This window comes from Oryctolagus cuniculus, chromosome Y, assembly GCF_051225735.1.
Source record: "Oryctolagus cuniculus isolate XC-2025 breed Fujian yellow rabbit chromosome Y, ASM5122573v1, whole genome shotgun sequence".
Lineage (NCBI taxonomy): Eukaryota > Metazoa > Chordata > Mammalia > Lagomorpha > Leporidae > Oryctolagus > Oryctolagus cuniculus.
This window is the reverse complement of record NC_142889.1, coordinates 4,458,089-4,600,612: the sequence shown is the minus strand read 5'-3', so window position 1 is coordinate 4,600,612 and position 142,524 is coordinate 4,458,089. Positions and strand designations below refer to the sequence as shown.

General features: G+C 55.6%; 1 pseudogene; it reads right to left on the bottom strand.

Annotated features, from left to right (window-relative positions):
- Positions 1-57,509: 57,509 nt before the first annotated feature.
- Positions 57,510-138,488, bottom strand: LOC149119135 (heat shock transcription factor, Y-linked-like; annotated as a pseudogene).
- Between the last annotated feature and the right edge of the window lie 4,036 nt (positions 138,489-142,524).

The window sequence follows — 142,524 nt, the reverse complement described above, 5'->3', positions numbered from 1 at the left end:
AAAGAAATTAACTGTTAATACTTTCTACCCTTGGGAATCCATCGTATCTAGGATCTGCAAAGGAAGTTCTGTATGTTTTAAGATAGATTAAGATATATAGTATAAACTATATATTAAACTTATATAAAACCAGCAGATTACTTTGTGTTTAAAATTTTTTAATGCACATACACAAAGATACTAGCCTTCATAATTTTTGGAAACTCTGGTTATTATATTGCATGAACTTGGTCAAAAACAACTGCAAAAAATCATTTTGTGTTTTTCTATGTGTGCATTGTTTGTGTGTGCAACTATGCAGATTTTTTTTCTGAACTATTTTTGTTGCACTGTGGTAAGAAAAAATCTAGATTGAAATGTAAGCTATATAGTTATTTTAATAGATAAACAGAAAATCAGGATGTTTCATTTAAATTGAGTTAACAACAGAACAGTAGCAAGGCATTCAGTTCTGTGTCCTCATCACTTTTTTAAGTTTGCACAAAATAAACATGCAACAAGACCAAACCAAGGATCTGGGCAATAACAATGCCTCACAAAGAAATTAGTATTTTCCTATTACATGCTCCATAATATCTGTCTCCACAATCAGGCTTTAAGAGTTTGCAGTAGGGCCAGCACACTGTGGAATAGTGGGCTAAGCTTCTGCCTTGAAGAGCAGTATCCATGCTGCTCCGTATCTGATCCAGCTACCTGCTAATGGCCTGTGAAATCCAGCTAAAGATGGCCCAAGCAGAAGGCCCTGCCACCCATATGGGAGATCCAAATGAAGCTACCTAGACCAGCACTGGCTGCTGCAGCTATCTGCAAATGGAAGATCCTGTCTCTCTCTGTCTCTCTTCACATCTCTTTCAAAATAAGTAAATTAGCCCCTGCACCACATGGAAAAAGCTCCTGGCTCCTGGCTTCAGCTCAGCACAGATGCAGCCATTGCAGACATTTGGGGAGTGAACCAGAAGATGGAAGACCTCTGTCTCTCTCTCTCATACCTCTCTGTAACTCTGCATCTCAAATAAACCTTTAAAAAAAGCAGCAATTTCAGTATATCACTAAGTTAGTTCAAACAAAAATCTTCTACTATTTTATTTAACAGAAATATCTATCTAGATACTCTGCTTATACAAACTGTAACCATGCAATATCCACTGGGAAAGTTAATAATTACTTTTCAGAAAGTGCTTGTCCAAGTATAAACACCTAGATTGGCTAGATTGTTTCTAATAATATATTCAAATTCACAGCATTTCCATTATGCATTAAGCACTAAACATTATTAGCAAACACACCCCCTCAACTTTTAGGGTCATGTACTTACATCATCAATGTCTTCATCATCATCTCCAATATCATCAAACTGGATTTCATCATCATCTCCAGGACCAAATGTATCGGTTTCATTGATTTTAGCTAAATAAATAATAAATGCATAAAAAACATTCATTACACAATTAAAATGTTATTAAAATGAGTAACCGCAAGAGTCTTATTATAGGCCAACCTTCCATTCAACCAAAGTTCTGCTATTAGGAGCAAAATATATTGCTTTAGAGCCGGCGCCGTGGCTCAATAGGCTAATCCTCCACCTTGCGGCGCCGGCACACCGGGTTCTAGTCCCGGTCGGGGCGCCGGATTCTGTCCTGGTTGCCCCTCTTCCAGGCCAGCTCTCTGCTATGGCCAGGGAGTGCAGTGGAGGATGGCCCAGGTGCTTGGGCCCTGCACCCCATGGGAGACCAGGAAAAGCACCTGGCTCCTGGCTCCTGCCAGGATCAGCGCGGTGCGCCGGCTGCAGCGGCGGCCATTGGAGGGTGAACCAGTGGCAAAGGAAGACCTTTCTCTCTCTGTCTCTCTCTCTCACTGTCCACTCTGCCTGTCAAAAAAAAAAATATATATTGCTTTATGAAGCTATATAAAGCAATCTAACAACAAAATCCCCCAGAAATTCATCTATTCCTAAGTCATTACAACAGAGAATATATGTGCTGCACTTTTGTTCAGTGCAACATAATTTTAATAACATTTTAAAAATTTAACAATTTTAAAAACATCAAATGAGTATGACTAAACAACATGTAGTCACATGAAGTATAAAACATCATGAGATTAAAACAACTAGTTCTACAACTACTGGAGAAACTTAGCAAACCAGAGCAAGATTTAGTCAAATCATGTTTATCATTTAAGAAATAACAGTGACGCATAGCTGGTGCTGTGGCATACTGGGCTAAGCATCTGCCTGCAGCGACACCATCCCATATGGGCACCAGTTCGAGTCCTGGCTACTCCATTTCTGATCTAGCTCTCTGCTCTGGCCTGGGAAAGCAGTTGGAGATGGCTCAAGTCCTTGGGCCCCTGCACCCACATGGGAGACCCAGAGGAAGCTCCTGGCTCCTGGCTTCAGATCAGAACAGCTCTGGCCATTGCGGCCAATTGGAGAGTGAATCAGTGGGTGGAGGACCTCTCTCTCTCTGTCTCATCTCTATGTCTCTCTGTAATTTTGTCTTTCAAATAAATAAATAAATCTTTTTAAAATAAATACATAATAAAAGAGAAAAGGAGGTGCTAGACTAATTCACAGACATCGGCACTTCCTCAAATGCAAAGAATTTCAATTGATTTTCAGATCTTTCTCTGTGTCTCTCCCTCTCACTGTCTGCAACTCTACCTCTCAGATAAATAAATAAAATCTTTTTAAGAAAATGAAAACTATGAGTCGGCTGAGAAATGTTAAATGGAAAAATGCTAATAATGTGTTACTTTGACAGACGTTTATACAAATCCAGGTTTCAAAGTTTTGCAAACTTACAAACTCACCAGAAAGTGTATATATTTAATGTCACAGACAACTCCATGAAAATTCCTTCAACTAAACACAAAGAATGAAAATATCTATGACATAGCCGGCACCGCGGCTCAGTAGACTAATCCTCCGCCTTGCGGCGCCGGCACACCGGGTTCTAGTCCCGGTCGGGGCGCTGGATTCTGTCCCGGTTGCCCCTCTTCCAGGCCAGCCCTCTGCTGTGGCCCGGGAGTGCAGTGGAGGATGGCCCAAGTGCTTGGGCCCTGCACCCCATGGGAGACCAGGAGAAGCACCTGGATCCTGGCTCCTGCCATCGGATCAGCGCGGTGCGCCGGCCGCAGCAGCCATTGGAGGGTGAACCAACGGCAAAGGAAGACCTTTCTCTCTGTCTCTCTCTCACTGTCCACTCTGCCTGCCAAAATAAATAAATAAATAAATAAATAAATAAATAAATAAATAAATAAAAGAAAAATAAAAAAAGAAAAAAAAGAAAATATCTATGACAGAGTAGATTAATAATAATAGACATTACCATGTTCAGGAAGCTCGCCATATGCCTTCAGACTTCTAGCTTCATCTGCGTTGTATTTTAAAATTACGTCTGCTTTGTTATCCTTAGAAATAAACAAACTTGTAAAACTCATAACACTGCACTGCTTTTCTTCCTTTACCCACCCGTACTCTAGTAAAAAATTCTAAAACAAATAGAAAAAAATATATAATTTTAAATAATTAAAAATATAGGACATCTGAGCCGGCGCCGTGGCTCAATAGGCTAATCCTCCGCCTTGCGGCGCCGGCACACCGGGTTCTAGTCCCGGTCGGGGCGCCGGATTCTGTCCCGGTTGCCCCTCTTCCAGGCCAGCTCTCTGCTATGGCCAGGGAGTGCAGTGGAGGATGGCCCAGGTGCTTGGGCCCTGCACCCCATGGGAGACCAGGAAAAGCACCTGGATCCTGGCTCCTGCCATCGGATCAGCACGGTGCGCCGGCTGCAGCGGCGGCCATTGGAGGGTGAACCAACGGCAAAGGAAGACCTTTCTCGCTGTCTCTCTCTCTCACTGTCCACTCTGCCTGTCAAAAAAAAAAAAGAAATATATAGGACATCTGTAATTTCATCTGAATAAAGTAGGACAGGGAAACAATCTTCTATTTTTCATAAATCACTAAAAACAAGCAGTAGTAACAAAACATCATAATGACATACAAAATATTCAGTTTCAAAAAACAACAAATTATGACTTAAGAACAGGTTTTTGGAAAACTAAAGAGGCTGGGACAACCCTCAAATCCTATAGGAAAACTAGATTGAGTTTCAGGTTCCTGGCTTTGGCTTATTCCAGCTTTGACTGCTCTGTGCATTCTGCGAAGTTTTTTTCTTTTTTTTAAAGATTTATTTTATTTATTTGAAAGACAGATATACAGAGAAAGAGGAGGAGACAGAGACGTCTTCCAACGTTGGTTCACTGTCCAGTTGGCTGCAACAGCCAGAGCTGCACCTGGCTCCTGGATCGTGGAGCTCTGGCTGTTGCAGCCAACTGGACAGTGAACCAACGGATGGAAGATGTCTCTTTCTCTGCTTCTCTCTGTAAATCTTTCAAATAAAGGCCTTTCTTTCTCACTCACTGCTTCTGTCTCAGGCTCTCTGTAACTCTGCCTTTCAAATAAATAAATAAATATTTAAAATAAATACATATATAAATAGAAACTGTATTGACCAAGTCTTCTTACAAAAAATAAAAACAAATACACGATTAATAAATTGTAGTAAAAACACTATAGTGTTAAACAAAATGCAAACAGCAGAATGGTTAAAAACACACTGGCCTAGAATTGCCCAACAATGTTAATTCTGTGTTTCCTAACAATTAATGACTTGCTATGGAGGCTGCAACATAAATTTAAACTTAGTTTTTACCTGATACTCTCGGAGACCAATCAAAATAATGTCTGAGGTATTTATCCAAACCTATGAAACAGATTTTACAGCATATTATTTTCATTTGAAGATGATTTTAATGTTAAATGAATCTTTCCACAAAACACATACTACAAAGGGTTTTCCAACAGTTCAGAAAGAAATTAAAAAAGAAAGCCGGCGCCGTGGCTCAATAGGCTAATCCTCCACCTTGCGGCGCCGGCACACCGGGTTCTAGTCCCGGTTGGGGCGCCGGATTCTGTCCCGGTTGCCCCTCTTCCAGGCCAGCTCTCTGCTATGGCCAGGGAGTGCAGTGGAGGATGGCCCAGGTGCTTGGGCCCTGCACCCCATGGGAGACCAGGAAAAGCACCTGGCTCCTGGCTCCTGCCAGGATCAGCGCGGTGCGCCGGCTGCAGCGGCGGCCATTGGAGGGTGAACCAACGGCAAAGGAAGACCTTTCTCTCTCTGTCTCTCTCTCTCACTGTCCACTCTGCCTGTCAAAAAAAAAAAAAAAAAAAAAAAAAAAAAAAAAAAAAGAAATTAAAAAAGAAATTCTGGTACCCAAAATATGAAATCCACACATAGGAAGTCTCTTCAAAAGTGTTCAAGTGAAATGGATACTATCATTAAACAATGTATACATTTCAAAAGGAATCTATAGGACTTCACATTCAAATTTCTCATACCATTTGCAGTTCTATTTAACTAAAATGTAACACATATACTGAATGAATTACCCATCTCTTTTGTCACTTTTAAAACTAAAAAATTGTTTTTTTCACATTAACATTTAGTTGAATGTAGTACTGTAGAAATCATTTATCATTTCTATATTAACTATCCAGTAAACATTTACAGCTACAATATATAATTCTTTATACAAATAGAATCTTTTGAGAAGTTTAATTTGTGTTCTCAAATAAATAACTGTTTCATTTTAAGTCTTTGGCAATTTACAAAATTGAACTGCTTGGCAAACAGTTGTATACCTGAAGTAAAGTAATTCTTTGCAGCAAATTTTATAATAAAAGAAATCTATACACCTACCTTCTTTCTCAATTTTCCTCTAATATGGCATAATCGCTTTACACCATCAAAGCACATTGCTTCTAATCGTCCATTTCCCAGCATTTTGATTACTTGTGCATACTCTGAGGAGAATAAAAGAGTTGCAAAAAATGTTCTTTGTTCTCATAAAAATCTCAGTGATTTTTTTCAAGATTTATTTATTGAAAAGTCAGACTTACAGAGACAGAGAGAAACAGAGCCAGACAGAAATACAGAGAGATTGCCCTTTTGTTGCTTTATTTCCCCAAGGGCCACAAAAAACTCTAGGCTGAGTCATTTTCTACTGCTTCTCTCAACCAACAACATCGGGCCCAATTTCAGTAGAAACAAGCCTAGGAATAAGCAATCTGATACAGTGGGCTGGGTTGCCTATATCACATGCCAAAGTCATCACCGCTCCAGTTCTGATGCAGCTTCCTGTTAATGTACCTGATGACCACACAGGAGAGCTAAATGGTGTTCTTGGCTGCAGGCTTCCACCTACCCAAGCCCTGGCTGTTATAACCACTTGTTGAAAGAAGTGGTGGTGGAAGATGTCCTTCTCCATGTCACCCTCTCTCTTTCTCTCTGTGTTTCAAAGAAATCTTTAAGAACATGAGTGCAACAACAAATGGTAGCTCTTTCTCTTTTTCTCAAAAAAAAGCCATTCTTTAAAAAAATCTGAGCCTGATTTAATTATTGCACATTTGTATATATGAATCTATTACCATACTATACCACAAAAATATGGGCAATTAAAACAATAATTTTAAAATAAAGAAAAAATAAAAATATGAATGATAGCACACAGCAATCTTCTAGAAATAATCAATAAACAAATAGAAGGGAAACAGATTACAAAATCCTCACAAGAGTAAAATTTCAGAACTCTATGACACAATATTGATGAATTTATAATTATATTTTCATTAATTTGAAAACCTAAATTGTGAAGTTTTCACATGTTAGCTGGTCACTTTTCCTGATTTCTGAGTTAACTGTCCAATGTGCATTTTTTTAAAGATTTTATTTATGGGGCCAGTGCTGTGGTGCAGTGGTTTAACACCCTGGCCTACAATACTAACATCCCATTTGAGCACCGGATTCTGTCCCGGTTGCCCCTCTTCCAGGCCAGCTCTCTGCTGTGGCCCGGGAGTGCAGTGGAGGATGGCCCAGGTCCTTGGGCCCTGCACCCCATGGGAGACCAGGAGAAGCACCTGGCTCCTGTCATCAGATCAACGCGGTGCGCTGGCCGCAGCAGCCATTGGAGGGTGAACCAATGGCAAAGGAGGACCTTTCTCTCTGTCTCTCTCTCTCACTGTCCACTCTGCCTGTCAAAAAATAAAATAAAAAAATAAATAAAATGAAGTAAAAGTAAGAAAAGAGAGAAGTGAGCTGGCTTCAAGACCATGTCCGCCCGGAGTCGCAGAAACAGGACGCACACACAAACCCGGCCTGTGATTGGCCCCCGGGTCTGAGACAGGGGGAAGCCATTGGCTGCCCGACGTGTCACCCAGGCGAGTCCAGCCCAGACGGAGGGCGAGGTCGGCGGCGAGGCTTCCGGGAGTTGTAGTCTCCCCGCTCCGCCCTGTCCAAGCCTACTGTGGCTGGACGGTGTGAAACCAGGACATTTGGCCCACAGATGATAAAAGCAAAATGATAATTTAGGTCAGGAAAATTAGATCAAGGAGCTTTATTTAAAAGAAAAGAGAGAAGAGAGCTGTGTGGAATCGCGGTTCAGCACCACTTCCGCCCCGAGCCGCTGAAACAGGAAGCACACGCCTGCCCAGCGTCTGATTGGTCCCCGCGTCTGAGACGGGGGGAGCCATTGGCTGTGAACTCGTCATTCTGCGCCCAGAACCCCACCCCCTGAGGCTCCACTGCCTGCTCTCGACTGGACGGGGAACCTGTTCTGAGAGGAGGAGCGTGGTGGGGGCAAGAGGTGCGGAGTCACCCCACGGACTCCGGGAGGCGGGTGAGAGCAGTCCTGAGGCGGGCAGCCAGCAGACTCGTTTATTTCAGTTGCTACAGCTGCTTCTATGGCCAAGACAGCCCATCCAGTCAAGGGGCGGTCTAGGCCCTGACCAATCACAGCCTGTGGCCAGGCGGTTTCCAAAGCCATCCAATCACAGCCTGTGGCCAGGCAGGCTCTTGGTGCCAGGCAGGTTCTGAAACCATCCAGTCACGGCCTGCCATCACTCAGGCTCTGTTGTCATGTGGTTTCCTCTGTTGTCATGTGGTTTCAGAAGCCATCCAATCACGGCCTGGTGCCAGGCAATTTCTGTGGTCAGCGGCCATCTTGGCATGACCTTTTCTCCTCGGCGGCCATCTTGGCATGACCTTTTTCCCTCAGTGGCTATCTTGACAGGACCTCTTCACCTTAACGACCTTTTCACCTTACCCCTTGCCATAGTGCACAGGGAACCTGTCAGCCTGCGACCAGACACTCCCCCTTAGCTCTCATGCCTGGACATTGTGGTCCAGGATCCTTTCCGTCTGTGGCCAAACCTGGGAACCTTTCCATCTGCGGCAGGAATCTCACGTCCTTGGCTCACCTGCCTGCCCCTGAGGGGACCAGGAACCTGTCGGTCAGCAGCCAGAGCCCACCCCCTTAGTCTCCACTGAGTGGCCCTGACGGGACCGGGAACCTGTCGGCCTGCTGACAGAACCCCACGTCATTGGCTCCGCTGACTGCCCCTGACAGCATGGGAACCTGTCAGTGTGTGACCGGAAACCAACCGCCTTAGCTCCTCTGCCTGCCCCTGATGGAGGTGGAATCCGTCACTCTGCGGCCAGAACCCCACATGCTTGGTTCCACTGACTTCCCCCTAATGGACCCAGAACCTCTCAGCCTCTGGCCAGACCCCACCTCCTTGGCTCCCCTTCCTGCCCCTGATGGGACCGGGAATCTGTCAGTCTGCCGCCAAAACCCCACCCCTTAGCTCCCCTGCCTGGCCGTTCTGGACCGGGAACCTGTCAGTCTGCCACCAGAACCCCACCTCCATGGCTTCCCTGACTGCCACTGACAGAACTGAAACCCTGTCAGCCTGCGTCCAGAACCCCGCCTCCTTAGCTCCCCTGCCTTTCCCTGATGGGACCAGGAACCTCTCAGTCTCTGAGCAGAACCCCACTCCATCTGCTCCCCTTCCTGGACATCCTGCACCGGGACCTGTCAGTCTGACTCCAGAACCCAAACTCCTTAGGCTCCCCTGCCTGCCCCTAACAGCACCGGGTCATGTCAGTCTGCGACCAGAGGCTCACCTGTCTGCCCCTGACTCGACCTGGAACCTGTCAGTCTGCGGCAGGAATCCCATGTCCTTAGCTCCCCTGCCTGCCCCTGACTGGACCAGGAACCTGTCAGTCTGCAGCCAAAGCCCCACCCAGCTTGGCTCCACTGAGTGCTCTTGACAGGACCGGGAACGTGTCAGTCTGTGGCCAGAACCCCACGTCCATAGCAGACCGCCTGCCTTTGATAGACCTGGAACCTGCAGTCTGCAGAAAGAACCCCACCACCCTGCCTCCCTGTCCTACTCCACACGGACATGGAACCTGAAAGTCTGCCGTCAGAACCCCACATCCTTAGCTCCTTTGGCTGCCCCTGATGGGACCAGGAGCCTGTCAGTCTGCATGCAGACTTCATGTCCTTAGCTCCCCTTATTGCCCCTGACTGGACCAGGAACCTGTCAGTGTGCAGCCAAACCCCACATCCTTAGCTCCACTGCCTACCCCTGTTGGAAATGGAACCCATGAGTCTGTGGCCAGAACCCCACCCACTTTGGCTCCCCTGCCTGCCCTTGACGGACTGGGAACCTGTCAGTTGCGGCCAGAACCCCATGTCCTTAGCTGCCCTTACTGCCCCTGACTGGACCGGGAACCTGTCAGTGTGCAGCCAGAACCCCACATCCTTAGCTCCACTGCCTGCCTCTGTTGGACCCAGTACCTGTAAGTCTGCGGCTAGAACCCCAGCTCCTGGGCTCATTTCCCGCCCCAGATGGACCCGGAATGTGTCAGTCTGCCACTAGAACCCTAACTTCTTTGCTCCCCTGACTTGCCCCTAACTGGAGCAGGAACCTGTCAGTCTGCAGCCAGAACCCCACCCTCTAGTCTCTGCTGAGTGCCCCTGACAGGACCGGGCACCAGTCAGTCTGCGGCCAAAACTCCACCCCCTTAGCTCCCTTGCCTGACCATACCGGACCAGGAATCTGTCAGTCTGTGGCCAGAACCACACGTAGCTAACTCCCCTTCCTGGCATCACTGGACCGAAACGTGTCACTCTGAGGCCAGAACCACCCTCCTTGGCTCCCCTGACTGCCACTGATGGGACCGGGAACCCGTCAGTCTGCAGCCAGAACCCCAACCCTTGAGGCTCCAGTGAGTCCCCCTGATGGGACTGGGATCCTTTCAGTCTGCGGACAGAACTCCACCCCTTAGCTCCCAGGCCTGCCCCTGACTAGACCAGGAACCTGTCAGTCTGTGGCCAGAACCCCACCTCCTTGGCTCCCCTGACTGTCCCTGACTGGACCGGGAACCTGTCAATCTGTGGCCAGAACCCCACCTCCTTGGCTCCTCTGACTGTCCCTGACTGGACCAGGAACCTGTCAGTCTGTGGCCAGAACTCCACCCCTTAGCTCCCAGGCCTGCCCCTGACTGGACCTGGAATCTGTCAGTCAGTCTGCGGAAGGAACCCCACCCATGTCCTTAGCTCCCTGCCTACTCCTGATGGGACCAGAGACCTGTCGTCATTCTGTGGCCAGAACCCCACCTCCGTAGGCTACGCTGCCCGCCCCTGACTGGACCAGGAACTTGTGAGTCTGCAGCCAGAACCCCACCCCATCAGCACCCCTACCTACCCTTGATGGACCCGCAACTGTCACCTGTGGCCAGAACCCCGCCTCCTTAGGCTCCCCTGCCTACCTGTGACGGGACTCGGAACCTGTCAGTCTCGACCAGAGCCTAACCTGCGTGGCTCCCCTGACTTTCCCTGAGGGGGCCAGGAACCTGTCACTCTGTAGCCAGAACCCCACCTCATTGGGCTCCCCTGACAGCAACGGGAACCTGTCAGCCTGTGGCCAGATCCCCATGTCCTCAGCTCCCCTGCCTGCCCCTGATAGACCTGAACCTGTCAGTCTGTGGCCAGAACCAACCTCCTTGGCTCCCCTGACTGCCCGCGATGGGACCAGGAACCTGTCATGCTGCTGCCAGAACCTTAGCCAGAACGCCTTAGCTTCCCTGCCTGGCCATATGGACCGGGAACCTGTCCATGTGCGGCCAGAACCCCACATGCTTAGCTCCCCGGCTTGTCCCTGACTAGACAGGGAACTTGTATGTCTGTGGCAGGAACACCATCCTCTTACACCACCCTGCCTGCCCCTGACTGGAACCAGAGCCTGTCATTCTGCGGCCAGAACCCCACCTCCTTGGCTCCCCTGACTGCCTCTTTCTGGCCTGAGAACCGGACAGTCTAGGACTACAACCCCACCTCTTGGATCCCCTGCCGGCCCTTGATGGAACTGGGAACCTGTCAGCCTGGGGCCAGAACCCCACCTCCTTGTCTCCCCTGCCTGCCGCTGATGGGACTGGTAGCTTGCCAGTCTAGGGCCAGAAACGCCGTCTTTGGCTCCCCTGCCTGCCCCTGACAGGACCGGGAACCTGTCAGTCTGCGGCAGGAACCCCAAGTCCTTAGCTCTCCTGCCTGCCCCTGACTGACCCAGAACCTGTCACTCTGCGACAGTTCCTGATCCAGTCAGGGGCACTCAGTGGATCCTAAGGGAGTGGTTTCTGGCTGCTGCAGACTGAGAGGTTCCCCGTCCCATCAGGGACAGGCAGGGGTCTAAGGAGGTGTGGTTCTGGTCACAGTCTGACAGGTTCCTGGTCCTGTCATGGGCAGGCGAGGGAGCTCACGGTGTGGGGTTTGGGCCGCAGACCGACAGTTTCCCTGTCCAGTCAGGGGCAGGCAGGGAACCAAGACGTGGGTTTCTGGCCGCAGACCAACAGGTTCCCATTGTCATCGGGGGCAGGCAGGGGAGCTAAGCAGGTGCAGTTCTGGCGGCAGACTGACAGGTTCCTGTGCCCGTCAGGGGCGGGCAGGGGAGCCCAGGAGGTGGGGTTCTGGCGGGAGACTGGCAGGTTCCGGGTGCCGTTAGGGGCGTCAGGAGAGCTAAGGGGCTGGGTTTTGATAGCAAACTGACAGATTCCTGGTTCAGTCAGTGGACCCGCGAGGGAGCGAAGGGTGTGGGGTTCTGGCTGCAGACTGACAGGTTCCCTGTCCAGTCAGGGGTACTCAGTGGAGCTTAAGGGGGTGGGGTTATGGTGGCAGACTGACAGGTTCCTGGTCGTGAATGGATAGGCAGGGGAGTTAAGGCGGTGGAGTTCTGAACAGACTGAGGTTTCCTGGTCCCATCAGGGGCAGGCAGGGGAGCTGAGGATGTGGGGTTCTGGCCACAGACTGACGAGTTCACAGTCCTCTCAGGGGCATGCTGGGGAACTAACAAGGTGGGGTTCTATGTGCTGACTGACAGGTGTCCGGTCCTGTCAGGGGCACTCAGTGGAGCCTAAGAGGGTGGGGGTTCTGGCTGCAGCCTGACAGTATGGACGGCCCAGTATGGACAGGCAGGGGAACTAAGGACCCTGGTTTCCTGCCGCAGCCTGACAGTTCCAAGTACCGTCAGGGGCATGTGGGGAGCTGGCGAGTGGGGGTTCTAGATGCTAGCTAACAGGTTCCTCATCCAGTCAGGGGCATGCAGTGGATCCTAAGGGAGTGGGTTTCTGGCTGCAGACCGAGAGGTTCCCCGTCCCATCAGGGGCAGGCAGGGGAGCTAAGGGGGTGGGGTCCTGGCGGCAGACTGACAGGTTCCCCGTCCAGTCAGGGGCAGAAATAGCGCCAAGAGGGTGGGGTTTATGCGGGAGACTGACAGGTTCCCGGTCCAGGCAGGGGCAGGCAGGGGAGCTAAGGGGGTGGGATTCTGGCGGAAGACTTACAGGTTCCCCGTCGAGTCAGGGGCAGAAATAGCGCCAAGAGGGTGGGGTGCTGGCGGGAGACTGACAGGTTCCCCGTCCGGTCAGGGGCAGAAGGACCGCTGAGGCGCTGGGGTTTAGGCGGGAGACTGACAGGATGCCGGTCCAATCAGGGGCAGGCAGGGGAGCTAAGGGGGTGGTTTTCTGGCGGGAGACTGACAGGTTCCCCGTCCAGTCAGGGGCAGAAATAGCGCCAAGAGGGTGGGGTTTAGGCCGGAGACTGACAGGTTCCCCGTCCAGTCAGGGGCAGGCAGGGGAACGCTAAAGGGGTGGGGTGCTGGCGGGAGACTGACAGGTTCCCCGTCCAGTCAGGGGCCGAAGCAGCGCCGAGGGGCTGGGGTTTAGGCGGGAGACTGACAGGATCACGGTCCAATCAGGGGCAGGCAGTGGAGCCTAAAGGGGTGGGTTTCTGGCGGGAGACTGACAGGTTCCCGATCCAGGCAGGGGCAGGCAGGGGAGCTAAGGGGGTGGGTTTCTGGCGGGAGACTGACAGGTTCCCGGTCCAGGCAGGGGCAGGCAGGGGAGCTAGGGATGCGGGGTTCTGGTTGACGACGGGCAGCTTTTGCTCCGAGTCAGGAGCTGGCAGGGGAGCCAAGGAGGTGGGGTTCTGGCGGGAGACTGACAGGGTCCCGTCCAGTCTGGGGCAGGCAGGACCGCCAAGGGGGTGGGGTTCTGGTGGCAGAGTGACAGTTTCCCGGTCCAGTTGTGGGCCGGCAGGGGAGCTAAGGCCTTGGGGTTTGGGCGCAGACTGACAGGTTCCTGGTCCAGTCAGGGTCAGGAAGGGGAACCAAGGAGGTGGGGTTCTGGCGGGAGACTGACAGGTTGCGGGTCCATCAGGGGCAGGCAGAGGAGCTGAGGTGGTGGGTTTCTGGTCGTACACTGAGAGCTTCCCGGTCCCGTCAGTGGCAGTCAGGGGCGCCAGTGAGCTGTGGTTTGAGCGGCAGACTGACAGGTTCCAGGTCCACTGGGGTAGGGAGGGGAGCTGAGGAGGTGGGGTTCTGGCTGCAGACTTGGAGGTTCCGGGTCCCATCGGGGCAGGCAGAGGAGACGAGGTGGGGTCCAGGCTGCAGAAAGAGAGATTCCTCGTCCAGCAGGGGCAGGCAGAGCAGATAAGGAGGTGGGGTTCTGGCCACAGACTGACAGGTTCCCGTTCGGCGAGTCAGGGGCACTCGGGTGAGCCAAGAAACTGTGGACGTGTATTTCTTCCTGAGAGGATGCGTTCTGAGAGGAGGAGCGTGGTGGGGGCAAGAGGTGCGGAGTCACCGCACGGACGCCGGGAGGCGGGTGAGAGCAGTCCTGAGGCGGGCAGCCAGCAGACTGACTCGTTTATTTCAGTTGCTACAGCTGCTTCTATGGCCAAGACAGCCCATCCAGTCAAGGGGCGGTCTAGGCCCTGACCAATCACAGCCTGTGGCCAGGCGGTTTCCAAAGCCATCCAATCACAGCCTGTGGCCAGGCAGGCTCTTGGTGCCAGGCAGGTTCTGAAACCATCCAGTCACGGCCCGCCATCAGTCAGGCTCTGTTGTCATGTGGTTTCTGAAAGCATCCAATCACGGCCGGCTGGCTGTCAGTCAGGCTCTGTTGTCATGTGGTTTCCTCTGTTGCCATGTGGTTTCAGAAGCCATCCAATCACGGCCTGGTGCCAGGCAATTTCTGTGGTCAGCGGCCATCTTGGCATGACCTTTTCTCCTCGGCGGCCATCTTGGCATGACCTTTTTCCCTCAGTGGCTATCTTGAAAGGACCTCTTCACCTTAACGACCTTTTCACCTTACCCCTTGCCATAGTGCACAGGGAACCTGTCAGCCTGCGACCAGACACTCCCCCTTAGCTCTCATGCCTGGACATTTTGGTCCAGGATCCTTTCCGTCTGTGGCCAAACCTGGGAACCTTTCCATCTGCGGCAGGAATCTCACGTCCTTGGCTCACCTGCCTGCCCCTGAGGGGACCAGGAACCTGTCGGTCAGCAGCCAGAGCCCACCCCCTTAGTCTCCACTGAGTGGCCCTGACGGGACCGGGAACCTGTCGGCCTGCTGACAGAACCCCACGTCATTGGCTCCGCTGACTGCCCCTGACAGCATGGGAACCTGTCAGTGTGTGACCGGAAACCAACCGCTTTAGCTCCTCTGCCTGCCCCTGATGGAGGTGGAATCCGTCACTCTGCGGCCAGAACCCCACATCCTTGGTTCCACTGACTTCCCCCTAATGGACCCAGAACCTCTCAGCCTCTGGCCAGACCCCACCTCCTTGGGCTCCCCTTCCTGCCCCTGATGGGACCAGGAATCTGTCAGTCTGCCGCCAAAACCCCACCCCTTACCTCCCCTGCCTGGCCGTTCTGGACTGGGAACCTGTCAGTCTGCGACCAGAACCCCACCTCCATGGCTTCCCTGACTGCCACTGACAGAACTGAAACCCTGTCAGTCTGCGTCCAGAACCCCGCCTCCTTAGCTCCCCTGCCTTTCCCTGATGGGACCAGGAACCTCTCAGTCTCTGAGCAGAACCCCACTCCATCTGCTCCCCTTCCTGGACATCCTGCACCGGGACCTGTCAGTCTGACTCCAGAACCCAAACTCCTTAGGCTCCCCTGCCTGCCCCTAACAGCACCGGGTCATGTCAGTCTGCGACCAGAGGCTCACCTGTCTGCCCCTGACTCGACCTGGAACCTGTCAGTCTGCGGCAGGAATCCCACGTCCTTAGCTCCCCTGCCTGCCCCGAACAGAACTGGGAACCTGTCAGTCTGTGGCCCGGTCCCCCCACCTCCTTAGGCTCCCCTGCCTGCCCCTGACTGGACCAGGAACCTGTCAGTCTGCAGCCAAAGCCCCACCCAGCTTGGCTCCACTGAGTGCTCTTGACAGGACCGGGAACCTGTCAGTCTGTGGCCAGAACCCCACGTCCTTAGCTGCCCGCCCGCCTTTGATAGACCTGGAACCTGTAGTCTGCAGAAAGAACCCCACCACCCTGCCTCCCTGTCCTACTCCACACGCACATGGAACCTGAAAGTCTGCCGCCAGAACCCCACATCCTTAGCTCCTTTGGCTGCCCCTGATGGGACCAGGAGCCTGTCAGTCTGCATGCAGACTTCATGTCCTTAGCTCCCCTTATTGCCCCTGACTGGACCAGGAACCTGTCAGTGTGCAGCCAAACCCCACATCCTTAGCTCCACTGCCTACCCCTGTTGGAAATGGAACCCGTGAGTCTGTGGCCAGAACCCCACCCACTTTGGCCCCCCTGCCTGCCCTTGACGGGACTGGGAACCTGTCAGTTGCGGCCAGAACCCCATGTCCCTAGCTGGCCTTACTGCCCCTGACTGGACCGGGAACCTGTCAGTGTGCAGCCAGAACCCCACATCCTTAGCTCCACTGCCTGCCTCTGTTGGACCCAGTACCTGTAAGTCTGCGGCTAGAACCCCAGCTCCTGGGGTCATTTCCCGCCCCAGATGGACCCGGAATGTGTCAGTCTGCCACTAGAACCCTAACTTCTTTGCTCCCCTGACTTGCCCCTAACTGGAGCAGGAACCTGTCAGTCTGCAGCCAGAACCCCACCCTCTAGTCTCTGCTGAGTGGTCCTGACAGGACCGGGCACCAGTCAGTCTGCGGCCAAAACTCCACCCCCTTAGCTCCCTTGCCTGACCATACCGGACCAGGAATCTGTCAGTCTGTGGCCAGAACCACACGTAGCTAACTCCCCTTCCTGGCGTCACTGGACCGAAACGTGTCACTCTGAGGCCAGAACCACCCTCCTTGGCTCCCCTGACTGCCACTGATGGGACCGGGAACCCGTCAGTCTGCAGCCAGAACCCCAACCTTGAGGCTCCAGTGAGTCCCCCTGATGGGACTGGGATCCTTTCAGTCTGCGGACAGAACTCCACCCCTTGGCTCCCAGGCCTGCCCCTGACTAGACCAGGAACCTGTCAGTCTGTGGCCAGAACCCCACCTCCTTGGCTCCCCTGACTGCCTCTTTCTGGCCTGAGAACCTGACAGTCGAGGACTACAACCCCACCTCTTGGATCCCCTGCCGGCCCTTGATGGAACTGGGAACCTGTCAGTCTGGGGCCAGAACCCCACCTCCTTGTCTCCCCTGCCTGCTGCTGATGGGACTGGTAGCTTGCCAGTCTAGGGCCAGAAACGCCGTCTTTGGCTCCCCTGCCTGCCCCTGACAGGACCGGGAACCTGTCAGTCTGCGGCAGGAACCCCAAGTCCTTAGCTCTCCTGCCTGCCCCTGACTGACCCAGAACCTGTCACTCTGCGACAGTTCCTGATCCAGTCAGGGGCACTCAGTGGATCCTAAGGGAGTGGTTTCTGGCTGCTGCAGACTGAGAGGTTCCCTTCCCATCAGGGACAGGCAGGGGTCTAAGGAGGTGTGGTTCTGGTCACAGTCTGACAGGTTCCTGGTCCTGTCATGGGCAGGCGAGGGAGCTCATGGTGTGGGGTTTGGGCCGCAGACCGACAGTTTCCCTGTCCAGTCAGGGGCAGGCAGGGAACCAAGACGTGGGTTTCTGGCCGCAGACCAACAGGTTCCCATTCTCCTCGGGGGCAGGCAGGGGAGCTAAGCAGGTGCAGTTCTGGCGGCAGACTGACAGGTTCCTGTGCCCGTCAGGGGCGGGCAGGGGAGCCCAGGAGGTGGGGTTCTGGCGGGAGACTGGCAGGTTCCGGGTGCCGTTAGGGGCGTCAGGAGAGCTAAGGGGCTGGGTTTTGATAGCAAACTGACAGATTCCTGGTTCAGTCAGTGGACCCGCGAGGGAGCGAAGGGTGTGGGGTTCTGGCTGCAGACTGACAGGTTCCCTGTCCAGTCAGGGGTACTCAGTGGAGCTTAAGGGGGTGGGGTTATGGTGGCAGACTGACCGGTTCCTGGTCGTGATTGGATAGGCAGGGGAGCTAAGGGGGTGGAGTTCTGAACAGACTGAGGTTTCCTGGTCCCATCAGGGGCAGGCAGGGGAGCTGAGGATGTGGGGTTCTGGCCACAGACTGACGAGTTCACAGTCCTCTCAGGGGCATGCTGGGGAACTAACAAGGTGGGGTTCTATGTGCTGACTGACAGGTGTCCGGTCCTGTCAGGGGCACTCAGTGGAGCCTAAGAGGGTGGGGGTTCTGGCTGCAGCCTGACAGTATGGACGGCCCAGTATGGACAGGCAGGGGAACTAAGGACCCTGGTTTCCTGCCGCAGCCTGACAGTTCCAAGTACCGTCAGGGGCATGTGGGGAGCTGGCGAGTGGGGGTTCTAGATGCCAGCTAACAGGTTCCTCATCCAGTCAGGGGCATTCAGTGGATCCTAAGGGAGTGGGTTTCTGGCTGCAGACTGAGAGGTTCCCCGTCCCATCAGGGGCAGGCAGGGGAGCTAAGGGGGTGGGGCCCTGGCGGCAGACTGACAGGTTCCCCGTCCAGTCGAGAGCAGGCAGTGGAGCAACAGGGGGTGGGGTTCTGGGCGCAGAATGACGAGTTCACAGCCAATGGCTCCCCCCGTCTCAGACGCGGGGACCAATCAGACGCTGGGCGGGAGTATGCTTCCTGTTTCAGCGGCTCGGGGCGGAAGTGGTGTTGAACCGCGATTCATTCCACACAGCTCTCTTCTCTCTTTTCTTTTTAAAAAAAAAAGCTCCTTGATCTAATTTTCCTGACCGAAATTATCATTTTGCTTCTATCATCTGTGGGCCATATGTCCTGGTTTCACACCGTCCAGCCACAGTAGGCTTGGACAGGGAGGAGCGGGAAGACTACAACTCCCAAACGGCTCAGCGAGAGCGTCGCTTTGCGTCTGGGCTGGACTCACCTGGGTGACACGTCGGGCAGCCAATGGCTTCCCCCTGTCTCAGACCCGGGGGCCAATCACAGGCCGGGTTGGTGTGTGCGTCCTGTTTCTGCGACTCGGGGCAGACATGGTCTTGAAAGGAACCCCGTTTCAACACAGAACTCTCCCTTTCTTGGAAAAAAAAAAAGGCTCTATGATCTAATTTTCCTGACCTAAGTTATCATTTTTCTTTTATCATCTGTGGGCCATATTCCCTGGTTTCACATTGTCCAGCCACGCTCGGCTTGCACAGAGCGGGGCGGGGAGACTTCCACCTCCCCGAAGCCTCAGCGGCGGCGGCGACGCTCTACGTGTGGGCTGTACTGGCCTGAGTGACAGGTAGCCGACCCAATGGCTTCCCCGGTCTCAGACTCCGGACCGCTCAGACGTGGGGTGTGTGTGTGCTTCCTGTTTCGGAGGCGTCTGCTCGGGGCGGAAATGGTGTGGAAAGGAACCGTGTTTCAACCCAGCTGTCTTCTTTCTCTTCTTTGAAAAAAAGCTCTGAGGCCTAATTTTCCTGACCTAAATGATCATTTTTCGTCTGTCACCTGTGGGCCATATTTCCTGATTTCACATTGTCCAGCCGCCCTATGCTTGAACAGGGTGGACCGGGGAGACTACAACTCCCCAAAGCCTCAGCGGCAGGGCGCTCTGCGGCTGGGCTCGTCTGAGTGACAGGTCGGGCAGCCATTGGCTTCACGCGGTCTCAGACTCCGTTGCCAATCAGATGCTGAGTGGTTGTGTCGCCCTGTTTCTGCGGCTCGGGATGGAAATGGTGTGGAAAGGAACCGCCTCGAGCCACGCCCCTCGCGGCTCCTGACTGGACGCGGGAAGTGACGTCTGCGCGCACCACGCGGCAGTCGTCCCGCCCATGTCCAGCTCGGACCGGACGGGGCAGCTTCGGGTCTGGGTCCCGCACGTCCCTGGCAGCCCCTGAGCGGGCGCGTACCCGCCTGTCCGTCCGCCAGAACCTCGCCCTGTAGCTTGGCCCTGCCTGCCCTTGTCTGGGAGGAGGAACGCGCAGGAGGAGCCCAGAACCTGTCTTCTGCCACGCTGCCTGCCCGCGCCCAGCACGGGCGGGACAGGCCGCACTGTTCCTCCTCATCCATCAGAGCCAGTCAGGGCCGGGCAGAGGGCGAGGTTCTGAACCTAGACCTGCGCCTCACTCGTCCAGGGAGGCCAGGCAGCCACCGGCGAGGAAGGAGGTGGCGTTCTGAGCGCGCACTGGAAAAAGTCATTAGCGGCAGTGCAGAGGGCGGGAGGAGGCGCTCTCCGGCAGCTTCCGGGTCGCCTTAGGGGCAGCAGGAGCGCTAAGGGGATGGGGTGCTGGCGGGAGACTGACAGATTCCCGGTCCAGTCAGGGGCAGAAGGAGCGCCGAGGGGGTGGGGTTTAGGCGGGAGACTACAGGATCCCGGTCCAGTCAGGGGAAGGCAGCAGCGCCAAGGGGGTGGGGTTTAGGCGGGAGACTGACAGGTTCCCCGTCCAGTCAGGGGCAGGCAGGGGAACGCTAAAGGGGTGGGGTGCTGGCGGGAGACTGACAGGTTCCCCGTCCAGTCAGGGGCAGAAGGAGCGCCGAGGGGGTGGGGTTTAGGCGGGAGACTGACAGGATCGCGGTCCAATCAGGGGCAGGCAGTGGAGCCTAAAGGGGTGGGTTTCTGTCGGGAGACTGACAGGTTCCCGGTCCAGGCAGGGGCAGGCAGGGGAGCTAAGGGGGTGGGTTTCTGGCGGGAGACTGACAGGTTCCCGGTCCAGTCAGGGGCAGGCAGGGGAGCTAAGGGGGTGGGCTTCTGACGGGAGACTGACAGGTTCCCCGTCCAATCAGGGCAGAAGGAGCGCCGAGGGGCTCTGGTTTAGGCGGGAGACTGACAGGATCCCGGTCCAATCAGGGGCAGGCAGGGGAGCTAAGGGGGTGGGGTTCTGGCGGGAGACTGACAGGTTCCCGGTCCAGGCAGGGGCAGGCAGGGGAGCTAGGGATGCGGGGTTCTGGTTGACGACGGGCAGTTTTTGGTCCGAGTCAGGAGCTGGCAGGGGAGCCAAGGAGGTGGGGTTCTGGCGGGAGACTGACAGGGTCCCGTCCAGTTGGGGCAGGCAGGACCGCCAAGGGGGTGGGGTTCTGGCGGGAGACTGACAGGTTGCGGGTGCATCAGGGGCAGGCAGAGGAGCTGAGGTGGTGGGTTTCTGGTCGTCCACTGAGAGCTTCCCGGTCCCGTCAGTGGCAGTCAGGGGCGCCAGTGAGCTGTGGTTTGAGCGGCAGACTGACAGGTTCCAGGTCCACTGGGGTAGGGAGGGGAGCTGAGGAGGTGGGGTTCTGGCTGCAGACTTGGAGGTTCCGGGTCCCATCGGGGCAGGCAGAGGAGACGAGGTGGGGTCCAGGCTGCAGAAAGAAAGATTCCTCGTCCAGCAGGGGCAGGCAGAGCAGATAAGGAGGTGGGGTTCTGGCCACAGACTGACAGGGTCCCGTTCGTCGAGTCAGGGGCACTCGGGTGAGACAAGAAAGTGTGGACGTTTACTTCTTCCTGAGAGGATGCGTTCTGAGAGGAGGAGCGTGGTGGGGGCAAGAGGTGCGGAGTCACCGCACGGACGCCGGGAGGCGGGTGAGAGCAGTCCTGAGGCGGGCAGCCAGCAGACTGACTCGTTTATTTCAGTTGCTACAGCTGCTTCTATGGCCAAGACAGCCCATCCAGTCAAGGGGCGGTCTAGGCCCTGACCAATCACAGCCTGTGGCCAGGCGGTTTCCAAAGCCATCCAATCACAGCCTGTGGCCAGGCAGGCTCTTGGTGCCAGGCAGGTTCTGAAACCATCCAGTCACGGCCCGCCATCAGTCAGGCTCTGTTGTCATGTGGTTTCTGAAAGCATCCAATCACGGCCGGCTGGCTGTCAGTCAGGCTCTGTTGTCATGTGGTTTCCTCTGTTGCCATGTGGTTTCAGAAGCCATCCAATCACGGCCTGGTGCCAGGCAATTTCTGTGGTCAGCGGCCATCTTGGCATGACCTTTTCTCCTCGGCGGCCATCTTGGCATGACCTTTTTCCCTCAGTGGCTATCTTGAAAGGACCTCTTCACCTTAACGACCTTTTCACCTTACCCCTTGCCATAGTGCACAGGGAACCTGTCAGCCTGCGACCAGACACTCCCCCTTAGCTCTCATGCCTGGACATTTTGGTCCAGGATCCTTTCCGTCTGTGGCCAAACCTGGGAACCTTTCCATCTGTGGCAGGAATCTCACGTCCTTGGCTCACCTGCCTGCCCCTGAGGGGACCAGGAACCTGTCGGTCAGCAGCCAGAGCCCACCCCCTTAGTCTCCACTGAGTGGCCCTGACGGGACCGGGAACCTGTCGGCCTGCTGACAGAACCCCACGTCATTGGCTCCGCTGACTGCCCCTGACAGCATGGGAACCTGTCAGTGTGTGACCGGAAACCAACCGCTTTAGCTCCTCTGCCTGCCCCTGATGGAGGTGGAATCCGTCACTCTGCGGCCAGAACCCCACATCCTTGGTTCCACTGACTTCCCCCTAATGGACCCAGAACCTCTCAGCCTCTGGCCAGACCCCACCTCCTTGGGCTCCCCTTCCTGCCCCTGATGGGACCAGGAATCTGTCAGTCTGCCGCCAAAACCCCACCCCTTACCTCCCCTGCCTGGCCGTTCTGGACTGGGAACCTGTCAGTCTGCGACCAGAACCCCACCTCCATGGCTTCCCTGACTGCCACTGACAGAACTGAAACCCTGTCAGTCTGCGTCCAGAACCCCGCCTCCTTAGCTCCCCTGCCTTTCCCTGATGGGACCAGGAACCTCTCAGTCTCTGAGCAGAACCCCACTCCATCTGCTCCCCTTCCTGGACATCCTGCACCGGGACCTGTCAGTCTGACTCCAGAACCCAAACTCCTTAGGCTCCCCTGCCTGCCCCTAACAGCACCGGGTCATGTCAGTCTGCGACCAGAGGCTCACCTGTCTGCCCCTGACTCGACCTGGAACCTGTCAGTCTGCGGCAGGAATCCCATGTCCTTAGCTCCCCTGCCTGCCCCGAACAGAACTGGGAACCTGTCAGTCTGTGGCCCGGTCCCCCCACCTCCTTAGGCTCCCCTGCCTGCCCCTGACTGGACCAGGAACCTGTCAGTCTGTAGCCAAAGCCCCACCCAGCTTGGCTCCACTGAGTGCTCTTGACAGGACCGGGAACCTGTCAGTCTGTGGCCAGAACCCCACGTCCTTAGCTGCCCGCCTGCCTTTGATAGATCTGGAACCTGTAGTCTGCAGAAAGAACCCCACCACCCTGCCTCCCTGTCCTACTCCACACGCACATGGAACCTGAAAGTCTGCCGCCAGAACCCCACATCCTTAGCTCCTTTGGCTGCCCCTGAGGGGACCAGGAGCCTGTCAGTCTGCATGCAGACTTCATGTCCTTAGCTCCCCTTATTGCCCCTGACTGGACCAGGAACCTGTCAGTGTGCAGCCAAACCCCACATCCTTAGCTCCACTGCCTACCCCTGTTGGAAATGGAACCCGTGAGTCTGTGGCCAGAACCCCACCCACTTTGGCCCCCCTGCCTGCCCTTGACGGGACTGGGAACCTGTCAGTTGCGGCCAGAACCCCATGTCCCTAGCTGGCCTTACTGCCCCTGACTGGACCGGGAACCTGTCAGTGTGCAGCCAGAACCCCACATCCTTAGCTCCACTGCCTGCCTCTGTTGGACCCAGTACCTGTAAGTCTGCGGCTAGAACCCCAGCTCCTGGGGTCATTTCCCGCCCCAGATGGACCCGGAATGTGTCAGTCTGCCACTAGAACCCTAACTTCTTTGCTCCCCTGACTTGCCCCTAACTGGAGCAGGAACCTGTCAGTCTGCAGCCAGAACCCCACCTCTAGTCTCTGCTGAGTGCTCCTGACAGGACCGGGCACCAGTCAGTCTGCGGCCAAAACTCCACCCCCTTAGCTCCCTTGCCTGACCATACCGGACCAGGAATCTGTCAGTCTGTGGCCAGAACCACACGTAGCTAACTCCCCTTCCTGGCGTCACTGGACCGAAACGTGTCACTCTGAGGCCAGAACCACCCTCCTTGGCTCCCCTGACTGCCACTGATGGGACCGGGAACCCGTCAGTCTGCAGCCAGAACCCCAACCTTGAGGCTCCAGTGAGTCCCCCTGATGGGACTGGGATCTTTTCAGTCTGCGGACAGAACTCCACCCCTTGGCTCCCAGGCCTGCCCCTGACTAGACCAGGAACCTGTCAGTCTGTGGCCAGAACCCCACCTCCTTGGCTCCTCTGACTGTCCCTGACTGGACTGGGAACCTGTCAGTCTGTGGCCAGAACCCCACCTCCTTGGCTCCTCTGACTGTCCCTGACTGGACCAGGAACCTGGCAGTCTGTGGCCAGAACTCCACCCCTTAGCTCCCCTGCCTGCCCCTGACTGGACCTGGAATCTGTCAGTCAGTCTGCGGAAGGAACCCCATGTCCTTAGCTCCCTGCCTACTCCTGATGGGACCAGAGACCTGTTGTCATTCTGTGGCCAGAACCCCACCTCCGTAGGCTACGCTGCCCGCCCCTGACTGGACCAGGAACTTGTGAGTCTGCAGCCAGAACCCCACCCCATCAGCACCCCTCCCTACCCTTGATGGACCTGCAACTGTCACCAGTTGCCAGAACCCCGCTTCCTTAGGCTCCCCTGCCTACCTGTGATGGGACTCGGAACCTGTCAGTCTCGACCAGAGCCTAACCTGCGTGGCTCCCCTGACTTTCCCTGAGGGGGCCAGGAACCTGTCACTCTGTAGCCAGAACCCCACCTCATTGGGCTCCCCTGACAGCAACGGGAACCTGTCAGCCTGTGGCCAGATCCCCATGTCCTCAGCTCCCCTGCCTGCCCCTGATAGACCTGAACCTGTCAGTCTGTGGCCAGAACCAACCTCCTTGGCTCCCCTGACTGCCCGCGATGGGACCAGGAACCTGTCATGCTGCTGCCAGAACCTTAGCCAGAATGCCTTAACTTCCCTGCCTGGCCATATGGACCGGGAACCTGTCCATGTGCGGCCAGAACCCCACATGCTTAGCTCCCCGGCTTGTCCCTGACTAGACAGGGAACTGGTATGTCTGTGGCAGGAACACCATCCTCTTACACTACCCTGCCTGCCCCTGACTGGAACCAGAGCCTGTCATTCTGCGGCCAGAACCCCACCTCCTTGGCTCCCCTGACTGCCTCTTTCTGGCCTGAGAACCTGACAGTCGAGGACTACAACCCCACCTCTTGGATCCCCTGCCGGCCCTTGATGGAACTGGGAACCTGTCAGTCTGGGGCCAGAACCCCACCTCCTTGTCTCCCCTGCCTGCCGCTGATGGGACTGGTAGCTTGCCAGTCTAGGGCCAGAAACGCTGTCTTTGGCTCCCCTGCCTGCCCCTGACAGGACCGGGAACCTGTCAGTCTGCGGCAGGAACCCCAAGTCCTTAGCTCTCCTGCCTGCCCCTGACTGACCCAGAACCTGTCACTCTGCGACAGTTCCTGATCCAGTCAGGGGCACTCAGTGGATCCTAAGGGAGTGGTTTCTCCGCCATATCTGAATGTGAAAGTCCAGCTGGGTGCAGAAACTAGGGAAGAACAGACAGTGCACACATCTGGTCAGATGGCAAGTGTGTGACATTCAAGATGGTTTACAAAGTGGCCCACAACAGGTGATCTCTCCCTACCTCTTCATGTAGCGTGCCTTCAGACACTAACCCCTGGCTCACAACTTGAAGTCTATAAAGGACGGAGACCCTCAGCTATCACTGAGTGGCTCAGAGGACACTGCATGGCTTGTGCTCAATCACTTGTGTCCCTGTTCAAAGCACAGTTTATGAAAATAATCATACAAGCCGGCGCCGCGGCTCACCAGGCTAATCCTCCACCTGCGACGCCAGCACACCGGGTTTTAGTCCCGGTCAGGGCACCGGATTCTGTCCCGGTTGCCCCTCTTCCAGGCCAGCTCTCTGCTGTGGCCCGGGAGTGCAGTGGAGGATGGCCCAAGTGCCTGGGCCCTGCACCACATGGGAGACCAGGAGAAGTACCTGGCCCCTGCCATTGCATCAGCGCGGTGCGCCGGCCGCGGCGGCCATTGGAGGGTGAACCAACGACAAAGGAAGACCTTTCTCTCTGTCTCTCTCTCACTGTCCAGTCCTGCCGTTCAAAAAAAAAAAGAGCCTATCAGCAAAAACCAAGACTCGTTCAAGGTGGTGAAGACCGCGCGTACGTTTCGGGAGTCTTATTTCAAGTTTTAATTCTTCTGCCAACACACTCATGGTAATCCCAGGCTAGTTGCTCTCGTTTCTGAATCGACGTGTCACCCACTGCGCCTCCCTCGTCTGGGCACTTCATCACTCACTCACTGAAGTTGCTGTTCAGAGTGTCCGCTTGTCCTGTTCTCTCCTGCTCTAAAGTCACTGAGGAGACAGTACTGACGACGAAGCTGCAAACCCTTTCAAGAAGTCGTGTCTATACACGACCATGTTTTCAAGGCATTTCCGATGGATCTGACTGCCTGTCAAAAAAAAAATTAAAAAAAAAAAAACTGAGATATTGCGGGTCTTGGTATTAGAAGATGAGCAAACTTTGTAGTTATGAATCTGCCTTGTCCAGCGTGCTCTACACGCCATGTTGATGACCCTCCTCTCCCTGAGAGAAGAGCCAGCCTGAGCCGTGGAGTGAGTGGAGCAGAAAACCAGATTAAAGGATTACAGAACGCAGAACGGGTCAAGTCGGTTTTTCCTATCGAGAGACAGAAACTAGAGTGACCTCCCTGGAGCTCTCAAGGTCACATCTGGGTGCCTGGGCACGAAAAAAGCTAAAAAAAATACATATATATATATATCTCCAGGTTCTGGAACATTCTAGGACGTTCTAGAATGTTCCGGGATCCCTAGAATTTTTCCGAGGTGTTCTAGAATGTACCAGAACATCACCAAGTGAGTCTGGGGGGATTCTGGGATACGGGTCTGAGTAGAAGTTTCCCGGCTGGGTGTGACGGGTGTCCTGGTGCTGGCCTGGCCCTGCGGACATTGACGTGACATCCGGCGCCCACCGGGGCTGCGGAAACTTCCAGCACGTCGGCAGAGGGTCTCAGACCCCCCAGGACGCTCGCTGGGTTCTCTGGAACATACTGGAACATTCTACAACATTCCAAGACCCCAAAGACACTCACCAAGCGGTCCAGGGCATCCTACGAACATTCTAGAAAATTCTACGTCATCCACCAGTATTCCGGAACACTCCAAGACCAGGCGCTCTAGAATATTCTAAGGCCCCGAGGACGTGCGCCGGGCTCTCTAGAACATTCTGGAACATTCCACAGAATTCCTCGCGATTCCAAGGACATTCCCTGGGCATTCTAGAACATTCTGGAATCCTGGAAACACCCACCAGGGGTTCTGGAAAATTCCAAGGCCCAAGAACGCACGACAGACTCTCCCAGAATTCCCTGGGAGCACTGACCGTTCCGGAACGTCCCTGGTGTCCACCAGGATGTTTGCACAACCTTCGGCCCGCCAACTCCTCCCCCAGCCCTGGCAATAAATAGACGCCGGGTCCCCGCCGGCTCAGACGACGACGAAGACGATGGTGATGAAGATGACGGTGACGAAGGCTCTCCTCCTCGCCCTCACGGTGGGCGTGGCCTGTGCGGACATCGACCCCGCCCAGGTATCATTAATTTGCATCATTAGTTCCCAGTATTAATTCTCGTCATGAATTCATATCATTTCTTCACATCATTACTTCGCATCACTAATTCGCATCACTACTTTGCATTGTTTCTTCAGCCGTATCATTAATGCGCGTCATTTCTTCACCTCCCCAGCTCTCCGGGCCCTGGCGCACCTCCGCCATGGCCTCCGACATCCTGGAAATGATCCTGGAGGATGGGCCACTCCGGATGCTGTTCCGCGAGATGGAGTGCAACGAGGACTGCAACGCCCTGAACGTCTCTTCTATGTCAAGTGAGGGGCGGGGCCAGGGGAGACAAGCCGAGGCCACAGACAGAGAGCCAGGGGGGAGCAATCGAGCCCAGAGAGCGGGGAAGACAGGCGCCGCCAAGCCCAAGCGATCCCAGAGAGAGAGACAGAGCAGGCCAGGGCGACCAGCCGAGCCCAGAGAGAGAGATAGCAGACAGGAGTAGTTGAGCCCAGAGTCAGAGAGCATGTGGGCTAGAGGGGAGTAATGGAGCTGAGAGTGAGCAGACAGGAGTAGTTGAGCCCAGAGACAAAGAGCAAGCTAGGGGGGACCAGCCGAGCCCAGGGAGAGTGAGCAGACAGGAGTAGTTGAGCCCAGAGTCAGAGAGCATGTGGGCTAGAGGGGAGTAATGGAGCTGAGAGTGAGCAGACAGGACCAGCCGATCCCAGAGTCAAAGAGCAGGCCATGGTGGACCAGCCGAGCCCAGAGAAAGAGTAGACAGGAGCAGTTGAGCCCAGAGTCAGAGAACAGGTGGGCTAGAGGGGAGTAATGGAGCTGAGAGAGAGCAGACAGGACCAGCCGATCCCAGAGTCAAAGAGCAGGCCATGGTGGACCAGGCAAGCCCAGAGGGAGAGCAGACAGGAGCAGTTGAGCCCACAGCGAGTGGCCATGTTCCCGGTCTCTCCTTCAGGAAGAACGAGGTATGCACCCCGCACACGGTTGTGGCCCAGAAGAACGCAGACGGCATCTACACCACTGACTGTGAGTACAGAGCATTTCGGAAAGTTCCAGACAATTCCAGACGACCCCAGGGAATGTCCGGTGTGTTCCAGAATGTTCGAGAATGTTCCCAGAAATGTTCCAGGATGCTGCAAATGTCCCAGGATGCTCCAGTTCCTCAATGTTCTAGAATGTTCCAGAATGCGCTAGAATGTCCCAGCATGCCCCGGCACATCCAGAACACCCACCTCTCTCCCTACAGTCGAGGGCCAGACCTCCTTCCAGTTCCACGTATTGGATCCCGCTAGGCTCTTCGTCTTCATCAATAACATGGGGTCCAGCGGCACCACCAGCCGCCTCAGCTTCCTTGTGGGTGAGCCCCCCTCACACACACATGTACACTGCCGGTGCCCGCTAGGGATACGCACCACGACCCGAGAGTCTGAGCCCAACTGTATACAGGGAAAGGGGGGATACAGTCGGTGCCCACTGGATAAAGCGAGTGTATACAGTCAGTGCCCACTAGACATGGTGGGCATATACAGTCGGTGCCCACTAACGCTAGCATATACAGTTGGCGCTCGCTAGATGGGGTGAGTGTATACAGCCACTAAAGTGAGTGTATGCAGTAGGCTCACACTAAAGCAAGCGTACTCAGTCGGCACCCACTCTTGCCACAGTCAAATTGAAAGTCATAAATGACGACCGGCTGGAGGACTACGCGAGGCTCACGGAGCAGAATGGGATCCCGCAGAAGTACATCCGGCGTGTGGGCGACACAGGTGAGGCTGCGGCAGCTTCCGGGCTGACTTGGCGCTGACTCGGCGCTGACTCGGCTTTCCTCTTTCTCCAACAGACACCTGTCCACCCTGAGGACGCCTCCCTTGGAGAAGGTGCCAGAACATTCTAGACCATTCCAGAACCGCCCCTCCTGCACAATGATTCCTCCCCTGATCGCCTCACCATCTCCTCCCACCTGCGAACGCGCTAGTATGCTCCGGAACATTCTAGAGCATTCTGGATTGATCCAAGATGGTCTGGATTGTTCCAGAATTTCTAGAAAGCTTCGGAACATTCTAGAATCGGCCGTCCCCAGCTTTCTCTGCTTCCTGTTCATGGAATAAACTCATCCCAGGCACAGTCCCAGTCGTTTATTTTAAACGATTTTTATTGTTCCGTCAAAAGACAGAGTGAGCTGGTGGAGGAACCCAGGGGCTACCTCCGGGTCTCCCTGCACTGTCAGTCACCGTTCACTGACAAGGGGGTGGGCTCTGTCATCTGGTGGCTGTCAATCAGCCCTGAGTGACACTGGGGGGGTTCTCCCCGACTCCACTGGCAGCCAGTCACACTCCACCAGGATCCCAGGGCCACATCCGGGTCCCCATGGCCACATCCGGGTCTCCAGGGCAATATCCGGCTCCCCAGGGCTCCACTCATGTCCGCAGTGACACATCCAGGTCCCCAGGGGTACATCCTGGTCCCCAGGGCCACATCCGGGTCTAAGTGCTCCATCCGGGTCTCTGGGCTCCATCTGGGTCCCTAAGGGCTCCATCCGGGTCTCTGGGCTCCATCCGGGACTCCTGGCTCCATCCGATTCTCTGGGCTCCATACAGGTCTCTGGGCTCCATCGGGGTCTCTGGTCTCCATCTGTATCTCTGGGCTCCATCTGGGTCCCTTAGGAAACATCCTGGTCCCTAAGGCTCCATCCGGGTCTCTGTGCTCCTTCAGGGTCACTAAGGCTACATCCGGGTCCTTAAGGTTTCTTCCGAGTCCTTAAGGCTCCATCCAGGTCTCTGGGCTCCATCCAGGTCTCTGGACCACATCCGGGTCTCTGGGCTCCATCCGGGTTTCGGGGCTCCAACAGTGTCCCTAAGGCTGCATCCAGTCTCTGGGCTCCATCCGAGTCTCTGGGCTCCACCCCGATCTTCAGGGCCACATCCAGGTCCCCAGGGCCATATCCGGGTCTCCAGGGCCACATCCGGTTCCCCAGGGCTCCATCCGGGTCTCCAGGGCCACACCAGGGTCTCCAGGGCCACACCAGGGTCTCCAGGGCCACATCCGGATCTCCAGGGCTCCCTCCAGGGCCATATCTGGGTCCCAGGGCTCCACCCAGGGTCTCTGGGCTCTCTCCAGGTCTCTGAGCTACATCCGGGTCCCTAAGGCTCCATCCTGGTCTCTGGGCTCCATCCTGGTCTCGGGGCTCTGCCCAAGTCTCTGGGCTCCATTCGGGTCCCTAAGGCTCCATCCGCATCCCTAAGGCTCCATGCGGGTCTTTGGGCTCCATCCAGGTCCCTAAGGATCCAACCGGGACTCCTGGCTCCATCTGAGTCTCTGGGCTCCATACGGGTCTCTGGGCTCCATCCTGGTCTCGGGGCTCTGCCCGAGTCTCTGGGCTCCATCTGGGTCCCTAAGGCTCCATCCGCATCCCTAAGGCTCCATGCGGGTCTCTGGGCTCCATCCAGGTCCTTAAGGCTCCATCTGAGTCTCTGGGCTCCATTAGAGTCTCTGGGCTCCATCCGGGTCTTTGGGCTCCATCCAGGTCCCTAAGGATCGATCCGGGACTCCTGGCTCCATCCGAGTCTCTGGGCTCCATACAGGTCTCTGGGCTCCATCCAGGTCTCTGGGCTCCATCCATATCTCTGGGCTCCATCTGGGTCCCTAAGGATCCATCCGGGACTCCTGGCTCCATCCGAGTCTCTGGGCTCCATCCAATTCCCTAAGACTCCATCCAAGTCCCTAAGGATCCATCCGGGTCTCTGGGCTCCATCCAGGTCTCTGGGCTCCATCCAAGTCTCTGGGCTCCATCCGGGTTCCTAAGGCTCCATCCGGGTCCCTAAGGCTCCATCCAGTTCCCTAAGGCTCTTCCGAGACTCTGGGCTCCATCTGGGTCCCTAAGGCTCCATCCGGGTCCATAAGGCTCCATCCGGGTCTTTGGGCTCAATGCGAGTCTCTGGGCTCCATCCGGGTCTCTGGGCTCCATCCATATCTCTGAGCTCCATCTGGGTCCCTAGGGCTCCATCCTGGTCTCTGGGCTCCATCCTGGTCTCTGGGCTCCATCCGGGTCCCTAAGGCTCCATCCGGATCTCTGGGCTCCATCTGGGTCTCTGGGCTCCACCTGGGTCTCTGGGCTCCATCTGGGTTCCTATGGCTCCATCCGGATCTCTGGGCTCCATCCGGGTCCCTAAGACTCCATCGGGGTCCCTAAGGCTCCATCCGGGTCTCTGGGCTCCATCCGAGTCCTTAAGGCTCTATCCGGTCTCTTGGCTCAATCCGAGTCTCTGGGCTCCATCCGGGTCTCTGAGCTCCATCCGGGTCTGCAGGGCCACATCGGGTCTCCCAGGGCTCCACATACGGGACCCAGGGCCACATCCGGTTCCCCAAGGGACATATCGGGGTCCCCAGGGCCACATCCAGGTGTCTCGGGCCATTACCGGTTCTCCAGGGCCACATCCAGGTCTAGGGCCACATCCAGGTCTCCAGGGCTCCATCCAGGTCTCCAGGAACATCTGGGTCTCCAGGGCCACATCAGCATGATCAGGGCCACATCCGGGTCTCTAGGGCTCTCTCCAGGGCCACATCCAGGTCTCCATCACTACATCCGGCTCTCTATGGCGCCATCCAGGTCTCCGGGGTCACATCCGGATCTCCAGGGCCACATACGGGCTCCCAGGGCCACATCCGGGTCCTTAGAGTCACATGGGGGTCTCCAGGGCCACACCCGGGTCTCTAGGGCCACATCTGGGTCTCCCAGGGCTCCATCCGGGTCCCCCAGGTCCACATCCGGGTTGCCAAGGCCACATCGGGGTCTCCCAGGGCTCCATCCAGGTCCACATCAGGTCCCCAGGGCCACATCCAGTTCTCCCAGGGCCACATTCGGGTCCCCACGTCCACACCCGGGTCCCAGGGCCACATCCAGGTCCCTAGGGCCATATCCGGGTCTCCAGGGCTCCATCCAGGTCTCTAAGGCTTTATCCAAGTCTCTGGGTTCCATCAGAGTCTCTGGGCTCCATCCGTATCTCTGAGCTCCATCCAGGTTCCTAAGACTCCATCCGGGTCTCTGGGCTCCATCCGAGCCCCTAATGCTCTATCTCAATCTCTGGGCTCCATCCAAGTCTCTGGGCTCCATCCGGATTCCTAAGGCTCCATCAGGTCTCTCAGCTCCATCTGGGTCCCTAAGGCTCCATCCGGATATCTGGGCTCTATCAGGTCTCTGGGCTCCATCCGGGTTCCTAAGGCTCCATCCAAGTCTCTGGGCTCCATCCAGGTCCCTAAGACTCCATCAAGGTCCCTAAGGCTCCATCCGGGTCTCTGGGCTCCATCCGGGTCTCTGGGCTCCATCCGGGTCCCTAATGCTCCATCGGGGTCCCTAAGGCTCCATCCGGGTCTCTGGGTTCCATCCGAGTCCCTAAGATTCCATCCGGGTCCCTAAGGCTACATCCGGGTCTCTAGGGCCATATCCGAGTCTCCAGGGCCACATCCATTATCTCCAGGGCTCCCTCCAGGGCCACATCTGGGTTCCAGGGCTCCACCCTGGTCTCCAGGGCCACATTCGGTTCCTCAGGGCCACATAGGGGTCTCCAGGGCCACATCCGGGTCTCCAGGGCTCCCTCCAGGGCCACATTCGGGTTTCAAGGGCTCTATCCGGGTCTCTAGGGCTCCACCCATGTCTCCAGGGCAACATTCGTGTCTCCACACCACATCCGGATCCTCAGGGCCACATTCAGGTGTCCAGGGCTACATTCAGGTCTCTAGGGCTACATCAGGATCTCTAGGGTCACATCTGGGTCTCCAGGCCCACATTGGGGTCTCCAGGGCTCCATCCGGGTCCAGGGCCACATCCAGGTCTCCAGGGCCACATCCGGGTCTCCAGGGCTCCCTCCAAGGCTACATCTGGGTCCCAGGGCTCCACCCGGGTCCCAAGGGCCACATCTGGGTCCCCAGGGCCACCAAGAGGTCTCCGGGCTACATCGGGTTCTCTGGGCTCCATCCGGGTCACTGGGCTCCATCCGGGTCTCTGGGCAACATCTGGGTGTCTGGGCTCTCTCCGAGTCTCTGGGCTCTCTCCAGGTCTCTGAGCTACATCCGTGTCCATAAGGCTCCATCCGAGTCTGGGCTCCAACCGAGTCTCTGGGCACCAGCAAGGTCCCTAGGATCCATCCGGGTTCCTAAGGCTCCATCCGGGTCCCTAAGGTTCCATTCGGGTCCCTAAAGCTCCATCCGAGTCTCTGGGCTCCATTAGGGTCTGTGGGATCCATCCGGGACCCTAAGACTCCATCCGGGTTTCTGGGCTCCATCCAGGTCCCTAAGGCTCCATCCAGGTCCCTAAGGCTCCATACGCGTCCCTAAGGCTCCATCCGGGTCTCTGGGCTCAATCCGGGTCGCTAAGGATCCATTCCGGTCTCTGTGCTCCACCCGGGTCTCCAGGGCAACATCCGGATCACTGCGCTCCATCTGGGTCTCTGGGCTCCATTAGAGTCTCTGGGCTCCATCCAGGTCTCTGGGCCCCATCCGAGTCTCTGGGCTCTATCCGGGTCTCTGGGCCACATCAGGCTCTCTGAGCTCCATCCGGGTCTCTGGGCCACATCGGGCTCTCTGAGCTCCATTCGAGTCTCTGGGCTCTCTCCAGGTCTCTGAGCTACATCCGGGTCCCTAAGGCTCCATCCTCTTCTCTGGGCTCCATCCTAGTCTAAGGGCTCCATCCGAGTCTCTGGGCTCCATCCGAGTCTCTGGGCTCCATCCGGGTCCCTAAGGCTCCATTCCGGTCTCTGGGCTCCATCCGAGTCTCTGGGCTCCACCAGGGTCTCCGGGCCACATCCGAGTCCCCATTGCCACATCCGGGTCCACAGGGCCACCTCCAGGTCTCTGGATTCCATCGGGTTCTCTGGGCTTCATCCGAGTCTCTGTGCTGCATCCGGGTCTCTTGGCTCATTCCGGGTACCTAAGGCTCCATCCGAGTCTCTGAACTCCATCCGGGTCCCTAAGACTCCATCCGAGTTCCTAAGGCTCTATCTGGGTTCCTAAGGCTCCATCCGAGTCTATGGATTCCCTCCGGCTTACACAGAGCCGGGCGGGGATACTACACCTTCCCGAAGCCTCAGCGGCGGCGGCGACGCTCTACGTGTGGGCTGTACTGGCCTGAGTGACAGGTAGCCGACCCAATGGCTTCCCCGGTCTCAGACTCCGGACCGCTCAGACCTGGGGTGGGTGTGTGCTTCCTGTTTCGGAGGCGTCTGCTCGGGGCGGAAATGGTGTGGAAAGGAACCGTGTTTAACCCAGCTGTCTTCTTTCTCTTCTTTGAAAAAAAGCTCTGAGGCCTAATTTTCCTGACCTAAATGATCATTTTTCGTCTGTCACCTGTGGGCCATATTTCCTGGTTTCACATTGCCCAGCCACCCTCTGCTTGGACAGGGTGGACCGGGGAGACTACAACTCCCCAAAGCCTCAGCGGCAGGGCGCTCTGCGGCTGGGCTCGTCTGAGTGACAGGTCGGGCAGCCATTGGCTTCACGCGGTCTCAGACTCCGTTGCCAATCAGATGCTGAGTGGTTGTGTCGCCCTTTTTCTGCGGCTCGGGGCGGAAATGGTGTGGAAAGGAACCGCCTCGAGCCACGCCCCTCGCGGCTCCTGACTGGACGCGGGAAGTGACGTCTGCGCGCACCACGCGGCAGTCGTCCCGCCCATGTCCAGCTCGGACCGGACGGGGCAGCTTCGGGTCTGGGTCCCGCACGTCCCTGGCAGCCCCTGAGCGGGCGCGTACCCGCCTGTCCGTCCGCCAGAACCTCGCCCTGTAGCTTGGCCCTGCCTGCCCTTGTCTGGGAGGAGGAACGCGCAGTAGGAGCCCAGAACCTGTCTTCTGCCACGCTGCCTGCCCGCGCCCAGCACGGGCGGGACAGGCCGGACTGTTCCTCCTCATCCAGCAGAGCCAGTCAGGGCCGGGCAGAGGGCGAGGTTCTGAACCTAGACCTGCGCCTCACTCGTCCAGGGAGGCCAGGCAGCCACCGGCGAGGAAGGAGGTGGCGTTCTGAGCGCGCACTGGAAAAAGTCATTAGCGGCAGTGCAGAGGGCGGGAGGAGGCGCTCTCCGGCAGCTTCCGGGTCGCGTTAGGGGCAGCAGGAGCGCTAAGGGGGTGGGGTGCTGGCGGGAGACTGACAGATTCCCGGTCCAGTCAGGGGCAGAAGGAGCGCCAAGGGGGTGGGGTGCTGGCGGGAGACTGACAGGATCCCGGTCCAGTCAGGGGAAGGCAGCACCGCCAAGGGGGTGGGGTTTAGGCGGGAGACTGACAGGTTCCCCGTCCAGTCTGGGGCAGGCAGGGGAACGCTAAAGGGTTGGGGTGCTGGCGGGAGACTGACAGGTTCCCCGTCCAGTCAGGGGCAGAAGGAGCGCCGAGTGGGTGGGGTTTACTCTCTTTTCTCGAAAATAAAAGCTCTATGATCTAATTTTCCTGACCTAAGTTATCATTTTTCTTTTATCATCTGTGGGCCATATTCCCTGGTTTCACATTGTCCAGCCACGCTCGGCTTGCACAGAGCGGGGCGGGGAGACTACAACTCCCCGAAGCCTCAGCGGCGGCGGCGACGCTCTACGTGTGGGCTGTACTGGCCTGAGTGACAGGTAGCCGACCCAATGGCTTCCCCGGTCTCAGACTCCGAACCGCTCAGACGCGGGGTGGGTGTGTGCTTCCTGTTTCGGAGGCGTCTGCTCGGGGCGGATATTCTATATGTAAGAGCTGAGAAAGCTTTCTTTTCTTTCAAAAAAAAAAAAAAAGCTGTGAGGCCTAATTTTCCTGACCTGAGCTATCATTTTCCTTTTATCATCTGTGGGCCATATTTCCTGGTTTCACATTGCCCAGCCACCCTCTGCTTGGACAGGGTGGACCGGGGAGACTACAACTCCCCAAAGCCTCAGCGGCAGGGCGCTCTGCGGCTGGGCTCGTCTGAGTGACAGGTCGGGCAGCCATTGGCTTCACGCGGTCTCAGACTCCGTTGCCAATCAGATGCTGAGTGGTTGTGTCGCCCTGTTTCTGCGGCTCGGGGCGGAAATGGTGTGGAAAGGAACCGCCTCGAGCCACGCCCCTCGCGGCTCCTGACTGGACGCGGGAAGTGACGTCTGCGCGCACCACGCGGCAGTCGTCCCGCCCATGTCCAGCTCGGACTGGACGAGGCAGCTTCGGGTCTGTGTCCCGCACGTCCCTGGCAGCCCCTGAGCGGGCGCGTACCCGCCTGTCCGTCCGCCAGAACCTCGCCCTGTAGCTTGGCCCTGCCTGCCCTTGTCTGGGAGGAGGAACGCGCAGTAGGAGCCCAGACCCTGTCTTCTGCCACGCTGCCTGCCCGCGCCCAGCACGGGCGGGACAGGCCGGACTGTTCCTCCTCATCCAGCAGAGCCAGTCAGGGCCGGGCAGAGGGCGAGGTTCTGAACCTAGACCTGCGCCTCACTCGTCCAGGGAGGCCAGGCAGCCACCGGCGAGGAAGGAGGTGGCGTTCTGAGCGCGCACTGGAAAAAGTCATTAGCGGCAGTGCAGAGGGCGGGAGGAGGCGCCCTCGGGCAGCTTCCGGGTCGAGTTAGGGGCAGCAGGAGCGCTAAGGGGGTGGGTGGGGAGCTGGCGGGAGACTGACAGGTTCCCGGTCCAGTCAGGGGCAAAAGGAGCGCCAAGGGGGTGGGGTTTAGGTGGGAGACTGACAGGTTCCCCGTCCAGTCAGGGGCAGAAGGAGCGCCAAGGGGGTGGGGTGCTGGCGGCAGACTGACAGGATCCCGGTCCAGTCAGGGGCAGGCAACATGGTCTTGAACCCAGCTCACTTCTCTCTTTTCTTAGTTTGAAGGCAGAGTGGACAGTGAGAGAGAGACAGAGAGAAAGGTCTTCCTTTGCCGTTGGTTCACCCTCCCATGGCTGCTGCGGCCGGCGCACCACGCTGATCCGATGGCAGGAGCCAGGTACTTTTCCTGGTCTCCCATGGGTTGCAGGGCCCAAGCACCTGGGCCATCCTCCACTGCACTCCCTGGCCACAGCAGAGAGCTGGCCTGGAAGAGGGGCAACCGGGACAGAATCCAGCGCCCCCACCGGGACTAGAACCCGGGGTGCCGGCGCCGCATGGTGGAGGATTAGCCTATTGAGCCACGGCGCCGGCTCGATCAAGGAGCTTTTTTTAAAAGAAAAGAGAGGAGAGAGCTGTGTGAAATGCGGTTCAGCACCACTTCCGCCCCGAGCCGCTGAAACAGGAAGCACACGCCCGCCCAGCCTCTGATTGGTCCCCGAGTCTGAGACCGGAGAAGCCATAGGCTGTGCTACCTGTCACTCGTACGAGCCCAGCCCAGTCGTAGAGCGCCGCATCCGCCGCCGCTAGGGCTCCTGGCAGCTGTAGTTCAGGGCTGCGTTCAGACAAGGCAAGTGTGCCTGCACAATTTGAAATCAGGAAAGATGGCCCAAAAATGATAAAAGAAAAATGATAACTTAGGTCCGGAAAATTAGATCATAGAGCTTTTATTTTCAAGAAAAGAGAGAAGTGAGTTGGGTTGAACGTGGTTTGTTTCAAGACCACGTCCGTCGGGAGCCGCAGAAACAGGAAGCCCGCAACCACCCAGCATCTGATTGGCCCCCGGGTCTGAGACGCGTGAAGCCATTGGCTTGCGGACCTGTCACTCAGGCGAGTCCAGCCCAGACGCAAAGCGACGCTCTCGCTGAGCCGTTTGGGAGTTGTGGTCTCCCCGCTCCGCCCAGTTCAAGCCTAGCGTGGCTGGGCAATGTGAAACCAGGAAATATGGCCCACAGATGATAACAGGAAAATGATAGCTCAGGTCAGGAAAATTAGGCCTCACAGCTTTTTTTTTTTTTTTGAAAGAAAAGAAAGCTTTCTCAGCTCTTACATATAGAATTTCCGCCCCGAGCAGACGCCTCCGAAACAGGAAGCACACACCCACCCCGCGTCTGAGCGGTCCGGAGTCTGAGACCGGGGAAGCCATTGGGTCGGCTACCTGTCACTCAGGCCAGTACAGCCCACACGTAGAGCGTCGCCGCCGCCGCTGAGGCTTCGGGGAGTTGTAGTCTCCCCGCCCCGCTCTGTGCAAGCCGAGCGTGGCTGGACAATGTGAGACCAGGGAATATGGCCCACAGATGATAAAAGAAAAATGATAACTTAGGTCAGGAAAATTAGATCATAGAGCTTTTATTTTCAAGAAAAGAGAGAAGGCCAGCGCCGCGGCTCACTAGGCTAATCCTCCAGCTAGCGGCGCCGGCACCCCGGGTTCTAGTCCCGGTGGGGGCGCCGGATTCTGTCCCGGTTGCCCCTCTTCCAGGCCAGCTCTCTGCTGTGGCCAGGGAGTGCAGTGGAGGATGGCCCAAGTGTTGGGCCCTGCACCCCATGGGAGACCAGGAAAAGTACCTGGCTCCTGCCATCGGATCAGCGCGGTGCGCTGGCCACAGCGCACCGACCGCAGCGGCCATTGGAGGGTGAACCAACGGCAAAAGGAAGACCTTTCTCTGTCTCTCTCTCTCACTGTCCACGCTGCCTGTCAAAAAAATAAAAGGCGGCGCTGCGGCTCACTAGGCTAATCCTCCGCCTAGCGGCGCCGGCACGCCGGGTTCTAGTCCCGGTGGGGGCGCCGGATTCTGTCCCGGTTGCCCCTCTTCCAGGCCAGCTCTCTGCTGTGGCCCGGGAGTGCAGTGAAGGATGGCCCAGGTGCTTGGCCCTGCACCCCATGGGAGACCAGGAGAAGTACCTGGCTCCTGCCATCGCATCAGCGCGGTGCGCTGGCCGCTTTGGCCACTGGAGGGTGAACCAACGGAAAAGACCTTTCTCTCTGTGTCTCTCTCATGGTCTATAACTCTGCCTCTCAGATAAATGTAATCTTTTTTTTAAAGATTTATGTATTTTAAAGGGTTACACAGAAGTTTTTATTCACAAGAAGCTATGAGCTAATGTATAATCTTTAAGTTTTTTTTTGTTTTTTGTTTTTTGGTTTTTTTTGAAGGCAGAGTGGACAGTGAGAGAGAGACAGAGAGAAAGGTCTTCCTTTGCCGTTGGTTCACCCTCCAATGGCTGCTGCGGCCAGCGCACCGCGTTGATCCGAAGCCAGGAGCCAGGTGCTTCTCCTGGTCTCCCATGGGGTGCAGGGCCCAAGCACTTGGGCCATCCTCCACTGCACTTCCTGGCCACAGCAGAGAGCTGGCCTGGAAGAGGGGCAACCGGGACAGAATCCGGTGCTCAAATGGGATGTTAGCATTGTAGGCCAGGGTGTTAAACCACTGCACCACAGCGCTGGCCCCATAAATAAAATCTTTAAAAAAAATGCACATTGGACAGTTAACTCAGAAATCAGGAAAAGTGACCAGCTAACATGTGAAAACTTCACAATTTAGGTTTTCAAATTAATGAAAATATAATTATAAATTCATCAATATTGTGTCATAGAGTTCTGAAATTTTACTCTTGTGAGGATTTTGTAATCTGTTTCCCTTCTATTTGTTTATTGATTATTTCTAGAAGATTGCTGTGTGCTATCATTCATATTTTTATTTTTTCTTTATTTTAAAATTATTGTTTTAATTGCCCATATTTTTGTGGTATAGTATGGTAATAGATTCATATATACAAATGTGCAATAATTAAATCAGGCTCAGATTTTTTTAAAGAATGGCTTTTTTTTGAGAAAAAGAGAAAGAGCTACCATTTGTTGTTGCACTCATGTTCTTAAAGATTTCTTTGAAACACAGAGAGAAAGAGAGAGGGTGACATGGAGAAGGACATCTTCCACCACCACTTCTTTCAACAAGTGGTTATAACAGCCAGGGCTTGGGTAGGTGGAAGCCTGCAGCCAAGAACACCATTTAGCTCTCCTGTGTGGTCATCAGGTACATTAACAGGAAGCTGCATCAGAACTGGAGCGGTGATGACTTTGGCATGTGATATAGGCAACCCAGCCCACTGTATCAGATTGCTTATTCCTAGGCTTGTTTCTACTGAAATTGGGCCCGATGTTGTTGGTTGAGAGAAGCAGTAGAAAATGACTCAGCCTAGAGTTTTTTGTGGCCCTTGGGGAAATAAAGCAACAAAAGGGCAATCTCTCTGTATTTCTGTCTGGCTCTGTTTCTCTCTGTCTCTGTAAGTCTGACTTTTCAATAAATAAATCTTGAAAAAAATCACTGAGATTTTTATGAGAACAAAGAACATTTTTTGCAACTCTTTTATTCTCCTCAGAGTATGCACAAGTAATCAAAATGCTGGGAAATGGACGATTAGAAGCAATGTGCTTTGATGGTGTAAAGCGATTATGCCATATTAGAGGAAAATTGAGAAAGAAGGTAGGTGTATAGATTTCTTTTATTATAAAATTTGCTGCAAAGAATTACTTTACTTCAAGTATACAACTGTTTGCCAAGCAGTTCAATTTTGTAAATTGCCAAAGACTTAAAACGAAACAGTTATTTATTTGAGAACACAAATTAAACTTCTCAAAAGATTCTATTTGTATAAAGAATTATATATTGTAGCTGTAAATGTTTACTGGATAGTTAATATAGAAATGATAAATGATTTCTACAGTACTACATTCAACTAAATGTTAATGTGAAAAAAACAATTTTTTAGTTTTAAAAGTGACAAAAGAGATGGGTAATTCATTCAGTTTATGTGTTACATTTTAGTTAAATAGAACTGCAAATGGTATGAGAAATTTGAATGTGAAGTCCTATAGATTCCTTTTGAAATGTATACATTGTTTAATGATAGTATCCATTTCACTTGAACACTTTTGAAGAGACTTCCTATGTGTGGATTTCATATTTTGGGTACCAGAATTTCTTTTTTAATTTCTTTCTGAACTGTTGGAAAACCCTTTGTAGTATGTGTTTTGTGGAAAGATTCATTTAACATTAAAATCATCTTCAAATGAAAATAATATGCTGTAAAATCTGTTTCATAGGTTTGGATAAATACCTCAGACATTATTTTGATTGGTCTCCGAGAGTATCAGGTAAAAACTAAGTTTAAATTTATGTTGCAGCCTCCATAGCAAGTCATTAATTGTTAGGAAACACAGAATTAACATTGTTGGGCAATTCTAGGCCAGTGTGTTTTTAACCATTCTGCTGTTTGCATTTTGTTTAACACTATAGTGTTTTTACTACAATTTATTAATCGTGTATTTGTTTTTATTTTTTGTAAGAAGACTTGGTCAATACAGTTTCTATTTATATATGTATTTATTTTAAATATTTATTTATTTATTTGAAAGGCAGAGTTACAGAGAGCCCGAGACAGAAGCAGTGAGTGAGAAAGAAAGGCCTTTATTTGAAAGATTTACAGAGAGAAGCAGAGAAAGAGACATCTTCCATCCGTTGGTTCACTGTCCAGTTGGCTGCAACAGCCAGAGCTCCACGATCCAGGAGCCAGGTGCAGCTCTGGCTGTTGCAGCCAACTGGAGAGTGAACCAACGTTGGAAGACGTCTCTGTCTCCTCCTCTTTCTCTGTATATCTGTCTTTCAAATAAATAAAATAAATCTTTAAAAAAAAGAAAAAAACTTCGCAGAATGCACAGAGCAGTCAAAGCTGGAATAAGCCAAAGCCAGGAACCTGAAACTCAATCTAGTTTTCCTATAGGATTTGAGGGTTGTCCCAGCCTCTTTAGTTTTCCAAAAACCTGTTCTTAAGTCATAATTTGTTGTTTTTCAAAACTGAATATTTTGTATGTCATTATGATGTTTTGTTACTACTGCTTGTTTTTAGTGATTTATGAAAAATAGAAGATTGTTTCCCTGTCCTACTTTATTCAGATGAAATTACAGATGTCCTATATTTTTAATTATTTAAAATTATATATTTTTTTCTATTTGTTTTAGAATTTTTTACTAGAGTACGGGTGGGTAAAGGAAGAAAAGCAGTGCAGTGTTATGAGTTTTACAAGTTTGTTTATTTCTAAGGATAACAAAGCAGACGTAATTTTAAAATACAATGCAGATGAAGCTAGAAGTCTGAAGGCATATGGCGAGCTTCCTGAACATGGTAATGTCTATTATTATTAATCTACTCTGTCATAGATATTTTCTTTTTTTTCTTTTTTTTATTTTTATTTTATTTATTTATTTATTTATTTATTTATTTATTTATTTATTTATTTATTTATTTTGGCAGGCAGAGTGGACAGTGAGAGAGAGACAGAGAGAAAGGTCTTCCTTTGCCGTTGGTTCACCCTCCAATGGCCGCCGCGGCCGGCGCACCGCGCTGATCCGATGGCAGGAGCCAGGAGCCAGGTGCTTTTCCTGGTCTCCCATGGGGTGCAGGGCCCAAGCACCTGGGCCATCCTCCACTGCACTCCCTGGCCACAGCAGAGAGCTGGCCTGGAAGAGGGGCAACCGGGACAGAATCCGGCGCCCGGACCGGGACTAGAACCCGGTGTGCCGGCGCCGCAAGGCGGAGGATTAGTCTACTGAGCCGCGGTGCCGGCTATGTCATAGATATTTTCATTCTTTGTGTTTAGTTGAAGGAATTTTCATGGAGTTGTCTGTGACATTAAATATATACACTTTCTGGTGAGTTTGTAAGTTTGCAAAACTTTGAAACCTGGATTTGTATAAACGTCTGTCAAAGTAACACATTATTAGCATTTTTCCATTTAACATTTCTCAGCCGACTCATAGTTTTCATTTTCTTAAAAAGATTTTATTTATTTATCTGAGAGGTAGAGTTGCAGACAGTGAGAGGGAGAGACACAGAGAAAGATCTGAAAATCAATTGAAATTCTTTGCATTTGAGGAAGTGCCGATGTCTGTGAATTAGTCTAGCACCTCCTTTTCTCTTTTATTATGTATTTATTTTAAAAAGATTTATTTATTTATTTAAAAGACAAAATTACAGAGAGACATAGAGATGAGACAGAGAGAGAGAGGTCCTCCACCCACTGGTTCACTCTCCAATTGGCCGCAATGGCCAGAGCTGTGCTGATCTGAAGCCAGGAGCCAGGAGCTTCCTCTGGGTCTCCCATGTGGGTGCAGGGGCCCAAGGACTTGAGCCATCTCCAACTGCTTTCCCAGGCCAGAGCAGAGAGCTAGATCAGAAATGAAGTAGCCAGGACTCGAACTGGTGCCCATATGGGATGGTGTCGCTGCAGGCAGATGCTTAGCCCAGTATGCCACAGCACAAGCTGTGCGTCACTGTTATTTCTTAAATGATAAACATGATTTGACTAAATCTTGCTCTGGTTTGCTAAGTTTCTCCAGTAGTTGTAGAACTAGTTGTTTTAATCTCATGATGTTTTATACTTCATGTGACTACATGTTGTTTAGTCATACTCATTTGATGTTTTTAAAATTGTTAAATTTTTAAAATGTTATTAAAATTATGTTGCACTGAACAAAAGTGCAGCACATATATTCTCTGTTGTAATGACTTAGGAATAGATGAATTTCTGGGGGATTTTGTTGTTAGATTGCTTTATATAGCTTCATAAAGCAATATATTTTGCTCCTAATAGCAGAACTTTGGTTGAATGGAAGGTTGGCCTATAATAAGACTCTTGCGGTTACTCATTTTAATAACATTTTAATTGTGTAATGAATGCTTTTTATGCATTTATTATTTATTTAGCTAAAATCAATGAAACCGATACATTTGGTCCTGGAGATGATGATGAAATCCAGTTTGATGATATTGGAGATGATGATGAAGACATTGATGATGTAAGTACATGACCCTAAAGGTTGAGGGGGTGTGTTTGCTAATAATGTTTAGTGCTTAATGCATAATGGAAATGCTGTGAATTTGAATATATTATTAGAAACAATCTAGCCAATCTACGTGTTTATACTTGGACAAGCACTTTCTGAAAAGTAATTATTAACTTTCCCAGTGGATATTGCATGGTTACAGTTTGTATAAGCAGAGTATCTAAATAGATATTTCTGTTAAATAAAATAGTAGAAGATTTTTGTTTGAACTAACTTAGTGATATACTGAAGTTGCTGCATTTTTTAAAGGTTTATTTGAGATGCAGAGTTACAGAGAGGTATGAGAGAGAGAGACAGAGGTCTTCCATCTTCTGGTTCACTCCCCAAATGTCTGCAATGGCTGCATCTGTGCTGAGCTGAAGCCAGGAGCCAGGAGCTTTTTCCATGTGGTGCAGGGGCTAATTTACTTATTTTGAAAGAGATGTGAAGAGAGACAGAGAGAGACAGGATCTTCCATTTGCAGATAGCTGCAGCAGCCAGTGCTGGTCTAGGTAGCTTCATTTGGATCTCCCATATGGGTGGCAGGGCCTTCTGCTTGGGCCATCTTTAGCTGGATTTCACAGGCCATTAGCAGGTAGCTGGATCAGATACGGAGCAGCATGGATACTGCTCTTCAAGGCAGAAGCTTAGCCCACTATTCCACAGTGTGCTGGCCCTACTGCAAACTCTTAAAGCCTGATTGTGGAGACAGATATTATGGAGCATGTAATAGGAAAATACTAATTTCTTTGTGAGGCATTGTTATTGCCCAGATCCTTGGTTTGGTCTTGTTGCATGCTTATTTTGTGCAAACCTAAAAAAGTGATGAGGACACAGAACTGAATGCCTTGCTACTGTTCTGTTGTTAACTCAATTTAAATGAAACATCCTGATTTTCTGTTTATCTATTAAAATAACTATATAGCTTACATTTCAATCTAGATTTTTTCTTACCACAGTGCAACAAAAATAGTTCAGAAAAAAAATCTGCATAGTTGCACACACAAACAATGCACACATAGAAAAACACAAAATGGTTTTTTGCAGTTGTTTTTGACCAAGTTCATGCAATATAATAACCAGAGTTTCCAAAAATTATGAAGGCTAGTATCTTTGTGTATGTGCATTAAAAAATTTTAAACACAAAGTAATCTGCTGGTTTTATATAAGTTTAATATATAGTTTATACTATATATCTTAATCTATCTTAAAACATACAGAACTTCCGGCCGGCGCCGTGGCTCAATAGGCTAATCCTCCACCTTGCGGCGCCGGCACACCGGGTTCTAGTCCCGGTTGGGGCGCCGGATTCTGTCCCGGTTGCCCCTCTTCCAGGCCAGCTCTCTGCTATGGCCAGGGAGTGCAGTGGAGGATGGCCCAGGTGCTTGGGCCCTGCACCCCATGGGAGACCAGGAAAAGCACCTGGCTCCTGGCTCCTGCCATCGGATCAGCGTGGTGCGCCGGCTGCAGCGGCGGCCATTGGAGGGTGATCCAACGGCAAAGGAAGACCTTTCTCTCTGTGTCTCTCTCTCACTGTCCACTCTGCCTGTCAAAAAAAAAAAAAACATACAGAACTTCCTTTGCAGATCCTAGATACGATGGATTCCCAAGGGTAGAAAGTATTAACAGTTAATTTCTTTGTCAAGCATCAAAAGTGTAACTATCATGGATTCAGGGTAGATTTGTGCATTTTTATAAGATTTTACTTTTCCTTCATTACCTAAAATCCTAACAACTTCTGAATCATTTTTCTGGGAGGTTTATAGGTTATATAATTTTGCTCCTGTGACTAATCACTCAGAGAACAGATTTGGGTAGGACTGTGCCTCATCTAATTGTTAAAGGACAGAAGGGTATACTGAACTTTTAAGGATATTTCCCATAGTAGAACATCTGAAACAGAAAGATTTTACTAATAGTAGATAGGAATTGAGAAAATCTAATGTATAATCTATTTCATTTAAAAGGAATTTGACATGTAATCCTGAAGAGATTCCTATGTTACAATAATTATTTCTTCATGGGTCTCTTTCTTTTCACTTACAGATCTAAATTGAATTCAGTTTTCATTTTCTGAAGACATTAACTGGGAATTTTGACCATCAACTTAAGAAGAATAGAACTTTATTTACCATGAGTATTGTTTATTAAAACAAATTGTCTTAATTCCGTTTTTTTTTAATGTATTTACTATACTATATTTCTTTAAAAATTGATGTTGAACCATCTTAGGTGACATATTAATTCTTTATTTTTTATATAATGAGACTTAGAAATAAAACATTTTTAAAAAAGAGAAAGAAATGCCTTTTCAACCATTGACAGTCACAGTTGCAAGAAATTGATGTTTAATCAGAATTGAAAATCAAAATTGAAAGTCATAGATTTGTCTGGAATAGTATTTAACTAATTTCTATAGTCTATGGACTTGTTCTGTATCTTTCAGAAATATATTTATGGTCTCTATAACATTTAAGAATGATCAAAATATACTTTGGAATGGTGTCAGCTTAAGTATTTTTATACTGAGTTTGTTACCTTTTATATTTTTGTAACTATTTGTTTTCATCCTTGTAAGTCCATTTGTAAAATGCAGTTTTCAAAATAAGGATGTATGTTACAGTTTTGAATTTATAAGACTTGTGGCTCCAGAAATAGTATATTGAAACTGGAAGAAGTAGCATAGTAATTGATGCCATTTTCTTTAGCATGCATGGAAAAATTGTCAAGATGGTAAGGTACATCAAGTATTTTTTACTCTATGAAAAGTATGTTAAAAGGTGAAATTTTATTTATAACAGTCATCCATTGTAATCCAGTTTTAAGCTTCATAAACAGATGAATTCAGTATTTAAGTGGAAAACTAACTTCTTAGTAAATTTTTTAAACCAAAAAATTGTAAATCTTTTCCTGAACTTGGAGTATGGTATTCTTCCTGTGTACACAAAACTTCCTGTCATTTTCAATGTAATGGGACATCTGTCTTCACAAGAAGACTGGAACCTCATTTTCCAAGAACACAATGGAGCTTTATTATCTCAGAATGCAGTAAGGCATCACTTTTCCCAGAGGGCAAGGGAACTGCCCAACCCCAGAAGGCAGGGTGTGATGACAGAATTGTTAATAAGGTGAGGGACTCCATGGTTGGAAACATGCAGAAGTAAAGGAGACAAGGAGAGAGGAGAAAATAGTTGAGGATTGCAGGTGCTGAGAAGAAAGGATTTGAAATGATAATATACTGCTATAGAATTCACCTGTATTCCATTCCCAAACCACCCAAAGCTAAAAGGTGAGCTTGAGATGGACATTTCCTTATTGCTTCAAAAAGCAATGAAAAACATGTAAGTTTCATTTTTATGCATTGTTTTTGCACTGAGTACTGTATATCAGAGAAAACATATTTGTCTTTTAGGAACTGCCTTATTTCATTACGCAACATGATCTCAAGTCACATCCATTTTGTTAAAAAGACAGGCTTTCATTCCTTTTTATGCATGAGTAGTATTCCATAGTGTATATTTAACAGAATTTTAAAATTCAGCATGAGTTGATGGATAAGTTGATTGATTCTATATGTGAGGTATCATAAATTGAGCTGTCATACTCATAGTAGTGCAAATATCTTTCATTCATGGATATTTTTCTATCATCTGTGTACCATTTATCCGTTTGCTGCAGGAAGTTTTCTCCCATGATATACAAAAAAAATCACGTGTTCACAGTTCAAACAGTCTTCAGAACATACCGGTTCTCATTTGGAATATTTGGAAGATGCATGGTTACAAGTTGTCATAGGCATTTTCTCTGAGAAAAACTTTATAAACAGTTTTCTCTCATGTTATTTTACTGTTTAAAGTTTTCTGCCATTGATTGGCAAACAAATATGATTCAGCCATGTGGTTTGTGTGTCTCCCAGGTGGTTGCAGCAAGTGCACAAGGTCCTGTAGTGTCCCCAGGAACTTGCTATGGTTGCAGCTTGAGCAGCTTAATGAATGGATGGGTGAGCAGGAAACTTCCCTGAGAGCCTCTCTTGGGATTGTAACACTATTCTGAATTGAAATACCCAGCAGAATGGCAGTGTACTTCACAACATTAATAAGAAATGAAATGAAAAATATAAATTTATGGTGCCAGTGCTGTGGCATAGTGGGTAAAGCCGCCGCTGCAGTGCCGGCATCCCATATGGGTGCTGGTTCTAGTCCCAGCTGCTCTTCTTCTGATCCAGCTCTCTGCTGTGGCCTGGGAAAGCAGTAGAAGATGGCCCAAGTCCTTGGGCCCCTGCACCCGCATGGGAGACCCGGAGGAATCTCCTGGCTCGTGGCTCAGCTGTGGCTGTTGTGGCCATCTAGGGAGTGAACCAGCGGATGGAAGACCTCTCTCTCTGTCTCTACCTCTCTCTGTAACTGTCTCAAGTTTGATTGCTCATGGCTGCCTCTGTGCCACTTTCTGACTTCTGTATGTCTGTCTGAGGTTTCATTGGCCTTACCCCCGTCTGTTAGTCTGTGGGTTCAACTGATTCTACCTTCTCTCTGTTTCAGGTTTTATTGCCCATGGCTGCATCTGTGTTACTGCCTCTCAGAGCTGTTTTCTCTCCTTTAGATTTGTTCTGACTTGTCTGTCTCAGGTTCGAGTGGCTATGTGTGTATGGGTTTGATTAATTCTAGCTTTCTGTGTCTAAGTTTTGATTGACCATGCCTGCCTGTGACTGACTGTGGGTTTGGTTGTAGTACTCTGTCAGGTTTCTTTCTTTTTTTTTTTTTAATTTATAGATTTTATTTATTTGAGAAGCAGAGTTAGAGAGAGAGACAGAGAACCATTTGTTCACTCCCCAGATGGTCACAACAGCCGGTGCTGTGCTGCTCTGAAGTCAGGAGCCAGCAGCAGCATAGGCAAGGGCCAGGGTACATTCCACTCTGGTATTTTGCAAGCCTGGACACTCAGTATGTGAGAACAGTAAAGAAAGAATTTCTTTAGGAACTGGTGCATTCATCTGTGTGCCTGTCAGATTCTGTAGGAGGAGAGAATTTTATTGGGTTTGCCAAAAGAATAATGAGGTTGGGATGGAACACTTTGTTCTCCATTCCTGTGTGTTCTCTGGAAAAAAATAGGGATGTGTTGTACATGAGACAATGTATGACAAAAAACTTAAGTTCCCAGTGTTGCCCATTGACTTATCAGTCCTGCATGGATTGATTTTGCAGTGTGCACTTTGTACTATACATTTCCTCTACCCACAGGTATCAGGAAAGAGAAAAGGCACTCAATATAGGATGAAAAGACACAAATGGCCCTTGACTTCATTCATGTAAACAGTTTTATCCATTATTAAAGCATATCTCTCAACCTATCTGATGCTCGATTTTCATTGTAAAATGAGATTAGTGCATGCCTCACAAAAAGGTGGGAAAATTAAATGAGTAAATACATATAGAAAGACATTTCCAACTCTTTAAGTACTATGTTAATGTGAGATTATTCAGCTTGATAATTGTTGGGGTCTCTAGGGTATTTCAATATAATTCCATGGTATGACTTTTGTATATGACTGACAATTGGAGAGTGCCTCTACAACAAGCCACTTTAAAGATCCAGAAGCCATCTGATGTGCCTATTTTATGACAGGTTGTTCCAGGGCCCTCTGATCATCATTTGAAGTTACAATACAGTCATATTATGACATGTACTAGAAGCTTCCATTTCTACTCTAGTCCTTTTAGATCATGATAATACCCTCTATACATATGCTCTGCATATATTAAGTGATGATTAGAAAATCTGCATTTAGCCACTTGAGGAAAAATTCTCACAGAATCCTGTCAAGCATCTCCATGAAATCCTAAGCCTCCTAGACTTCTTGGCTTCTTCTCAGTCCATCTGATCAAGTCATCCAAGAATCCAGTCACCTACCTATCCACCCATTCATACACTCATGAACATACCAACTCATCCAAACATAACAACTACCCATCCATCCACAACCAGTCACCTACCTATCCACCCATTCATCCACTCACATACAACCACCCATTCATCCACACAACTATCCTTCCATCCACCCACTAGTCCAGCTATCCATCAGTCCTACTATCCCATGAGTTCATTGACCCTTGTGTATTTTTGAACATTAATTAATGATCTATCTTTCTAATGTCATACACTGTCTTTTGGTGTAGAAGCAGACCCAGTGCCTGCTCTCCAGGCACATAAAATTTGGCAGTAGAAAATTAGTTGACGAGTTAAAATAAACCTGGAGAAATTGACATAGAACCTGAGTAACACTTTATAAGTTATTTTTTTTATTTATTTAATTTTTGGACAGGCAGAGTGGACAGTGAGAGAGACAGAGAGAAAGGTTTTCCTTTTGCCTCCAATGGCCGCCACGGTTGGTGCGCTGCGGCCAGCGCACCACGCTGATCCGATGGCAGGAGCCAGGTGCTTAACCTGGTCTCCCATGGGGTGCAGGGCCCAGGCACTTGGGCCATCCTCCACTGCACTCCCTGGCCACAGCAGAGAGCTGGCCTGGAAGAGGGGCAACCGGGACAGAATCCGGCGCCCCCACCGGGACTAGAACCCGGTGTGCCGGCGCCGCTAGGCGGAGGATTAGCCTAGTGAGCCGCGGTGCCAGCCAGGATATGATTCTTAAAGCAGTGAGTTAAAGCTATCTATTATGTTCCCTTGATGTCTCTGTTAAATCCTAATTATTTAAAAATAGCTGAGTTTTTATTTAGAGCTGTGGGTTATTTAAATATGTGCTTTTTTTTTTTTCCAAGCATTTGAATAGTCACCTTGTAACAAGGATCAGATTTGGTCTATATAATGTCATGATGTTAAAGAATTTTATTTCAACCAGATATTTTAGATTTTGAGCTTTCTTGACATCCTTGACAGTCATTCAAAAAATCAAAATTCCAAAAATTTACACTTTGACAATTCCAGATGTGCTCCTGGAAATTTCAAAGACATATGTCTCATCATAGAGAGACACAACTAATCAGGCTATTTGGATTATATTAGAAGTACTGTCAAGATGTGAAGTGGTGCTAAATTTTAAGTTTTATAATATAAAATGCTACTGATATAAATGTCTGAATGTTAAAAAGTTTAATGATCTTGTGTTACTAAATTAATGGTCATCTTAATGAGAAAGGCCCTGAGGTCTAAAAGGATTAGATGCTTTCTAAAATCCTACAGGTGCTTTTGAAAATACTGTGTGGAGTTAGCAAGTGCCTCTTGTTGGTTGATGTGTTTATAATTTTAAACATGGCTATTTGAAGTCTTGTCATCCACAGTTTTATATATCAGATTTTCTGCTCATGAAACTAAAACATTGTTGATTCTGTGTTTAGCTGCCCTCCCATAGCTTCTGATGGACTTTTTCCAGTTACTTCTATTGTATTCAGTACTATGGGATGGTTCTGTAAACAGATGAAGCCAATAATGCACTACAGGTTCCAATTCAGAGAAAGCATGGTTAATACAGGCTACTTAGAGCAGAAAGTAATTTGAATCAATTAGTAATTTAAAAAACAAAGAGTTTAAGAAGCTATTACTGAAGCTGCTTTATTGTCCTATCTTGTATGTTATGTTACATGTGTGTACATATTGTCTGTCTACATGGGATAATTTATTAAGAACTCTGTTTTAATTGGCTTATAGATAAAAGATTGCTCATAAGTTTAAACTGCTAAATTAATCAGATACATTTTGATTCATGTGACCTGAGTCTGGATCAGATGTTTTAAACTTGGTGGTAGAAAGAAACTAACACAGTTGTTTTTTTTTTTAAGATTTATTTTATTTATTTGAAAGAGTTACAGAGAGAGGTAGTGACAGAGAGAGGGTCTTCTACCCACTGCATCACTCCCCAGATGGCTGCAACAGCCAGAGCTGCGCCCATCCAAAGCCAGGAGCCAGGAGCCTCTTCCAGGTCTACCACGTGGGTGCAGGGGCCCAAGGACTTGGGCCAACTTCTACTGCTTTCCCAGGCCACAGCAGAGAGCTGGATCAGAAGAGGAGCAGCCAGGACATGAACTGGTGGGATACCAGCACTGCAGGCCAAGGCTTTAACTCACTGTGCCACAGTGCCAGCCCCCACCATTTTTATATGTTTGTGCTTGAATTTACTGGCTAAAAAAGCTATACCATGTTAGATATTTAAGAGATGTTTCCAAATACAAGTATCATTAAAATGTATAGAAGTTTTCATTTGATATTGTTACCATCAGCAAGTGATCTGGGACTTGCTCCCTTATTTCTCTATTCTCTTCAAGGTAGGAAACTGACTATACTGAAGGACTCTCTAGGATGCACGATTTGATCTTTACATATAATAAAAGGGATGGCAAATATATTCTGTAACAGCATACCCAAAATTAAAGCTTAAATTATAATTTTATCGCTTGGATTACTTTGCCATCAGCACAGTAAACAGTCAAAATCTCCCTTTCAGACCAGAAAGGTTGTAAAGTAAGGACATAGCTTTCCTCATGGGCATGAAATAAACCTTTATCAGAACATGTCTGTAATTACAGACTGTAAATTACAGATTTGAGATGGGACTTGAGCACCCCCTTTGACTTGCATCCTCTGGCCTGGTTTAACAAAAACTGGAAGGAAGAGAGCTAGGCTTCAGAAGCAATGTAAAGATGGGTGGAAGGCCTATTAAATGTAGCTCTGTACAGTGATCTGCCATTAGAGACCCAACAGGCCAGTCCACTGCAGTGGCTTTCTTTCTTTCTTCTTCTTCTTCTTCTTCTTCTTCTTCTTCTTCTTCTTCTTCTTCTTCTTCTTCTTCTTTTGACAGGCAGCGTGGGCAGTGAGAGAGAGAGACAGAGAGAAAGGTCTTCCTTTTGCCGTTGGTTCACCCTCCAAGATGGCCGCCGTGGCTGGTGCACCGCGCTGATCCAATGGCAGGAGCCAGGTACTTCTCCTGGTCTCCCATGGGGTGCAGGGCCCAGGCACTTCGGCCATCCTCCACTGCACTCCCTGGCCACAGCAGAGAGTTGGCCTGGAAGAGGGGCAACTGGGACAGAATCCGGCGCCCCGACCAGGACTAGAACCCGGTGTTCCAGTGCTGCAAGGCGAAGGATTAGCCTAGTGAGCCGCGGCGCCGGCCCACCACAGTGGCTTTCAATGAGGTAAGCCTGGACTTTAATAGAAATCAGCTCATTAAGAGCCCTGGCAGCTCTGCCAGCCAAGAGTTGGATCACTGGAAATGGACCTGCCCTGGAGTTGAAGGATACCCAGGTGAGAGTCATGGATCTTATTGGCTCTAAGCTGAAAAGTCTTTCACTCAGCCCAGCTTCCAAGGTGACCACTGCTGCTGAAGGGGTGGCCAAGCAGGGTCTGCAACATTACAGGCAGAACTGTAAATTTCCTGTTGGAGATGCCATCTGCCTTTACCTGGCCAACTCTCCTCCCAGGCCAGCTGGTAATGGAAGTCAACAGGGTGCCTTCCCCAAGGAGGTTCACACCTCTCTTAAAATGTACCCCATGTAAAGAGATAGATGAGTCTGGGCCTCATAACTGACAGGACCATAAAGCCCAGCAGATTATCAAGCCCCTTCTGTCAGGTTCTATTTGCCTCTCAATCAGAGAACTTATTTGTGGCTTAGACAGCAGCTTCCTTAGGTCCTCCACTAGTAACTCTTCTAGACCCTGTCTAGCCCACTTGGGGCCTCATTCCTTTGTAATCACAGCCTCTACTCTAACATCAGTGGCTCTACTCCCAACCCGTGTGTACTGATGGTCCTCTCTCCCACTCAATGTTGTATGATTGTTCAGGATTTTCTCCACAGACAAATCCCTCTACTGATTACCTGTGTGGTCCTTGGGAAAGAGCAGATGAATGTTATACCCACAGGAGCCAGAGATTGGACGCTGACTACCTTCAATTCTGCTTAGCTGTGCAGCATTACTTCCCTTCTGAATAAAAAAAAATAAATAAAAAAAGAGAGGGATTTACCATGCCTAACCTGGGAGTGTCACCTTTGGCATACCCTTAACCCTGAGGAACCAAACAGGCTCTCAGGCCACACCTATCTCAAGCCTCTAAGGCTCCATCAAAAGCAGACAGTCCACTTAATACAGTCATAGTATAACAAGAAAAAAACACCACAGCAAGGGAAGAAGCATCCAAAGAGTATCCACAATGCCAAGCAACAAATGCAGAAACCGAGGAAACAAGATCAAGGAAGACATTATGGCACCCCCAAAATGAACAAGACACCCCAATTCAAGATTATGAAGATGATGAGATAGAAGAAATGAAAGATAGAGATTTCAAAAAATTTATGATAAGAACATTTAGAAGTTTTCAAAAGCAAATCCTTGAACTACAGAAATCCTTACTGGACAGGATTGAAAATCTCTCTCATGAAAATGAAATTTTAAGGAAGAATCAAAATGAAACACAGAAACTAGTAGAACAGGAAAGTGTGATAGTGAGGCGAAACCAAAATGAAATGAAGAGCTCAATAGATCAAATGACAAACACATTAGAAAGCCTTAAAAACAGAGTCAGTGAAACAGAAGAGAGAATATTGGGCTTAGAAGACAGAGCACAGGAAAACATACAATCAAACCAAAGAAAAGAAGAGGAAATTAGAAATCTAAAAAATATTGTTGGGAATCTACAGGATACTATTGAAAAAACCAACATTCGAGTTCTAGGAGTTCCTGAAGGCATGGAGAGAGAGAAAGGATTAGAAGGCCTTTTTAGTGAGATACTAGCAGAGAACTTTATGGGTGTGGAGAAGGACAGAGACATCCTAGTACAGGAAGCTCATAGAACCCCCAATAAACATGACCAAAAGAGATCCTCACCACGACACGTGGTAATTAAACTCACCACAGTGAAACATAAAGAAAAGATCCTAAAATGTGCAAGAGAGAAACGTCAGATTACTCTCAGAGGATCTCCAATTAGACTCACAGACTTGTATGCCAGCAAACAGGGAAATCTATCAGAAATGGAGAGATTCCTGGACACATACAATCTACCTAAATTGAACCAGGAAGACAGAAAACCTAAATGTTCAGGATCACTAGCACTCAGGGAAATGCAAATCAAAACCACAATGAGGTTTCACCTCACCCCAGTTAGAATGGCTCACATTCAGAAATCTACCAACAACAGATGCTGGCGAGGATGTGGGGAAAAAGGGACACTAACCCACTGTTGGTGGGAATGCAAACTGGTCAAGCCACTATGGAAGTCAGTCTGGAGATTCCTCAGAAACCTGAATATAACCTTACCATACAACCCAGCCATCCCACTCCTTGGAATTTACCCAAAGGAAATTAAATTGGCAAACAAACAAGCTGTCTGCACATTAATGTTTAGTGCAGCTCAATTCACAATAGCTAAGACCTGGAACCAACCCAAATGCCCATCAACAGTAGACTGGATAAAGAAATTATGGGACATGTACTCTATAGAATACTATACAGCAGTCAAAAACAATGAAACCCAGTCATTTGCAACAAGATGGAGAAACCTTGAAAACATCATGCTGAGTGAAATAGGCCAGTCCCAAAGGGACAAATATCATATGTTCTCCCTGATCGGTGACAACTGACTGAGCACCAAAGAGGAAACCTGTTGAAGTGAAATGGACACTGTGAGAAACGGTGACTTGATCAGCTCTTGTCCTGACTGTTGATGTACAATGTAATACTTTATCCATTTCAGTATTTTTTCTTTTTTTGTTCTATTACTATTGGTTGAATTCTGTAATTAACACACAATTCTTCTTAAGTGCTGAAACTTAACTGAAAAGTGATCCCTGTTAAACATAAGAGTGGGAATAAGAGAGGGAAGAGATGTGCAATTCGGGACATGCTCAAGCTGACTTACCTCAAACGGTAGAGTTAGAAACATACCAGGGGATTCCAATTCAATCCCATCAAGGTGGCATGTACCAATGCCATCTCACTACTCCCGGTGATTTATTTCAGTTCACAATTGATCACACTGATAGGTCTAAGAGTCAAAGGGATCACACAAACAAGACTAGTGTCTGCTAATACTAACTGATATAATCAAAAAGGGAGAGAACCATCCAATGTGGGAAGCGGGATACACAGCGGACTCATAGAATGGCAGATGTCCTAACAGCACTCTGGCCTCAGAATCAGCCCTTAAGGCATTCAGATCTGGCTGAAGAGCCCATGAGAGTATTTCAGGCATGGAAAGCCAAGACACGGTGGCAAAAAAAAATGACCTCCATGAAGGATCTCTGTGAGTGAGATCCCAGTGGAAAGAATGGGCCATCAAAGAAGGAGGTACCTTTCTCTGAAGGGAGGAGAGAACTTCCACTTTGACTATGACCCTGTCCGAACAAGATCGAAGTCGGCAAACTCAAAAGGCTTCCATAGCCTTGGCGACTCATGACTAGAGCCTAGGGTGATTACTGATGCCATAAACAGGAGTGTCAATTTGTTAAGTCAACAACAGGAGTCACTGTGCACTTATTCCTCATGTAGGATCTCTGTCCTTGGTGTGCTGTACATTGAGATTTAATGCTATAACTAATACTCAAACAGTATTTTTCACTTTATGTTTCTGTGTGGGAGCAAACTGTTGAAATCTTTTTTTTTTTTTAATTTTTTTTTTGACAGGCAGAGTGGACAGTGAGAGAGAGAGATAGAGAGAAAGGTCTTCCTTTGCCGTTGGTTCACCCTCCAATGGCCGCCGCGGCCGGCGTGCTGCGGCCGGCGCACCGCGCTGATCCGATGGCAGGAGCCAGGAGCCAGGTGCTTTTCCTGGTCTCCCATGGGGTGCAGGGCCCAAGCACCTGGGCCATCCTCCACTGCACTCCCTGGCCACAGCAGAGAGCTGGCCTGGAAGAGGGGCAACCGGGACAGAATCCGGCGCCCCAACCGGGACTAGAACCCGGTGTGCCGGCGCTGCTAGGCGGAGGATTAGCCTAGTGAGCCGCGGCGCTGGCCTGAAATCTTTACTTAATGTATGCTAAACTGATCTTCTGTATATAAAGAGAATCGAAAATGAATCTTGATGTGAATGGAAGGGAAGAGGGAGTGGGAAAGGGGAGGGTTGCGGGTGGGAGGGATGTTATGGGGGGGAAGCCATTGTAATCCATAAGCTGTACTTTGGAAATTTATATTGATTAAATAAAAGCTACAAAAAAAAAAAAACAGACTAACTTAAAAAAATTGAATAGAATTATGTTCTAGCAATTATTAATGCATTTGCTTTGACCCTGAGAATGCAATGTATTAATACATTTCTTTATAAAATATAAAATGAAATAAAGTTAACTTTCAAATATTCAATGTGAAGTTTCATATCAAATGACTGGAACTTCATAAACTATACAACTAATAGTAGACTAGCCTCCTGTCAATATAAAATATTTACTATAAAACTATATTTTGAAAAGAAAAAAAATCATAAAGTTGAACATGTCATTTTATTGTTCAAGTAATAGAATTTCAGTTATTTTTTCAGAACTGATGAACATAACACCTTTCCGTGTCTAATTTTCATTTAGTCGAAGGTCAGTTAAAATTAGGATATTGGTATATTGAGGATGGTTGATTAGTTGACATTGGCGGGGAGGCAGCAGTTCTACTAGCTATCATTGGCATAGTGAACCATGGATTGCTTGCTGTTAACGTGCTAGAAAAAGGACCCACAATTGTTGCTAAAGAAGGATGTCTAGGTGCAAAAACAGGACGGTTTGCCATCAGTCCAAAATAATTATTCTGTACTGGAGACAATATTTGAAATTGGGAAATAGAAGTTGTAGTTGTCACAACATTCAGGATATGGCCATGTGCTTGAGAGTAGGTGCTATATGAATGCCTATGAGAAGTGGTCATTTGATTTAAAAGAGCATGTTGATTTGTTACAAATTGTACTGATGGTGCAATTAAAGTTGATGATGGAGTCAAAATATTACTTGTCACTGGATCATTTGAATTAGCAATTCTGTGGCTAGTAGGAGGCACATTTAAATTTGTAGAAGTTGAAAGTAACCTTTCTTCATTAGTTTCTGTAGATGAGCTAGGATTTTTGAGTATGCACATACTCGCCTGCACTGTGGTATGTCTTGTCAAGATTGTGAACTAAAGAAGCAGATGGTGGAGATGTGTGTTTAATCCCAACTCTGCGCTTCATTCTTACTAGAAGTTGGGGACATCCTCGCTTAAAATTTGGATTCTGATAGAACAGTAACTGAAACCAAAGGAGAAAGCATTTAGTGATACTTCAAACCAAGAGTCACAAATTAATATATATGAATATATGCAATCTATGAATAAATGAATAGATAAAATTATTAAATCTAAAATATCAGGTTCAACATAATTACAACAAATAAAACTTGATTATTCCTAAATGTAAAAGTTAGCAAACATTTAAATATGATAACCGTTCCACTAAACTGACCTTAACTTCTTTGTGTGGAGCTCATTGATAAGATTCAAAATAACTAGTAACATTGCTTATATTTTTGAATTTCAAACTTTCTTCTCATAAAAATTTAATGTTGATCCAGCTAATTTTAAACTTTGTGTCTTACTCCATAAATAAATATATTAAGTGAGGTACAAACTAAACTTAGTTGTGATGCCTACATTAGTTGTAAGTGAATATGTTAATACCTTGCTAAAAACAGGTATGTTGTTTTCTTCTTCCAGAAAGTCAGTCAGGGATGCAGAGCTTTGGAAATCTTGTCGTATTTTTCTAAATCCATAAAGGTTAAGCTGTCGAACTAAACTTTTCATGCTGTCTGCTTCAAATATCTTAAAAGGGGTCTTTCTTTCCAACACTTCTTTCTTAAAGTATTCTTCATTTATCACAATAGAAGTCCCATTTTCGTCCCACCAAATTGACTTAAATTGATCACTTTCAACTATCTTCCAAAGTTTTACAGGAAAGGTCAGAGAAACAAAATCATTCCCTTCTGGGGTGTCAGACATACAAAGTGTATAGCGTGGTCTTTTTATCAAGGGTCCTTCAGATAAAGCTTGAAAGGCATTTTCTTCAACTACAGACCTTAAATCCAAGTCATTATCAATTGTGGGATACCAGCCTGGAGCTTCAGTGGTGTTTTCTGAATCAGTTGTTCCACTCTGAGGAGAGACACCTTGAACTTCTGAGGGAACCTGGGCCATCTCAAATAAATTTTTCTTTGGCTTCTGCCTGGTTTTGAGAACTGAGGCCTCAAATGTTGCTTTAGTAGACTTACACAAGACTAGCTGATGTCAGCCATCACCATGGTCCTGAGTTACTGTGACATCATAAGAGGACTTGTCTCTTAGCAATGCAAATATGACTTTCTGCCTAATGTTGGTTTTCCTCCCTGCAAAACAAGTTAAAATAAAACATTCACAGATAATTTACACAATACACATGTTGCAAAGTCTTGTCGCAGCAAATATTTTGGTTAAATAAAATGGATAAAATGCCTAAATTAGAAGTTTTCCCTTCTTTCTAGCTACATTCTTTACTAAACTTTCATAAGTTGAATGATTCCTGCATGCCAGGAATAAATTTGACTTGGTCCTGATGCACATTCTTGCTGATACATTGTTGGATTTAATTATATCGTACTTTGTTGAGGACTTTTGCATCTATATTCATCAGACATTGCTCTATAATTATCTTTCCTTATTGTATCTTTTTCTGGTTTTAGAATTAGGTGATGCTGGCCTCATAAAAGGAGTCTGGGATAATATCCATGTTTTCAAAAGCTTGAGAACAATTGGAATCAATTTTTCTTTGGATCATGTTCAGCATTGAAGTCATCCAGTCCTCAGTTTCTCAATGTCGTGGAGGGTCTTTATTAATAATTCAACTGCTGGGTACCAAAAAGTATGCTGTGCCCAGATCATTAGATCCCTGCAGAGACCCCCAGAGTGTCGATCACACCGAACTGCAAAAGCAAGGTTTATTCAGGAGTACAAGCCGCGACAGGGACCCCATCCAACCAACCAGCACAGCAGAGGAAGGAGTGAGGCCCCGATCTTTCTTAGGGAGAGTTTTTAAAGGGAAAAAGGGCTACATCAGCAGGAAAACGGAGTTACATACAACATGGAAGCTTTGGATACAGGGAGTCACAGGGGGGCTTACAGCACAGAAGCTTTGGATGCAGGGAGTTACTTTGTTCAGCAATCTCTACTGTACTGAAGCCAGAATCCACTTCCTTGACTTCACCGGGAACCTGTCAGTCTGCTGCCAGGACCTCACTCCCTGAGGCTGCCCTGTGTGGCCCTGATGGTACCTAGACCTGACAGCCTGTGCCCAGAACCCAACTTCCTGTGGCTGTGCTGAGTAGCATTGACTGTACATGTCAATCTGTAACAGGAACCCCACATCCTTAGGTCTGCAGACTGCTCCTGATGGGACTGGAAACCTGTCTGTCTGTGGCCATCACACCAACTTTTTGCTCCCCTGCCTGCCCATGAGTGGATCAGGAACCTGTGAGTCTGAGGCCAGAACCCCACACTCTTAGCCTCCCTGCCAGGCCATAAGGACCAGGAACATGTAAGTCTGCAGTCAGAACCATATCTCCTTTGTTCCCCTGCCTGGCCTTACTAGACCGGACCCTGTCAATCTTCAGTCATAACCCCATGTTCTTAGCTCCCTTGCCTGCCCCTGATGGACCCGCAACCTGTCAGTCTCCCGCCAGAACCCCACCTCCTTGGTTCCCCTTCCTGCCCCTGACTGGACTAGGAACCTGTCAGTCTGCGCCCAAACCCCAAGGCCTTAGCTCCCCTGCCGGCCCACAACTGGACCGGGAAACTGTCACTCTGCCGCCAGAACCCCACCCCCTGGGCGGTCCTGCCTGCCCCAGACTGGACGGGACCCTGTCAGTCTCCCGCCAGAACCCCACCTCCTTGGCTCCCCTGCCAGCTCCTGACTCGGACCAAAAGCTGCCCGTCGTCAACCAGAACCCCGCATCCCTAGCTCCCCTGCCTGCCCCTGCCTGGACCGGGAACCTGTCAGTCTCCCGCCAGAAACCCACCCCCTTAGCTCCCCTGCCTGCCCCTGATTGGACCGGGATCATGTCAGTCACCCGCCTAAACCCCAGCCCCTCGGCGCTCCTTCTGCCCCTGAGTGGACGGGGAACCTGTCAGTCTCCCGCCAGAAACCGCACCCTCTTGGCGCTATTTCTGCCCCTGACCGGACGGGAAACCTGTCAGTCTCCCGCCTAAACCCCACCCCCTTGGCGCTCCTTCTGCCCCTGACTGGACGGGGAACCTGTCAGTCTCCCGCCTAAACCCCACCCCCTTGGCGCTCCTTCTGCCCCTGATTGGACGGGGAACCTGTCAGTCTCCCGCCAGAAACCCACCCCCTTAGCTCCCCTGCCTGCCCCTGCCTGGACCGGGAACCTGTCAGTCTCCCGCCAGAAACCCACCCCTTTAGGCTCTACTGCCTGCCCCTGATTGGACCCCAATCCTGTCAGTCTCCCGCCTAAACCCCACCCCCTCGTCGCTTCTTCTGCCCCTGACTGGACGGGGAACCTATCAGTCTCCCGCCAGAAACCCACCCCTTTAGCGTTCCCCTGCCTGCCCCTGAATGGATGGGGAACCTGTCAGTCTCCCGCCTAAACCCCACCCTCTTGGCGCTATTTCTGCCCCTGACTGGACGGGGAACCTGTCAGTCTTCCGCCTAAACCCCACCCCCTTGGCGGTGCTGCCTGCCCCTGACTGGACCGGGATCCTGTCAGTCTGCCGCTCAAACCACACCCCCTTGGCGCTCCTTCTGCCCCTGACTGGACGGGGAACCTGTCAGTCTCCTGCCTAAAGCCCACCCCCTCGGCGTTCCTTCTGCCCCTGACTGGACGGGGATCCTGTCAGTCTCCCACCAGAACCCCACCTCCTTGGGTCCCCTTCCTGACCCTGAATGGACCAGGAACCTTTCAGTCTGCGCCCAAACCCCAAGCCTTAGCTCCCCTGCCGGCCCACAACTGGACCGGGAAACTGTCACTCTGCTGCCAGAACCCCACCCCCTTGGCGGTCCTGCCTGCCCCAGACTGGACGGGACCCTGTCAGTCTCCCGCCAGAACCCCACCTCCTTGGCTCCCCTGCCAGCTCCTGACTCGGACCAAAAGCTGCCCGTCGTCAACCAGAACCCCGCATCCCTAGCTCCCCTGCCTGCCCCTGCCTGGACCGGGAACCTGTCAGTCTCTCGCCAGAACCCCACCCCCTTAGCTCCCCTGCCTGACCCTGCCTGGACCGGGAACCTGTCAGTCTCCCGCCAGAAACCCACCCCCTTAGCTCCCCTGCCTGGCCCTGATTGGACCGGGATCCTGTCAGTCTCCCGCCTAAACCCCAGCCCCTCGGCGCTACTTCTGCCCCTGACTGGACGGGGAACCTGTCAGTCTCCCGCCAGAAGCCCACACCCTTAGCTCCCCTGCCTGCCCCTGCCTGGACCGGGAACCTGTCAGTCTCCCGCCAGAAACCCACCCCTTTAGGCTCAATGCCTGCCCCTGATTGGACGGGGTTCCTGTCAGTATCCCGCGTAAGCCCCACCCCCTCGGTGCTCCTTCTGCCCCTGACTGGACGGGGAACCTGTCAGTCTCCCGCCTAAACCTCACCCCTTTAGCGTTCGCATGCCTGCCCCTGACTGGACGGGGAACCTGTCAGTCTCCCGCCTGAACCCCACCCCCTCGACGCTCCTTCTGCCCCTGACTGGACGGGGATCCTGTGTGTCTCCCTCCTAAACCCCACCCCCTTGGCTCTCCTTCTGCCCCTGACTGGACGGGGATCCTGTCACTCTCCCGCCTAAACCCCACCCCCTTGGCGCTCCTTCTGCCCCTGACTGGACCGGGAAGCTGTCAGTCTCCCGCCAGCACCCCACCCCCTTAGCGCTCCTGCTGCCCCTAACGCGACCCGGAAGCTGCCGGAGGGCGCCTCCTCCCGCCCTCTGCACTGCTGCTAATGACTTTTTCCAGTGCGCGCTCAGAACGCCACCTCCTTCCTCGCCGGTGGCTGCCTGGCCTCCCTGGACGAGTGAGGCGCAGGTCTAGGTTCAGAACCTCGCCCTCTGCCCGGCCCTGACTGGCTCTGCTGGATGAGGAGGAACAGTGCGGCCTGTCCCGCCCGTGCTGGGCGCGGGCAGGCAGCGTGGCAGAAGACAGGTTCTGGGCTCCTACTGCGCGTTCCTCCTCCCAGACAAGGGCAGGCAGGGCCAAGCTACAGGGCGAGGTTCTGGCGGACGGACAGGCGGGTACGCGCCCGCTCAGGGGCTGCCAGGGACGTGCGCGGGACACAGACCCGAAGCTGCCCCGTCCGGTCCGAGCTGGACATGGGCGGGACGACTGCCGCGTGGTGCGCGCAGACGTCACTTCCCGCGTCCAGTCAGGAGCCGCGAGGGGCGTGGCTCGAGGCGGTTCCTTTCCACACCATTTCCGCCCCGAGCCGCAGAAACAGGGCGACACAACCACTCAGCATCTGATTGGCAACGGAGTCTGAGACCGCGTGAAGCCAATGGCTGCCCGACCTGTCACTCAGACGAGCCCAGCCGCAGAGCGCCCTGCCGCTGAGGCTTTGGGGAGTTGTAGTCTCCCCGGTCCACCCTGTCCAAGCAGAGGGCGGCTGGACAATGTGAAATCAGGAAATATGGCCCACAGGTGACAGACGAAAAATGATCATTTAGGTCAGGAAAATTAGGCCTCAGAGCTTTTTTTAAAAGAAGAGAAAGAAGACAGCTGGGTTGAAACACGGTTCCTTTCCACACCATTTCCGCCCCGAGCAGACGCCTCCGAAACAGGAAGCACACACCCACCCCGCGTCTGAGCGGTTCGGAGTCTGAGACCGGGGAAGCCATTGGGTCGGCTACCTGTCACTCAGGCCAGTACAGCCCACACGTAGAGCGTCGCCGCCGCCGCTGAGGCTTCGGGGAGGTGGAAGTCTCCCCGCCCCGCTCTGTGCAAGCCGAGCGTGGCTGGACAATGTGAAACCAGGGAATATGGCCCACAGATGATAAAAGAAAAATGATAACTTAGGTCAGGAAAATTAGATCATAGAGCTTTTATTTTTTTTTTTTCCAAGAAAAGGAGAGATCTGGGTTGAAACGGGGTCCTTTGAAGACCATGTCTGCCCCGAGTCGCAGAAACAGGACGCACACACCAACCCGGCCTGTGATTGGCCCCCGGGTCTGAGACAGGGGGAAGCCATTGGCTGCCCGACGTGTCACCCAGGCGAGTCCTGCCCAGACGCAAAGCGACGCTCTCGCTGAGCCGTTTGGGAGTTGTAGTCTTCCCGCTCCTCCCTGTCCAAGCCTACTGTGGCTGGACGGTGTGAAACCAGGACATATGGCCCACAGATGATAAAAGCAAAATGATAATTTCGGTCAGGAAAATTAGATCAAGGAGCTTTTTTTAAAAGAAAAGAGAGGAGAGAGCTGTGTGAAATGCGGTTCAGCACCACTTCCGCCCGAGCCGCTGAAACAGGAAGCACACATCCCCCCAGCCTCTGATTGGTCCCCGAGTCTGAGACCGGAGAAGCCATAGGCTGTGCTACCTGTCACTCGTACGAGCCCAGCCCAGTCGTAGAGCGCCGCATCCGCCGCCGCTAGCGCTCCTGGCAGCTATAGTTCAGGGCTGCGTTCAGACAAGGCAAGTGTGCCTGCACCATTTGAAATCAGGAAAGATGGCCCAAAAATGATAAAAGAAAAATGATAACTTAGGTCCGGAAAATTAGATCATAGAGCTTTTATTTTCAAGAAAAGAGAGAAGTGAGTTGGGTTGAACGTGGTGTGTTTCAAGACCACGTCCGTCGGGAGCCGCAGATACAGGAAGCCCGCAACCACCCAGCATCTGATTGGCCCCCGGGTCTGAGACGCGTGAAGCCATTGGCTTGCGGACCTGTCACTCAGGAGAGTCCAGCCCAGACGCAAAGCGACTCTCTCGCTGAACCGTTGGGGAGTTGTGGTCTCCCCGCTCCGCCCAGTTCAAGCCTAGCGTGGCTGGGCAATGTGAAACCAGGAAATATGGCCCACAGATGATAAAAGGAAAATGATAGCTCAGGTCAGGAAAATTAGGCCTCACAGCTTTTTTTTTTTTTTTTGAAAGAAAAGAAAGCTTTCTCAGCTCTTACATATAGAATTTCCGCCCCGAGCAGACACCTCCGAAACAGGAAGCACACACCCACCCCGCGTCTTAGCGGTTCGGAGTCTGAGACCGGGGAAGCCATTGGGTCGGCTACCTGTCACTCAGGCCAGTACAGCCCACACGTAGAGCGTCGCCGCCGCCGCTGAGGCTTCTGGGAGTTGTAGTCTCCCCGCCCCGCTCTGTGCAAGCCGAGCGTGGCTGGACAATGTGAAACCAGGGAATATGGCCCACAGATGATAAAAGAAAAATGATAACTTAGGTCAGGAAAATTAGATCATAGAGCTTTTATTTTCAAGAAAAGAGAGTAAACCCCACCCCCTCGGCGCTCCTCCTGCCCCTGACTGGACGGGGAACCTGTCAGTATCCCGTCTAAACCCCACCCCTGTAGCGTTCCCCTGCCTGCCCCTGACTGGACGGGGATCCTGTCAGTCTCCCGCCTAAACCCCACACCCTTGGCGCTATTTCTGCCCTGACTGGACGCGGAACCTGTCAGTCTCCCGCCTAAACCCCACCCCCTTGGCGGTGCTGCCTGCCCCTGACTGGACCGGGATCCTGTCAGTCTCCCGCCTAAACCCCACCCCCTTGGCGCTCCTTCTGCCCCTGACTGGACGGGGAACTTGTCAGTCTCCCGCCTAAACCCCACCCCCTTGGCGGTGCTGCCTGCCCCTGACTGGACCGGGATCCTGTCAGTCTCCCGCCAGCACCCCACCCCCTTGGCGCTCCTTCTGCCCCTGACTGGACCGGGAAGCTGTCAGTCTCCCGCCAGCACCCCACCCCCTTAGCGCTCCTGCTGCCCCTAACGCGACCCGGAAGCTGCCGGAGGGCGCCTCCTCGCGCCCTCTGCACTGCCGCTAATGACTTTTTCCAGTGCGCGCTCAGAACGCCACCTCCTTCCTCGCCGGTGGCTGCCTGGCCTCCCTGGACGAGTGAGGCGCAGGTCTAGGTTCAGAACCTCGCCCTCTGCCCGGCCCTGACTGGCTCTGCTGGATGAGGAGGAACAGTCCAGCCTGTCCCGCCCGTGCTGGGCGCGGGCAGGCAGCGTGGCAGAAGACAGGGTCTGGGCTCCTACTGCGCGTTCCTCCTCCCAGACAAGGGCAGGCAGGGCCAAGCTACAGGGCGAGGTTCTGGCGGACGGACAGGCGGGTACGCGCCCGCTCAGGGGCTGCCAGGGACGTGCGGGACACAGACCCGAAGCTGCCCGGTCTGTTCCGAGCTGGACATGGGCGGGACGACTGCCGCGTGGTGCGCGCAGACGTCACTTCCCGCGTCCAGTCAGGAGCCGCGAGGGGCGTGGCTCGAGGCGGTTCCTTTCCACACCATTTCCGCCCCGAGCCGCAGAAACAGGGCGACACAACCACTCAGCATCTGATTGGCAACGGAGTCTGAGACCGCGTGAAGCCAATGGCTGCCCGACCTGTCACTCAGACGAGCCCAGCCGCAGAGCGCCCTGCCGCTGAGGCTTTGGGGAGTTGTAGTCTCCCCGGTCCACCCTGTCCAAGCAGAGGGCGGCTGGGCAATGTGAAACCAGGAAATATGGCCCACAGATGATAACAGGAAAATGATAGCTCAGGTCAGGAAAATTAGGCCTCACAGCTTTTTTTTTTTTTTGAAAGAAAAGAAAGCTTTCTCAGCTCTTACATATAGAATTTCCGCCCCGAGTAGACGCCTCCGAAACAGGAAGCACACACCCACCCCGCGTCTGAGCGGTCCGGAGTCTGAGACCGGGGAAGCCATTGGGTGGGCTACCTGTCACTCAGGCCAGTACAGCCCACACGTAGAGCGTCGCCGCCGCCGCTGAGGCTTCGGGGAGTTGTAGTCTCTCCGCCCCGCTCTGTGCAAGCCGAGCGTGGCTGGACAATGTGAAACCAGGGAATATGGCCCACAGATGATAAAAGAAAAATGATAACTTAGGTCAGGAAAATTAGATCATAGAGCTTTGATTTTCAAGAAAAGAGAGAAGGCTAGCGCCGCGGCTCACTAGGCTAATCCTCCGCCTTGCGGCGCCGGCACACCGGGTTCTAGTCCCGATCGGGGCGCCGGATTCTGTCCCGGTGGCCCCTCTTCCAGGCCAGCTCTCTGCTGTGGCCTGGGAGTGCAGTGGAGGATGGCCCAAGTGTTGGGCCCTGCACCCCATGGGAGACCAGGTTAAGCACCTGGCTCCTGCCATCGCATCAGCACTGTGCACTGGCCACAGCGCCCCACCGCAGCGGCCATTGGAGGGTGAACCAACGGCAAAAGAAAGACCTTTCTCTGTCTCTCTCTCTCACTGTCCACGCTGCCTGTCAAAAAAATAAAAGGCGGCGCCGCGGCTCACTAGGCTAATCCTCCGCCTAGCGGCGCTGGCACCCGGGTTCTAGTCCCGGTCGGGGCGCCGGATTCTGTCCCGGTTGCCCCTCTTCCAGGCCAGCTCTCTGCTGTGGCCCGGGAGTGCAGTGGAGGATGGCCCAAGTGCCTGGGCCCTGCACCCCATGGGAGACCAGGAAAAGCACCTGGCTCCTGCCATCGGATCAGCGCGGTGCGCCGGCCGCAGCAGCCATTGGAGGGTGAACCAACGGCAAAGGAAGACCTTTCTCTCTGTCTCTCTCTCACTGTCCACTCTGCCTTCAAAAAATAAAATAAAATAAAATAGAATTAAAAAAATAAAATGAAGTAAAAATAAGAAAAGAGAGAAGTGAGCTGGGTTCAAGACCATGTCCGCCCCGAGTCGCAGAAACAGGACGCACACACCAACCCGGCCTGTGATTGGCCCCCGGGTCTGAGACAGGGGGAAGCCATTGGCTGCCTGACGTGTCACCCAGGTGAGTCCAGCCCAGACGGAGGGCGAGGTCGGCGGCGAGGCTTCCGGGAGTTGTAGTCTCCCCGCTCCGCCCTGTCCAAGCATAGGGCGGCTGGACAATGTGAAATCAGGAAATATGGCCCACAGGTGACAGACGAAAAATGATCATTTAGGTCAGGAAAATTAGGCCTCAGAGCTTTTTTTCAAAGAAGAGAAAGAAGACAGCTGGGTTGAAACACGGTTCCTTTCCACACCATTTCCGCCCCGAGCAGACGCCTCCGAAACAGGAAGCACACACACACCCCACGTCTGAGTGGTCCGGAGTCTGAGACCGGGGAAGCCATTGGGTCGGCTACCTGTCACTCAGGCCAGTACAGCCCACACATAGAGCGTCGCCGCCGCCGCTGAGGCTTCGGGGAGGTGGAAGTCTCCCCGCCCCGCTCTGTGCAAGCCGAGCGTGGCTGGACAATGTGAAACCAGGGAATATGGCCCACAGATGATAAAAGAAAAATGATAACTTAGGTCAGGAAAATTAGATCATAGAGCCTTTTTTTTTTTTTTCCAAGAAAGGGAGAGATCTGTGTTGAAACGGGGTTCCTTTCAAGACCATGTCTGCACCGAGTCGCAGAAACAGGACGCACACACCAACCCGGCCTGTGATTGGCCCCCGGGTCTGAGACAGGGGGAAGCCATTGGCTGCCCGACGTGTCACCCAGGCGAGTCCAGCCCAGACGCAAAGCGACGCTCTCGCTGAGCCGTTTGGGAGTTGTAGTCTTCCCGCTCCTCCCTGTCCAAGCCTACTGTGGCTGGACGGTGTGAAACCAGGACATATGGCCCACAGATGATAGAAGCAAAATGATAATTTCGGTCAGCAAAATTAGATCAAGGAGCTTTTTTTTTTAAAAGAAAAGAGAGAAGAGAGCTGTGTGGAATCGCGGTTCAACACCACTTCCGCCCCGAGCCGCTGAAACAGGAAGCACACGCCCGCCCAGCGTCTGATTGGTCCCCGCGTCTGAGACGGGGGGAGCCATTGGCTGTGAACTCGTCATTCTGCGCCCAGAACCCCACCCCCTGAGGCTCCACTGCCTGCTCTCGAGTGGACGGGGAACCTGTCAGTCTGCCGCCAGGACCCCACCCCCTTAGCTCCCCTGCCTGCCCCTGATGGGACGGGGAACCTCTCGGTCTGCAGCCAGAAACCCACTGCCTTAGGATCCACTGAATGCCCCTGACTGGATGAGGAACCTGTTAGCTAGCATCTAGAACCCCCACTCGCCAGCTCCCCACATGCCCCTGACGGTACTTGGAACTGTCAGGCTGCGGCAGGAAACCAGGGTCCTTAGTTCCCCTGCCTGTCCATACTGGGCCGTCCATACTGTCAGTCTGCAGCCAGAACCCCCACCCTCTTAGGCTCCACTGAGTGCCCCTGACAGGACCGGACACCTGTCAGTCAGCACATAGAACCCCACCTTGTTAGTTCCCCAGCATGCCCCTGAGAGGACTGTGATCTCGTCAGTCTGTGGCCAGAACCCCACATCCTCAGCTCCCCTGCCTGCCCCTGATGGGACCAGGAAACCTCAGTCTGTTCAGAACTCCACCCCCTTAGCTCCCCTGCCTATCCATTCACGACCAGGAACCGGTCAGTCTGCCACCATAACCCCACCCCCTTAAGCTCCACTGAGTACCCCTGACTGGACAGGGAACCTGTCAGTCTGCAGCCAGAACCCCACACCCTTCGCTCCCTCGCGGGTCCACTGACTGAACCAGAAATCTGTCAGTTTGCTATCAAAACCCAGCCCCTTAGCTCTCCTGACGCCCCTAACGGCACCTGGAACCTGCCAGTCTCCCGCCAGAACCCCACCTCCTGGGCTCCCCTGCCCGCCCCTGACTGGCACAGGAACCTGTCAGTCTGCCGCCAGAACTGCACCTGCTTAGCTCCCCTGCCTGCCCCCGATGAGAATGGGAACCTGTTGGTCTGCGGCCAGAAACCCACCTCTTGGTTCCCTGCCTGCCCCTGACTGGACAGGGGAACTGTCGGTCTGCAGCCCAAACCCCACACCATGAGCTCCCTCGCCTGCCCATGACAGGACCAGGAACCTGTCAGACTGTGACCAGAACCACACCTCCTTAGGCTCCCCTGTCTGCCCCTGACTGGACCAGGAACCTGTCAGTCTGCAGCCAAAGCCCCACCCAGCTTGGCTCCACTGAGTGCTCTTGGCAGGACCGGGAACCTGTCAGTCTGTGGCCAGAACCCCACGTCCTTAGCTGCCCGCCCGCCTTTGATAGACCTGGAACCTGTAGTCTGCAGAAAGAACCTCACCACCGTGCCTCCCTGTCCTACTCCACACGCACATGGAACCTGTAAGTCTGCCGCCAGAACCCCACATCCTTAGCTCCTTTGGCTGCCCCTGATGGGACCAGGAGCCTGTCAGTCTGCATGCAGACTTCATGTCCTTAGCTCCCCTTATTGCCCCTGACTGGACCAGGAACCTGTCAGTGTGCAGCCAAACCCCACATCCTTAGCTCCACTGCCTACCCCTGTTGGAAATGGAACCCGTGAGTCTGTGGCCAGAACCCCACCCACTTTGGCTCCCCTGTCTGCCCTTGACGGGACTGGGAACCTGTCAGTTGCGGCCAGAACCCCATGTCCTTAGCTGCCCTTCCTGCCCCTGACTGGACCGGGAACCTGTCAGTGTGCAGCCAGAACCCCACATCCTTAGCTCCACTGCCTGCCTCTGTTGGACCCAGTACCTGTAAGTCTGCGGCTAGAAGCCCAGCTCCTGGGCTCATTTCCCGCCCCAGATGGACCCGGAATGTGTCAGTCTGCCACTAGAACCCTAACTTCTTTGCTCCCCTGACTTGCCCCTAACTGGAGCAGGAACCTTTCAGTCTGCAGCCAGAACCCCACCCTCTAGTCTCTGCTGAGTGCTCCTGACAGGACCGGGCACCAGTCAGTCTGCGGCCAAAACTCCACCCCCTTAGCTCCCTTGCCTGACCATACTGGACCAGGAATCTGTCAGTCTGTGGCCAGAACCACACGTAGCTAACTCCCCTTCCTGGCGTCACTGGACCGAAACGTGTCACTCTGAGGCCAGAACCACCCTCCTTGGCTCCCCTGACTGCCACTGATGGGACCGGGAACCCATCAGTCTGCAGCCAGAACCCCAACCTTGAGGCTCCAGTGAGTCCCCCTGATGGGACTGGGATCCTTTCAGTCTGCGGACAGAACTCCACCCCTTAGCTCCCAGGCCTGCCCCTGACTAGACCAGGAACCTGTCAGTCTGTGGCCAGAACCCCACCTCCTTGGCTCCTCTGACTGTCCCTGACTGGACTGGGAACCTGTCAGTCTGTGGCCAGAACCCCACCTCCTTGGCTCCTCTGACTGTCCCTGACTGGACCAGGAACCTGGCAGTCTGTGGCCAGAACTCCACTCCTTAGCTCCCCTGCCTGCCCCTGACTGGACCTGGAATCTGTCAGTCAGTCTGCGGAAGGAACCCCATGTCCTTAGCTCCCTGCCTACTCCTGATGGGACCAGAGACCTGTCGTCATTCTGTGGCCAGAACCCCACCTCCGTAGGCTACGCTGCCCGCCCCTGACTGGACCAGGAACTTGTGAGTCTTCAGCCAGAACCCCACCCCATCAGCACCCCTCCCTACCCTTGATGGACCTGCAACTGTCACCAGTGGCCAGAACCCCGCTTCCTTAGGCTCCCTGGCCTACCTGTGACGGGACTCGGAACCTGTCAGTCTCGACCAGAGCCTAACCTGCGTGGCTCCCCTGACTTTCCCTGAGGGGGCCAGGAACCTGTCACTCTGTAGCCAGAACCCCACCTCATTGGGCTGCCCTGACAGCAACGGGAACCTGTCAGCCTGTGGCCAGATCCCCATGTCCTCAGCTCCCCTGCCTGCCCCTGATAGACCTGAACCTGTCAGTCTGTGGCCAGAACCAACCTCCTTGGCTCCCCTGACTGCCCGCGATGGGACCAGGAACCTGTCATGCTGCTGCCAGAACCTTAGCCAGAACGCCTTAGCTTCCCTGCCTGGCCATATGGACCGGGAACCTGTCCATGTGCGGCCAGAACCCCACATGCTTAGCTCCCCGGCTTGTCCCTGACTAGACAGGGAACTTGTATGTCTGTGGCAGGAACACCATCCTCTTACACCACCCTGCCTGCCCCTGACTGGAACCAGAGCCTGTCATTCTGCGGCCAGAACCCCACCTCCTTGGCTCCCCTGACTGCCTCTTTCTGGCCTGAGAACCGGACAGTCTAGGACTACAACCCCACCTCTTGGATCCCCTGCCGGCCCTTGATGGAACTGGGAACCTGTCAGCCTGGGGCCAGAACCCCACCTCCTTGTCTCCCCTGCCTGCCGCTGATGGGACTGGTAGCTTGCCAGTCTAGGGCCAGAAACGCCGTCTTTGGCTCCCCTGCCTGCCCCTGACAGGACCGGGAACCTGTCAGTCTGCGGCAGGAACCCCAAGTCCTTAGCTCTCCTGCCTGCCCCTGACTGACCCAGAACCTGTCACTCTGCGACAGTTCCTGATCCAGTCAGGGGCACTCAGTGGATCCTAAGGGAGTGGTTTCTCCGCCATATCTGAATGTGAAAGTCCAGCTGGGTGCAGAAACTAGGGAAGAACAGACAGTGCACACATCTGGTCAGATGGCAAGTGTGTGACATTCAAGATGGTTTACAAAGTGGCCCACAACAGGTGATCTCTCCCTACCTCTTCATGTAGCGTGCCTTCAGACACTAACCCCTGGCTCACAACTTGAAGTCTATAAAGGACGGAGACTTTCAGCTATCACTGAGTGGCTCAGAGGACACTGCATGGCTTGTGCTCAATCACTTGTGTCCCTGTTCAAAGCACAGTTTATGAAAATAATCATACAAGCCGGCGCCGCGGCTCACCAGGCTAATCCTCCACCTGCGACGCCAGCACACCGGGTTTTAGTCCCGGTCAGGGCACCGGATTCTGTCCCGGTTGCCCCTCTTCCAGGCCAGCTCTCTGCTGTGGCCCGGGAGTGCAGTGGAGGATGGCCCAAGTGCCTGGGCCCTGCACCCCATGGGAGACCAGGAGAAGTACCTGGCCCCTGCCATTGCATCAGCGCGGTGCGCCGGCCGCGGCGGCCATTGGAGGGTGAACCAACGGCAAAGGAAGACCTTTCTCTCTGTCTCTCTGTCTCTCACTGTCCACTCCTGCCTGTCAAAAAAAAAAAAAAAAAGAGGCTATCAGCAAAAACCAAGACTCGTTCAAGGTGGTGAAGACCACGCGTACGTTTCGGGAGTCTTATTTCAAGTTTTAATTCTTCTGCCAACACACTCATGGTAATCCCAGGCTGGTTGCTCTCGTTTCTGAATCGACGTGTCACCCACTGCGCCTCCCTCGTCTGGGCACTTCATCACTCACTCACTGAAGTTGCTGTTCAGAGTGTCCGCTGTGTCCTGTTCTCTCCTGCTCTAAAGTCACTGAGGAGACAGTACTGACGACGAAGCTGCAAACCCTTTCAAGAAGCAAACGTGTCTATACACGACCATGTTTTCAAGGCATTTCCGATGGATCTGACTGCCTGTCAAAAAAAAAAAAATAAATAACTGAGATATTGGGGGTCTTGGTATTAGAAGATGAGCAAACTTTGTAGTTATGAATCTGCCTTGTCCAACGTGCTCTACACGCCACGTTGATGACCCTCCTCTCCCTGAGAGAAGAGCCAGCCTGAGCCATGGAGTGAGTGGAGCAGAAAACCAGGTTAAAGGATTACACAACGCAGAACCGGTCAAGTCGGTTTTTCCCATCGAGAGACAGAAACTAGAGTGACCTCCCTGGAGCTCTCAAGGTCACGTCTGGGTGCCTGGGCACGAAAAAAGCTAAAAAAATCCAGGTTCTGGAACATTCTAGGACATTCTAGAATGTTCCGGGATCCCTAGAATTTTTCCGAGGTGTTCTAGAATGTACCAGAACATCACCAAGTGAGTCTGGGGGGATTCTGGGATACGGGTCTGAGTAGAAGTTTCCCGGCTGGGTGTGACGGGTGTCCTGGTGCCGGCCTGGCCCTGCGGACATTGACGTGACATCCCGCGCCCACCGGGGCTGCGGAAACTTCCAGCACGTCGGCAGAGGGTCTCAGACCCCCCAGGACGCTCGCTGGGTTCTCTGGAACATACTGGAACATTCTACAACATTTCAAGACCCCAAAGACACTCACCAAGCGGTCCAGGGCATCCTACGAACATTCTAGAAAATTCTACGTCATCCGCCAGTATTCCGGAACACTCCAAGACCAGGCGCTCTAGAATACTCTAAGGCCCCGAGGACGTGCGCCGGGCTCTCTGGACGTGTTCTGGAACATTCTGGAACATTCCACAGAATTCCTCGCGATTCCAAGGACATTCCCTGGGCATTCTAGAACATTCTGGAATCCTGGAAACACCCACCAGGGGTTCTGGAAAATTCCAAGGCCCAAGAACGCACGACAGACTCTCCCAGAATTCCCTGGGAGCACTGACCGTTCCGGAACGTCCCTGGTGTCCACCAGGATGTTTGCACAACCTTCGGCCCCGCCAACTCCTCCCCCAGCCCTGGCAATAAATAGACGCCGGGTCCCCGCCGGCTCAGACGACAACGAAGACGATGGTGATGAAGATGACGGTGACGAAGGCTCTCCTCCTCGCCCTCACGGTGGGCGTGGCCTGTGCGGACATCGACCCTGCCCAGGTATCATAAATTTGCATCATTAGTTCCCAGTATTAATTCTCGTCATGAATTCATATCATTTCTTCACATCATTACTTCGCATCACTAATTCGCATCACTACTTTGCGTTGTTTCTTCAGCCGTATCATTAATGCGCGTCATTTCTTCACCTCCCTGAAAGGAGCGGCCGAGAGCCGCCATAAAATGGCCTTAATAAAACAGTCCTGGGAAATGGGGAGTAAACTAAGTTCACAGAGAAAGCAGATAGCTACTAGCCAGAGATAAGGGCTACTAGCCAGAGATAAGGGCGACAGAACATCCTGGTATGCACATAAGCCCCCTCCCCTGTGCTTGTTCAAGCTTAACAAAGAAACCGCGAGACACGTAGGGCACGTAGCCACCCCTTTCTGCTCTTCAAGGACCCCTCCCCTTGTCCAAGCTTAGACACGTAGGGCACGTAGCCCCGGTTTCTGTTCTCTCCTCCTCCTCGATGACCTCCTCCCCTTGTAGTTACCCAATAAACTTACGCCACCCTATGGTATGTTAATTTTGTGGTTTTGCCCCTTAAAAGCTGTGTGAGATAGCTGCTCGGGGCTCCTCTCGCTTGCTTGCTGCTTGCAGCAGTAGGGGGCCCATTTGCGCAAATGAAATAAAAATTACCTCCTGCTCTATTGCATCGTCTGGTCTGGAGTCTGTGTTTCTGGGGTCGTCACAAGAGGACACCGCTTTTGGGGTCCTACACTCCCCAGCTCTCCGGGCCCTGGCGCACCTCCGCCATGGCCTCCGACAACCTGGAAATGATCCTGGAGGATGGGCCACTCCGGATGCTGTTCCGCGAGATGGAGTGCAACGAGGACTGCAACGCCCTGAACGTCTTCTTCTATGTCAAGTGAGGGGCGGGGCCAGGGGAGACAAGCCGAGGCCAGAGACAGAGAGCCAGGGGGGAGCAATCGAGCCCAGAGAGCGGGGAAGACAGGCGCCGCCAAGCCAAATCGATCCCAGAGAGAGACAGAGCAGGCCAGGGCGACCAGCCGAGCCCAGAGAGAGAGATAGCAGACAGGAGTAGTTGAGCCCAGAGTCAGAGAGCATGTGGGCTAGAGGGGAGTAATGGAGCTGAGAGTGAGCAGACAGGAGTAGTTGAGCCCAGAGTCAGAGAGCATGTGGGCTAGAGGGGAGTAATGGAGCTGAGAGTGAGCAGACAGGAGTAGTTGAGCCCAGAGTCAAAGAGCAAGCCAGGGGGGAGCAGCCGAGCCCAGGGAGAGTGAGCAGACAGGAGTAGTTGAGCCCAGAGTCAGAGAGCATGTGGGCTAGAGGGGAGTAATGGAGCTGTGAGCAGACAGGACCAGCCGATCCCAGAGTCAAAGAGCAGGCCATGGTGGACCAGCCGAGCCCAGAGAAAGAGTAGACAGGAGCAGTTGAGCCCAGAGTCAGAGAGCAGGTGGGCTAGAGGGGAGTAATGGAGCTGTGAGCAGACAGGACCAGCCGATCCCAGAGTCAAAGAGCAGGCCATGGTGGACCAGGCGAGCCCAGAGGGAGAGCAGACAGGAGCAGTTGAGCCCACAGCGAGCGGCCATGTTCCCGGTCTCTCCTTCAGGAAGAACGAGGTATGCACCCCGCACACGGTTGTGGCCCAGAAGAACGCAGACGGCATCTACACCACTGACTGTGAGTACAGAGCATTTCGGAAAGTTCCAGACAATTCCAGACGACCCCAGGGAATGTCCGGTGTGTTCCAGAATGTTCGAGAATGTTCCCAGAAATGTTCCAGGATGCTGCAAATGTCCCAGGATGCTCCAGTTCCTCAATGTTCTAGAATGTTCCAGAATGCGCTAGAATGTCCCAGCATGCCCCGGCACATCCAGAACACCCACCTCTCTCCCTACAGTCGAGGGCCAGACCTCCTTCCAGTTCCACGAATTGGATCCCGCTAGGCTCTTCGTCTTCATCAATAAAATGGGGTCCAGCGGCACCACCAGCCGCCTCAGCTTCCTCACTGGTGAGCCCCCCTCACACACACATGTACACTGCCGGTGCCCGCTAGGGATACGCACCACGACCCGAGAGTCTGAGCCCGACTGTATATAGGGAAAGGGGGGATACAGTCGGTGCCCACTGGATAAAGCGAGTGTATACAGTCAGTGCCCACTAGACATGGTGGGCATATACAGTCGGTGCCCACTAACGCTAGCATATACAGTTGGCGCTCGCTAGATGGGGTGAGCGTATACAGCCACTAAAGTGAGTGTATGCAGTAGGCTCACACTAAAGCAAGCGTACTCAGTCGGCACCCACTCTTGCCACAGTCAAATTGAGAGTCATAAATGACGACCGGCTGGAGGACTACGCGAGGCTCACGGAGCAGAATGGGATCCCGCGGAAGTACATCCGGCGTGTGGGCGACACAGGTGAGGCCTTGGCGGCTTCCGGGCTGACTCGGCGCTGACTCGGCGCTGACTCGGCTTTCCTCTCTCTCCAACAGACACCTGTCCACCCTGAGGACGCCTCCCTTGGAGAAGGTGCCAGAACGTTCTAGACCATTCCAGAACCGCCCCTCCTGCACAATGATTCCTCCCCTGATCGCCTCACCATCTCCTCCCACCTGCGAACGCGCTAGTATGCTCCGGAACATTCTAGAGCATTCTGGATTGATCCAAGATGGTCTGGATTGTTCCAGAATTTCTAGAAAGCTTCGGAACATTCTAGAATCGGCCGTCCCCAGCTTTCTCTGCTTCCTGTTCATGGAATAAACTCATCCCAGGCACAGTCCCAGTCGTTTATTTTAAACGATTTTTATTGTTCCGTCAAAAGACAGAGCGAGCTGGTGGAGGAACCCAGGGGCTACCTCCGGGTCTCCCTGCACTGTCAGTCACCGTTCACTGACAAGGGGGTGGGCTCTGTCATCTGGTGGCTGTCAATCAGCCCTGAGTGACACTGGGGGGGTTCTCCCCGACTCCACTGGCAGCCAGTCACACTCCACCAGGATCCCAGGGCCACATCCGGGTCCCCATGGCCACATCCGGGTCTCCAGGGCAATATCCGGCTCCCCAGGGCTCCACTCATGTCCGCAGTGACACATCCAGGTCCCCAGGGGCACATCCTGGTCCCCAGGGCCACATCCGGGTCTAAGTGCTCCATCCGGGTCTCTGGGCTCCATCTGGGTCCCTAAGGGCTCCATCCGGGTCTCTGGGCTCCATCCGGGACTCCTGGCTCCATCCGAGTCTCTGGGCTCCATACAGGTCTCTGGGCTCCATCGGGGTCTCTGGTCTCCATCTCTATCTCTGGGCTCCATCTGGGTCCCTAAGGAAACATCCTGGTCCCTAAGGCTCCATCCGGGTCTCTGTGCGCCTTCAGGGTCACTAAGGCTACATCCGGGTCCTTAAGGTTTCTTCCGAGTCCTTAAGGCTCCATCCAGGTCTCTGGGCTCCATCCAGGTCTCTGGACCACATCCGGGTCTCTGGGCTCCATCCGGGTTTCGGGGCTCCAACCGTGTCCCTAAGGCTGCATCCAGTCTCTGTGCTCCATCCGAGTCTCTGGGCTCCACCCCGATCTCCGGGGCCACATCCAGGTCCCCAGGGCCACATCCGGGTCTCCAGGGCCACATCCAGTTCCCCAGGGCTCCATCCGGGTCTCCAGGGCCACACCAGGGTCTCCAGGGCCACACCAGGGTCTCCAGGGCCACATCCGGATCTCCAGGGATCCCTCCAGGGCCATATCTGGGTCCCAGGGCTCCACCCAGGGTCTCTGGGCTCTCTCCAGGTCTCTGAGCTACATCCGGGTCCCTAAGGCTCCATCCTGGTCTCTGGGCTCCATCCTGGTCTCGGGGCTCTGCCCGAGTCTCTGGGCTCCATTCGGGTCCCTAAGGCTCCATCCGCATCCCTAAGGCTCCATGCGGGTCTTTGAGCTCCATCCAGGTCCCTAAGGATCCAACCGGGACTCCTGGCTCCATCTGAGTCTCTGGGCTCCATACGGGTCTCTGGGCTCCATCCTGGTCTCGGGGCTCTGCCGGAGTCTCTGGGCTCCATCTGGGTCCCTAAGGCTCCATCCGCATCCCTAAGGCTCCATGCGGGTCTCTGGGCTCCATCCAGGTCCTTAAGGCTCCATCTGAGTCTCTGGGCTCCATTAGAGTCTCTGGGCTCCATCCGGGTCTTTGGGCTCCATCCAGGTCCCTAAGGATCGATCCGGGACTCCTGGCTCCATCCAAGTCTCTGGGCTCCATACAGGTCTCTGGGCTCCATCCAGGTCTCTGGGCTCCATCCATATCTCTGGGCTCCATCTGGGTCCCTAAGGATCCATCCGGGACTCCTGGCTCCATCCGAGTCTCTGGGCTCCATCCAATTCCCTAAGACTCCATCCAAGTCCCTAAGGATCCATCCGGGTCTCTGGGCTCCATCCAGGTCTCTGGGCTCCATCCAAGTCTCTGGGCTCCATCCGGGTTCCTAAGGCTCCATCCGGGTCCCTAAGGCTCCATCCAGTTCCCTAAGGCTCTTCCGAGACTCTGGGCTCCATCTGGGTCCATAAGGCTCCATCCGGGTCCATAAGGCTCCATCCGGGTCTTTGGGCTCAATGCGAGTCTCTGGGCTCCATCCGGGTCTCTGGGCTCCATCCATATCTCTGAGCTCCATCTGGGTCCCTAGGGCTCCATCCTGGTCTCTGGGCTCCATCCGGGTCTCTGGGCTCCATCCGGGTCCCCAAGGCTCCATCCGGATCTCTGGGCTCCATCTGGGTCTCTGGGCTCCACCTGGGTGTCTGGGCTCCATCTGGGTTCCTATGGCTCCATCCAGATCTCTGGGCTCCATCCGGGTCCCTAAGACTCCATCGGGGTCCCTAAGGCTCCATCCGGGTCTCTGGGCTCCATCCGAGTCCTTAAGGCTCTATCCGGTCTCTTGGCTCAATCCGAGTCTCTGGGCTCCATCCGGGTCTCTGAGCTCCATCCGGGTCTGCAGGGCCACATCGGGTCTCCCAGGGCTCCACATACGTGACCCAGGGCCACATCCGGTTCCCCAAGGGACATATCGGGGTCCCCAGGGCCACATCCAGGTGTCTCGGGCCATTACCGGTTCTCCAGGGCCACATCCGGGTCTAGGGCCACATCCAGGTCTCCAGGGCTCCATCCAGGTCTCCAGGAACATCTGGGTCTCCAGGGCCACATCAGCATGATCAGGGCCACATCCGGGTCTCTAGGGCTCTCTCCAGGGCCACATCCAGGTCTCCATCACTACATCCGGCTCTCTATGGCGCCATCCAGGTCTCCAGGGTCACATCCGGATCTCCAGGGCCACATACGGGCTCCCAGGGCCACATCCGGGTCCTTAGAGTCACATGGGGGTCTCCAGGGCCACACCCGGGTCTCTAGGGCCACATCTGGGTCTCCCAGGGCTCCATCCGGGTCCCCCAGGTCCACATCCGGGTTTCCAAGGCCACATCGGGGTCTCCCAGGGCTCCATCCAGGTCCACATCAGGTCCCCAGGGCCACATCCAGTTCTCCCAGGGCCACATTCGGGTCCCCACGTCCACACCCGGGTCCCAGGGCCACATCCAGGTCCCTAGGGCCATATCCGGGTCTCCAGGGCTCCATCCAGGTCTCTAAGGCTTTATCCAAGTCTCTGGGTTCCATCAGAGTCTCTGGGCTCCATCCGTATCTCTGAGCTCCATCCAGGTTCCTAAGACTCCATCCGGGTCTCTGGGCTCCATCCGAGCCCCTAATGCTCTATCTCAATCTCTGGGCTCCATCCAAGTCTCTGGGCTCCATCCGGATTCCTAAGGCTCCATCAGGTCTCTGACCTCCATCTGGGTCCCTAAGGCTCCATCCGGATATCTGGGCTCTATCAGGTCTCTGGGCTCCATCCGGGTTCCTAAGGCTCCATCCAAGTCTCTGGGCTCCATCCAGGTCCCTAAGACTCCATCAAGGTCCCTAAGGCTCCATCCGGGTCTCTGGGCTCCATCCGGGTCTCCGTGCTCCATCCGGGTCCCTAATGCTCCATCGGGGTCCCTAAGGCTCCATCCGGGTCTCTGGGTTCCATCCGAGTCCCTAAGATTCCATCCGGGTCCCTAAGGCTCCATCCAGTCCCTAAGCCTCCATCCGGGTCTCTGGGCTCCATCCGGGTCTCTGGGCTCCCTCCAAGTCTCTGGGCTCCATCTGAGCCATAAGGCTCTATCTCACTCTCTGGACACCATCCGAGTCTCTGGACTCCATAGATATCTCGGCTCCATCCGGGTCTCTGGGCTCCATCCAAGTCTCTGGGCTCCATCTGGACTCTGGGCTCCATCCAGGTTCCTAAGGCTCCATCCAGGTCTCTGGGCTCCATCCGGGTCTCTGGGCTCCATCCAGGTCTCTGGGCTCCATCCAGGTCTCTGGGCTCCATCTGGATCTCTGGGCTCCATCCAGGTTCCTAAGGCTCCATCCAGGTCTCTGGGCTCCATCCGAGTCTCTGGGCTCCATCCGGATCCCTAAGACTCCATCGGGGTCCCTAAGGCTCCATCCGGGTCTCTGGGCTCCATCCGGGTATCTGGGCTCCATCCGGGTCTCTGGGCTCCATCCTGGTCTCTGGGCTCCATCCGGGTCCCTAAGGCTCCATCCGGGTCTCTGGGCTCCATCCTGGTCTCTGGGCTCCTTCTGGGTCCCTAATGCTCCATCGGGGTCCCTAAGGCTCCATCCGAGTCTCTAGGTTCCATCCGAGTCCCTAAGATTCCATCCGGGTCCCTAAGGCTCCATCCAGTCCCTAAGCCTCCATCCGGGTCTCTGGGCTCCATCCGGGTCTCTGGGCTCCATCCGAGCCATAAGGCTCTATCTCACTCTCTGGACACCATTCGAGTCTCTGGGCTCCATCCATATCTCTGGGCTCCATCCGGGTCTCTGGGCTCCATCCAAGCCCCTAAGGCTCTATCTCACTCTCTGGGCTCCATCCATGTCTCTAGGCACCATCCGGGTCTCTGGGCTCCATCCAAGTCTCTGGGCTCCATCTGGATCTCTGGGCTCCATCCAGGTTCCTAAGGCTCCATCCAGGTCTCTGGGCTCCATCCGGGTCTCTGGGCTCCATCCAGGTCTCTGGGCTCCATCCGGGTCTCTGGGCTCCATCCAGGTCTCTGGGCTCCATCCGGGTCCCTGGGCTCCATCCAGGTTCCTAAGGCTCCATCCAAGTCTCTGGGCTCCATCTGGATCTCTGGGCTCCATCCAGGTTCCTAAGGCTCCATCCAGGTCTCTGGGCTCCATCCGAGTCTCTGGGCTCTATCCGGATCCCTAGGACTCCATCGCGGTCCCTAAGGCTCCATCCGGGTCTCTGGGCTCCATCCGGGTCTCTGGGCTCCATCCGGGTCTCTGGGCTCCATCCAGGTCTCTGGGCTCCATCAGGGTCCCTTAGGCTCCATCCGGGTCTCTGGGCTCCATCCTGGTCTCTGGGCTCCTTCTGGGTCCCTAATGCTCCATCGGGGTCCCTAAGGCTCCATCCGAGTCTCTGGGTTCCATCCGAGTCCCTAAGATTCCATCCGGGTCCCTAAGGCTCCATCCAGTCCCTAAGCCTCCATCCGGGTCTCTGGGCTCCATCCGGGTCTCTGGGCTCCATCCGAGCCATAAGGCTCTATCTCACTCTCTGGACACCATTCGAGTCTCTGGGCTCCATCCATATCTCTGGGCTCCATCCGGGTCTCTGGGCTCCATCCGAGCCCCTAAGGCTCTATCTCACTCTCTGGGCTCCATCCATGTCTCTAGGCACCATCCGGATCTCTGGGCTCCATCCGAGTCTCTGGGCTCCATCCGAGTCTCTGGGCTCCATCCAGGTCTCTGGGCTCCATCCAAGTCTCTGGACTCCATCCGAGTCTGGGCTTCACCCAGGTTCCAGGGCCACATCCGGGTCTCCAGGGCCACATCCGGATGCTCAGGGCCACATCCAGGTCTCTAGGGTTCTCTCCATGGCCACATCCGGGTCTCCAGGGCACCATCCGGGTCTCCAGGGTCACTCTGGGTCTCCAGGGCCAAATACGGGATCCCAGGGCCACATCCGGGTCCCCAGAGTCACATGGGGCTCTCTAGGGCCACACCCGGGTCTCTAGGGCCACATCCGGGTCCCTAGGGCCACTTCCGTGCCTCCAGCTCCACATCCGGGTCTCCAGAGCCACATCCGGGTCTCCATTGCTACATCCGGGTCTCGCTGGGCTCCATCCGGGTCCCCCAGGTCCACATCCCAAGTCCACATCCGGGTCTCCCATCCAGGGCTCCATCCAGGTCCACATAAGGTCTCCAAGGCCACATCTGGTTCTCCCAGGGCCACATCCGGGTTCCCAGGTCGACACCCGGGTCCCAGGGCCACATCCAGGTCCCTAGGGCCACATCCGGGTCTTCAGGGCCGCAACCGGCTCTCCAGGGACACATCTCGATCCCCCAGGGCCACATCCAGGTCTCCAGGGCTCACTCAAGGGCCACATCTTGGTCCCAGGACTCCACCCAGGTCTCCAGGGCCACATCCGGGACTCCACGGCCACATCCGGGTCTCCAGGACCACATCCGGGTCTCCCAGGGCTTCACCGGGTCCCCAGGTCACATCTGGGTCCCCAGGGCTACATCGGGGTCCCCAGGGCTCCTTTAGTGTCTCCAGGGCCACATCCGGGTCTCCTGGGCCACATCCGGATCTCAAGGGCTACATCGGGGTCTCCAGGGCCACATCCGGGTCTCCAGGGCCACATCCAGGTCTTCAGGGCTCCCTCCAGGGCCACTTCTGTGTCCCAAGGCTCCACCTGGTTCTCCAGGGGCACATCCGGGTCCCCAGGGCCACATCCAGGTCTCCCAGGGCTCCACTCGGTTCCCCAGGTCCACACCTGGGTCTCCAGTGCCCCATTGGGTCTTCAGGGCCACATCCAGGTCTCGAGGGCCACATCCGGGTCTCCAGGGCCACATCTGGGTCCCAAGGGCCACATCCGGGTCTCCAGGGACACATCCAGGTCCCCAGGGCCACATCTGGGTCTCCCAGGGCTCCACCTGGGTCCCCCAGGGCCACATCCAGGTCTCCCAGGACTCCACCTGGGTCCCCAGGGCCACATCCGCGTACCCAGGGCCCCACCCAGGTTTCCAGGGCCACACCCAGGTCTCCAGGTCCACACCCTGGTCTCCAGTGCCCCATTGGGTCCTCAGGGTCACATCCAGGTCTCCAGGGCCACATCCGGGTCCCCAGGGCCATATCTGGGTACCCAGGGCCACATCCCAGTGTCCAGAGCCACATCCAGGTCTCCCAGGGTCACATCAGGGTGTCTAGCGCCACATCCAGATCTCCAGGGCTACATCCAGGTCTCCAGGGCCACATCCGGATCTCCAGGGCCACATCCAGGTCTCCAGGGCGACATCTGGGTCTCATGGGCCACATCCGGGTCTGCAGAGCCACTTCCGGGTCTCCAGGGCCAATTCTGGGTCTCTAGGTCCACATCCGGGTTTCTAGGGACACATCTGGGTCTCCAGACCTCCATGCAGGGCCCCACCCCAGTCTCCAGGGCCCATTGGGGTCTCCAGGGCCACATTGTGGTATCCCAGGGCCACATCCAGGTCTCCAGGGCCACAACCGGATTTCAAGGGCCACACCCAGGTCTTCAGGGCCACATGCGGGTCCGCAGGACCACATCCATGTGCCCAGGGCCACATCCGTGTGCCCAGGGCCACATCCAAGTCTCCAGGGCCACATCCAGGTCCACAAGGCCAATTCCGGGTCCCCAGGGCCAATTCCGGGTCTCCAGGGCCACTTCTGGGTCTCTAGGGCCACATCTGGGTCTTTAGGGCCAAATCCGATTCTTTAGGGCTACATCCTGGTCTCCAGGCCTCATCTGAGCCTCCAGGGCTCCCTCCAGGGCCACATCTGTGTCCCAGGGCTCCACCCGAGTCTCCAGGGCCACATCCGGGTCTCTAGGGCCACATCTGTGTCTCCAGGGCTCCATTCGGGTCTTCAGGGCACATCCGGGTCTCTAGGGCCACATCCAGTTTCCAGGCACATCCAGGTCTCCAAGGCTCCCTCCAGGGCCACATCTGTTTCTCAGGGCTCCACCTGGGTCTCCAGGGCCACATTCGGGTCTACAGGGCCACATCCGGGTCCCCAGGGCCACATCTGTTTCCCCTGGACCACATCCGGGTTTCCAAGACCACATCTGGGACCCAGGGCTCCGTCAGGGTCTCCAGGGCCACATACGGGTCTCTAGGTCCACCTCCGGGTCTCCAGGACTCCTTCCAGGGCCCCAACCTTGCCTCCAGGGCCACACCCGGGTCTCCAGGGCCATACCTAGATCCCCAAGGCCACATCCGTATCCCCAGGGCCACATCCGGGTATCCAGGGCGACATGCAGGTCTCCCAGGTTCATATCCAGGTGTCTAGGGCCACATCCAGGACTCCAGGGCCACATCCAGGTCCCCAGGGCCACATCTGGGTCTCCCAGGGACACATCCAGGTCCCCCAGGGCCACATCCAGGACTCCAGAGCCACATCCAGGTCCCCAGGGCCACATCTGGGTCTCCCAGGGACACATCCAGGTCCCCAGGGCCACATCCAGGTCTCCAAGGCTCCCTCCAGGGCCACATCTGTTTCTCAGGGCTCCACCTGGGTCTCCAGGGCCACATTCGGGTCTACAGGGCCACATCCGGGTCCCCAGGGCCACATCCAGGTCTCCAGGGCCACATCCAGGTCTCCAGGGCCACATCCAGGTCTCCAAGGGGCACATCCAGGTCTCCAGGGCCACATCCAGGTCTCCAGGGCGACATCTGGGTCTCATGGGCCACATCCGGGTCTGCAGAGCCACTTCCGGGTCTCCAGGGCCAATTCTGGGTCTCTAGGTCCACATCTGGGTTTCTAGGGACACATCTGGGTCTCCAGAGCTCCATGCAGGGCCCCACCCCGGTCTCCAGGGCCACATTGGGGTCTCCAGGGCCACATTGTGGTATCCCAGGGCCACATCCAGGTCTCCAGGGCCACAACCGGATTTCAAGGGCCACACCCAGGTCTTCAGGGCCACATGCGGGTCCGCAGGACCACATCCGTGTGCCCAGGGCCACATCCGTGTGCCCAGGGCCACATCCAAGTCTCCAGGGCCACATCCAGGTCCACAAGGCCAATTCCGGGTCCCCAGGGCCAATTCCGGGTCTCCAGGGCCACTTCTGGGTCTCTAGGGCCACATCTGGGTCTTTAGGGCCAAATCCGATTCTTTAGGGCTACATCCTGGTCTCCAGGCCTCATCCGAGCCTCCAGGGCTCCCTCCAGGGCCACATCTGTGTCCCAGGGCTCCACCCGAGTCTCCAGGGCCACATCCGGGTCTCTAGGGCCACATCTGTGTCTCCAGGGCTCCATTCGGGTCTTCAGGGCACATCCGGGTCTCTAGGGCCACATCCAGTTTCCAGGCACATCCAGGTCTCCAAGGCTCCCTCCAGGGCCACATCTGTTTCTCAGGGCTCCACCTGGGTCTCCAGGGCCACACCCGGGTCTCCAGGGCCATACCTAGATCCCCAAGGCCACATCCGTATCCCCAGGGCCACATCTGGGTATCCAGGGCGACATGAAGGTCTCCCAGGTTCATATCCAGGTGTCTAAGGCCACATCCAGGACTCCAGGGCCACATCCAGGTCCCCAGGGCCACATCTGGGTCTCCCAGGGACACATCCAGGTCCCCCAGGGCCACATCCAGGACTCCAGAGCCACATCCAGGTCCCCAGGGCCACATCTGGGTCTCCCAGGGACACATCCAGGTCCCCAGGGCCACATCCAGGTCTCCAAGGCTCCCTCCAGGGCCACATCTGTTTCTCAGGGCTCCACCTGGGTCTCCAGGGCCACATTCGGGTCTACAGGGCCACATCCGGGTCCCCAGGGCCACATCCAGGTCTCCAGGGCCACATTCGGGTCTACAGGGCCACATCCGGGTCCCCAGGGCCACATCCAGGTCTCCAGGGACACATCCAGGTCTCCAGGGCCACATCCAGGTCTCCAAGGGGCACATCCAGGTCTCCAGGGCCACATCCAGGTCTCCAAGGGCCACATTCGGTCCCCAGAGTCACATCCATGTCCCTAGGGTACCATCTGGGTCTCCAGGGCCACACCCAGGTCTCCAGGGCCACTTCCGGCCCCAGGGCAATATCTGATTGTCTAGAGCCACATCAGGGATCCCAGGGTCACATCTGGGTGACTAGGGCCACATCCGGATCTCCAGGGCCGCATCCGGGTCTCTAGGGCACCATCCGGGTCTCCAGGACCACAGCCGGTTCTCTAGGGCTCCCTCCAGGTCCCCACCCATGTAACCAGGGCCACATCGGGGTCTCCAGGGCCACATCGGGGTCTCCAGGGCCCCACCCATGTCTCCAGGGCCACACCCGGATCTCCAGGGCCACATCCGGGTCTCTAGGGCTCCATCCGGGTCTCCAGGAACACATCTGGGTCTCTAGGGCCACATCCGAGTCACCAAGGCTCCCTCCAGGGCCCCACCCGGGTCTCCAGGGCCACATCCGGGTCCCCAGGGCCACATCCGGGTCTTTAGGGAACGCTACAGGGCCACATCCGGGACCCCAGGGCCACATCCGGATGTCTAGTGTCACATCCGGATCCCCAGGGCTCCATGCAGGTTTCCAGGGCCACATCTCAATCCCAGGGCTCCACCCAGGTCTCCAGGGCCACATCCGGGTCTCCAGGGCCACATCCGGGTCTTTAGGGATCCCTACAGGGCCACATCCGGGTCCCCAGGGCCACATCCGGGTCTCTAGGGCCACATCCGGGTCTCCTAGGGCTCCACCCGTGTTTCTAGGGACACATCCAGATCCCCAGGTCCACATCTGCGTCCCCAGGGCCACACCTGAGTCTCCAGGGCCACACCCGGGTCTCCAGGGCCACATCCAGGTCCCCAGGGCTCCTTCCGGGTCTCCAGGGCCACATCCCCATCTCTAGGGCCACATCCAGGTCCCCAAGGCTGCATCCGGGTCCCCAGGGCTCCATCTGGGTGTCCAGGGCCACATCCAGGTCTCCATGGCAATATCCGAGTCTCCAGGGACACATCAATGTCTTAGGGCCATATCTGGTGCTTCAGGGCCACGTCCTGGTCTCCAGGGCCACATCCGGGTCTTCAGGGCGCCATCCAGGGCCACTTCTGTGTCCCAGGGCTCCAACCGGGTCCCCAGGGCCACATCCGCGTCCCCAGGGCCCCACCTGGGTCTCCAGGGCTACATCGGGGTCTCCAGTGCCCCATTGGGTCCCCAGGGCCACATCCGGTCCCCTGGCCACACCCGAGTCCCCAGGGCTCCACCCGGGTCTCTAGGGACACATCCGGGTACCCAGGGCTCCTTCTGGGTCTCCAGGGCCACATCCCCATCTCTAGGGCCACATCCGTGTCTCCAGGGCCACATCCAGGTCCCCCAGGGCCACATCCGGGTCCCCCAGGGCCACATCCATATCTCTAGGGCCACATCCGGGTCCCCAGGGCAGCATCCGAGTCCCCAGGGCTCCATCTGGGTGTCCAGGGCCACATCCAGGTCTCCATGGCCAGATCTGAGTCTCCAGGGACACATCGGGGTCTTAGGGCCATATCGGGTTCCTCAGGGCCACATCTGGGTCTCTGGGCTCCATCCGGGTTTCTGGGCTCCATCTGAGTCTCTGGGCTCCATCCGGGTCTTTGGGCTCCATCCGGGTCTGGGCTCCATTTAGGTCTCTGGGCTCCATCCAGGTCTCTGGGCCACATCCGGGTCTCTGGGCTCAACCCGGGTCTCCGGGCCACATCCAGATCTCCAGGGGCACATCCGGGTCTCCAGGGCCACATCCAGGTCTCCAAGGGCCACATTCGGTCCCCAGAGTCACATCCATGTCCCTAGGGCACCATCCGGATCTCCAGGACCACATCCGGGTCTCCAGTGCCACATCCGGGTCTCTAGGGCCACAACTGGGTCTCCAGGGCTCCCTCCAGGGCCCCACCCGTGTCTCCAGGGCCACATCGGGGTCTCCAGGGCCACACCCGGATCTCCAGGGCCACATCCAAGTCTCCAGGGCCACATCCGGGTCTCAGGGCCACATCCGGGTCTCTAGGGCTCCATCCGGGTCTCCAGGGACACATCCGGGTCTCTAGGGCTTCATCCGGGTTACCAGGGCCACATAGGGGTCTCAGGGGCACACCCAGGTCTCTAGGGCCACATAGGGGTCTCAGGGGCAAGCCCGGGCCTCTAGGGCTACATCAGGGTCTCCAGGGCCACATCCGGATCTCCAGGGCCACATCCGGGTCTCCACGGTCATATCAGGTCCCCAGGGCTCCATCCAGGTTTCCAGGGCCACATCCTGGTCCCCATGTAAAAATCCGGGTCTCCAGGGCCACATCTGAATCCCAGGGCTACACCTGGGTCTCCAGGGCCACATTTGGGTCTCCAGGACCGCATCTGGGTTTCCCAGGGCCACATCCGAGTCTCCAGGGCCACATCTGGCTCCCCAGGGCTCCACCCGGCTCTCCACAGCCACATCCAGGTCTCCAGGGCTCCCTCCAGTGCTAAAACTGGGTCCCAGAGCTCCATCCAAATCTCTGGTCTCCATCCAGGTCTCTGGGCTCCATCCGGGTCTCTGGGCTCCATCAGGGTCCCTAAGGCTCCATTCGGGTCTCTGGGCTCCATCCGGGTCTCTGGGCTCCATCCGGGTCACTGGACTCTATCTGTGTCTCTGGGCTCCATTCGAGTCTCTGGGTTCCATCCGGGTCCCTAAGGTTCCATCTGGGTCCCTAAGGTTCCACCCGGGTCTCTGGGCTCCATCTGGGTTCCTGATGCTCCATCCGAGTCTCTGGGCTCCATCCGGGTCCCTAAGGCTACATCCGGGTCTCTAGGGCCATATCCGAGTCTCCAGGGCCACATCCATTATCTCCAGGCTCCCTCCAGGGCCACATCTGGGTTCCAGGGCTCCACCCGGGTCTCCAGGGCCACATTCGGTTCCTCAGGGCCGCATAGGGGTCTCCAGGGCCACATCTGGGTCTCCAGGGCTCCCTCCAGGGCCACATTCGGGTTTCAAGGGCTCTATCCGGGTCTCTAGGGCTCCACCCCTGTCTCCAGGGCAACATTCGTGTCTCCACACCACATCCGGATCCTCAGGGCCACATTCAGGTGTCCAGGGCTACATTCAGGTCTCTAGGGCTACATCAGGATCTCTAGGGTCACATCTGGGTCTCCAGGCCCACATTGGGGTCTCCAGGGCTCCATCCGGGTCCAGGGCCACATCCAGGTCTCCAGGGCCACATCCGGGTCTCCAGGGCTCCCTCCAAGGCTACATCTGGGTCCCAGGGCTCCACCCGGGTCCCAAGGGCCACATCTGGGTCCCCAGGGCCACCAACAGGTCTCCGGGCTACATCGGGTTCTCTGGGCTCCATCCGGGTCACTGGGCTCCATCCGGGTCTCTGGGCAACATCTGGGTGTCTGGGCTCTCTCCGAGTCTCTGGGCTCTCTCCAGGTCTCTGAGCTACATCCGTGTCCATAAGGCTCCATCCGAGTCTGGGCTCCAACCGAGTCTCTGGGCACCAGCAAGGTCCCTAGGATCCATCCGGATTCCTAAGGCTCCATCCGGGTCCCTAAGGTTCCATTCGGGTCCCTAAGGCTCCATCCGAGTCTCTGGGCTCCATTAGGGTCTGTGGGATCCATCCGGGACCCTAAGACTCCATCCGGGTTTCTGGGCTCCATCCAGGTCCCTAAGGCTCCATCCAGGTCCCTAAGGCTCCATACGCGTCCCTAAGGCTCCATCCGGGTCTCTGGACTCAATCCGGGTCGCTAAGGATCCATTCCGGTCTCTGTGCTCCACCCGGGTCTCCAGGGCCACATCCGGGTCACTGCGCTCCATCTGGGTCTCTGGGCTCCATTAGAGTCTCTGGGCTCCATCCAGGTCTCTGGGCCCCATCCGAGTCTCTGGGCTCTATCCGGGTCTCTGGGCCACATCAGGCTCTCTGAGCTCCATCCGGGTCACTGGGCTCCATCCGGGTCTCTGGGCCACATCGTGGTCATTGGCTCCATCCGGGTCTCTGGGCTCTATCCGGGTCTCTGGGCCACATCGGGCTCTCTGAGCTCCATTCGAGTCTCTGGGCTCTCTCCAGGTCTCTGAGCTACATCCGGGTCCCTAAGGCTCCATCCTCTTCTCTGGGCTCCATCCTAGTCTCAGGGCTCCATCCGAGTCTCTGGGCTCCATCCGAGTCTCTGGGCTCCATCCGGGTCCCTAAGGCTCCATTCCGGTCTCTGGGCTCCATCCGGGTCTCTGGTCTCCATTCGAATCTATGGACTCCATCCGACTCTCTGCGCTCCATCCGGGTTCTTAAGGCTCCATCTTGTGTATAAGGCTCCCTCCGAGTCTCTAGGATCAATCCAGGTCCCTAAGGCTCCATCGAGGTCTCTGGGCTCCACCAGGGTCTCCGGGCCACATCCGAGTCCCCATTGCCACATCCGGGTCCCCAGGGCCACCTCCAGGTCTCTGGATTCCATCGGGTTCTCTGGGCTCCATGCGAGTCTCTGTGCTGCATCCGGGCCTCTTGGCTCCTTCCGGGTACCTAAAGCTCCATCCGAGTCTCTGAACTCCATCCGGGTCCCTAAGACTCCATCCGAGTTCCTAAGGCTCTATCTGGGTTCCTAAGGCTCCATCCGAGTCTATGGATTCCCTCCGGCTTACACAGAGCCGGGCGGGGATACTACACCTCCCCGAAGCCTCAGCGGCGGCGGCGACGCTCTACGTGTGGGCTGTACTGGCCTGAGTGACAGGTAGCCGACCCAATGGCTTCCCCGGTCTCAGACTCCGGACCGCTCAGACGCGGGGTGGGTGTGTGATTCCTGTTTCGGAGGCGTCTGCTCGGGGCGGAAATGGTGTGGAAAGGAACCGTGTTTCAACCCAGCTGTCTTCTTTCTCTTCTTTGAAAAAAAGCTGTGAGGCCTAATTTTCCTGACCTGAGCTATCATTTTCCTTTTACCATCTGTGGGCCATATTTCCTGGTTTCACATTGCCCAGCCACCCTCTGCTTGGACAGGGTGGACCGGGGAGACTACAACTCCCCAAAGCCTCAGCGGCAGGGCGCTCTGCGGCTGGGCTCGTCTGAGTGACAGGTCGGGCAGCCATTGGCTTCACGCGGTCTCAGACTCCGTTGCCAATCAGATGCTGAGTGGTTATGTCGCCCTGTTTCTGCGGCTCGGGGCGGAAATGGTGTGGAAAGGAACCGCCTCGAGCCACGCCCCTCGCGGCTCCTGACTGGACGCGGGAAGTGACGTCTGCGCGCACCACGCGGCAGTCGTCCCGCCCATGTCCAGCTCGGACCGGACGGGCAGCTTCGGGTCTGGGTCCCGCACGTCCCTGGCAGCCCCTGAGCGGGCGCGTACCCGCCTGTCCGTCCGCCAGAACCTCGCCCTGTAGCTTGGCCCTGCCTGCCCTTGTCTGGGAGGAGGAACGCGCAGTAGGAGCCCAGAACCTGTCTTCTGCCACGCTGCCTGCCCGCGCCCAGCACGGGCAGGACAGGCCGCACTGTTCCTCCTCATCCAGCAGAGCCACTCAGGGCCGGCCAGAGGGCAAGGTTCTGAACCTAGACCTGCGCCTCACTCGTCCAGGGAGGCCAGGCAGCCACCGGCGAGGAAGGAGGTGGCGTTCTGAGCGCGCACTGGAAAAAGTCATTAGCGGCAGTGCAGAGGGCGGGATGAGGCGCCCTCCGGCAGCTTCCGGGTCGCGTTAGGGGCAGCAGGAGCGCTAAGGGGGTGGGGTGCTGGCAGGAGACTGACAGATTCCCGGTCCAGTCAGGGGCAGAAGGAGCGCCAAGGGGGTGGGGTGCTGGCGGGAGACTGACAGATTCCCGGTCCAGTCAGGGGCAGAAGCAGCGCCAAGGGGCTGGGGTGCTGGCGGGAGACTGACAGGTACCCCGTCCAATCAGGGGCAGCAGGAGCGCTAAGGGGGTGGGGTTTAGGCGGGAGACTGACAGATTCCCGGTCCAGTCAGGGGCAGCAGGAGCGCTAAGGGGGTGGGGTGCTGGCGGGAGACTGACAGGATCCCGGTCCAGTCAGGGGCAGGCAGCACCGCCAAGGGGGTGGGGTTTAGGCGGGAGACTGACAAGTTCCCCGTCCAGTCAGGGGCAGAAGGAGCGCCAATGTGGTGGGGTTTAGGCGGGGGACTGACAGGTTCCCCGTCCAGTCAGGGGAAGGCAGCACCGCCAAGGGGGTGGGGTTTAGGCGGGTGACTGACAGGTTCCCCGTCCAGTCAGGGGCAGAAGGAGCGCCAAGGCGGTGGGGTTTATGCGGGAAACTGACAGGATCACGGTCCAATCAGGGACAGGCAGTAGCGCTAAAGGGGAGGGGTTTAGGCGGGATACTGACAGGTTCCGCGTCCAGTCAGGGCCAGAAATAGCGCCAAGAGGGTGGGGTGCTGGCGGGAGACTGACAGGTTCCCCGTCCAGTCAGGGGCAGGCAGGGGAACGCTAAAGGGGTAGGGTGCTGGCGGGAGACTGACAGGATCCCGGTCCAGTCAGGGGCAGGCAGCACCGTGAAGTGGGTGGGGTTAGTCGGGAGACTGAGAAGTTCCCCGTCCAGTCAAGGGCAGGCAGGGGAACGCTAAAGGGGTGGGGTGCTGGCGGGAGACTGACAGGTTCCCGGTCCAGGCAGGGGCAGGCAGGGGAGCTAAGGGGGTGGGTTTCTGGCGGGAGACTGACAGGTTCCCGGTCCAGGCAGGGGCAGGCAGGGGAGCTAGGGATGCGGGGTTCTGGTTGACGACGGGGAGCTTTTGGTCCGAGTCAGGAGCTGGCAGGGGAGCCAAGGAGGTGGGGTTCTGGCGGGAGACTGACAGGGTCCCGTCCAGTCTGGGGCAGGCAGGACCGCCAAGGGGGTGGGGTGCTGGCGGCAGAGTGACAGTTTCCCGGTGCAGTTGTGGGCCGGCAGGGGAGCTAAGGCCTTGGGGTTTGGGCGCAAACTGACAGGATCCTGGTCCAGTCAGGGGCAGGAAGGGGACCCAAGGAGGTGGGGTTCTGGCGGGAGACTGACAGGTTGCGGGTCCATCAGGGGCAGGCAGAGGAGCTGAGGTGGTGGGTTTCTGGTCGTACACTGAGAGCTTCCCGGTCCCGTCAGTGGCAGTCAGGGGAGCCAGTGAGCTGTGGTTTGAGTGGCAGACTGACAGGTTCCAGGTCCACTGGGGTAGGGAGGGGAGCTGAGGAGGTGGGGTTCTGGCTGCAGACTTGGAGGTTCCGGGTCCCATCGGGGCAGGCAGAGGAGACGAGGTGGGGTCCAGGCTGCAGAAAGAAAGATTCCTCGTCCAGCAGGGGCAGGCAGAGCAGATAAGGAGGTGGGGTTCTGGCCACAGACTGACAGGTTCCCGTTCGTCGAGTCAGGGGCACTCGGGTGAGCCAAGAAACTGTGGACGTTTACTTCTTCCTGAGAGGATGCGGTCTGAGAGGAGGAGCGTGGTGGGGGCAAGAGGTGCGGAGTCACCGCACGGACGCCGGGAGGCGGGTGAGAGCAGTCCTGAGGCGGGCAGCCAGCAGACTGACTCGTTTATTTCAGTTGCTACAGCTGCTTCTATGGCCAAGACAGCCCATCCAGTCAAGGGGCGGTCTAGGCCCTCACCAATCACAGCCTGTGGCCAGGCGGTTTCCAAAGCCATCCAATCACAGCCTGTGGCCAGGCAGGCTCTTGGTGCCAGGCAGGTTCTGAAACCATCCAGTCACGGCCCGCCATCAGTCAGGCTCTGTTGTCATGTGGTTTCTGAAAGCATCCAATCACGGCCGGCTGGCTGTCAGTCAGGCTCTGTTGTCGTGTGGTTTCCTCTGTTGCCATGTGGTTTCAGAAGCCATCCAATCACGGCCTGGTGCCAGGCAATTTCTGTGGTCAGCGGCCATCTTGGCATGACCTTTTCTCCTCGGCGGCCATCTTGGCATGACCTTTTCCCTCAGTGGCTATCTTGACATGACCTCTTCACCTTAATGACCTTTTCACCTTACCCCTTGCCATAGTGCACAGGGAACCTGTCAGCCTGCGACCAGACACTCCCCCTTAGCTCTCATGCCTGGACATTTTGGTCCAGGATCCTTTCCGTCTGTGGCCAAACCTGGGAACCTTTCCATCTGCGGCAGGAATCTCACGTCCTTGGCTCACCTGCCTGCCCCTGAGGGGACCAGGAACCTGTCGGTCAGCAGCCAGAGCCCACCCCCTTAGTCTCCACTGAGTGGCCCTGACGGGACCGGGAACCTGTCGGCCTGCTGACAGAACCCCACGTCATTGGCTCCGCTGACTGTGGCCCGGGAGTGCAGTGGAGGATGGCCCAAGTGCTTGGGCCCTGCACCCCATGGGAGACCAGGAGAGGCACCTGGCTCCTGCCATCGGATCAGCGCGGTGCTCCGGCCGCGGCGGCCATTGGAGGGTGAACCAACGACAAAGGAAGACCTTTCTCTCTGTCTCTCTGTCTCTCACTGTCCACTCCTGCCTGTCAAAAAAAAAAAAAAAAAGAGGCTATCAGCAAAAACCAAGACTCGTTCAAGGTGGTGAAGACCGTGCGTACGTTTCGGGAGTCTTATTTCAAGTTTTAATTCTTCTGCCAACACACTCATGGTAATCCCAGGCTAGTTGCTCTCGTTTCTGAATCGACGTGTCACCCACTGCGCCTCCCTCGTCTGGGCACTTCATCACTCACTCACTGAAGTTGCTGTTCAGAGTGTCCGCTGTGTCCTGTTCTCTCCTGCTCTAAAGTCACTGAGGAGACAGTACTGACGACGAAGCTGCAAACCCTTTCAAGAAGCAAACGTGTCTATACACGACCATGTTTTCAAGGCATTTCCGATGGATCTGACTGCCTGTCAAAAAAAAAATTAAAAAATAACTGAGATATTGGGGGTCTTGGTATTAGAAGATGAGCAAACTTCGTAGTTATGAATCTGCCTTGTCCAGCGTGCTCTACACGCCACGTTGATGACCCTCCTCTCCCTGAGAGAAGAGCCAGCCTGAGCCGTGGAGTGGAGCAGAAAACCAGATTAGAGGATTACACAACGCAGAACCGGTCAAGTCGGTTTTTCCCATCGAGAGACAGAAGCTACAGTGACCTCCCTGGAGCTCTCAAGGTCATGTCTGGGTGCCTGGGCACGAAAAAAGCTAAAAAAAAATAAAATAGAATAAAAAATCCAGGTTCTGGAACATTCTAGGACGTTCTAGAATGTTCCGGGATCCCTAGAATTTTTCCGAGGTGTTCTAGAATGTACCAGAACATCACCAAGTGAGTCTGGGGGGATTCTGGGATACGGGTCTGAGTAGAAGTTTCCCGGCTGGGTGTGACGGGTGTCCTGGTGCCGGCCTGTCCCTGCGGACATTGACGTGACATCCCGTGCCCACCGGGGCTGCGGAAACTTCCAGCACATCGGCAGAGGGTCTCAGACCTCCGAGGACGCTCGCTGGGTTCTCTGGAACATACTGGAACATTCTACAACATTCCAAGACCCCAAAGACACTCTCCAAGCGGTCCAGGGCATCCTACGAACATTCTACAAAATTCTACGTCATCCACCAGTATTCCGGAACACTCCAAGACCAGGTGCTCTAGAATACTCTAAGGCCCCGAGGACGTGCACCGGGCTCTCTGGACGTGTTCTAGAACGTTCCGGAACATTCCACAGAATTCCTCGCGATTCCAAGGACATTCCCTGGGCATTCTAGAACATTCTGGAATCCTGGAAACACGCACCAGGGGTTCTGGAAAATTCCAAGGCCCAAGAACGCACGACAGACTCTCCCAGAATTCCCTGGGAGCACTGACCGTTCCGGAACGTCCCTGGTATCCACCAGGATGTTTGCACAACCTTCGGCCCCGCCAACTCCTCCCCCAGCCCTGGCAATAAATAGACGCCGGGTCCCCGCCGGCTCAGACGACGACGAAGACGATGGTGATGAAGATGACGGTGACGAAGGCTCTCCTCCTCGCCCTCACGGTGGGCGTGGCCTGTGCGGACGTCGACCCCGCCCAGGTATCATTAATTTGCATCATTAGTTCCCAGTATTAATTCTCGTCATGAATTCATATCATTTCTTCACATCATTACTTCGCATCACTAATTCGCATCACTACTTCGTGTTGTTTCTTCAGCCGTATCATTAATGCGCGTCATTTCTTCACCTCCCCAGCTCTCCGGGCCCTGGCGCACCTCCGCCATGGCCTCCAACAACCTGGAAATGATCCTGAAGGATGGGCCACTCCGGATGCTGTTCCGCGAGATGGAGTGCAACGAGGACTGCAACGCCCTGAACGTCTTCTTCTACGTCAAGTGAGGGGCGGGGCCAAGGGAGACAAGCCGAGGCCAAAGACAGCCAGGGGGGAGCAATCGAGCCCAGAGAGCGGGGAAGACAGGCGCCACCAAGCACAATCGATCCCAGAGAGAGAGAGAGAGAGCAGGCCAGGGCGACCAGCCGAGCCCAGAGAGAGAGAGAGCAGACAGGAGTAGTTGAGCCCAGAGTCAGAGAGCATGTGGGCTAGAGGGGAGTAATGGAGCTGAGAAAGAGCAGACAGGAGTAGTTGAGCCCAGAGTCAAAGAGCAAGCCAGGGGGCACCAGCCGAGCCCAGGGAGAGTGAGCAGACAGGAGTAGTTGAGCCCAGAGTCAGAGAACAGGTGGGCTAGAGGGGAGTAATGGAGCTGAGAGTGAGCAGACAGGACCAGCCGATCCCAGAGTCAAAGAGCAGGCCATCGTGGACCAGCCGAACCCAGAGAGAGAAAGAGTAGACAGGAGTAGTTGAGCCCAGAGTCAGAGAGCATGTGGGCTAGAGGGGAGTAATGGAGCTGAGAGCAGACAGGACCAGCCGATCCCAGAGTCAAAGAGCAGGCCATGGTGGACCAGGCGAGCCCAGAGGGAGAGCAGACAGGAGTAGTTGAGCCCAGAGTCAGAGAGCATGTGGGCTAGAGGGAAGTAATGGAGCTGAGAAAGAGCAGACAGGAGTACTTGAGCCCAGAGTCAAAGAGCAAGCCAGGGGGCACCAGCCGAGCCCAGGGAGAGTGAGCAGACAGGAGTAGTTAAGCCCAGAGTCAGAGAGCATGTGGGCTAGAGGGGAGTAATGGAGCTGAGAGTGAGCAGACAGGACCAGCCGATCCCAGAGTCAAAGAGCAGGCCATGGTGGACCAGCCGAGCCCAGAGAGAGAAAGAGTAGACAGGAGCAGTTGAGCCCAGAGTCAGAGAACAGGTGGGCTAGAGGGGAGTAATGGAGCTGAGAGAGAGCAGACAGGACCAGCCGATCCCAGAGTCAAAGAGCAGGCCATGGTGGACCAGGCGAGCCCAGAGGGAGAGCAGACAGGAGCAGTTGAGCCCACAGCGAGCGGCCATGTTCCCGGTCTCTCCTTCAGGAAGAACGAGGTATGCACCCCGCACACGGTTGTGGCCCAGAAGAACGCAGACGGCATCTACACCACTGACTGTGAGTACAGAGCATTTCGGAAAGTTCCAGACAATTCCAGATGACCCCAGGGAATGTCCGGTGTGTTCCAGAATGTTCGAGAATGTTCCCAGAAATGTTCCAGGATGTTGCAAATGTCCCAGAATGCTCCAGTTCCTCAATGTTCTAGAATGTTCCAGAATGCGCTAGAATGTCCCAGCATGCCCCGGCACATCCAGAACACCCACCTCTCTCCCTACAGTCGAGGGCCAGACCTCCTTCCAGTTCCAGGAATTGGATCCCACTAGCCTCATCGTCTTCATCAATAACATGGCATCCGGCGGCACCACCAGCCGCCTCAGCTTCCTCACTGGTGAGCCCCCCTCACACACACATGTACACTGCCGGTGCCCGCTAGGGATACGCACCACGACCCGAGAGTCTGAGCCCGACTGTATACGGGGAAAGGGGGGCTGCATGACCAGGCATATACAGTCGGTGCCCACTGGATAAAGCGGGTGTATACAGTCAGTGCCCACTAGACATGGTGGGCATATACAGTCGGTGCCCACTAACGCTAGCATATACAGTTGGTGCTCGCTAGATGGGGTGAGCGTATACAGTCACTAAAGCGAGTGTATGCAGTAGGCGCACACTAAAGCGAGCGTACTCAGTCGGCGCCCACTCTTGCCACAGCCAAATTGAATTTCATAAACGATGACGCGCTGGACGACTACGCGAGGCTCACGGAGCAGAATGGGATCCCGCGGAAGTACATCCGGCGTGTGGCCGACACAGGTGAGGCCTTGGCGGCTTCCGGGCTGACTCGGCGCTGACTCGGCGCTGACTCAGCGCTGACTCGGCTTTCCTCTCTCTCCAACAGACACCTGTCCACCCTGAGGACGCCTCCCTTGGAGAAGGTGCCAGAACGTTCTAGACCATTCCAGAACCGCCCCTGATCGCCTCACCATCTCCTCCCACCTGCGAATGCGCTAGCATGCTCCGGACATTCTAGAACGTTCTGGATTGATCCAAGATGGTCTGGATCGTCCCAGAATTTCTAGAAAGCTCCGGAACATTCTAGAATCGGCCGTCCCCGGCTTTCTCTGCTTCCTGTTCATGGAATAAACTCATCCTAGGCACAGTCCCAGTCATTTATTTTAAACGATTTTTATTGTTCCGTCAAAAGACAGAGCGAGCTGGTGGAGGAACCCAGGGGCTACCTCCGGGTCTCCCTGCACTGTCAGTCACCGTTCACTGACAAGGGGGTGGGCTCTGTCATCTGGTGGCTGTCAATCAGCCCTGAGTGACACTGGGGGGGTTCTCCCCGACTCCACTGGCAGCCAGTCACACTCCACCAGGATCCCAGGGCCACACCCGGGTCCCCATGGCCACATCCGGGTCTCCAGGGCAATATCCGGCTCCCCAGGGCTCCACTCATGTCCGCAGTGACACATCCAGGTCCCCAGGGGCACATCCTGGTCCCCAGGGCCACATCCGGGTCTAAGTGCTCCATCCAGGTCTCTGGGCTCCATCTGGGTCCCTAGGGCTCCATCCGGGTCTCTGGGCTCCATCCGGGACTCCTGGCTCCATCCGAGTCTCTGGGCTCCACACAGGTCTCTTGGCTCCATCGGGGTCTCTGGTCTCCATCTGTATCTCTGGGCTCCATCCGGGTCCCTAAGGAAACATCCGGGTCCCTAAGGCTCCATCCGGGTCTCTGTGCTCCTTCAGGGTCACTAAGGCTACATCCGGGTCCTTAAGGTTCCTTCCAAGTCCTTAAGGCTCCATCCGAGTCTCTGGGCTCCATCCAGGTCTCTGGACCACATCCGGGTCTCTGGGCTCCATCCGGGTTTCGGGGCTCCAACCGTGTCCCTAAGGCTGCATCCAGTCTCTGTGCTCCATCCGAGTCTCTGGGCTCCATCCCAGTCTCTGGGCTCCACCCCGATCTCCAGGGCCACATCCAGGTCCCCAGGGTCACATCCGGGTCTCCAGGGCCACATCCGGTTCCCCAGGGCTCTATCCGGGTCTCCAGGGCCACATCCGGGTCCCCCAGGGCCACATCGTGGTGTCTAGGGCCACATCCGGGTCTCCATGGCCACATCCAGGTCTCCAGGGCTCCCTCCAGGGCCACATCTGCGTCCCAGGACTCCACCCGCGTCCAGAGCTACATCCGGGTCCCCAGAGCCACATCCAGGTCTCCATGGCCACATTCAGGTCCCCAGGGCCACATTCGGTCTCCCAGGGCTCTACCCGGGTTTCCCAGGGCTACATACGGGTCCCCAGGGCCACATCTGGGTCCCCAGGGCCACACCCGGGTCTCCAGGGCCACACCAGGGTCCAGGGCCACATCCGGATTTCCAGGACTCCCTCCAGGGCCATATCTGGGTCCCAGGGCGCCACCCGGGTCTCTGGGCTCTCTCCAGGTCTCTGAGCTACATCTGGGTCCCTAAGGCTCCATCCTGGTCTCTGGGCTCCATCCTGGTCTCTGGGCTCCGTCCGAGTCTCTGGGCTCCATCTGGGTCACTAAGGCTCTATCCGCATCCCTAAGGCTCCATGCGGGTCTCTGGGCTCCATTCAGGTCCTTAAGGCTCCATCTGAGTCTATGGGCTCCATTCGAGTCTCTGGGCTCCATCCGGGTCTTTGGGCTCCATCCAGGTCCCTAAGGATCCATCCGGGACTCCTGGCTCCATCCGAGTCCCTGGGCTCCATACGGGTCTCTGGGCTCCATCCAGGTCTCTGGGCTCCATCCGTATCTCTGGGCTCCATCTGGGTCCCTAAGGCTCCATCCACATCTCTGGGCTCTATGCGAGTCTCTGGGCTCCATCCGAATCCCTAAGACTCCATCCAAGTCCTAAGGCTCCATCCGGGTCTCTGGGCTCCATCCAGGTCTCTGGGCTCCATCCAAGTCTCTGGGCTCCATCTGGGATCCTAAGGCTCCATCCGGGTCCCTAAGGCTCCATCCAGTTCCCTAAGGCTCTTCCGAGTCTCTGGGCTCCATCTGGGTCCCTAAGGCTCCATCCGGGTCCATAAGGCTCGATCCGGGTCTCTGGGCTCCATCCGGGTCTCTGGGCTCCATCCGGGTCCCTAATGCTCCATCGGGGTCCCTAAGGCTCCATCCGGGTCTCTGGGTTCCATCCGAGTCCCTAAGATTCCATCTGGGTCCCTAAGGCTCCATCCAGTCCCTAAGCCTCCATCCGGGTCTCTGGGCTCCATCCGGGTCTCTGGGCTCCCTCCAAGTCTCTGGGCTCCATCTGAGCCATAAGGCTCTATCTCACTCTCTGGACACCATCCGAGTCTCTGGACTCCATACATATCTCGGCTCCATCCGGGTCTCTGGGCTCCATCCAAGTCTCTGGGCTCCATCTGGATCTCTGGGCTCCATCCAGGTTCCTAAGGCTCCATCCAGGTCTCTGGGCTCCATCCGGGTCTCTGGGCTCCATCCGGGTCTCTGGGCTCCATCCAAGTCTCTGGGCTCCATCTGGATCTCTGGGCTCCATCCAGGTTCCTAAGGCTCCATCCAGGTCTCTGGGCTCCATCCGGATCCCTAAGACTCCATCGGGGTCCCTAAGGCTCCATCTGGGTCTCTGGGCTCCATCCGGGTCTCTGGGCTCCATCCGGGTCTCTGGGCTCCATCAGGGTCCCTAAGGCTCCATCCGGGTCTCTGGGCTCCATCCTGGTCTCTGGGTTCCATCTGAGTCCCTAAGATTCCATCCGGGTCCCTAAGGCTCCATCCAGTCCCTAAGCCTCCATCCGGGTCTCTGGGCTCCATCCGGGTCTCTGGGCTCCATCCGAGCCATAAGGCTCTATCTCACTCTCTGGACACCATCCAAGTCTCTAGGCTCCATCCGGATCTCTGGGCTCCATCCGAGTCTCTGGGCTCCATCCGAGACTCTGGGCTCTATCCGGGTCTCTGGGCTCCATCCAAGTCTCTGGACTCCATCCGAGTCTCTGGGCTTCACCCAGGTTCCAGGGCCACATCTGGGTCTCCAGGGCCACATCCGGATGCTCAGGGCCACATCCAGGTCTCTAGGGTTCTCTCCATGGCCACATCCGGGTCTCCAGGGCACCATCCAGGTCTCCAGGGTCACTCTGGGTCTCCAGGGCCAAATACGGGATCCCAGGGCCACATCCGGGTCCCCAGAGTCACATGGGGCTCTCTAGGGCCACACCCGGGTCTCTAGGGCCACATCCGGGTCCCTAGGGCCACTTCCGTGCCTCCAGGTCCACGTCCGGGTCTCCAGAGCCACATCCGGGTCTCCATCGCTACATCCGGGTCTCGCAGGGCTCCATCCGGGTCCCCCAGGTCCACATCCCAAGTCCACATCCAGGTCTCCCAGGGCTCCATCCAGGTCCACATAAGGTCTCCAGGGCCACATCTGGTTCTCCCAGGGCCACATCCGGTTCCCAGGTCGACACCCGGGTCCCAGGGCCACATCCAGGTCCCTAGGGCCACATCCGGGTCTTCAGGGCCGCAACCGGCTCTCCAGGGACACATCTCGATCCCCCAGGGCCACATCCAGGTCTCCAGGGCTCACTCAAGGGCCACATCTTGGTCCCAGGGCTCCACCCAGGTCTCCAGGGCCACATCCGGGACTCCACGGCCACATCCGGGTCTCCAGGGCCACATCCTTGTCTCCAGGGCCACATCCAGGTCTCCCAGGGCTTCACCGGGTCCCCAGGTCACATCTGGGTCCCGAGGGCTACATCGGGGTCCCCAGGGCTCCTTTAGTGTCTCCAGGGCCACATCCGGGTCTCCTGGGCCACATCCGGATCTCAAGGGCTACATCGGGGTCTCCAGGGGCACATCCCGGTCCCCAGGGCCACATCCAGCTCTCCCAGGGCTCCACTCGGTTCCCCAGGTCCACACCTGGGTCTCCAGTGCCCCATTGGGTCTTCAGGGCCACATCCAGGTCTCCAGGACCACATCCGGGTCCCCAGGGCCACATCCGGGTCTCCAGGGACACATCCGGGTCCACAGGGCCACATCTGGGTCTCCCAGGGCTCCACCTGGGTCCCCCAGGGCCACATCCAGGTCTCCCAGGGCTCCACCTGGGTCCCCAGGGCCACATCCGCGTCCCCAGGGCCCCACCCAGGTTTCCAGGGCCACACCCGGGTCTCCAGGTCCACACCCTGGTCTCCAGTGCCCCATTGGGTCCTCAGGGTCACATCCAGGTCTCCAGGGCCATATCCGGGTACCCAGGGCCACATCCCAGTGTCCAGAGCCACATCCAGGTCTCCCAGGGTCACATCAGGGTGTCTAGCGCCACATCCAGATCTCCAGGGCTACATCCAGGTCTCCAGGGCCACATCCGGATCTCCAGGGCCACATCCAGGTCTCCAGGGCGACATCTGGGTCTCATGGGCCACATCCGGGTCTGCAGAGCCACTTCCGGGTCTCCAGGGCCAATTCTGGGTCTCTAGGTCCACATCCGGGTTTCTAGGGACACATCTGGGTCTGCAGAGCTCCATGCAGGGCCCCACCCCGGTCTCCAGGGCCACATTGTGGTATCCCAGGGCCACATCCGGGTCTCCAGGGCCACAACTGGATTTCAAGGGCCACACCCAGGTCTTCAGGGCCACATCCAGGTCCGCAGGACCACATCCGTGTGCCCAGGGCCACATCCTGGTGTCTAGGGCCACATCCGAGTCTCTAGGACCACATCCAGGTCCACAAGGCCAATTCCGGGTCTCCAGGGCCACTTCTGGGTCTCTAGGGCCACATCTGGGTCTTTAGGGCCAAATCCGATTCTTTAGGGCTACATCCTGGTCTCCAGGCCTCATCCGAGCCTCCAGGGCTCCCTCCAGGGCCACATCTGTGTCCCAGGGCTCCACCCGAGTCTCCAGGGCCACATCCGGGTCTCTAGGTCCACATCTGTGTCTCCAGGGCTCCATTCGGGTCTTCAGGGCACATCCGGGTCTCTAGGGCCACATCCAGTTTCCAGGCGCATCCAGGTCTCCAAGGCTCCCTCCAGGGCCACATCTGTTTCTCAGGGCTCCACCTGGGTCTCCAGGGCCACATTCAGGTCTACAGGGCCACATCTGGGTCCCCAGGGCCACATCTGTTTCCCCTGGACCACATCCGGGTTTCCAAGACCACATCTGTGACCCAGGGCTCCATCAGGGTCTCCAGGGCCACATACGGGTCTCTAGGTCCACCTCCGGGTCTCCAGGACTCCTTCCAGGGCCCCAACCTTGCCTCCAGGGCCACACCCGGGTCTCCAGGGCCATACCTAGATCCCCAAGGCCACATCCGTATCCCCAGGGCCACATCCGGGTATCCAGGGCGACATGCAGGTCTCCCAGGTTCATATCCAGGTGTCTAGGGCCACATCCAGGACTCCAGGGCCACATCCAGGTCCCCAGGGCCACATCTGGGTCTCCCAGGGACACATCCAGGTCTCCAGGGCCACATCCAGGTCTCCAAGGCTCCCTCCAGGGCCACATCTGTTTCTCAGGGCTCCACCTGGGTCTCCAGGGCCACATTCGGGTCTACAGGGCCACATCTGGGTCCCCAGGGCCACATCCAGTCTCCCAGGGCTCCACCTGGGTTTCCCAGGGCCACATCTGGGTCCGCAGGGCCACACCCAGGTCTCCAGGGCCACACCCGGGTCTCCAGGACCACACCAGCGTCCAGGGCCACATCCGGATCTCCAGGGCTCCCTCCAGGGCCATATCTGGGTCCCAGAGCTCCACCCGGGGCCCAAGGGCCACATCCGAGTCCCCATAGCCACTTTCCGGTTCTCCAGGGCCACTTCCGGGTCCCCAGAGCCACATCTGGGTCTTCAGGACCACATCCAGTTCTCTGGGATACATCTGGGTCTCTGGGCTCCATCCGAGTCTCTGGGCTCCATCCGGGTCTCTGGGCCACATCCGGGTCCCTAAGGTTCCATCCAGTCCCTAAGGCTCCATTCGGGTCTCTGGGCTCCATCCGGGTCCCTAAGGCTCGATCTGAGTCTATGGGCTCCATTTGAGTCTCTGGGCTCCATCCGGGTCTCTGGGCTCCATCCGGGACCCTAAGGCTCCAACCAGGTCCGTAAGGCTCTATCCGGGTCCCTAAGGCACCATCTGGGTATCTGGGCTCCATCCCGATCCCTAAGGCTCCATCCGGGTCCCTCAGGCTCCAACCGGGTCCCTAAGGCACCATCCGGTTCTCTGGGCTCCATCCAAGTCTCTGGGCTCCATCCGGGTCCCTAAGGCTCCATCTGAGTCTATGGGCTCCATTCGAGTCTCTGGGCTCCATCCGGGTCTCTGGGCTTTATCCGGGTCTCTGGGCTCCATCCTGATCCCTAAGGCTCCATCCGGGTCCCTAAGGCTCCAACCGGGTCCGTAAGGCTCTATCCGGGTCCCTAAGGCACCATCTGGGTCTCTGGGCTCCATCCCGATCCCTAAGGCTCCATCCGGGTCCCTAAGGCTCCAACCGGGTCCGTAAGGCTCTATCCAGGTCCGTAAGGCACCATCCGGGTCTCTGGGCTCCATCCAAGTCTCTGGGCTCCATCCGGGTCCCTAAGGCTCCATCCTGTCCCTAAGGCTCCATTCGGGTCTCTGGGCTCCATCCTGGTCCCTGGGCTCCATCCGGGTCTCTGGGCTCCATCCGGGTCACTGGACTCTATCTGTGTCTCTGGGTTCCATTCGAGTCTCTGGGCTCCATCCGGGTCCCTAAGGTTCCATCTGGGTCCCTAAGGTTCCATCCGGGTCTCTGGGCTCCATCCGTGTCTCTGGGCTCCATCCGGGTCCCTAAGGCTATATCCGGGTCTCTAGGGCCATATCCGAGTCTCCAGGGCCACATCCATTATCTCCAGGGCTCCCTCCAGGGCCACATCTGGGTTCCAGGGCTCCACCCGGGTCTCCAGGGCCACATAGGGGTCTCCAGTGCCCAATCCGGGTCTCCAGAACCACATCCGGGTCTCCAGGGCTCCCTCCAGGGCCACATTCGGGTTTCAAGGGCTCTATCCGGGTCTCTAGGGCTCCACCCCTGTCTCCAGGGCAACATTCGTATCTCCACACCATATCCGGATCCTCAGGGCCACATTCAGGTGTCCAGGGCTACATTCGGGTCTCTAGGGCTACATCAGAATCTCTAGGGTCACATCTGGGTCTCCAGGCCCACATTGGGATCTCCAGGGCTCCATCCAGGTCCAGGGCCACATCCAAGTCTCCAGGGCCACATCCGGGTCTCCAGGGCTCCCTCCAAGGCTACATCTGGGTCCCAGGGCTCCACCCGGGTCCCAAGGGCCACATCTGGATCCCCAGGGCCACCAAGAGGTCTCTGGGCTACATCGGGCTCTCTGGGCTCCATCCGGGTCACTGGGCTCCATCCGGGTCTCTGGGCAACATCTGGGTGTCTGGGCTCTCTCCGAGTCTCTGGGCTCCCTCCAGGTCTCTGAGCTACATCCGTGTCCATAAGGCTCCATCCGAGTCTGGGCTCCAACCGAGTCTCTGGGCACCAGCAAGGTCCCTAGGATCCATCCGGGTTCCTAAGGCTCCATCCGGGTCCCTAAGGCTCCATCCGGGTCTCTGGGTTCCATCCGAGTCCCTAAGATTCCATCTGGGTCCCTAAGGCTCCATCCAGTCCCTAAGCCTCCATCCGGGTCTCTGGGCTCCATCCGGGTCTCTGGGCTCCCTCCAAGTCTCTGGGCTCCATCCGAGCCATAAGGCTCTATCTCACTCTCTGGACACCATCCGAGTCTCTGGACTCCATACATATCTCGGCTCCATCCGGGTCTCTGGGCTCCATCCAAGTCTCTGGGCTCCATCTGGATCTCTGGGCTCCATCCAGGTTCCTAAGGCTCCATCCAGGTCTCTGGGCTCCATCCGGGTCTCTGGGCTCCATCCGGGTCTCTGGGCTCCATCCAAGTCTCTGGGCTCCATCTGGATCTCTGGGCTCCATCCAGGTTCCTAAGGCTCCATCCAGGTCTCTGGGCTCCATCCGGATCCCTAAGACTCCATCGGGGTCCCTAAGGCTCCATCTGGGTCTCTGGGCTCCATCCGGGTCTCTGGGCTCCATCCGGGTCTCTGGGCTCCATCAGGGTCCCTAAGGCTCCATCCGGGTCTCTGGGCTCCATCCTGGTCTCTGGGTTCCATCTGAGTCCCTAAGATTCCATCCGGGTCCCTAAGGCTCCATCCAGTCCCTAAGCCTCCATCCGGGTCTCTGGGCTCCATCCGGGTCTCTGGGCTCCATCCGAGCCATAAGGCTCTATCTCACTCTCTGGACACCATCCAAGTCTCTAGGCTCCATCCGGATCTCTGGGCTCCATCCGAGTCTCTGGGCTCCATCCGAGACTCTGGGCTCTATCCGGGTCTCTGGGCTCCATCCAAGTCTCTGGACTCCATCCGAGTCTCTGGGCTTCACCCAGGTTCCAGGGCCACATCTGGGTCTCCAGGGCCACATCCGGATGCTCAGGGCCACATCCAGGTCTCTAGGGTTCTCTCCATGGCCACATCCGGGTCTCCAGGGCACCATCCAGGTCTCCAGGGTCACTCTGGGTCTCCAGGGCCAAATACGGGATCCCAGGGCCACATCCGGGTCCCCAGAGTCACATGGGGCTCTCTAGGGCCACACCCGGGTCTCTAGGGCCACATCCGGGTCCCTAGGGCCACTTCCGTGCCTCCAGGTCCACGTCCGGGTCTCCAGAGCCACATCCGGGTCTCCATCGCTACATCCGGGTCTCGCAGGGCTCCATCCGGGTCCCCCAGGTCCACATCCCAAGTCCACATCCAGGTCTCCCAGGGCTCCATCCAGGTCCACATAAGGTCTCCAGGGCCACATCTGGTTCTCCCAGGGCCACATCCGGTTCCCAGGTCGACACCCGGGTCCCAGGGCCACATCCAGGTCCCTAGGGCCACATCCGGGTCTTCAGGGCCGCAACCGGCTCTCCAGGGACACATCTCGATCCCCCAGGGCCACATCCAGGTCTCCAGGGCTCACTCAAGGGCCACATCTTGGTCCCAGGGCTCCACCCAGGTCTCCAGGGCCACATCCGGGACTCCACGGCCACATCCGGGTCTCCAGGGCCACATCCTTGTCTCCAGGGCCACATCCAGGTCTCCCAGGGCTTCACCGGGTCCCCAGGTCACATCTGGGTCCCGAGGGCTACATCGGGGTCCCCAGGGCTCCTTTAGTGTCTCCAGGGCCACATCCGGGTCTCCTGGGCCACATCCGGATCTCAAGGGCTACATCGGGGTCTCCAGGGCCACATCCGGGTCTCCAGGGCCACATCCAGGTCTTCAGGGCTCCCTCCAGGGCCACTTCTGTGTCCCAAGGCTCCACCCGGTTCTCCAGGGGCACATCCGGGTCCCCAGGGCCACATCCAGCTCTCCCAGGGCTCCACTCGGTTCCCCAGGTCCACACCTGGGTCTCCAGTGCCCCATTGGGTCTTCAGGGCCACATCCAGGTCTCCAGGACCACATCCGGGTCCCCAGGGCCACATCCGGGTCTCCAGGGACACATCCGGGTCCACAGGGCCACATCTGGGTCTCCCAGGGCTCCACCTGGGTCCCCCAGGGCCACATCCAGGTCTCCCAGGGCTCCACCTGGGTCCCCAGGGCCACATCCGCGTCCCCAGGGCCCCACCCAGGTTTCCAGGGCCACACCCGGGTCTCCAGGTCCACACCCTGGTCTCCAGTGCCCCATTGGGTCCTCAGGGTCACATCCAGGTCTCCAGGGCCATATCCGGGTACCCAGGGCCACATCCCAGTGTCCAGAGCCACATCCAGGTCTCCCAGGGTCACATCAGGGTGTCTAGCGCCACATCCAGATCTCCAGGGCTACATCCAGGTCTCCAGGGCCACATCCGGATCTCCAGGGCCACATCCAGGTCTCCAGGGCGACATCTGGGTCTCATGGGCCACATCCGGGTCTGCAGAGCCACTTCCGGGTCTCCAGGGCCAATTCTGGGTCTCTAGGTCCACATCCGGGTTTCTAGGGACACATCTGGGTCTCCAGAGCTCCATGCAGGGCCCCACCCCGGTCTCCAGGGCCACATTGTGGTATCCCAGGGCCACATCCGGGTCTCCAGGGCCACAACTGGATTTCAAGGGCCACACCCAGGTCTTCAGGGCCACATCCAGGTCCGCAGGACCACATCCGTGTGCCCAGGGCCACATCCTGGTGTCTAGGGCCACATCCGAGTCTCTAGGACCACATCCAGGTCCACAAGGCCAATTCCGGGTCTCCAGGGCCAATTCCGGGTCTCCAGGGCCACTTCTGGGTCTCTAGGGCCACATCTGGGTCTTTAGGGCCAAATCCGATTCTTTAGGGCTACATCCTGGTCTCCAGGCCTCATCCGAGCCTCCAGGGCTCCCTCCAGGGCCACATCTGTGTCCCAGGGCTCCACCCGAGTCTCCAGGGCCACATCCGGGTCTCTAGGTCCACATCTGTGTCTCCAGGGCTCCATTCGGGTCTTCAGGGCACATCCGGGTCTCTAGGGCCACATCCAGTTTCCAGGCGCATCCAGGTCTCCAAGGCTCCCTCCAGGGCCACATCTGTTTCTCAGGGCTCCACCTGGGTCTCCAGGGCCACATTCAGGTCTACAGGGCCACATCTGGGTCCCCAGGGCCACATCTGTTTCCCCTGGACCACATCCGGGTTTCCAAGACCACATCTGGGACCCAGGGCTCCGTCAGGGTCTCCAGGGCCACATACGGGTCTCTAGGTCCACCTCCGGGTCTCCAGGACTCCTTCCAGGGCCCCAACCTTGCCTCCAGGGCCACACCCGGGTCTCCAGGGCCATACCTAGATCCCCAAGGCCACATCCGTATCCCCAGGGCCACATCCGGGTATCCAGGGCGACATGCAGGTCTCCCAGGTTCATATCCAGGTGTCTAGGGCCACATCCAGGACTCCAGGGCCACATCCAGGTCCCCAGGGCCACATCTGGGTCTCCCAGGGACACATCCAGGTCTCCAGGGCCACATCCAGGTCTCCAAGGCTCCCTCCAGGGCCACATCTGTTTCTCAGGGCTCCACCTGGGTCTCCAGGGCCACATTCGGGTCCCCAGGGCCACATCTGGGTCCCCAGGGCCACATCCAGTCTCCCAGGGCTCCACCTGGGTTTCCCAGGGCCACATCTGGGTCCGCAGGGCCACACCCAGGTCTCCAGGGCCACACCCGGGTCTCCAGGACCACACCAGCGTCCAGGGCCACATCCGGATCTCCAGGGCTCCCTCCAGGGCCATATCTGGGTCCCAGAGCTCCACCCGGGGCCCAAGGGCCACATCCGAGTCCCCATAGCCACTTTCCGGTTCTCCAGGGCCACTTCCGGGTCCCCAGAGCCACATCTGGGTCTTCAGGACCACATCCAGTTCTCTGGGATACATCTGGGTCTCTGGGCTCCATCCGAGTCTCTGGGCTCCATCCGGGTCTCTGGGCCACATCCGGGTCCCTAAGGTTCCATCCAGTCCCTAAGGCTCCATTCGGGTCTCTGGGCTCCATCCGGGTCCCTAAGGCTCGATCTGAGTCTATGGGCTCCATCCGGGTCTCTGGGCTCCATCCGGGACCCTAAGGCTCCAACCAGGTCCGTAAGGCTCTATCCGGGTCCCTAAGGCACCATCTGGGTATCTGGGCTCCATCCCGATCCCTAAGGCTCCATCCGGGTCCCTCAGGCTCCAACCGGGTCCCTAAGGCACCATCCGGTTCTCTGGGCTCCATCCAAGTCTCTGGGCTCCATCCGGGTCCCTAAGGCTCCATCTGAGTCTATGGGCTCCATTCGAGTCTCTGGGCTCCATCCGGGTCTCTGGGCTTTATCCGGGTCTCTGGGCTCCATCCTGATCCCTAAGGCTCCATCCGGGTCCCTAAGGCTCCAACCGGGTCCGTAAGGCTCTATCCGGGTCCCTAAGGCACCATCTGGGTCTCTGGGCTCCATCCCGATCCCTAAGGCTCCATCCGGGTCCCTAAGGCTCCAACCGGGTCCGTAAGGCTCTATCCAGGTCCGTAAGGCACCATCCGGGTCTCTGGGCTCCATCCAAGTCTCTGGGCTCCATCCGGGTCCCTAAGGCTCCATCCTGTCCCTAAGGCTCCATTCGGGTCTCTGGGCTCCATCCTGGTCCCTGGGCTCCATCCGGGTCTCTGGGCTCCATCCGGGTCACTGGACTCTATCTGTGTCTCTGGGTTCCATTCGAGTCTCTGGGCTCCATCCGGGTCCCTAAGGTTCCATCTGGGTCCCTAAGGTTCCATCCGGGTCTCTGGGCTCCATCCGTGTCTCTGGGCTCCATCCGGGTCCCTAAGGCTATATCTGGGTCTCTAGGGCCATATCCGAGTCTCCAGGGCCACATCCATTATCTCCAGGGCTCCCTCCAGGGCCACATCTGGGTTCCAGGGCTCCACCCGGGTCTCCAGGGCCACATAGGGGTCTCCAGTGCCCAATCCGGGTCTCCAGAACCACATCCGGGTCTCCAGGGCTCCCTCCAGGGCCACATTCGGGTTTCAAGGGCTCTATCCGGGTCTCTAGGGCTCCACCCCTGTCTCCAGGGCAACATTCGTATCTCCACACCATATCCGGATCCTCAGGGCCACATTCAGGTGTCCAGGGCTACATTCGGGTCTCTAGGGCTACATCAGAATCTCTAGGGTCACATCTGGGTCTCCAGGCCCACATTGGGATCTCCAGGGCTCCATCCAGGTCCAGGGCCACATCCAAGTCTCCAGGGCCACATCCGGGTCTCCAGGGCTCCCTCCAAGGCTACATCTGGGTCCCAGGGCTCCACCCGGGTCCCAAGGGCCACATCTGGGTCCCCAGGGCCACCAAGAGGTCTCTGGGCTACATCGGGCTCTCTGGGCTCCATCCGGGTCACTGGGCTCCATCCGGGTCTCTGGGCAACATCTGGGTGTCTGGGCTCTCTCCGAGTCTCTGGGCTCCCTCCAGGTCTCTGAGCTACATCCGTGTCCATAAGGCTCCATCCGAGTCTGGGCTCCAACCGAGTCTCTGGGCACCAGCAAGGTCCCTAGGATCCATCCGGGTTCCTAAGGCTCCATCCGGGTCCCTAAGGCTCCATCCGAGTCTCTAGGCTCCATCCGGGTCTCTGGGCTCCATTAGGGTCTGTGGGATCCATCCGGGACCCTAAGACTCCATCCGGGTTTCTGGGCTCCATCCAGGTCCCTAAGGCTCCATCCAGGTCCCTAAGGCTCCATACGCGTCCCTAAGGCTCCATCCGGGTCTCTGGGCTCAATCCGGGTCGCTAAGGATCCATTCCGGTCTCTGTGCTCCACCCGGGTCTCCAGGGCCACATCCGGGTCACTGCGCTCCATCTGGGTCTCTGGGCTCCATTAGAGTCTCTGGGCTCCATCCAGGTCTCTGGGCCCCATCCGAGTCTCTGGGCTCTATCCGGGTCTCTGGGCCACATCGGGCTCTCTGAGCTCCATCCGGGTCACTGGGCTCCATCCGGGTCTCTGGGCCACATCGGGGTCACTGGGCTCCATCCGGATCTCTGGGCTCCATCCGGGTCTCTGGGCCACATCGGGCTCTCTGAGCTCCATTCGAGTCTCTGGGCTCTCTCCAGGTCTCTGAGCTACATCCGGGTCCCTAAGGCTCCATCCTCTTCTCTGGGCTCCATCCTAGTCTCAGGGCTCCATACGAGTCTCTGGGCTCCATCCGGGTCTCTGGTGTCCATCTGGGTCTCTGGGCTCCATTCGAATCTCTGGACTCCATCCGACTCTCTGCGCTCCATCCGGGTTCTTAAGGCTCCATCTTGTGTATAAGGCTCCCTCCGAGTCTCTAGGATCAATCCAGGTCCCTAAGGCTCCATCGAGGTCTCTGGGCTCCACCAGGGTCTCCGGGCCACATCCAAGTCCCCATTGCCACATCCGGGTCCCCAGGGCCACCTCCAGGTCTCTGGATTCCATCGGGTTCTCTGGGCTCCATGCGAGTCTCTGGCTGCATCCGGGTCTCAAGGCTCCTTCCGGGTACCTAAGGCTCCATCCGAGTCTCTGAACTCCATCCGGGTCCCTAAGACTCCATCCGAGTTCCTAAGGCTCTATCTGGGTTCCTAAGGCTCCATCCGAGTCTATGGATTCCCTCCGGCTTACACAGAGCCGGGCGGGGATACTACACCTCCCCGAAGCCTCAGCGGCGGCGGCGACGCTCTACGTGTGGGCTGTACTGGCCTGAGTGACAGGTAGCCGACCCAATGGCTTCCCCGGTCTCAGACTCCGGACCACTCAGACGTGGGGTGGGTGTGTGCTTCCTGTTTCGGAGGCGTCTGCTCGGGGCGGAAATGGTGTGGAAAGGAACCGTGTTTCAACCCAGCTGTCTTCTTTCTCTTCTTTGAAAAAAAGCTCTGAGGCCTAATTTTCCTGACCTGAGCTATCATTTTCCTTTTATCATCTGTGGGCCATATTTCCTGGTTTCACATTGCCCAGCCACCCTCTGCTTGGACAGGGTGGACCGGGGAGACTACAACTCCCCAAAGCCTCAGCGGCAGGGCGCTCTGCGGCTGGGCTCGTCTGAGTGACAGGTCGGGCAGCCATTGGCTTCACGCGGTCTCAGACTCCGTTGCCAATCAGATGCTGAGTGGTTGTGTCGCCCTGTTTCTGCGGCTCGGGGCGGAAATGGTGTGGAAAGGAACCGCCTCGAGCCACGCCCCTCGCGGCTCCTGACTGGACGCGGGAAGTGACGTCTGCGCGCACCACGCGGCAGTCGTCCCGCCCATGTCCAGCTCGGACCGGACGGGGCAGCTTCGGGTCTGTGTCCCGCACGTCCCTGGCAGCCCCTGAGCGGGCGCGTACCCGCCTGTCCGTCCGCCAGAACCTCGCCCTGTAGCTTGGCCCTGCCTGCCCTTGTCTGGGAGGAGGAACGCGCAGGAGGAGCCCAGAACCTGTCTTCTGCGACGCTGCCTGCCCGCGCCCAGCACGGGCGGGACAGGCCTGACTGTTCCTCCTCATCCAGCAGAGCCAGTCAGGGCCGGGCAGAGGGCGAGGTTCTGAACCTAGACCTGCGCCTCACTCGTCCAGGGAGGCCAGGCAGCCACCGGCGAGGAAGGAGGTGGCGTTCTGAGCGCGCACTGGAAAAAGTCATTAGCGGCAGTGCAGAGGGCGGGAGGAGGCGCCCTCCGGCAGATTCCGGGTCGCGTTAGGGGCAGCAGGAGCGCTAAGGGGGTGGGGTTTAGGCGGGAGACTGACAGCTTCCCGGTCCAGTCAGGGGCAGAAGCAGCGCCAAGGGGGTGGGGTGCTGGCAGGAGACTGACAGGATCCCGGTCCAATCAGGGGCAGGCAGGGGAGCTAAGGGGGTGGGTTTCTGGCGGGAGACTGACAGGTTCCCGGTCCAGGTAGGGGCAGGCAGGGGAGCTAAGGGGGTGGGTTTCTGGCGGGAGACTGACAGGTTCCCCGTCCACTCAGGGGCAGAAGGAGCGCCGAGGGGCTGGGGTTTAGGCGGGAGACTGACAGGATCCCAGTCCAATCAGGGGCAGGCAGGGGAACTAAGGGGGTGGGGTTCTAGCGGGAGACTGACAGGTTCCTGGTCCAGGCAGGGGCAGGCAGGGGAGCTAGGGATGCGGGGTTCTGGTTGACGACGGGCAGCTTTTGGTCCGAGTCAGGAGCTGGCAGGGGAGCCAAGGAGGTGGGGTTCTGGCGGGAGACTGACAGGGTCCCGTCCAGTCAGGGGCAGAAGGAGCTCCAAGGGGGTGGGGTGCTGGCGGGAGACTGACAGGATCCCGGTCCAGTCAGGGGCAGGCAGCAGCGCAAAGGGGGTGGGGTTTAGGCGGGAGACTGACAGGTTCCCCGTCCAGTCAGGGGCAGAAGGAGGGCCGAGGGGCTGGGATTTAGGCGGGAGACTAACAGGATCCCGGTCCAATCAGCGCAGGCAGTGGAGCCTAAAGGGGTGGGTTTCTGGCGGGAGACTGACAGGTTCCCGGTCCAGGCAGGGGCAGGCAGGGGAGCTAAGGGGGTGGGTTTCTGGCGGGAGACTGAGAGGTTCCCCGTCCAGTCAGGGGCAGAAGGAGCGCCGAGGGGCTGGGGTTTAGGCGGGAGACTGACAGGATCCCGGTCCAATCAGGGGCAGGCAGGGGAGCTAAGGGGGTGGGGTTCTGGCGGGAGACTGACAGGTTCCGGGTCCAGGCAGGGGCAGGCAGGGGAGCTAGGGATGCGGGGTTCTGGTTGACGACGGGCAGCTTTTGGTCCGAGTCAGGAGCTGGCAGGGGAGCCAAGGAGGTGGGGTTCTGGCGGGAGACTGACAGGGTCCCGTCCAGTCTGGGGCAGGCAGGACCGCCAAGGGGGTGGGGTGCTGGCGGCAGAGTGACAGTTTCCCGGTGCAGTTGTGGGCCGGCAGGGGAGCTAAGGCCTTGGGGTTTGGGCGCAGACTGACAGGTTCCTGGTCCAGTCAGGGGCAGGAAGGGGACCCAAGGAGGTGGGGTTCTGGCGGGAGACTGACAGGTTGCGGGTCCATCAGGGGCAGGCAGAGGAGCTGAGGTGGTGGGTTTCTGGTCGTACACTGAGAGCTTCCCGGTCCCGTCAGTGGCAGTCAGGGGAGCCAGTGAGCTGTGGTTTGAGCGGCAGACTGACAGGTTCCAGGTCCACTGGGGTAGGGAGGGGAGCTGAGGAGGTGGGGTTCTGGCTGCAGACTTGGAGGTTCCGGGTCCCATCGGGGCAGGCAGAGGAGACGAGGTGGGGTCCAGGCTGCAGAAAGAAAGATTCCTCGTCCAGCAGGGGCAGGCAGAGCAGATAAGGAGGTGGGGTTCTGGCCACAGACTGACAGGTTCCCGTTCGTCGAGTCAGGGGCACTCGGGTGAGCCAAGAAACTGTGGACGTTTACTTCTTCCTGAGAGGATGCGGTCTGAGAGGAGGAGCGTGGTGGGGGCAAGAGGTGCGGAGTCACCGCACGGACGCCGGGAGGCGGGTGAGAGCAGTCCTGAGGCGGGCAGCCAGCAGACTGACTCGTTTATTTCAGTTGCTACAGCTGCTTCTATGGCCAAGACAGCCCATCCAGTCAAGGGGCGGTCTAGGCCCTGACCAATCACAGCCTGTGGCCAGGCGGTTTCCAAAGCCATCCAATCACAGCCTGTGGCCAGGCAGGCTCTTGGTGCCAGGCAGGTTCTGAAACCATCCAGTCACGGCCCGCCATCAGTCAGGCTCTGTTGTCATGTGGTTTTTGAAAGCATCCAATCACGGCCGGCTGTCAGTCAGGCTCTGTTGTCGTGTGGTTTCCTCTGTTGCCATGTGGTTTCAGAAGCCATCCAATCACGGCCTGGTGCCAGGCAATTTCTGTGGTCAGCAGCCATCTTGGCATGACCTTTTCTCCTCGGCGGCCATCTTGGCATGACCTTTTCCCTCAGTGGCTATCTTGACAGGACCTCTTCACCTTAACGACCTTTTCACCTTACCCCTTGCCATAGTGCACAGGGAACCTGTCAGCCTGCGACCAGACACTCCCCCTTAGCTCTCATGCCTGGACATTTTGGTCCAGGATCCTTTCCGTCTGTGGCCAAACCTGGGAACCTTTCCATCTGCGGCAGGAATCTCACGTCCTTGGCTCACCTGCCTGCCCCTGAGGGGACCAGGAACCTGTCGGTCAGCAGCCAGAGCCCACCCCCTTAGTCTCCACTGAGTGGCCCTGACGGGACCGGGAACCTGTCAGCCTGCTGACAGAACCCCACGTCATTGGCTCCGCTGACTGCCCCTGACAGCATGGGAACCTGTCAGTGTGTGACCGGAAACCAACCGCTTTAGCTCCTCTGCCTGCCCCTGATGGAGGTGGAATCCGTCACTCTGCGGCCAGAACCCCACATCCTTGGTTCCACTGACTTCCCCCTAATGGACCCAGAACCTCTCAGCCTCTGGCCAGACCCCACCTCCTTGGCTCCCCTTCCTGCCCCTGATGGGACCGGGAACCTGTCAGTCTGCCGCCAAAACCCCACCCCTTAGCTCCCCTGCCTGGCCGTTCTGGACCGGGAACCTGTCAGTCTGCGACCAGAACCCCACCTCCATGGCTTCCCTGACTGCCACTGACAGAACTGAAACCCTGTCAGTCTGCGTCCAGAACCCCGCCTCCTTAGCTCCCCTGCCTTTCCCTGATGGGACCAGGAACCTCTCAGTCTCCGAGCAGAACCCCACTCCATCTGCTCCCCTTCCTGGACATCCTGCACCGGGACCTGTCCGTCTGACTCCAGAACCCAAACTCCTTAGGCTCCCCTGCCTGCCCCTAACAGCACCGGGTCATGTCAGTCTGCGACCAGAGGCTCACCTGTCTGCCCCTGACTCGACCTGGAACCTGTCAGTCTGCGGCAGGAATCCCACGTCCTTAGCTCCCCTGCCTGCCCCGAACAGAACTGGGAACCTGTCAGTCTGTGGCCCGGTCCCCCCACCTCCTTAGGCTCCCCTGCCTGCCCCTGACTGGACCAGGAACCTGTCAGTCTGCAGCCAAAGCCCCACCCAGCTTGGCTCCACTGAGTGCTCTTGACAGGACTGGGAACCTGTCAGTCTGTGGCCAGAACCCCACGTCCTTAGCTGCCCGCCTGCCTTTGATAGACCTGGAACCTGGAGTCTGCAGAAAGAACCTCACCACCCTGCCTCCCTGTCCTACTCCACACGGACATGGAACCTGAAAGTCTGCCGCCAGAACCCCACATCCTTAGCTCTTTTGGCTGCACCTGATGGGACCAGGAGCCTGTCAGTCTGCATGCAGACTTCCTGTCCTTAGCTCCCCTTATTGCCCCTGACTGGACCAGGAACCTGCCAGTGTGCAGCCAAACCCCACATCCTTAGCTCCACTGCCTACCCCTGTTGGAAATGGAACCCGTGAGTCTGTGGCCAGAACCCCACCCACTTTGGCTCCCCTGCCTGCCCTTGACGGGACTGGGAAACTGTCAGTTGCGGCCAGAACCCCATGTCCTTAGCTGCCCTTCCTGCCCCTGACTGGACCGGGAACCTGTCAGTGTGCAGCCAGAACCCCACATCCTTAGCTCCACTGCCTGCCTCTGTTGGACCCAGTACCTGTAAGTCTGCGGCTAGAAGCCCAGCTCCTGGGCTCATTTCCCGCCCCAGATGGACCCGGAATGTGTCAGTCTGCCACTAGAACCCTAACTTCTTTGCTCCCCTGACTTGCCCCTAACTGGAGCAGGAACCTGTCAGTCTGCAGCCAGAACCCCACCCTCTAGTCTCTGCTGAGTGCTCCTGACAGGACCGGGCACCAGTCAGTCTGCGGCCAAAACTCCACCCCCTTAGCTCCCTTGCCTGACCATACTGGACCAGGAATCTGTCAGTCTGTGGCCAGAACCACACGTAGCTAACTCCCCTTCCTGGCGTCACTGGACCGAAACATGTCACTCTGAGGCCAGAACCACCCTCCTTGGCTCCCCTGACTGCCACTGATGGGACCGGGAACCCGTCAGTCTGCAGCCAGAACCCCAACCCTTGAGGCTCCAGTGAGTCCCCCTGATGGGACTGGGATCCTTTCAGTCTGCGGACAGAACTCCACCCCTTAGCTCCCAGGCCTGCCCCTGACTAGACCAGGAACCTGTCAGTCTGTGGCCAGAACCCCACCTCCTTGGCTCCCCTGACTGCCTCTTTCTGGCCTGAGAACCTGACAGTCGAGGACTACAACCCCACCTCTTGGATCCCCTGCCGGCCCTTGATGGAACTGGGAACCTGTCAGTCTGGGGCCAGAACCCCACCTCCTTGTCTCCCCTGCCTGCCGCTGATGGGACTGGTAGCTTGCCAGTCTAGGGCCAGAAACGCCATCTTTGGCTCCCCTGCCTGCCCCTGACAGGACCGGGAACCTGTCAGTCTGCGGCAGGAACCCCAAGTCCTTAGCTCTCCTGCCTGCCCCTGACTGACCCAGAACCTGTCACTCTGCGACAGTTCCTGATCCAGTCAGGGGCACTCAGTGGATCCTAAGGGAGTGGTTTCTGGCTGCTGCAGACTGAGAGGTTCCCTTCCCATCAGGGACAGGCAGGGGTCTAAGGAGGTGTGGTTCTGGTCACAGTCTGACAGGTTCCTGGTCCTGTCATGGGCAGGCGAGGGAGCTCATGGTGTGGGGTTTGGGCCGCAGACCGACAGTTTCCCTGTCCAGTCAGGGGCAGGCAGGGAACCAAGACGTGGGTTTCTGGCCGCAGACCAACAGGTTCCCATTCTCCTCGGGGGCAGGCAGGGGAGCTAAGCAGGTGCAGTTCTGGCGGCAGACTGACAGGTTCCTGTGCCCGTCAGGGGCGGGCAGGGGAGCCCAGGAGGTGGGGTTCTGGCGGGAGACTGGCAGGTTCCGGGTGCCGTTAGGGGCGTCAGGAGAGCTAAGGGGCTGGATTTTGATAGCAAACTGACAGATTCCTGGTTCAGTCAGTGGACCCGCGAGGGAGCGAAGGGTGTGGGGTTCTGGCTGCAGACTGACAGGTTCCCTGTCCAGTCAGGGGTACTCAGTGGAGCTTAAGGGGGTGGGGTTATGGTGGCAGACTGACCGGTTCCTGGTCGTGAATGGATAGGCAGGGGAGCTAAGGGGGTGGAGTTCTGAACAGACTGAGGTTTCCTGGTCCCATCAGGGGCAGGCAGGGGAGCTGAGGATGTGGGGTTCTGGCCACAGACTGACGAGTTCACAGTCCTCTCAGGGGCATGCTGGGGAACTAACAAGGTGGGGTTCTCTGTGCTGACTGACAGGTGTCCGGTCCTGTCAGGGGCACTCAGTGGAGCCTAAGAGGGTGGGGGTTCTGGCTGCAGCCTGACAGTATGGACGGCCCAGTATGGACAGGCAGGGGAACTAAGGACCCTGGTTTCCTGCCGCAGCCTGACAGTTCCAAGTACCGTCAGGGGCATGTGGGGAGCTGGCGAGTGGGGGTTCTAGATGCTAGCTAACAGGTTCCTCATCCAGTCAGGGGCATTCAGTGGATCCTAAGGGAGTGGGTTTCTGGCTGCAGACCGAGAGGTTCCCCGTCCCATCAGGGGCAGGCAGGGGAGCTAAGGGGGTGCGGTCCTGGCGGCAGACTGACAGGTTCCCCGTCCAGTCGAGAGCAGGCAGTGGAGCCTCAGGGGGTGGGGTTCTGGGCGCAGAATGACGAGTTCACAGCCAATGGCTCCCCCCGTCTCAGACGCGGGGACCAATCAGACGCTGGGCGGGCGTGTGCTTCCTGTTTCAGCGGCTCGGGGCGGAAGTGGTGTTGAACCGCGATTCCACACAGCTCTCTTCTCTCTTTTCTTTTAGAAAAAGCTCCTTGATCTAATTTTGCTGACCGAAATTATCATTTTGCTTCTATCATCTGTGGGCCATATGTCCTGGTTTCACACCGTCCAGCCACAGTAGGCTTGGACAGGGAGGAGCGGGAAGACTACAACTCCCAAACGGCTCAGCGAGAGCGTCGCTTTGCGTCTGGGCTGGACTCGCCTGGGTGACACGTCGGGCAGCCAATGGCTTCCCCCTGTCTCAGACCCGGGGGCCAATCACAGGCCGGGTTGGTGTGTGCGTCCTGTTTCTGCGACTCGGGGCAGACATGGTCTTGAAAGGAACCACGTTTCAACACAGATCTCTCCCTTTCTTGGAAAAAAAAAAAAAGGCTCTATGATCTAATTTTCCTGACCTAAGTTATCATTTTTCTTTTATCATCTCTGGGCCATATTCCCTGGTTTCACATTGTCCAGCCACGTTAGGCTTGCACAGAGCGGGGCGGGGAGACTTCCACCTCCCCGAAGCCTCAGCGGCGGCGGCGACGCTCTACGTGTGGGCTGTACTGGCCTGAGTGACAGGTAGCCCACCCAATGGCTTCCCCGGTCTCAGACTCCGGACCACTCAGACGTGGGGTGTGTGTGTGCTTCCTGTTTCGGAGGCGTCTGCTCGGGGCGGAAATGGTGTGGAAAGGAACCGTGTTTCAACCCAGCTGTCTTCTTTCTCTTCTTTGAAAAAAAGCTCTGAGGCCTAATTTTCCTGACCTAAATGATCATTTTTCGTCTGTCACCTGTGGGCCATATTTTCTGATTTCACATTGTCCAGCCGCCCTATGCTTGGACAGGGTGGACCGGGGAGACTTCAACTCCCCAAAGCCTCAGCGGCAGGGCGCTCTGCGGCTGGGCTCGTCTGAGTGACAGGTCGGGCAGCCATTGGCTTCACGCGGTCTCAGACTCCGTTGCCAATCAGATGCTGAGTGGTTGTGTCGCCCTGTTTCTGCGGCTCGGGGCGGAAATGGTGTGGAAAGGAACCGCCTCGAGCCACGCCCCTCGCGGCTCCTGACTGGACGCGGGAAGTGACGTCTGCGCGCACCACGCGGCAGTCGTCCCGCCCATGTCCAGCTCGGACCGGACGGGGCAGCTTCGGGTCTGGGTCCCGCACGTCCCTGGCAGCCCCTGAGCGGGCGCGTACCCGCCTGTCCGTCCGCCAGAACCTCGCCCTGTAGCTTGGCCCTGCCTGCCCTTGTCTGGGAGGAGGAACGCGCAGGAGGAGCCCAGAACCTGTCTTCTGCGACGCTGCCTGCCCGCGCCCAGCACGGGCGGGACAGGCCGGACTGTTCCTCCTCATCCAGCAGAGCCAGTCAGGGCCGGGCAGAGGGCGAGGTTCTGAACCTAGACCTGCGCCTCACTCGTCCAGGGAGGCCAGGCAGCCACCGGCGAGGAAGGAGGTGGCGTTCTGAGCGCGCACTGGAAAAAGTCATTAGCGGCAGTGCAGAGGGCGGGAGGAGGCGCCCTCGGGCAGCTTCCGGGTCGCGTTAGGGGCAGCAGAAGCGCTAAGGGGGTGGGGTGCTGGCGGGAGACTGACAGATTCCCGGTCCAGTCAGGGGCAGAAGGAGCGCCAAGGGGGTGGGGTGCTGGCGGGAGACTGACAGATTCCCGGTCCAGTCAGGGGCAGAAGGAGCGCCAAGGGGGTGGGGTGCTGGCGGGAGACTGACAGGATCCCCGTCCAGTCAGGGGCAGAAGGAGCGCCGAGGGGGTGGGGTGATGGCGGGAGACTGACAGGATCCCGGTCCAGTCAGGGGCAGGCAGCACCGCCAAGGGGGTGGGGTTTAGGCGGGAGACTGACAGGTTCCCCGTCCAGTCAGGGGCAGGCAGGGGAACGCTAAAGGGGTGGGGTGCTGGCGGGAGACTGACAGGTTCCCCGTCCAGTCAGGGGCAGAAGGAGCGCCGAGGGGGTGGGGTTTAGGCGGGAGACTGACAGGATCGCGGTCCAATCAGGGGCAGACAGTGGAGCCTAAAGGGGTGGGTTTCTGGCGGGAGACTGACAGGTTCGCGGTCCAGGCAGGGGAAGGCAGGGGAGCTAAGGGGGTGGGTTTCTGGCGGGAGACTGACAGTTTCCCGGTCCAGTCAGGGGCAGGCAGGGGAGCTAAGGGGGTGGGTTTCTGGCGGGAGACTGACAGGTTCCCCGTCCAATCAGGGGCAGAAGGAGCGCCGAGGGGCTGGGGTTTAGGCGGGAGACTGACAGGATCCCGTTCCAGGCAGGGGCAGGCAGGGGAGCTAAGGGGGTGGGGTTCTGGCGGGAGACTGACAGGTTCCCGGTCCAGGCAGGGGCAGGCAGGGGAGCTAGGGATGCGGGGTTCTGGTTGACGACGGGCAGTTTTTGGTCCGAGTCAGGAGCTGGCAGGGGAGCCAAGGAGGTGGGGTTCTGGCGGGAGACTGACAGGGTCCCGTCCAGTTGGGGCAGGCAGGACCGCCAAGGGGGTGGGGTGCTTGCGGCAGAGTGACAGTTTCCCGGTCCAGTTGTGGGCCGGCAGGGGAGCTAAGGCCTTGGGGTTTGGGCGCAGACTGACAGGTTCCTGGTCCAGTCGGGCAGGAAGGGGACCCAAGGAGGTGGGGTTCTGGCGGGAGACTGACAGGTTGCGGGTCCATCAGGGGCAGGCAGAGGAGCTGAGGTGGTGGGTTTCTGGTCATGCACTGAGAGCTTCCCGGTCCCGTCAGTGGCAGTCAGGGGAGCCAGTGAGCTGTGGTTTGAGCGGCAGACTGACAGGTTCCAGGTCCACTGGGGTAGGGAGGGGAGCTGAGGAGGTGGGGTTCTGGCTGCAGACTTGGAGGTTCCGGGTCCCATCGGGGCAGGCAGAGGAGACGAGGTGGGGTCCAGGCTGCAGAAGGAAAGATTCCTCGTCCAGCAGGGGCAGGCAGAGCAGATAAGGAGGTGGGGTTCTGGCCACAGACTGACAGGTTCCCGTTCGGCGAGTCAGGGGCACTCGGGTGAGCCAAGAAACTGTGGACGTTTATTTCTTCCTGAGAGGATGCGTTCTGAGAGGAGGAGCGTGGTGGGGGCAAGAGGTGCGGAGTCACCGCACGGACGCCGGGAGGCGGGTGAGAGCAGTCCTGAGGCGGGCAGCCAGCAGACTGACTCGTTTATTTCAGTTGCTACAGCTGCTTCTATGGCCAAGACAGCCCATCCAGTCAAGGGGCGGTCTAGGCCCTCACCAATCACAGCCTGTGGCCAGGCGGTTTCCAAAGCCATCCAATCACAGCCTGTGGCCAGGCAGGCTCTTGGTGCCAGGCAGGTTCTGAAACCATCCAGTCACGGCCCGCCATCAGTCAGGCTCTGTTGTCATGTGGTTTCTGAAAGCATCCAATCACGGCCGGCTGGCTGTCAGTCAGGCTCTGTTGTCATGTGGTTTCCTCTGTTGCCATGTGGTTTCAGAAGCCATCCAATCACGGCCTGGTGCCAGGCAATTTCTGTGGTCAGCGGCCATCTTGGCATGACCTTTCCTCCTCGGCGGCCATTTGGCATGACCTTTTTCCCTCAGTGGCTATCTTGACAGGACCTCTTCACCTTAACGACCTTTTCACCTTACCCCTTGCCATAGTGCACAGGGAACCTGTCAGCCTGCGACCAGACACTCCCCCTTAGCTCTCATGCCTGGACGTTGTGGTCCAGGATCCTTTCCGTCTGTGGCCAAACCTGGGAACCTTTCCATCTGCGGCAGGAATCTCACGTCCTTGGCTCACCTGCCTGCCCCTGAGGGGACCAGGAACCTGTCGGTCAGCAGCCAGAGCCCACCCCCTTAGTCTCCACTGAGTGGCCCTGATGGGACCGGGAACCTGTCGGCCTGCCGACAGAACCCACGTCATTGGCTCCGCTGACTGCCCCTGACAGCATGGGAACCTGTCAGTGTGTGACCGGAAACCAACCGCTTTAGCTCCTCTGCCTGCCCCTGATGGAGGTGGAATCCGTCACTCTGCGGCCAGAACCCCACATCCTTGGTTCCACTGACTTCCCCCTAATGGACCCAGAACCTCTCAGCCTCTGGCCAGACCCCACCTCCTTGGGCTCCCCTTCCTGCCCCTGATGGGACCGGGAATCTGTCAGTCTGCCGCCAAAACCCCACCCCTTAGCTCCCCTGCCTGGCCGTTCTGGACTGGGAACCTGTCAGTCTGCGACCAGAACCCCACCTCCATGGCTTCCCTGACTGCCACTGACAGAACTGAAACCCTGTCAGTCTGCGTCCAGAACCCCGCCTCCTTAGCTCCCCTGCCTTTCCCTGATGGGACCAGGAACCTCTCAGTCTCTGAGCAGAACCCCACTCCATCTGCTCCCCTTCCTGGACATCCTGCACCGGGACCTGTCAGTCTGACTCCAGAACCCAAACTCCTTAGGCTCCCCTGCCTGCCCCTAACAGCACCGGGTCATGTCAGTCTGCGACCAGAGGCTCACCTGTCTGCCCCTGACTCGACCTGGAACCTGTCAGTCTGCGGCAGGAATCCCACGTCCTTAGCTCCCCTGCCTGCCCCGAACAGAACTGGGAACCTGTCAGTCTGTGGCCCGGTCCCCCCACCTCCTTAGGCTCCCCTGCCTGCCCCTGACTGGACCAGGAACCTGTCAGTCTGCAGCCAAAGCCCCACCCAGCTTGGCTCCACTGAGTGCTCTTGACAGGACCGGGAACCTGTCAGTCTGTGGCCAGAACCCCACGTCCTTAGCTGCCCGCCCGCCTTTGATAGACCTGGAACCTGTAGTCTGCAGAAAGAACCCCACCACCCTGCCTCCCTGTCCTACTCCACACGGACATGGAACCTGAAAGTCTGCCGCCAGAACCCCACATCCTTAGCTCCTTTGGCTGCCCCTGATGGGACCAGGAGCCTGTCAGTCTGCATGCAGACTTGCTGTCCTTAGCTCCCCTTATTGTCCCTGACTGGACCAGGAACCTGCCAGTGTGCAGCCAAACCCCACATCCTTAGCTCCACTGCCTACCCCTGTTGGAAATGGAACCCGTGAGTCTGTGGCCAGAACCCCACCCACTTGGCTCCCCTGCCTGCCCTTGACGGGACTGGGAACCTGTCAGTTGCGGCCAGAACCCCATGTCCCTAGCTGCCCTTCCTGCCCCTGACTGGACCGGGAACCTGTCAGTGTGCAGCCAGAACCCCACATCCTTAGCTCCACTGCCTGCCTCTGTTGGACCCAGTACCTGTAAGTCTGCGGCTAGAAGCCCAGCTCCTGGGCTCATTTCCCGCCCCAGATGGACCCGGAATGTGTCAGTCTGCCACTAGAACCCTAACTTCTTTGCTCCCCTGACTTGCCCCTAACTGGAGCAGGAACCTGTCAGTCTGCAGCCAGAACCCCACCCTCTAGTCTCTGCTGAGTGCTCCTGACAGGACCGGGCACCAGTCAGTCTGCGGCCAAAACTCCACCCCCTTAGCTCCCTTGCCTGACCATACCGGACCAGGAATCTGTCAGTCTGTGGCCAGAACCACACGTAGCTAACTCCCCTTCCTGGCGTCACTGGACCGAAACGTGTCACTCTGAGGCCAGAACCACCCTCCTTGGCTCCCCTGACTGCCACTGATGGGACCGGGAACCCGTCAGTCTGCAGCCAGAACCCCAACCCTTGAGGCTCCAGTGAGTCCCCCTGATGGGACTGGGATCCTTTCAGTCTGCGGACAGAACTCCACCCCTTAGCTCCCAGGCCTGCCCCTGACTAGACCAGGAACCTGTCAGTCTGTGGCCAGAACCCCACCTCCTTGGCTCCCCTGACTGCCTCTTTCTGGCCTGAGAACCTGACAGTCGAGGACTACAACCCCACCTCTTGGATCCCCTGCCGGCCCTTGATGGAACTGGGAACCTGTCCGTCTGGGGCCAGAACCCCACCTCCTTGGCTCCCCTGCCTGCCGCTGATGGGACTGGTAGCTTGCCAGTCTAGGGCCAGAAACGCCGTCTTTGGCTCCCCTGCCTGCCCCTGACAGGACCGGGAACCTGTCAGTCTGCGGCAGGAACCCCAAGTCCTTAGCTCTCCTGCCTGCCCCTGACTGACCCAGAACCTGTCACTCTGCGACAGTTCCTGATCCAGTCAGGGGCACTCAGTGGATCCTAAGGGAGTGGTTTCTGGCTGCTGCAGACTGAGAGGTTCCCTTCCCATCAGGGACAGGCAGGGGTCTAAGGAGGTGTGGTTCTGGTCACAGTCTGACAGGTTCCTGGTCCTGTCATGGGCAGGCGAGGGAGCTCATGGTGTGGGGTTTGGGCCGCAGACCGACAGTTTCCCTGTCCAGTCAGGGGCAGGCAGGGAACCAAGACGTGGGTTTCTGGCCGCAGACCAACAGGTTCCCATTCTCCTCGGGGGCAGGCAGGGGAGCTAAGCAGGTGCAGTTCTGGCGGCAGACTGACAGGTTCCTGTGCCCGTCAGGGGCGGGCAGGGGAGCCCAGGAGGTGGGGTTCTGGCGGGAGACTGGCAGGTTCCGGGTGCCGTTAGGGGCGTCAGGAGAGCTAAGGGGCTGGATTTTGATAGCAAACTGACAGATTCCTGGTTCAGTCAGTGGACCCGCGAGGGAGCGAAGGGTGTGGGGTTCTGGCTGCAGACTGACAGGTTCCCTGTCCAGTCAGGGGTACTCAGTGGAGCTTAAGGGGGTGGGGTTATGGTGGCAGACTGACCGGTTCCTGGTCGTGAATGGATAGGCAGGGGAGCTAAGGGGGTGGAGTTCTGAACAGACTGAGGTTTCCTGGTCCCATCAGGGGCAGGCAGGGGAGCTGAGGATGTGGGGTTCTGGCCACAGACTGACGAGTTCACAGTCCTCTCAGGGGCATGCTGGGGAACTAACAAGGTGGGGTTCTCTGTGCTGACTGACAGGTGTCCGGTCCTGTCAGGGGCACTCAGTGGAGCCTAAGAGGGTGGGGGTTCTGGCTGCAGCCTGACAGTATGGACGGCCCAGTATGGACAGGCAGGGGAACTAAGGACCCCGGTTTCCTGCCGCAGCCTGACAGTTCCAAGTACCGTCAGGGGCATGTGGGGAGCTGGCGAGTGGGGGTTCTAGATGCTAGCTTGAAAGGAGCCAAGAGCCACCATAAAAAAATGGGGCTCCTGAGACAAACCGTTCCAGAGACGGCCTTGGAAAATGAGGAGCAAACCGGTTCACAGAGAAAGCAGTCAGCTACTAACCAGAGATACACAGAACACCTGCCTTGTAGATAAGCCCCTTCCCTACGCTTGCTCAAGGTTAACTAAAAAAGCTACAAGGCACATAGCAACCTATTCCTCTGTCCTAGAAACCCCCTCCCCTAATGTATCCCTTTGACCTAGTACTTTTCCACCGACATTACCACTTTAGACTGCCATACAAGGCCCGCTACTGAAAATTATCCAATGAACTTATGCCAGCCTATAATATGTTAATTTTGTGGTTTTGCCCTTTAAAAGCTGTGTGAGATAGCTGCTCAGGGCTCCTCTCGCTTGCTTGCTGCTTGTAGCAGTAGAGGGCCCATTTGTACAAATGAAATAAATTACCTCCTGTTCTATTGCATCGTCTGGTCCAGAGTCTGTGTTTCTGGGGTCGTCACAAGAGGACACCGCTTTTGAGGTCCTACATATGGGGGCTCGTCCGGGATTTGGGGGACCCCAGACTCCCACACTCCATCGGCCAGATGGAGGTAAGTTTGCTTACTTGTGTATTATTGTAACTGTGGTTTGTACTGTTTGTCCTTGTCTGCCAGGACGACGTGGAATCCGTCCTGGGGCGCCTGTACAGGCTCAGTACTGACTGGACCAAAGGGGAAGACAGACGTGTCGTGAGGCCCCTGGTCCAACCCTGGAGGACGCTCCAGTGGTGGTCTGGGAAGGAGGGAAAGAGAGCATTTCCCTTCTTCAAAGGGAGAGCCTGGCCAAACGGCCGCTCCCTTCTGAAATTTTGGTTTTGGTTTTGTCTCGGTCTGTTGCTGCGCGGCTTGTGATTTCAGACGTGTCCTGAGACTCCTGGTTCAACCCTGGAGAACGCTCCGGTGGTGGTCTGGGAAGGAGGGAAAGAGGGAATTTCCTTTCTTCCAGGGGAGAGCCTGGCTAGGCTGCCGCTCCCTTCTGATAGTTTCGGTTTTGTCTCGGTCTGTTGCCGCGCGACTTGTGATTTGTGTTCTGTGTGTCACTGTTTTTGTTGTCCTTTATCTCTTACTGTCTCCCCCTTCTGTTTTTATTGTTGTGTTTGATTGCTAGATGTATACTTGTATAAAAAATGTGTATTGTATTCTTATAATGTGTTAATTATGTCTACTTCTCAATGCAACTCTAGGGCCAAATGTAGGGACAAATTTTTGGGCTGGAGAGGCTTGTACCTAGATTTGGCTCTGGTAACCAAGAAACTTTGCTGCCGAATGACCTTCTCCTGCTCCTTGGGAGCCTGGCCAGCTCCCGGGGAGGAGGATAAAGGAATGTTTTCTGATAAACAGGTGGGCATGCTTCATGTCTCGGCTCTCTGGCCAAGACCCGAGATGGGACGCACTGCTTGCCTAACATCTTGGCAATGAGCCACCCTTGTCCTTGGGGGCTTTTAGGGGGAGACGGAGCAAGCCTCTGTTGCTGCTGTTTCGTTTCGGGGGGAACACACAGTCAAGCTGAATGTTAAATGTGCCCGTGATGATTACTAATAATGTTTAATTCTCAGTATGGATCCTTCTCCGGAGCTGTGTGAAGATTGCCTAGTGATGCCCACAGTACTGTAAATTCTACAAAACATAAGTACAACGTGGACATGATCAATTGGCTACTGTGATTGAGGTGTTCTGTGACAGTCCCTTTAATGAGAAATTAACAAAATGGATTAATAACAGGACATTCAGGACCTGACGCTCTGCTTGGTATGTCATTACAAAAATCATCAAGGAGGGCTATGCCTGATAAATGAGGGTGCTATAAATGTGGGCAACAGGGACATGTACAAAAATTGTCCAGAAGTCAAAAATCAAAATAAGGCTCTTCCTGGGATTTGCTTCCAGTGCTAAAGGGGAAGGCATTGGGCCAATAAATGTCACTCCAAAACTGATAAAGAAGGTAATTCATTAAAAAAACAGAGTTCAGGAAACTGGAAGCGGGGCCAGCCTCAGGCCCTCCCTACAGGGATCAGTGGACCATCTTGCCATAGTATCATTAAAGCAATGGAGCCATGTTTATTGCAACATTCTGTTAATCTATGCTCCTTTACCATCTTTCCTGTAAATAATTTTAGTGTGCACTACAAGGCTTGCAGCGTATTTCTTGCAGATTAAAAGTAACTAAGTCTGTGCACATCAGACAGCTAAAAAGTAATTTACTGTCACAAATTGGCATAGTTGGCAGGATCTGCAAGTATGCAAAGCAATGCCTTTCTTTAAAAGAAAAACTGAAGTTGCATGTGTAACCTGTGATGTTCCTGGCTGGAAAGACCTTCAGTTCGCCTCTTTGGTGAAGGAATGGGCTCTCTGCTCAGAATCGAGTGAGAATTGGGATGGCAAGTTACAGAGTGCACAGCCTCCACAAGTTATTGAGGTTTTGCTATCAGTGCCGGTGGAAAAGGGGGATAAACTATAGGCTTTGGGGAGGTGAGAATGGATTTTGTTATCTGCATACTGATGCATGTGTAAGCAATTGGAAAAAACAGTATAAGATAAATGTAAATTGGGAAAAGAAAATGCTGCCCTTTGGAGTCAAACTGCTAGATAGTGGTAGAAAAAAAAAATTATATCAAGCTCCTGTACTGCTGCCAGGGCCAACTAAGGTTATTCAGTGTAAACAATACAAAATTCCAGGTGGACATAAAAAAAATCTAAAACAGTAAAAAATTATCTTAGTGCTGAAGTGATGATTCCCATAATCACTAAAAGAAATTATCTAATTTGACATGTTATGAAATCAGATGAAACCTGAAAAATAACTGTGGATTACAGGGAATTAAACAAAGTTACTCTCCCATTGACTGCTACAGTCCCAGATACCATCATTTTAATGTAAAAGGTCACAAACATAAAAGCGTGTTCTTGATAAAAAAAAGTTAAAAAAAAAAGAAATACTTTTAAAAGGATATGATTTGTAAAAATTGTTTATCTTAATGGCTGGTTTATACTAGAATGAAAAAAAGGGGGGGGAAGAAAAAGGTTTGAGCAAGTTACAGAAGGTGTGAGAAAGTCGCAAAATGTTATGGGAAGAAGAAATCTTTGGTTATTTTCTTTGACATAAAATCAAAATCTGATCCTCTGTTAAAGCAATGAGTTAAAGTAATCTATTATGTTCTCTTGATGTCTCTGTTAAATTCTAACTGCTTAAAAACAGCTGTAAAAAGAGCAGTGGTGAAATGGAGGGATCCTATCACCAATCAATGGAATGGACCTGATCCAGTACTGGTATGGGACAAGGGCTCCTAAGGGATGGGTTTTTCCATGTAACCAACATGCCTTTCTGCAATTGCTCCCTGGGCCGTGTGGCCCTGATGCTAACATCTGTATTTACAGCAGCGGATAGAGCAGTGGTGTGCTTTACCTGAAGACTACAATAACAACATCATCCTAATAGGAGAGGACACTGCCCTTGCCATGGCTGCATCAGTAGTAAGTGTTCCTGGACTGGCTTTTGGAAATAATCGTGGACTATGAAGGCTTACATGTTTGGTGACCAAAGCAATCAATCTTACTGCTACTGTGCTATCCAATATAGCCAAAAAAATTGGATCAAGTTCACTCAGGAGTGCTTTTAAGCCATGCAGCTAACAATTACTTGCTGTTAAAAAGATCATTTAAGTTATAAATCTGTACCTGGGGGATGTTATTTTAACATTACTAACAATGTGCCATATATAGAGTCTGTTATTGATAAACTTAAGAGTAAAATGCAACATATGTTTATTACTAACCCACTATTCATTTGAAGGGTTTCAATGGATTCATTGGTTATTAATGTTGGCTGGACTGCTACTGCTTTTCCCACTTTATATGGGATGTCTTCCGTGTGTTCTGCATTTTATGCTGACTTCCCTATAGTATAAATGGACTGAGATTCATCATTTAAAACTTCGTACCAAGCCTCCTTTGTAATCAAAATAATTGATATTTGGCTATATGTTTCATCTCTCACCTAATGTTGGGCTGGAATGGTACTCAAAGACGGGTAAGACACTCAGAATCCTGTACCAACCTAAGACAGGGCTCTAGGCCAAGCTGCCAGAGTTACCGATGACGGGTAAGGACAGAGATGACTGAGGGCAACCTAAGACAGAGGCCATTCTCAATTTAAAAAAAAAAAAATATATATATATATATATATATATATATATAAAAACCCATGGCTGGCCATGGGCCCACATGCTAAGGCCTGGCTTGCTGATCATTGGCATTAGTCCTCACGCAACAGTATCAAGCCCTGGCCACCAGTGACCGTATTGAAACCCCTCATTAACGGCACACAATTTTAGGATTAAAATTAGTTCAAAGAGAAAATGGGGGAATGAAAGGAGCCAAGAGCCACCATAAAAAAATGGGGCTCCTGAGACAAACCGTTCCAGAGACGGCCTTGGAAAATGGGGAGTAAACCGGTTCACAGAGAAAGCAGTCAGCTACTAACCAGAGATACACAGAACACCTGCCTTGTAGATAAGCCCCTTCCCTACGCTTGCTCAAGGTTAACTAAAAAAGCTACAAGGCACATAGCAACCTATTCCTCTCTCCTAGAAACCCCCTCCCCTAATGTATCCCTTTGACCTAGTACTTTTCCACCGACATTACCACTTTAGACTGCCATACAAGGCCCGCTACTGAAAATTATCCAATGAACTTACGCCAGCCTATAATATGTTAATTTTGTGGTTTTGCCCTTTAAAAGCTGTGTGAGATAGCTGCTCGGGGCTCCTCTCACTTGCTTGCTGCTTGCAGCAGTAGGGGGCCCATTTGTACAAATGAAATAAATTACCTCCTGTTCTATTGCATCGTCTGGTCCGGAGTCTGTGTTTCTGGGGTCGTCACAAGAGGACACCGCTTTTGGGGTCCTACAAGCTAACAGGTTCCTCATCCAGTCAGGGGCATTCAGTGGATCCTAAGGGAGTGGGTTTCTGGCTGCAGACCGAGAGGTTCCCCGTCCCATCAGGGGCAGGCAGGGGAGCTAAGGGGGTGGGTTTCTGGCGGGAGACTGACAGGTTCCCGGTCCAGGCAGGGGCAGGCAGGGGAGCTAGGGATGCGGGGTTCTGGTTGACGACGGGCAGCTTTTGCTCCGAGTCAGGAGCTGGCAGGGGAGCCAAGGAGGTGGGGTTCTGGCGGGAGACTGACAGGGTCCCGTCCAGTCTGGGGCAGGCAGGACTGCCCAGGGGGTGGGGTTCTGGCGGCAGAGTGACAGATTCCCGGTCCAGTTGTGGGCCGGCAGGGGAGCTAAGGCCTTGGGGTTTGGGCGCAGACTGACAGCTTCCTGGTCCAGTCAGGGGCAGGAAGGGGAACCAAGGAGGTGGGGTTCTGGCGGGAGACTGACAGGTTGCGGGTCCATCAGGGGCAGGCAGAGGAGCTGAGGTGGTGGGTTTCTGGTCGTCCACTGAGAGCTTCCCGGTCCCATCAGTGGCAGTCAGGGGAGCCAATGAGCTGTGGTTTGAGCGGCAGACTGACAGGTTCCAGGTCCACTGGGGTAGGGAGGGGAGCTGAGGAGGTGGGGTTCTGGCTGCAGACTTGGAGGTTCCGGGTCCCATCGGGGCAGGCAGAGGAGACGAGGTGGGGTCCAGGCTGCAGAAAGAAAGATTCCTCGTCCAGCAGGGGCAGGCAGAGCAGATAAGAAGGTGGGGTTCTGGCCACAGACTGACAGGTTCCCGTTCGTCGAGTCAGGGGCACTCGGGTGAGCCAAGAAACTGTGGACGTTTATTTCTTCCTGAGAGGATGCGTTCTGAGAGGAGGAGCGTGGTGGGGGCAAGAGGTGCGGAGTCACCGCACGGACGCCGGGAGGCGGGTGAGAGCAGTCCTGAGGCGGGCAGCCAGCAGACTCGTTTATTTCAGTTGCTACAGCTGCTTCTATGGCCAAGACAGCCCATCCAGTCAAGGGGCGGTCTAGGCCCTGACCAATCACAGCCTGTGGCCAGGCGGTTTCCAAAGCCATCCAATCACAGCCTGTGGCCAGGCAGGCTCTTGGTGCCAGGCAGGTTCTGAAACCATCCAGTCACGGCCTGCCATCAGTCAGGCTCTGTTGTCATGTGGTTTCTGAAAGCATCCAATCACGGCCGGCTGTCAGTCAGGCTCTGTTGTCATGTGGTTTCCTCTGTTGTCATGTGGTTTCAGAAGCCATCCAATCACGGCCTGGTGCCAGGCAATTTCTGTGGTCAGCGGCCATCTTGGCATGACCTTTTTCCCTCAGTGGCTATCTTGACATGACCTCTTCACCTTAACGACCTTTTCACCTTACCCCTTGCCGTAGTGCACAGGGAACCTGTCAGCCTGCGACCAGACACTCCCCCTTAGCTCTCATGCCTGGACATTTTGGACCAGGATCCTTTCCGTCTGTGGCCAAACCTGGGAACCTTTCCATCTGCGGCAGGAATCTCACGTCCTTGGCTCACCTGCCTGCCCCTGAGGGAACCAGGAACCTGTCGGTCAGCAGCCAGAGCCCACCCCCTTAGTCTCCACTGAGTGGCCCTGATGGGACCGGGAACCTGTCGGCCTGCCGACAGAACCCACGTCATTGGCTCCGCTGACTGCCCCTGACAGGATGGGAACCTGTCAGTGTGTGACCGGAAACCAACCGCTTTAGCTCCTCTGCCTGCCCCTGATGGAGGTGGAATCCGTCACTCTGCGGCCAGAACCCCACATCCTTGGTTCCATTGACTTCCCCCTAATGGACCCAGAACCTCTCAGCCTCTGGCCAGACCCCACCTCCTTGGCTCCCCTTCCTGCCCCTGATGGGACCGGGAACCTGTCAGTCTGCCGCCAAAACCCCACCCCTTAGCTCCCCTGCCTGGCCGTTCTGGACCGGGAACCTGTCAGTCTGCGACCAGAACCCCACCTCCATGGCTTCCCTGACTGCCACTGACAGAACTGAAACCCTGTCAGTCTGCGTCCAGAACCCCGCCTCCTTAGCTCCCCTGCCTTTCCCTGATGGGACCAGGAACCTCTCAGTCTCTGAGCAGAACCCCACTCCATCTGCTCCCCTTCCTGGACATCCTGCACCGGGACCTGTCAGTCTGACTCCAGAACCCAAACTCCTTAGGCTCCCCTGCCTGCCCCTAACAGCACCGGGTCATGTCAGTCTGCGACCAGAGGCTCACCTGTCTGCCCCTGACTCGACCTGGAACCTGTCAGTCTGCGGCAGGAATCCCACGTCCTTAGCTCCCCTGCCTGCCCCGAACAGAACTGGGAACCTGTCAGTCTGTGGCCAGGACCCCACCTCCTTAGGCTCCCCTGCCTGCCCCTGACTGGACCCGGAACCTGTCAGTCTGCAGCCAAAGCCCCACCCAGATTGGCTCCACTGAGTGCTCTTGACAGGACCGGGAACCTGTCAGTCTGTGGCCAGAACCCCACGTCCTTAGCTGCCCGCCTGCCTTTGATAGACCTGGAACCTGGAGTCTGCAGAAAGAACCCCACCACCCTGCCTCCCTGTCCTACTCCACACGGACATGGAACCTGAAAGTCTGCCGCCAGAACCCCACATCCTTAGCTCCTTTGGCTGCCCCTGATGGGACCAGGAGCCTGTCAGTCTGCATGCAGACTTCATGTCCTTAGCTCCCCTTATTGCCCCTGACTGGACCAGGAACCTGTCAGTGTGCAGCCAAACCCCACATCCTGAGCTCCACTGCCTACCCCTGTTGGAAATGGAACCCGTGAGTCTGTGGCCAGAACCCCACCCACTTTGGCTCCCCTGCCTGCCCTTGACGGGACTGGGAACCTGTCAGTTGCGGCCAGAACCCCATGTCCTTAGCTCCACTGCCTGCTTCTGTTGGACCCAGTACCTGTAAGTCTGCGGCTAGAAGCCCAGCTCCTGGGCTCATTTCCCGCCCCAGATGGACCCGGAATGTGTCAGTCTGCCACTAGAACCCTAACTTCTTTGCTCCCCTGACTTGCCCCTAACTGGAGCAGGAACCTGTCAGTCTGCAGCCAGAACCCCACCCTCTAGTCTCTGCTGAGTGCTCCTGACAGGACCGGGCACCAGTCAGTCTGCGGCCAAAACTCCACCCCCTTAGCTCCCTTGCCTGACCATACCGGACCAGGAATCTGTCAGTCTGTGGCCAGAACCACACGTAGCTAACTCCCCTTCCTGGCGTCACTGGACCGAAACGTGTCACTCTGAGGCCAGAACCACCCTCCTTGGCTCCCCTGACTGCCACTGATGGGACCGGGAACCCGTCAGTCTGCAGCCAGAACCCCAACCTTGAGGCTCCAGTGAGTCCCCCTGATGGGACTGGGATCCTTTCAGTCTGCGGACAGAACTCCACCCCTTAGCTCCCAGGCCTGCCCCTGACTAGACCAGGAACCTGTCAGTCTGTGGCCAGAACCCCACCTCCTTGGCTCCTCTGACTGTCCCTGACTGGACCAGGAACCTGTCAGTCTGTGGCCAGAACTCCACCCCTTAGCTCCCCTGCCTGCCCCTGACTGGACCTGGAATCTGTCAGTCAGTCTGCGGAAGGAACCCCATGTCCTTAGCTCCCTGCCTACTCCTGATGGGACCAGAGACCTGTCGTCATTCTGTGGCCAGAACCCCACCTCCGTAGGCTACGCTGCCCGTCCCTGACTGGACCAGGAACTGGTGAGTCTGCAGCCAGAACCCCACCCCATCAGCACCCCTACCTACCCTTGATGGACCCGCAACTGTCACCTGTGGCCAGAACCCCACCTCCTTAGGCTCCCCTGCCTACCTGTGACGGGACTCGGAACCTGTCAGTCTCGACCAGAGCCTAACCTGCGTGGCTGCCCTGACTTTCCCTGAGGGGGCCAGGAACCTGTCACTCTGTAGCCAGAACCCCACCTCATTAGGCTCCCCTGACAGCCCCTGTCTCAGACCCGGGGGCCAATCACAGGCTGGGTTGGTGTGTGTGTCCTGTTTCTGCGACTCAGGGCGGACATGGTCTTGAACCCAGCTCACTTCTCTCTTTTCTTACTTTTACTTCATTTTATTTATTTTTTTATTTTATTTTTTGACAGGCAGAGTGGACAGTGAGAGAGAGAGACTGAGAGAAAGGTCTTCCTTGCCGTTGGTTCACCCTCCAATGGCCGCTGCGGCCGGCGCACCGCGCTGATGCGATGGCAGGAGCCAGGTGCTTTTCCTGGTCTCCCATGGGGTGCAGGGCCCAGGCACTTGGGCCATCCTCCACTGCACTCCCGGGCCACAGCAGAGAGCTGGCCTGGAAGAGGGGCAACCGGGACAGAATCCGGCGCCCCGACCGGGACTAGAACCCGGTGTGCCGGCGCCGCTAGGCGGAGGATTAGCCTTGTGAGCTGCGGCGCCGGCCTATTACCTACATCTTTAGAATCCTACCTGATAAAGGCAAAACAGAAGAAGAGGGCTGGTTGTTAACCATATCCGTAACTTACCTCCTGCATTTTGTTCTTTGGCTGTAGGACACATTTCATGATTTTATTTTCATTTCATTCACACCACTTTTTTTAAAATTGACAATTATCCCGGTTTATTTTAAATAAGCAGAAAATTCCAAATGGCCTTTAAGATGACTGTGGTTTGCTTTCATGCTTACTTATAGTTTCCACTAAAAAAGTACCAATCTCTGGCAGGAAAAACATGTCATCCTACCTGTAGATAAGGACAGCAGGAATAAGCCCAACATTTTTCTTTTTCAAAAGCTGTGACATAGGCCTGGGGCTGTGGTGTTAGCACGTTAAGCCTCTGCCTGTGGCGCCGGCATCCCGTATGGGCGCGGGTTCGAGTCCCAGCTGCTCCACTTCTGATCCAGCTCTCTGCTGTGGCCTGGGAAAGCAGTGGAAGATGGCCCAAGTCCTTGGGACCCTGCACCCGCGTGGGAGACTCAGAAGAAGCTCCTGGCACCTGGCTTTGGATCAGTCCAGCTCTGGTGGTTGTGACCATCTGGGGAGTGAACCAGTGGATGGATGGAACCTGTGGGGAGCAACTCGGACTAGACTGTTACTGGAATTAAGACTTATTCTATGCATCTGCTCTCCCACAATATGGCGCTGGGAGAGAAGAAAACAGCTTCTACACAGCTGCCTCCAGTTCAGCCAATAAACTGTAGGACTTGCTCCTGATTGGAGGAGAGCAGCGTACTCGGCGTGTGGGCAGACGAGTTAGGATTGGCGGAGGAGGACTATAAAGGAGGAGAGAGACGGCATGCACCAGGAACATCTAAGAGGAACATCTAAGGGGAACATCTAAGGGGAACACCTGTGCAGCCCCCAGAGAGCCGGCCGGCGGTGTGCCACCCCCCTGCGGAAGTGGGGAATGTGGCAGGGGGAACTGCCCTTCCACGGAGGTGGAAGGGACAGTAGCCAACCCGGGAAGAACCAGCAGCAAACCCGGGGAGGGCCGAGCAGACGAAAGAACAGCGCAGGGTCCTGTGTCGTTCCTCCACGAAGAGGGGGAGCGACAGAACCCCCCCCCGTAACTCTGCCTCTCAAATCAATCAATCAATCTTATGTCCACAACAGCCAGGGCTGGGCTAGGCTGAAGCCAGGAGAGTGGAACTCCATTGGGGTCTTCCACGTGGGTGGCAGGGACCCAAGGACTTGGGCCACCACCTGCTGCCTTCCCAGGAGCGTTAGCAGAAGCTGGAATGGACGTGGAGGCGGGACTAGAACTGGCATCCTGAAACAGAATGTGGGTGTCCCCTGGGCACTCTGGCTTTGGCCTGGCCCAGCCCTGTATATTGTGTGCATTTGGGGGGTGGACCAGTAACCAGCAGAGAGCAGATTCCCCCCCACTCTGCTGTTGCTCTGCCTTTCAAGTAGATGAAGCCAAACATGCTTTTAAAAATTCATTGAGGCCGGTGCCGCGGCTCACTAGGCTAATCCTCTGCCTTGCGGCGCCGGCACGCCGGGTTCTAGTCCCGGTCGTGGCGCCGGATTCTGTCCCGGTTGCCCCTCTTCCAGGCCAGCTCTCTGCTGTGGCCAGGGAGAGCAGTGGAGGATGGCCCAAGTGCTTGGCCCCTGCACCCTATGGGAGACCAGGAGAAGCACCTGGCTCCCGCCATCGGATTGGCACAGCTCCCGCCACGGCGGCCATCTTGGAAGGTAAACCAACGGCAAAGGAAGACCTTTCTCTCTGTCTCTCTCTCTCACTGTCCACTCTGCCTGTGAAAAAAAAATTCATAGAAAATGGAATTTTGGTGCAAAAAAAGATTGAAGTCCATGTGTAGTTTTTTCACAATCCTTTTTCCATAAATTTTTTTGAAGGTCCCTTGAACTCAAACAAGTCTAGAAGCTAACACAACGGAAACGTTACATCACCGTTCCCAGCCTTAGGGCCAGATTTGGAATATTACCTGTGCCCCAAACGAGGAGCTATAAAACAGCTTTACATATCGGGGAAGAAAGAGTGCAAATGTCGGGGCAGAGAGGAGGGATGAGGAGACAGAGGCGCGCACTCACGTCGCTCTTCTCGGTGCTTCTCCGTCGTCGCGAAGTACCGGCGCAGCTCCTCGGTGATCTCCATGTTGCTCAGGTCGCATTCCACCTCCACATCCGACTCAGACTCCAGCTCCTCCTCCTCCTTCTCCTCCTCGGACACAGTCTGGTCTTTTCTCATGGACACCTGCATGCTACCGCTGTCATGTGGAAGCCGCCCATACCTTTCACGAGGTAAGAGAATTTTTTTGGAGAATTTTTCCCAGGTGTTCTAGAATGTACCAGAACATCACCAAGTGAGTCTGGGGGGATTCTGGGATACAGGTCTGAGTAGAAGTTTCCCGGCTGGGTGTGACGGGCGTCCTGGTGCCGGCCTGGCCCTGCGGACATTGACGTGACATCCCGCGCCCACCGGGGCTGCGGAAACTTCCAGCACGTCAGCAGAGGGTCTCAGACCCCCCCAGGACGCTCGCTGGGTTCTCTGGAACATACTGGAACATTCTACAACATTCCAAGACCCCAAAGACACTCACCAAGCGGTCCAGGGCTTCCTACGAACATTCTAGAAAATTCTACGTCATCCGCCAGTATTCCTGAACACTCCAAGACCAGGCGCTCTAGAATACTCTAAGGCCCCGAGGACGTGCACCGGGCTCTCTGGACGTGTTCTAGAACGTTCCGGAACATTCCACAGAATTCCTCGCGATTCCAAGGACATTTCCTGGGCATTCTAGAACATTCTGGAATCCTGGAAACACCCACCAGGTGTTCTGGAAAATTCCAAGGCCCAAGAACGCACGACAGACTCTCCCAGAATTCCCTGGGAGCACTGACCGTTCCGGAACGTCCCTGGTGTCCATCAGGATGTTTGCACAACCTTCGGCCCCGCCAACTCCTCCCCCAGCCCTGGCAATAAATAGACGCCGGGTCCCCGCCGGCTCAGACGACGACGAAGACGATGGTGATGAAGATGACGGTGACGAAGGCTCTCCTCCTCGCCCTCACGGTGGGCGTGGCCTGTGCGGACGTCGACCCCGCCCAGGTATCATTAATTTGCATCATTAGTTCCCAGTATTAATTCTCGTTATGAATTCATATCATTTCTTCACATCATTACTTCGCATCACTAATTCGCATCACTACTTCGCGTCGTTTCTTCAGCCGTATCATTAATTCGCGTCATTTCTTCACCTCCCCAGCTCTCCGGGCCCTGGCGCACCTCCGCCATGGCCTCCGACAACCTGGAAATGATCCTGAAGGATGGGCCACTCCCGATGCTGTTCCGCGAGATGGAGTGCAACGAGGAATGCAACGCCCTGAACGTCTTCTTCTACGTCAAGTGAGGGGCGGGGCCAGGGGAGACAAGCCGAGGCCAGAGACAGAGAGCCAGGGGGGAGCAATCGAGCCCAGAGAGCGGGGAAGACAGGCGCCGCCAAGCCCAATCGATCCCAGAGAGAGAGAGAGAGAGAGAGAGAGAGAGAGAGAGAGCAGGCCAGGGCGACCAGCCGAGCCCAGAGAGAGAGAGAGCAGACAGGAGTAGTTGAGCCCAGAGTCAAAGAGCAAGCTAGGGGGGACCAGCCGAGCCCAGGGAGAGTGAGCAGACAGGAGTAGTTGAGCCCAGAGTCAGAGAGCATGTGGGCTAGAGGGGAGTAATGGAGCTGAGAGTGAGCAGACAGGACCAGCCGATCCCAGAGTCAAAGAGCAGGCCATGGTGGACCACCCGAGCCCAGAGAGAGAAAGAGTAGACAGACAGGAGCAGTTGAGCCCAGAGTCAGAGAGCAGGTGGGCTAGAGGGGAGTAATGGAGCTGAGAGTGAGCAGACAGGACCAGCCGATCCCAGAGTCAAAGAGCAGGCCATGGTGGACCAGGCGAGCCCAGAGGGAGAGCAGACAGGAGCAGTTGAGCCCACAGCGAGCGGCCATGTTCCCGGTCTCTCCTTCAGGAAGAACAAGGTATGCACCCCGCACACGGTTGTGGCCCAGAAGAACGCAGACGGCATCTACACCACTGACTGTGAGTACAGAGCATTTCGGAAAGTTCCAGACAATTCCAGATGACCCCAGGGAATGTCCGGTGTGTTCCAGAATGTTCGAGAATGTTCCCAGAAATGTTCCAGGATGCTGCAAATGTCCCAGAATGCTCCAGTTCCTCAATGTTCTAGAATGTTCCAGAATGCGCTAGAATGTCCCAGCATGCCCCGGCACATCCAGAACACCCACCTCTCTCCCTACAGTCGAGGGCCAGACCTCCTTCCAGTTCCACGAATTGGATCCCGTTAGGCAAATCGTCTTCATCAATAACATGGGGTCCAAAGGCAAGACCAGCCGCCTCAGCTTCCTTGTGGGTGAGCCCCCCTCACACACACATGTACACTGCCGGTGCCCGCTAGGGATACGCTCCACGACCCGAGAGTCTGAGCCCGACTGTATATGGGGAAAGGGGGGCTGCATGGCCAGGCATATACAGTCGGTGCCCACTGGATAAAGCGAGTGTATACAGTCAGTGCCCACTAGACATGGTGGGCATATACAGTCGGTGCCCACTAACGCTAGCATATACAGTTGGCGCTCGCTAGATGGGGTGAGTGGATACAGCCACTAAAGCGAGTGTATGCAGTAGGCTCACACTAAAGCGAGCGTACTCAGTCGGCGCCCACTCTTGCCACAGTCGAATTGAGAATCATAAACGACGACCCGCCGGAGGACTACGCGAGGCTCACGGAGCAGAATGGGATCCCGTGGAAGTACATCCGGCGTGTGGCCGACACAGGTGAGGCTTCGGCGGCTTCCGGGCTGACTTGGCGCTGACTCGGCGCTGACTCGGCTTTCCTCCCTCTCCAACAGACACCTGTCCACCCTGAGGACGCCTCCCTTGGAGAAGGTGCCAGAACGTTCTAGACCAATCCAGAACCGCCCCTGATCGCCTCACCATCTCCTCCCACCTGCGAATGCGCTAGCATGCTCCGGAACATTCTAGAACGTTCTGGATTGATCCAAGATGGTCTGGATTGTTCCAGAATTTCTAGAAAGCTCCGGAACATTCTAGAATCGGCTGTCCCCGGCTTTCTCTGCTTCCTGTTCATGGAATAAACTCATCCCAGGCACAGTCCCAGTCGTTTATTTTAAACGATTTTTATTGTTACGTCAAAAGACAGAGTGAGCTGGTGGAGGAACCCAGGGGCTACCTCCGGGTCTTCCTGCACTGTCAGTCACCGTTCACTGACAAGGGGGTGGGCTCTGTCATCTGGTGGCTGTCAATCAGCCCTGAGTGACACTGGGGGGGTTCTCCCCGACTCCACTGGCAGCCAGTCACACTCCACCAGGATCCCAGGGCCACATCCGGGTCCCCATGGCCACATCCGGGTCTCCAGGGCAATATCCGGCTCCCCAGGGCTCCACTCATGTCAGCAGTGACACATCCAGGTCCCCAGGGACACATCCTGGTCCCCAGGGCCACATCCGGGTCTAAGTGCTCCATGCAGGTCTCTGGGCTCCATCTGGGTCCCTAGGGCTCCATCCGGATCTCTGGGCTCCATCCGGGACTCCTGGCTCCATCCAAGTCTCTGGGCTCCATACAGGTCTCTGGGCTCCATCGGGGTCTCTGGTCTCCATCTGTATCTCTGGGCTCCATCTGGATCCCTAAGGAAACATCCTGGTCCCTAAGGCTCCATCCGGGTCTCTGTGCTCCTTCAGGGTCACTAAGGCTACATCCGGGTCCTTAAGGTTCCTTCCGAGTCCTTAAGGCTCCATCCGAGTCTCTGGGCTCCATCCAGGTCTCTGGACCACATCCGGGTCTCTGGGCTCCATCCGGGTTTCGGGGCTCCAACCGTGTCCCTAAGGCTGCATCCAGTCTCTGGGCTCCATCCGAGTCTCTGGGCTCCATCCCAGTCTCTGGGCTCCACCCCGATCTGCAGGGCCACACCCGGGTCTCTAGGGCCACATCTGGGTCTCCCAGGGCTCCATCCGGGTCCCCCAGGTCCATATCCGGGTTCCCAAGTCCACATTGGGGTCTCCCAGGGCTCCATCCAGGTCCACATCAGGTCCCCAGGGCCACATCTGGTTCTCCCAGGGCCACATTCGGGTCCCCACGTCCACACCCGGGTCCCAGGTCCACATCCAGGTCCCTAGGGCCATATCCGGGTCTCCAGGGCTCCATCCAGGTCTCTAAGGCTTTATCCAAGTCTCTGGGTTCCATCAGAGTCTCTGGGCTCCGTCCGTATCTCTGGGCTC